The sequence below is a fragment of the Pinus tabuliformis genome, chromosome 2_2, assembly GCF_031772625.1.
Source record: "Pinus tabuliformis cultivar Carrire ecotype Pingquan chromosome 2_2, CPIR1, whole genome shotgun sequence".
NCBI classification, from domain to species: Eukaryota; Viridiplantae; Streptophyta; class Pinopsida; order Pinales; family Pinaceae; genus Pinus; species Pinus tabuliformis.
Window position 1 is genome coordinate 453,358,620 of NC_142300.1, and position 144,179 is coordinate 453,502,798.

The 144,179-nt window shown below is 39.0% G+C and overlaps 1 protein-coding gene across 1 annotated transcript; it reads right to left on the reverse strand.

The window, feature by feature from the left end:
- Nucleotides 1-28,099: 28,099 nt before the first annotated feature.
- Nucleotides 28,100-116,614, reverse strand: LOC149193209 (receptor-like protein Cf-9 homolog). The gene is made up of 2 exons (XM_089407251.1): nt 115,964-116,614; nt 28,100-28,228 (listed from the first exon to the last, which is right to left on the reverse strand). Exons 1-2 carry the CDS (start codon nt 116,612-116,614, stop codon nt 28,100-28,102), a joined length of 780 nt encoding a protein of 259 aa, XP_089263377.1.
- Between the last annotated feature and the right edge of the window lie 27,565 nt (nt 116,615-144,179).

Consider the following 144,179-nt stretch of genomic DNA (forward strand, 5'->3'; position numbering starts at 1 on the left):
CATTCTTTATTGTTCTTTTGATCATGGCACTTTCACCCTCCAAAGGGTCTTCAATCATGGAGTATTTAGAGTTCTTCAATCATCAAGATTTAAGTGTTTTATTTATTCTTTCCATGCTTCCTTTGCTTGTTCTCCTTTCCCAATATTCCTCGTGTGTGCTGGTTGAGGTGTTTGTGAAATACCTATATCTACAATCACTCATGATGAGGAATTATCAACTTGAAAATATCCTATTCTACAATGATCGATGCATATTTTATGTTCAGTTCTTTTGGGTGCACTCAAAGAGGGTAAAAGGTGCTATAGGGTGAAAGGGAACACTTTGAAAGGCTAAAGAGCTGAAGAGGAGAGGCTTTGGGGCTTCTACATGTGTTCATGCTCCAAAAAGAATAAGCGAGTTAAGGTAGGGTGCAAGGCACAAGTCTAGAGGATGAAGCGAAGGCTTCGGGCTTCCAAAGTGTGTTTTGCGCTCAAGGGAGAGAGGGAGGGCATAAGGCACACTCCTAAAGGCTCAAGGTTGAGGCTTCATGCCTTTCGGGTGAACTCATGTGCTTAAGAGGCCTCAAGAAGGGCACAAGGCGTACTATTGAAGGATGAAGGTTGGGGATTTGTGCCTTCAGAGTGTGCTAGTGTGCTCAAGAATTTTAGGAGGGAAAATGGTGCATTGGGGAAGGTTGAAGGCTTGAGCTTCTAGTCTTCAAGATGTGCCAATGTGCTCAAGGAGGGAACACTTCTTTGAGTTGAAGGAGTGCGCTCAAGGAAGACCTAGTCAATTTTAGAGTGCATAGTTTGGAACAAGTAAGGGGAATTGGGCTTGGGGAGTGAGCTCTACACTCTTGGAGGGTGCAGGCTACACCCTTTAAAAATTAAATGTTTCCCATCAAGGCTTTAAAGTGCGCTTGTGCACTCTTGATCTTTATGGGTTCACTTTGAAACAAAAATTTGTCTAAGTTTGGATGATAGGGCAAGAGGTGAGCAAGATGAGTTATAGTCATAAAACCATGTGCAACACATACCAAATCATTGATAAAACTTAGGAAACCTTGATGAATAATGAATATACATTAAAACACCACTTTATACACATTCCCCAAGTATTACGAGTCAAGTGTGTGCTACTACGACCTAAAAGTGTCGTTTTACCACAACAAGGATGTTATGACCATAAAATGAATCTATATATTTTATAACTAATGTGATGAAACTTGAGAACATTCAAGAAAGCTTAAACATATAGAGCAACATGAAACAACACTTGAAGAGAAAGGGGACACTTGATACGACAATGAAGTAGGTTCCAAAATTTGAATGTATTAAAATTTTGGAAGTGTTCAAATATAGCACAATAATAATAAAAATAATCAGCTTATATCACCCATGGAGAAAGGGCCCCACCAACTGTTTAATTTTTATTTTTATTTTTATATTAATAATTTGTTCTTTTAGTATAGAGTTAATTGGGCACACCATGGTTTGTCTTTTGTGTAGGTAGTTGTGTAAATAGATAACATGTTTGAGGTAGTCCTTGTCGATTCTCTAAGGGTAGATTCAGATGGGACCAACTAAATTCAACATAAGTTAGTCAATTTGACTATGAGCTTCCAAATGAGTGATACAGGAGGTAGTAATTTCCAATGGCAATATGAAAAACCTTCAACTAGATGCAAATAGTATTCACATAGTTATACAAAAAGTATCTTTTACATACCATTACCCTAAACATTAATTATATGTGTGGATTAATTTTTCATAACAATTGTGATCTCTCTACATGTCTTTGTATGAACCATGTTTAGGTTAATATGTAGTTAAAATTAGTTTATAATATTTAAAGATAAAATAATAAAACATAACATTTGGGGCATTGAGGCATTATTAAAGTATTTTTATTTATCATTTTTTTTTTAATTTTTAAATATGATTATATATATTCTCTTTTTTATGAGAAGTTACTAAATGAAAAATACAAGACAATGGAATTAATCTTATTTATTTTAAAACAAAGTGAAGATGACTCTAGTTCTTTAAAAAAATGTACAACCTTTTAAAGTGATTGCAAAGATTTTTTAAGTGATGGTGAAATGTTTATGAAAAAAAGGTGATGGAATCTATATTAACATATACCTATTTTAGTGACAATGGAATTTCCATATTGTTTTCAAAAATTTTGTAAAGTTTTTGAAAGTGATTGTAAAGAAATTATAGGTTATGATGAAATTTTCAAAGACTATCAAACTCATGATGAAATGTCTATGAAAAATACATGACAATGACATCCTTATGAAGGTATACATACCTTACTTTATTGGTAATGACATTGACACAATGATTTCAATTTTTTTGTATAATTACACAAAGTGATTCAAATACTTTTCTAAGTCAATTAAAATTCTCAGATTCATTGCAAAGAATATCTAAGTAATGATGAGATTTTACTTTAAAATGAAATACAATTGGATCCATATGAACATATACCAACTTTGTTAATAAGGGCACTGACATATTGTTAAAATTTTTGCACAATTCCTAAAAGTGATTACGAAGATGTTCTCAGTCATGATGAAATTTTTAAGGTGATTGAAAAGATTATTTAATTAATGATGAATGTTAATTAAAAATAAAAGACAATAGCATGCACATGACAATATACCTACTTTATTTTATTTATATTTCAATTGCCACAATATTTTCAAATTTTTTGTATAATTCCTCAAAGTGATCACAAAGACTTTCATGGTCATGATGAAATTTCCAAACTGCAAAGATTACCTAAACCATTATAAAATAAATATGAAAAATACAAGACAATGGAATCAATATGAACATAAACCTACTTTATTTATAATGACATTACCTAAACCATTATAAAATAAATATGAAAAATACAAGACAATGGAATCAATATGAACATAAACCTACTTTATTTATAATGACATTGACACGTTATTTTCAAAACTTATATACAATTCCTAAAAGTGATTGTAAAAACTTTCCAAGACATGACGAAATTTTAAAAGTAATTGTAAATAATCGCCAATTCATGATGAAATTATTATAAAAAAGAGAAGACAATTACATCCACATGAAAATATGCATATTTTATTGATAATGGGATTGACACATTGTTTTCAAAAAAATTGTACAATTCCTCACAGTGATTGCAATGACTTTCTAAGTCACGATGAAAGTTTCAAAGTCTTTGCAAAGACTATCTAAGTCATTATGATATTTTAAAAGTTATTGCAAATACTCTATAATTCATGATGAAATAGTTATGGAAAAAACGAGGCAACAACATCCATATGAAAACATACCAATTTTATTGATAACGGAATTAACACATTGTTTTCAAAATTTTTGTATATTTCCTCATAGTGATTGCAATGATTTTCTAAGTCATGATGAAATTTCAAAGTCCTTGCAAATACTATCTAATTCTTGATCATATTTTCAAATTTATTACAAAAAATCTCTAATTCATGATGAAATGGTTATGGAAAAACAAGACAACAACATCCATATGAAAACATACCTATTTTATTGATAACAAAATTAACACATTGTTTTCAAAAAATTGTATATTTCTTCAAAGTGATTGCAACGAATTCCTAAGTCATGATAAAATATTTATGAAATATACAAGACAGGGGCATCCATATGAACATATACCTATTTATTTCCAATGGCATTGATGTCATTGTTTTCAAAAGTTTTATATAGTTCCTCAAAATTATTACGAAGACTCTCTAAGTCATGAATTAAAGTTTATGAAAATCACAATATAATGGCATCCATATGAGAATATACCCTTTTATTGATAACGAAATTGCCACATTGTTTTCAAAATGTTTTCATATTTCTTCAAAGAAATTGCAAATAATTCCTAAGTCATGATGAAATTTTTATGAAAAGGAAAATATAGTGGCATCCCTATGAACATATACGTACTTTATTGAAAATTGCATTAATCCATTCTTTCCAAAAGTTTTCTAGAATTCCTCAACGTGATTGCAAATAATCTATAAGTCATGATGAAATGTTTATAAAAAAGGAATGACATTGGCATCCATATTAACATATAACTCTATTTACAATGGTATGTACGCCAATGTTTTTTAAAAAAATATTCCTCAAAGTAATTGCAACTCTAAGTAACGATGAAATGTCTATGAAAAAGAGAAGAAAATGGGATCCATATGAACATATATAAACTTGCTGACAGCTTTGGACCCGCCAACATGTCAAGGGATCTCCGTAGTAAGAAGTCCCAATTAGACCTCACACCATTTGGCGGAGGAGTCCCAACAATGTGTCGTACAGTAATGCCTTGACTACAATTTTGCACAGAGGCAAGTAAGATAACTCTGTTGGTAGCAAGGGTGTGACAGCTGCAGTAAAACAAGGAAGGTGCATGAGAGGTTCTAATGCATTGAGGGTAAAGTGAGTGCACCCCTTGGAAACCTGTAATAGTACACAGCTTGGAAGGGAACACACGAGCAAAGATGCATCACAAGCCAGAAAGCAAGTTAGCAAGCAATCCAAAGTGATGGTTAAACCAACAACACATTTCAGAAAGATTCATCCATACTTATACAGAATAGTCAATACATGCATGCATAAGCAAACAAATGCATATATCATTTAGAGTAAACAAGATAACATAGAATACAACATAATATATTCATGAAACGTGTTGGCTCTTTTATATTAAGAAGTTAAGTTTCAGTCATACAATACATCCATGTCCAACCACTAGTTCCAATAGCGAAACATTACAGCCACAATCACCTGCTCCTCCAAAGAGATGTACTAGGTCGCAGTGGAGAAGCCAAGGCTCGTTACAATACTGTCCAAGCTCTCTTTAAGATAGTCTTATTGGAAGCTTGGTGATGAGCCTCATAAATGGGTAATTATATGGGCTCGTTTTACCTCCTAACCTATTCAAATCAACCATTCTCTTAGCTTATTGTATGATTTTCTGATTATATTTATTCTTATAGAGTGAGTTGGGTTAGTTATTATGCCATGTGGTACAACATGTATTTAATGCAGATTATTGATGGATTTCGAGGTCAAATTTAAGGAGTTAATGGCCAAATTGTAGCAATAAATTGAGAGGAGAGGACTTATAGGTGGGAATCCCCCTCATTTATTGCTCCTCACTTTGAATTCCCCTTCACTTAGCTCAGAGTACAAGTAGCCGAATCATGCACTAAGAAGGCAACAGAGCAAGTGGAAGATGATTGATAGTTATCTCGACTTTTGGGAGCCAAGTATCCTTGATTTTAAGGAAGCTGTTGGTAGCTTCAGATGTATACGTAGAGAGGCCTAGGGCCTTACTAGGGTTGGATTTTTTTTTCTTATGTAAACTCTGCAAAAATTTCGATCTTATTATATAGTGACAGTTTAATGTAATCTTGCTATTTTTTGATAATGAAAATGGAATCCTTTTTGAGCTAGCACTGAGTTACCTCAGAGGGGTGAAGCTCTTGGGTTAGGGCCCAATATAAGTATCCAATCTTCTCTTTACTTGTATTTGTATGCTTTACTTCAGTTTGTAGATTAATTTGCTATTAGTTGTATTTTGTTTATGGTTAAGAATAGGTTGCTTTTGATGATTTAGTAGTTTGCTTTCATTTGTGCTTTCTGTAGAAGGTTAAGCAATGATAAAAAAAGATTCAAAAGGCTAGAAATAGCGCCATGGCCTCTCTTCCTCTCTCTGGAACCATGATTTGAGGCAAAGACTCTCTTGTTGCCCCAAAAACATAGATTTTCCTCATTCATAGGACTTCTAGTGTTTGCAGCTCTTTATTAGGTTAATAGTCCAATTTTGATTTTCTTTAGATCTCCTTTATCATGTTCACTTCCTGATTTACAATAGTCCTCTTTCATGATTTCCTTTCCTACAACATTTCTCAGCATTTCCTTTCATAGATCATAGTTTAGACCATTTTAATGCAAAACCCTATTTTTCCTAAATGCACTCATTCCATTGGTTGCTTGATTTTCTTGGATCACTATCAATTTCTGTGTAGAAAATCACTTCTAGCAGTAGGGAAAATTACCAGCAATCACACCCCCCATCTGATCCATGCCCTATAGATCTCCCAAACCTCACCTCAATTCTGCCCTAGTTTCTTGCATTTTTCATAGAACTTCTTCCTCTCTCCTTGAGCAAACCCAATCAACTTTCTCTCTCCTGGTGATTCATGGTAGACCTTAGGCACCCTAACACCTCATCCAAACCTTCATCCACCTTTTCCACCCACTCTCACACCCTCAAAATAACATAGATTTCTCTCAGCCTCCTCTTGTAGGCCTCCTATAGTTTCCTTGTTTTCCTCCTGTAGTTTCCCTGTGTCTTCCTGTAGTGTTTCCTGTAGGCTTTCTTTTGAAGGCCAGGCGTGGGAAAACCTCCAAAAGGCCACCTAAGAACTCTTAGGACCCATCCACACCATATTACATCCTTCCAAGCTCCAAAACCACCCTCTAACGCCACCAGTTTGCTGCCACACTCACACGCAATAAATTAGATGCATGTCAAATTTACATAAAAACACATAAAAATCCAAAAATATGTTTTTTTTCTTATTTACTTCCAGAAATAGCATGGTTAGATGTTGTTTACTTTCTTGAGTAGGTAATGACATTGCTTTCATGGTTTTCATAGTGTTTTTGGCAAAAGTAGAATTAGCTTGTTAATTAGGGTTTACTAGGTCTTTCTTTACATTCCAATCTTTTTCCTTTCTGCAATTAGAATAACTTTTTTAGAGTAATCTTTCTTTCTTTAGTCACACATAGAGCTTCTTCTGATATCTATAGAAGCTGGCTTGAGCTCCTAGTAATCTCGTGCCGGATGACCAAGTGACAACCTACAGTGAGAACTAGTACTTGTGCATACAGCACCGACGCTTCCAAGTTTGTTACGAACTACCAGGTTAATAAAAGTAAAGTTGGCAGCCCAGGAGTTGTAGCATTCTTGCTGCAATACTGACGCTCACCACTTTTTGGTAGTGTTTCCGAGGAAGAGTTAAAGTATTATGTGATTACTTCTTTCTTCTATTTCCTATTGCAACGTTATGCTAATAGTTTATTTCGGCAAAACTAGACTAGTCATTTCCTTTCTTTCAAAGTTCTGCATTTCCTTTATTTCCTTTTCAATTCCACAAATTTCATTCGACAAGTTCATTTTAGCTAGTTTCAATTTGTTTTGTTCGATCAATTTTAGTTTCTGCAGGTACTTTCAGTGTGGGGAAAAAGAAAAAACCAACAAAAAATATTTCCTTTCATGCCTCGTAGGAATAGAGATAACTCAAGAAAAATTTTGCCCAACACCCCCATTGCTTCACACAACCAACCTTCTCTCTTCTTTGATGGTTGTGATCAAGAAGAACCCTTAGGTGAATAACCAAACATTTTTTAAGAACCTATAGGGTAAGAAGAAGAAGAAAGCATTCCTCTAGAGCTAATGGCTGAAAATAGAAATGCTAGGGGGAAAGGAGAGAGAATAGAGGGTACCTTTCCCATTCGGGAGACCAATGGGGACACCAAAATGAAGAATATAAGTCCTTTAGCCCTACCTCATTTCCATCGTCTGACTAAATAAGATCTTAACACCTTCTTGTTCGAGTTTGTTGTCATCTGTCGAACTGATGACTATGCAGAAGATGAGCAAAAGTTGAAATTGTTCCCTTCTACTCTCAAGGATGCAACTTTGCGCTAGTTCATGGGATTACCTAGCAATAGCATCACAACTTGGGCTCAGATGCAATAGGCCTTTAACAACAAGTATCGAGACTATTTTAGGTCAAAATATACTAAAGAAGAAAGCTTCCAAATGACCATGGGAAGTGATGAGTCCCTAGAAGACTATGAAGAGAGGTTCCAGCTCAATTACAAAAGGGTTGGGTGTACACTTGACCCTGAGTCTCTGAAGTTGGTCCTGCTCAGGGGAATTCATGAAGACCTTCTAGACACCCTGGATCTATTGGTTGGGGGAGACATCTACAAACTACCCTATGAGGACATAAAGATTGTTTTTAGAAACCATTCTAGAGCAGCCAAAAAGAAAGGTAGGGGGAGTCAACCCATAGCCAGCACCTCTTCTTCCAATTCATCCACTAAAGGTGAAATTGGAAACATGCTGGAAGACTTCAAAAGTGAGATGTTGCAGACTCTTGCCATGCAAATGGATACCTTACATATCAAAAGAAAACATGAGGAAGGAGAGAGGGATTTGGCCATTTTTTTCCCTAGATGCACCAGGAGCCATCCTAGGAACGAATGCCCATTGAACTCTATAGAGGCTTGTTTAGTCTGTGAAGAAAATCATTCTTCAAACAAGTGCCCTTCCTTGCCTAGACTTAAAGTTGTATACCAAGGGGCCGAAGGAGTCACTGAACATATCTATTACATAAACTAAATTAGGTTGTATGGACCTAGACCATACCAGCAGGGGATGCAAGGGACATCTCAGGCATACTACAACCCCAACCAAGTCACCTCCATACCTTCTTGGGGCCCCCCTACTCATCCTTCCTAGTCCACACCTCCTCCTTGGTCCTTCACATCTCAATATCATACCCAACTAGCCACTCATTCATTTCAACTCTATGCTCAGCGGCAACCTCAGTGGATTGCACCTCATCAGGGGTGGAGGCCTCAGTACAACTCTCTCCCCGCTCTTCTGCCTCCACCACCTGCCCAACCACAACCGTTACCTTCTGCTCCACCAAGGCAACCCCAAATGCCTACTCAGCAAAATCTGAACCCGAACAACAGACATGCTTAACAAGTGTATAGTGGGGAACCATCATGCCCAACTTATGCTATGAAGATTCAAGAAATCAACTTGCGATTTGAGGAAAGTTCTCCCAGATAGCCAGCCTCCACCCAGGGAGGTTGAGGAAGATAAAGAGGAAAGCGAACCTAAAGCAAATCCACCCTTTCCTGAGAGACTATCCATGACAATCTGACCTACCCCAGAAGACACTGAACTCTTGGGAGAATTGAAACACTTATTTGTGAAGATACCACTTCTCCAAGCCATAAAAGATGTGCCTATCTACAATAGGTTGATCAAAGAGAAGTGCTTTAGGCATCCAGGAAGGCACAAGAGAGATGCCCCAACCATCAATGTCATCAGACAACTGTCTGACCTAATGTTGGGGAAGATAATCTGTCCAAAATATCTGGACCCTGGAAGCCCAGTAGTTGATGTCCACATCAATGGCATAATGGTCCCACATACCTTGATTGATCTGGGAGCTACCATTAATGTGATGACAAAGGACACAATGCTCAAACTTAATCTCCAAGGCTCCTTGAGGAAGACCATGATAGTGTTGTAGCTAGCAAACCGCTCCACTGTGACCCCTGAGGGGATTGTGGAATATGTGATGGTCTCCGTTGATTCTTGGGAGAGCCCTACTGATTTCTTGGTTCTCCAGCAAAAGGAAAAGCTCACCGGGTATCCTCTCATTTTGGGAAGACCCAAGTTGGCTACAACCAATGCCTACATCAACTGCCGAGCTGGGAATATGACCATAAAGAATGGGCATATGTCCAAGAAGATAACCTTATATCCTCCAGCCCAACCCCTACTAGAACATGATCTACCTCTTTGGTTGGAGGAGGATGAGGATGAAGTTTATTCTACACCACTTTGTGCATTAGAAATTGCCATGGGGGGAAAACTGCAAGATGAGGATGATATGATTGAAAATTTGATTCAAAATCCACCTCCTAGTGTATCACCATTAGAAGACATAGTAAGAGAAACTCAAAACAACCCCTTGACTAATCTCTATGTGGCCAACCCTACTTCTCTCCGTGTCAAAAATATAGAGTTCCGCCCAGAAAGAACATTGAAAATCAATCCATCCCTATCTACTTCCCAGGAGAAGGAGCTATGCAGCCTACTTAGAAAACATCTAGGTGCCTTCGACTGGAGTTATAAGGAGATGAAGGGAGTGTACCCTTCAATATGTACTCATCATATATACGTCAAGGAAGATTGCAAGTCAGTTAGGCAGCCTCAAAGGAGGATGAACCCAACACTTAAAGATATTGCTAAGGAAGAACTGCAAAAACTGATTTATACAAGATTCATCTATCCCATTTCTGACAGTGAATGGGCCTCTCCTTTGGTGCTAGTGTGAAAGAAAAATGGTACGTGGAGAATCTGTGTCGACTATCAGGAATTGAACAAAGCCACTAAAAAAGACCACTTTCCTTTACCTTTCATAGATCAAGTGTTAGACGGTCTAGTAGGGAAAAAGTTTTTCTCCTTCCTAGATGGGTTTAGTGGGTACAATCATATTCAAATTAGCCAGCAAGACCAAGATAAGATCACTTTCACTTGTCCTTGGGGTACCTTTGCATACCAGGTCCTTCCTTTTGGTTTTTGCAATGCTCCAGCCACTCTCGAAAGAGCGATATTGATTATATTTTCTAAACTGGTTCATGATGTAGTAGAAATATACATGGATGATTTTACTCATTATGGCTCTGACTTTCAGGAAGCTTTATCTAACCTACGAAAAGTTCTAAATAAGTGTATTGAGATGAACCTGTCCCTTAGTCTGGAAAAATGTGAATTCTTGATGACTGAAGGGATCATGCTAGGTCATGCAATATCTCAACAAGGACTGCAGGTGGACCCCAACAAAATTGCCATCATCCAAAGGGTCCCACCTCCTCAAAATGTGAGAGATGTCAAAAGTTGCCTAGGCTTAGATGGATATTACAGGAGATTCATTAAAGACTTTAGCAAGATAGTCTCTCCTTTTTTTGGCCTCCTAAGAAAAGATGTTGAGTTCATATGGTCAGAAAATTGTCAAGAAGCCCTAGATACCTTGAAGAGCAAGTTAGTGACTGCCCCAATTCTCAGAGGCCCAAACTGGGCCCTACGTTTTCACATTCATGCAGATGCCTTGAATAAAGCAATAGGAGTAGCCTTAGGACAATTTGATGAAAAGTTACCTTATGCCATATACTTTATAAGAAAAAACTTGTCAAAGGCAGAGTTAAACTATACAGTGATCGAGAAGGAACTCCTAGATTTCGTGCATTCCTTAAAAAAATTTAGACATTATATCACAGGCTATCAAACCTTTTTGCACACCGATCATGCTACAATTAGATATTTAATAAACAAAAACAATGTAAACTTTGAAACGGGAACTATAAACTCAAAACGGGAACTCTGGCCAAAAAACCCCGAAAAAAGATAAAAAACAGTGGTAAAAATGAAAAGTGTGTATACTGGAACGATGATTTTATTTTTTAGGGGTCAATTTTGAACATGTTTTAAAAATGGCAGTGACTACGAAATTTACTACGAAACTTTCATGCAAAATATAGCTTAAAAACAAAAGTGATGATACTGGAACAATGACTTTTTTTTAGGGTCAATTATCAAAATTTTTAAAAAATGTTAGTAAAACCAAATTTTTATGTGCCAAACAAAGTTGTTTATGAGGAAAAAAGCACATTAATGTTTTTGGTAGGATATCATTTTTCTTTCCTAAGTATAAATTCAACATTTTTCAACCATAACATGCTAGATACAAAATAAAAATGATTCTAGGAATTGCCCAGCCACCAGCCGGGTGGGCGGGCGGGCCGCTGGGGTGGCACCAGCCCAGCCGCGCCACCCCAGCGGCCAGCCTGCCCATCCGGTTGGTGGCTGGGAAATTCCGGGAATCGACCAACCACTAGTTGGGCGGGCGGGCAGGCCGCCGGGGTGGCACGGCTCGTGACTGGGTGATTCCCGAAATCCCCCAGCCACCAGCCGGGCAGGCTGGCGGGCAGCCGGTGTGGTGCTAGGCCAGGCCATGCCACCCGGGTGGCTCGCCCGCCCAGTCGCTAGGTGATTCCTGGAATCACCCATCCACCAGCCGAGCGAGCGGGTGGTGGTCGGGCAATTCCTGAAATCGCCAAGCCACCAGCCAGGTGGGCAGGCGGGCCGTCGGCATGGCACCAGCCCAAGCTGAGCCAACTCGGAGGCCTGCTCGCCTGCTCAGATGGTGGTTGGGTGATTCCCAGAATCACCCAGCCACTAGCCGGGCGGGTAGGCGGGCCACCAGGGTGGCGCCAGCCCAGGCCAGGCCACCCCAACGGCCCGCCCGCCCACCCGGCTGGTGGCTGAGTGATTCACGCCACCCCGCCTGCCCGGCTGGATGGTGGCTGGGTGATTTCAGGAATCGCCTAGGGACAAGCCGCCCACGCCCGCCCGACTCGTGGCTGGGTGATTTCGGGAATCACCCAGGCGACTGGAATCACCCAGCCACCAGTAGCCTGCCCGCATGGTGGCTGAGCGATTCTAGGAATCGTCTAGCCACCAGCCGGGCGGGCGGGCGGGCCACCGGGGTGGCACCAGCCCAGGTCGCGCCAACTCGATGGCCCGCCCACCCGCTTGGTTGGTGGCTGGGAGATTCCCTCTGCTCGACTGGTGCCTGGGTGATTCCCAGAATCACCCTGCCACCAACCGGGCAGGGGACTGGTGGTTTGGTGATTCTCGGAATCACCCAGCCATAGGTGGGCGAGCGGGCCGGCCGGCAGCCGGGGTGGTGCAGCCTAACGTGGCACCACCGCGGTGGCCCGCCCACACGCCCGGCTGGTGGCTGGGATATTCCGAGCCGCCCCACCCCCGCAACCCGTCTGGTTGGTACCAGAATCATCCAGCCACCAGCTAGGCGGGCGGCTGGTGGCTGGTTGATTCCCGGAATCACTCAGCCACTAGCCGGGCAGGTGACTAGTGGCTGGTTGATTCCGAGAGTCACCCAGCCACCAGCCGGGCGAGCGGCTGGTTGATTCCCGGAATCACCCAGCCACCAGCTGCCCGTAATCAACCAGCCACTAGCCGCCTGCCCGGCTGGTGGCTGGGTGATTTCGGGAATCAATTAGCGACCAACCGCCCGCCTGGTTGGTGGCTCCGCCCTGCTGGTGGCTGGGTGATTCCGAGAATCAACGAGCCACCAGCCGGGCGGCTAGTGGCTGGTTGATTCCCGGAATCAACCAGCCACAAGCCGGGCGGCCAGCTAGTGGCTGGTTGATTCCGGGAATCAACCAGCCACTGGCCGGCCGCCAGGCTGGTGGCTGGTTGATTCCCAGAATCAACCAGCCACCAGCCGGGCGGGCGGCTGGTGGCTGGTTGATTCCCGGAATCACCCAGCCACCAGTCGGGTGGCGCGAACGGTTGGTGGGTGGTTGATTTCGGAAATCAACCACCCATCAACCAGATGGCCGGTAGGTGGCTGGTTGATTCCGGGAATCAACCAGCCACCAGCCAGGTAGAGCCACTAACCGGGCCGGCGGCTGGTGGCTGGTTGATTCCCGGAATCATCCAGCCACCAGCCGCCCGCCCGGCCAGTGGCTGGTTGATTCCCAGAATCAACCAGCCACCAGCCGCCCACCCGGCCGGTGGCTGGTTGATTCTCGGAATCATCCAGCCACCAGCCAGGCGGGGTAATCAATCAGCTGCCCAGTTGGTGGCTGGTTGATTCCGGAAATCAACCAGCCACCAGATGGCCGCCCAGCTGGTGCCTGGTTGATTCCGGAAATCAACCAGCCACCAGATGGCCGCCCAGCTGGTGCCTGGTTGATTCCGGGAATCAACCAGCCACCAGCTGGGCAGAGCCACCAGCCGAGAGGGTGGTTGGTGGCCGGTTCATTCCGGGAATCAACCAGCCATCAGCTGGCCGCCCGGCTGGTGGCTGGTTAATTACGGGAATCAACCAGCCACCAACCGCCTGCCCCACCGGTGGCTGGTTGATTCCGGGAATCAACCAACCACCAGCCGCCCGCCAGGCCGGTGGCTGGTTGATTTCGAGAATCACCCAGCCACCAATTGGGCGGGCGACTCATTCCAGGAATCAACCAGCCACCAGTCGGGCGACTCATTCCGGGAATCAACCAGTCGATGGCTGGTTGATTTCGAGAATCACCCAGCCACCAGTCGGGCGGGCGGTTCATTCCGGGAATCCACCAGCCATCAGCTGGCCGCCCGGCTGGTGGCTGGTTAGTTACGGGAATCAACCAGCCACCAACCGCCTGCCGCGCCGGTGGCAGTCGGGCGGAGCCACCAGCCGGGAGGGTGGCTGGTGGCCGGTTCATTCCGGGAATCAACCAGCCATCAGCTGGCCGCCCGGCGGGTGGCTGGTTAATTACGGGAATCAACCACCCACCAACCGCCTGCCTCGCCGGTGGCTGGTTGATTCCGGGAATCAACCAACCACCAGCTGCCCGCCAGGCCGGTGGCTGGTTGATTTCGAAAATCATCTAGCGACCAATCGGGCGGGCGACTCATTCCAGGAATCAACCAGCCACCAGTCGGGCGACTCATTCCGGGAATCAACCAGTCGATGGTTGGTTGATTTCGAGAATCACCCAGCCACCAGTCGGGCGAGCGGTTCATTCCGGGAATCCACCAGCCATCAGCTGGCCACCCGGCTGGTGGCTAGTTAGTTACGGGAATCAACCAGCCACCAACCGCCTGCCCCGCCGGTGGCTGGTTGATTCCGGGAATCAACCAACCACCAGGCGCCCGCCAAGCTGGTGGCTGGTTGATTTCGAGAATCACCCAGCCACCAGTCGGGCAGGCGGCTGGTGGCTGGTTGATTCTGGGAATCAACCAGCCCCCAGTCGGGCGGCCAGCTGGTGGCTGGTTGATTCCCGTAATGAACCAGCCACCAGCCACCCTCCCGGCTGGTGGCTGGTTGATTCCTGGAATCAACCAGCCACCAACCAGCCACCCGATTGATGGCTGGTTGATTCCCGGAATCAACCAGCTACCAACCGGTCCTGCAGATGGTGGCTCGTCGATGCCGGGATTCAACCAGCCACTAGCTGGCTGCCTGCCTAGTGGCAAGGTTGATTCCGAGAATCAACCAAGCACCAGCCACCCACCCTGCTGGTGGCTGGTTGATTCCTGGAATCAACCTGCCACTAGTCGGGTGGCCAGCTGGTTGATTCCCGGAATCAACCTGCCACTAGCCGGGCAGCCAGCTGGTGGTTGGTTGATTCTGGGAATCAACTAGCCACCAACCGGTCTAACCAGCCACCAACCGGGCGACCGGTTGGTGGCTGGTTGATTCCGGGAATCAATCAGCCATCAACCGAGTGGCTGATTTGTGGCTAGTTGATTCCGGGAATCAACTAGCCACCAAATGTTCGTTCGGCCGGTGGCTGGTTGATTCCCGGAATCATCCAATCATCCAGCCACCAGCCGGGTGGGGGAATCAATCAGCCGCCCAGTTGGTGGCTGGTTAATTCCGGAAATCAACTAGCCACCAGCTGGCCGCCCGGTTGGTGCCTGGTTGATTCCGGGAATCAACCAGCCACCAGCTGAGTCGAGCAACAAGCCGGGAGGGTGGCTGGTGGTTGGTTGATTCCGGGAATCAACCAGCCACTAGCTAGCCGGTTGGCTGGTCCACCAGCCACCCGCCTGGTCGGTGGCTAGTTGATTCCTGGAATCACCGAGTCACTAGCCGCCCGCTGGCTGGTGGCTAGTTGATTCCAGGAATCACCCAGCCACCAGCCGGGCGGTCGGCTGGTGGCTGGTGGCTGGTTGATTCCGGGAATCAACCAGCCACCAGCTGGGTGCCCGGCTGGTAGCTGGTTGATTTCGGGAATCAGCGAGCCACCAGCTGGGTGCCCGACTGGTGGCTCGTTGATTCCTGGAATCAACGAGCTACCAGATTCCAGGAATCAACAAGCCTAGCTGGTAGCTCGTTGATTCTAGGAATCAACGAGCCTGGCTGGTAGCTCGTTGATTCCAAGAATCAACTAACCACCACCCGCCGGCTCGGCCGGTGGCTGGTGGCTCGTTGATTCCTGAAATCAACCAGCCACCAATCGGGCGGCCAGCTGGTGGCTCGTTTATTCCCGGAATCAACCAGCCACCTGCCCGGCTGGTGGGAATCACCCAACCACCGGCTGGGCAGGCGGTTGGTGGCTAGTTGATTCCGGGAATCAACCAGCCACAAGCCGGGCGGCCAGTTGGTGGCTCGTTGATTCCCAGAATCAACCAGCCACCTTCCCGGCTGGTGGCTGGTTGATTCCTGGAATCAACTAGCCACCAACCGGCCACCCAGTTCATGGTTGGTTGATTCCCGGAATCAATCTGCCACCAACCGGTCGTCCGGTTGGTGGTTGGTTGATTCTGGGATTGAACTAGCCACCAGCTGGCTGCCTGGTTAGTGGCAGGTTGATTCTGAGAATTAACCAGCCACCAGTCGGGTGGGCGGCTGGTGCTTGGTTGATTCCCGTAATCAACCAGCCACCAGCCGCGCTGGTTGATTCCGAGAATCAACCAGTCACCAGCTGGGTGCTCGGTTGGTGGCTGGTTAATTCCTAAAATCAACCAGCCATCATCTGCCCGCCCGGCTGGTGGCTAGTTGATTCCGAGAATCAATCAGCCACTAGCCGGGCAGAGCCACCAGCCGAGCGGGCAGCTGGTGGCTGGTTGATTCCCAGAATCATCCAGCCACCAGTCGCCTGCCCGGCCGGTGGTTGGTTGATTCCCAGAATCAACCAGCCACTAGCCATCCGCCCGGCCGGTGGTTGGTTGATTCCCATAATCAACCAGCCACTAGCCGTCCGCCCGGCCGGTGGCTCATTGATTCCCGGAATCATCCAGCCACCAACCAGACGGGGGAATCAATCAGCCGCCTGGTTGGTGGTTAGGTGATTCTGGGAATCAAACAGCCACCGGCCAGGCAGCCGGCTGGTGGCTCGTTGATTCCCGGAATCAACCAACCACCAGACGGGCCCGGCCGGTGGCTCGTTGATTCCCGGAATCAACCAACCACCAGATGGCCAGCTGGTGGCTGGTTGATTCCGGGAATCAACTAGCCACCAGTTGGGCGGCAGCCACCAGCTAGCCGCCCAACTGGTGGCTGATGGCTACCGCTCAACTGGTGGCTGGTTGATTCCCAGAATCACCCAGCCACCAACGAGACGGGCGGGTGGTGGCTGGTTGATTCTTGGAATCACCCAGCCACCGACCGGGCGACCGGCTCGTGGCTGGTTGATTCCAGGATTCAAACAGCCAGGAGTTGAGTGGCCAGCTGATGGTGGTGGCCGGTTGATTCCCTTATAAACTAGCCACCAGTTGGCCGCCCGGCTGGTGGCTGGTTGATTCCCGGAATCACCGAGCTACCAGCCGGGCGAGCCGCTGGTCGCTAGTTGATTTCTGGAATCAACCAGCCACTAGTCGGCCGCCGGCCTAATGGCTAGTTGATTCCCATAATTGCCCAACCACCAGCCGGGCTGGTGGCTAGTTGATTCTGGGAATCAACCAACCACCAGCTGGCCGTCCGGCTGGTGGTTGGTTGATTCTCGGAATCACCTAGCCACCAGCCGGGGTGCTGGTGGCTGCGTGATTTCAGGAATCAACCAGCCACCAGCCGGGCGACCAGCTGGTGAATGGTTAATTCTCGGCTGGCTGGTGGCTGGTTGATTCCCAGAATCAACCAGTGGCCGGCTGGTGGCTGGTTGATTCCTGGAATTACCCAGCTACCAGCCAAATGGCCACCGGCTAGTGGCTGGGTGATTCTAGGAATCAACCAGCCACCAGCCGGTCACTGGACCACCGGTTGGTGGCTGGGTGATTCCGGGAATCAACCAGCCACCAGTCGCCCGCCCCGCTGGTTGCTGGTTGATTCCTGGAATCACCCAACCACCAGCCGCCCGCCCTACTAATGGCTGGGTGATTCTGGGAGTGAAACAGCCACCAACCGCCCGCTCGACTAGTGGGAATCACCCAGCCACTAGCCGTCCGCTCAGCTAGTGGGAATCACCTAGCCACCAGCCGCCCGCCCAGCTGGTGGCTGGTTGATTCCCGGAATCAAAAGCAAAAGGAGAGATAGTTAACATTTATCAAAAATCACAATTATTGATTAACTATTTTATAGACATTTGTCAGATGAAGGAGATTGGGTTCTGGATTTATTTTCTGGCTCAGGTAAGTTTTATTATATGGAATTGAATTTCAATATGTTATTTTTTAATTAATATGTCATTGTACTAATTTAGTTCATTATTTCTTTTGTGCTTGATAATTAGGTACAACGCTAGCATGTTGCCTTCAAAAAGGAAGAAATCGCATTGCAATTGAAAAAGATCCAGTGCAGTGCAATTTCATTCAGCAAAGAATTATTGTTCTTCAATTTCTTCCAAATGCAATGCAAGAAATTGGGTTGAATAAAGGGGACTTTAGTGAATCACGTGTGGCAAAAAAGGCAAAGGAACCCCAACCACCATTACATGGAATGTTTGGAAAGACATACATTGGGAGATTCGTAGACATCAAAGACCTATTAGAAGAGGTAAGGAAACATAAAATATTATGGAAGAAGACAATGATGAAACTCTAGAGGACGAAGAGTTTGGATTACGTGACATTGTTGATTAAATTTAAGTTATGCTTGTAAATCAAGCTTTGCAATGTTTTGACTTTGACATTTTATGAGAATAATAAACACTCAATTAGGGTTGTTATATGTTCAATATTTGTGATATGTGATTTTTGCATTGATTTTTAAGTTAATCATTATTTTTTGAAAAAAAAAGTGATTATTATTATTTTTTGACATGAAATTCATAAAAAATGCTATTATTTAACCGTTTTTTGTTAAAATTATCGTATAAAAAATGTGATTTTGACATGTCAATTCTAGCAAAAAATTATCAAAACATGTAATTTTTTAGTTATATTTATGTTAAAAATGGTTATTTTTATGTCCATTATTAAAAAATATTGTTTTTTAGAAACAATTATTTCATGTGGATTCAAAAATTAATTAAGGATGTATAAATATGTAGAATATCAAAAATTCTAAATATCGACCTCCTAATTTAAAAATGCAAAACAATAAAAACCTCACTAAAAAAAAGTTAAAATTAAAATAAAAAACAAGCAAATGTGAAGAAAACGGCCACTTCAAAAATGATCAAATTTACAAAATAATTATTTACATTTTATACATTAGAAAATTTAAAGCCAAAACAGTCTTTTAAAAGAAGGTGGTGATGCAGAATACTCGCTTTTTTAAATCAGCATGAAAATCACTACCATTCTAAAATGATTCTAAAACATAATGTACATAAAAAAATTAAAGTGCCAAAAAGTATGCTCTAAAAAAAACATATTCGTTCTGCATCACCCCTTTTCAAAATCAGGTCACTTTGTTGCTATCTCTACGAAACGGGTAACAGTATCAGTTCCCGTTTCAAAGTTTACATTGTTCAAACCAAATGTAAATTCTCGCATTATTAGATGGTTGCTTTTACTGCAGCAGTTTGATTTGACCATTATTGATAAGCCTGGTAAAGAGAATGTTGTTGCTGACATTTTGTCTAGAGTAAATTTGCCTGCAAGTGAAGAAGGAATGGTGGATGACCAAATGCCAGATGAACACCTATTTTTCTATATTAGTTCTCTCTCCATGGTTTTCTGATATAGTGAACTACTTGGTTTTAGCACAATTCCCACCACACCTGTCCTCAAAAGAGAAGAGTAGGATAGTAAGGAAAAGAACCCCTTTCACCTGGATTGGAGGCAATCTCTTCAAACTGGGCCCAGATTAGATCTTGAAAAGATGTGCCAGGGAGGAGGAATTCTTTTACATCCTCCTGACCTATCATGACGGGCCTTGTGGAGGTAATTTTGCAACAAAAAAAACCGCCTTCAAGATATTGTAGGTTTTAACCCTGTACAGAAATTACCTGCATACGAATTCTTAAACAAAGAAAATAAACAATGCGAGAGCATAACCCATAAAACACATATGCATAGAGATTTTTCCTTGGATCCCAAAATCGGGACTACCAGATTGATTTTTTCATTATGTTCCTTTCAATGTTACAATACATATTTATACATGCCGAAGCATCCAATACCATGGACCGAAATCCATCGCGTCCAATACCATGGACCGAAAACCATCGCGTCCAAAAAACATGTACGAAAATCATGCACAAAACCATAGGTGGGTCTGCCCAACCTATCATATGGTCCAAAACCAAAATTTTCCGGGGCGCTGCCCTGGACCCCATAAAGTGGGGTTACGGGTGCCCTTCAAACCCCCTATTAACTACGTGGAAAGAATACAACAGAACACAACAATCTCCCACTTGTTGTTTTCTTTCCACAGGAGAGCTTAGTCATTTTTTCAGCCCTGAGATTCCCATTGCTTCTCTACACCAAGAGAACTTCTCAGAGCTCACAGATTTTTTCAATGCATCTGCAGTATTCTTCAAAGTGTCTACCTTTACCAGCAACACCTTTCTGTCTTCTATCATATCCCTCACAAATTGATACTGAACATCAATGTGTTTTGTCTTTGAATGATAAGCAGGGTTCTTGGCAAGAAAATTGCCCTTTGGCTGTCACAGTCTATTCTTATAGCTCCCTGTACTAACCCCATACTTGAACACAATCTCTGCAACGAAACTGCTTCCTTGCTTGCATGAGTGGCTGCCATGTATTCAGCCTCTGTAGTTGATAGTGCCACTACAGATTGTTTCTTACTCATCCAACTGACTGCACCTCCAAATAGGTTAAACACATACCCACTTGTAGATCTTCTCTGATCCAGATCTCCAGCCCAGTCTGCATCAACAAAGCCATGAATATCCAACACTCTGTCCAATCCTGGTCTTCCTTGGTAGCACAAACCATAATCACTAGTGCTATGCAAATACCTGAAAACCCGCTTCATTGCTGTCCAGTTCTCCTTCCCAGGTTTTGACATAAACCTGCTCAATACTCCCACTGCATCTGCAATGTCTAGTCTAGTACAGACCATTGCATACATCAGGCTACCCGCTACACTTGCATATGGAACACGGGACATGTCCTCTTCCTCTTCTTGTGTCTTGGGACACTGTTCAGCAGATAACCTCACACCTACAGGAATAGGAACCTTCACCGGTTTACTATCCTGCATATTAAACCTCTGGAGTATTGTCTCGACATACTTCCTTTGGTTTAACCAGAGCTTCCTCTTTGACCGATCTCTTTTAATTTCCATGCCCAAAACATAGTTTGCAGCACCAAAATCTTTCATGTCGAATTTGGAGGACAATTGGGTCTTCAAATCCTGGATAATTTCTTTGTCATTTCCAACTAGCAACATATCATCCACATACAAGACCAGATAAATAATACGGTCACCAATTAATTTAAAATACACACAATGATCTGCTTTGCTTCTGGTGAAACCAAGTCCCCGTATAAATGTATCAAATTTCTGATACCACATCCTTGGTGACTGTTTTAACCCATACAAAGACTTCTTTAACTTGCATACCAGTTCTTTCTTACCCTTCACTGCAAAGCCTTCAGGTTGCTTCATATATATTTCCTCTTCCAAATCCCCGTGAAGAAATGTTGTCTTCACATCCATTTGTTCTACCTCAAAATCAAAAGCAGCATCAACAGATAAAAGTAATCTAATAGAAGTTACATTGGCAACAGGAGAAAAAATATCACCAAAATCAATTCTCGGCACCTGGGAATAGCCTTTTGCTACCAACTGAGCTTTGTATTTCTCCACCTTTCCTTCTGCATTTATCTTCTTCTTGAACACCCATTTGCTGCCAATGGGTTTCCTTCTAGCCGGCAACTCCACCAGATCCCAAGCCTCATTTTTGTGCAAATATGCCATTTCATCAACCATGGCCTCTTTCCAGAGTTTTCCATCCTCTGAATCCACTGCTTCCTTCACAGTTCTGGGATCATTATCAATAACAGACAAAGCAAAATTTGAACTGAAAGCAGATGGACTATACCTTTCTGGCCGCCTTCTTTCTCGAACTAATCTTCTCACAGCCGGAGTTTGTGGCTCTTCATCTTCTGATTCCTCCTCTGCTGTAGAGTCTGATTCTTCCTCCTTTGGCTCAAACTCTATCTTCTCAGGTTTCTTTGGTTGGACTTCATGTTGAATAACATCTTTTACCTCTCTTAACAACACATCTCGACTGTACACAACCTTCTATGTGACTGGGTTCCAAAGCTTATAACCCTTTAAACCATCCTTATACCCAATAAAGATGCACTTTTCAGATTTACTATCCAACTTGGTTCGTTTCTCCTTTGGAACATGTACATATGCATCACATCCAAATACCCTTAGATGTGAAAGAGAAGGTTTCTTACCAGTATATACTTCTTGTGGAGTGTTATCCTCCAACGTTGATGAAGGTGATCTGTTGATCAGGTAACATGCAGTATCCACCACCTCTGCCCAGAATTCTTGTCCTAACCCGGCACCACTGAGCATGCTTCTTGCCCTTTCCATCAACGTCTTGTTCATTCTTTCTGCGACTCCATTTTGCTGAGGTGTATATGGAGTAGTCTTCTGCCGTGCTATACCACACTTCTTACAAAATTCTCCACCATTATCTGTTCTCAGCAATTTTATCTTCTTCTCTGTCTGATTTTCCACCAGAGCCTTAAATTTTTTAAACCTGTCAAAGACTTCAGATTTCTTCTTAAGAAAATATATCCATGTATTCCTTGAGAAGTCATCTATGAATGATACATAGTACACAGACTTACCCAGTGATGGAACTTTCACAGGTCCAAACACATCATTGTGCACAAGCTCTAATATCTGTTTCGTCCTCTTACCACCAGAGGGGAAACTCACTCGATTCTGCTTCCCATATACACAATTTTCACAGAAATAAAAATCCAGAGAGCTATTATTCATACCTTCTACCATACCTTTACCATGAAGTATTCGAAGGCCCTTCTCTCCAATATGTCCAAGCCTTTGATGCCACAACATGGTCTTCTCCAGAGACCACTAGATTCTCTACTCCATTTTCAGGAACTATATAACTATTGCACCCATCAACAACAATGCTGCCTTGCAGCTTGTACAGAGTTCCAATTCGAACTCCTCGCATTAATATCAGTGCTCCTCGAACCATCTTGCAGGTATCTTTCTCGAACACCGTATTTACACCTGCATCATCCAACTTTCTTACAGAAATCAGATTTCTGGCCAATGCAGGAATATGTAGAACACCCGGAAGTGTTCTAACCCTTCCACCTTGCAACTTCAACTTTACTTTTCCCCGACCAATGATTCTAGCCTTCCTATGATCTCCTAAGAAGACATCACCACCATCGTATTTCTCATACTCGCAGAACCACTCTCTATGGGGAGTGAAGTGAAAGGATGCACCTGATTCAATCAACCATGCCTCATGATCTACATGTGTACTTGAAGAAGCCAAGTACACATCCCCACCTTCATCTGAGGTGGTTTTCACCTCTGCATAAGGAGCATCATCAGATCCCTTTCCTTTATCAGGAGCTTTAGATTTACAATCCCTTCTGATGTGCCCTTCCTTTCTGCATTTCCAGCGCACCACCTTTGTAGGTTTTCCTGGAGATTTGGATCTCCCTCTAGATTTAGATCTCCCACTCGATGACTTATTTTTGTTTCTGTTCTGGGACCGTCCTCGTACAGACAAGGCACCACCATTCTAGTTGTCCATATTTTTCCGTCTCATCTCCTCCGTCAGCAAGGCTGAGACTATTGCATCAAACTGCAAAGTAGTTGCATTGCTACCTATTGCAATAACCAGACTATTCCACGAATCTGGTAGAGAACACAATAGACTGATGCACTTATCTTCATCTAAAATTTTAATATCAACAGATAATAACTGACTTACCACAGTATTAAACGCATTCAGATGCTCTGTCATCGAGTCTCCATCTTTCATCCTCATGTTATATAGCTTTTTCCGCAGGAACAGTTTATTCACCAGAGACTTAGATTGGTACAAAGTCCCTAGCTTGACCCACAAAGCCTTTGCCGTAGCTTCCCCTGATACATTCAGCAATACTAAATCCGAGACACACAATCGTATTGTGCTCTTTGCCTTCCGATCCAATTTTTTCCATTCTTCATCGGTCACTCCCGATGGTTTAGTACCCAGATCTACCGCGATCCACTGATCTTTATCCACCAACAGATCCTCCATCTTGAGTTTCCACAACTCAAAATTCTGACCATTGAACTTCTCAATCTCTATCTTTCCACTGCTCGCCATCTTCTTTCACCACCAGAATCGATCTCGCAGATCTCCCACTGAACAGGGTCTACCACAGGCCCGAGCGAAACCCCTCAGCAACAAAGGCATCCCCTTGAAGCCAAAATAGCTCTGATACCAAATGTAGGTTTTAACCCTGTACAGAAATTACCTGCATACGAATTCTTAAACAAAGAAAATAAACAATGCGAGAGCATAACCCATAAAACACATATGCACAAAGATTTTTCCCTGGATCCCAAAACCAGGACTACCAGCCTAAATTTTTTATTATGTTCCTTTCAATGTTACAATACATATTTATACATGCCGAAGCATCCAATACCATGGACTGAAATCCATCGCGTCCAATACCATTGACCGAAAACCATCGCATCCAAAAAACATGTGCGAAAATCATGCACAAAACCATAGGTGGGTCACTTTCTCATTCACTTTTGTCATCTTAACCACTAATGTTTATTATATAATTTACCTATAAAACAAAATTACAGAACCCCAAATCATTATATAACCCACCCCTCAGTTAAATATAACCATAAAACAAATAAAATAAATAGGATTAATTAACTAATCCGTATTTAATTAAGAACTCAACCCCACCACCATTTAATGAGGATTAATTATGTCATTCAGACTAATTAATAACTCGATAACCAATCGAATCACCCCCGATATGATTAATCTCTTTAATTTATATTGGGCCCGCCCTCCATATCTGCTAGTCACTTCAGCTCCCCGACGACCGTCTGATCGGATCCTGCAGATTTGATGGTCATCGCGCATATTGCATGGACCTCTGTGGTTGACTTTTAGCGTGCGATGGTGAGCGGTTTCATGAATTGTATTGTTTCTACATGTCAAGTAATGTGCAGTCCCGCCCAAATACCACTTACCCTCTAATAGCAGTGTGATGAAACCCGCTTACTGCCTCCAGCTAAAGACAAAACGTCAAATCGCCTCCCTACTGATGCCACCTATCCATATCATGAACCTGCCAAAAGCTTCGAGTTTGCTTAAAAACAAAGTTAAAATAGTTTTCTGTCCTTATTCTGAAAACTCATGCATGCAACCAGAACGTAGAAGTTGACCAGCTCGTACTCCAACCATTAGCCACCCTTAAATTTGCAGTTCGATGCCATTCCAGTCCACCATTTGCACCCAATGAACTTGCACTCCATTGTCCATCACATAAAAATAGGTATTTACTAGTTTCGTTCCAGAAACCCTGTAAATACTTGATTTCCTCTGTGATTACTTTGAAAAAACCAAAATTCATTAGAATTCAGTTGCGGAATTTAGAATTAAAGACTCCCAAGACCCTTTGTTTTCACCAACTCCACTTGAAAACCCCATTTTCCTATCTGAATCCATAAGAACCATAAATGGAAACCCCTTGTGGCCCTAAATATACCTCCTATCCCTACTACTCATAGAGATTTGGATTATCTGCCCCTAGCAGATAAAGATTTTCAAATAAAAGACCTTGAAACTGATAAAAGCCCCTTGAAAGTATTTTGTCAATACCAAGATAATTACATGAATGGCCCTGATACCATAGGACTTTGGGAATCAAATATCCCAAGGCACATGCTCTCCTATGTGTGCGTTTTCCATGACATTCTCCATCAATGTCAAGCCAATTATAATCTCACCCTCAGAGGAATAATGTCCCCCCATCAAACTGTTCTTTTCACAATTACTGCAGATTCAATCAATGAAATGCTACAGTTTCAGCCCGGTCAAGACCTCACCCCCATTTGCCTTCGGGAATTACTAGAGAAAGCATATAAAATGTCCCAGTCTGAACTCAGTCACCTTTGCCAGACTTTTATGGATAAACAACATCAACCCAAAGATCCTCCTCCCTATGTGGCATCTTTCTTCACAGAGATAGGCAAAAATATAGTCAATATGATAGCTGTAGTCATGGGTTTCAATACTAGTGAATATGTGGATGAATTGACTCTAGTTTTAATGTCCATTTTCACCCCTGGTTAGCCTCCTGCTGTCAAATATAACTATGCTACCTTCATTGCTGAGAAAATACATGACTAGTTCATGAGGCTAGAAAATGAAAAGGTATTCAAGTATTCTACAGTCATATATCACCTTTTCCTTTACTATCAATTTGACAAGTTCCCATTCTCTGTAAATAAACTTGATACAAAGGGTAATCCCAGATCAGTCATTTTTTGGACTTCCATCTTCCACTATTTATATACTTGTCCCTATTCATACAATGAATTCATTGACCAGTTTTTCCACCCTATGACCACCATGCTGACAGGAATTCCTTGTCCTAGGATTAGTGATGAAATAAAGAGAATCCTTCAATTGTTAAAGCAGTACAAGATAGGTGACTGGTACTTGTAGCAGAATCACACTGAGATCTGAATCTATGGTTGTGAACTCCCTCCTTTCAAGCTACCTAAGTATGTTCCTATGAGATTGTTTGCCCTGGAATATTATAGGCAAATGTTAAACTCTGATCAAATTCATTTCACCAAGGCAAAGAAGAAAGCCCAATTGAGGATTAAAGACCACTTAGGCCCATTTTTGTGCAACAATAGAGAAGCAGGGAAAAGAGCAGAAGAAATCATAGAAACAACAATGGCACTAAAGAAAAGCTTTACTTGGAGATATGACCCACAAGGTTTCATTTGTGATAGGAGAATGAAACATAAGCTGTCACCCTATATCCATCACAAAATCCCTGAGATAGAACAGTATGCAAATATGGATGAATGGAGGGAAGGAACTCTTGTCAAAATGGATAGTGATAAAGTTGAAGTAGAGAATGTGATGAAAGACTTAGAAAAGAGACTTGACCTAAACTCTTTTGAATAGGTACCAGTTGAATCTACTCAAAGGCACACACAGGAAACCAGTGCTCCCCCAGCAAAACCACCATAGGAACAAGACCAGGGAACAAGTACTCTAGCATCAAGATAGTCACAAACATCAGAACAACCAGAGATGTCAGAGCAGCATGAAATCTCTGAAGAACAAGCTCCACCACTGCCTCATCCAGCTCAGGTTAATATGGGAAATCCCCCGGTTGTGTAGAATCCTCTGAATGAGTAAAAGAACTTGAAAAGAGACAGGGAAGTAGCTACCCCTGCCAGTGGTCCTTCAGATTATCCTAGTGCTAAGAGGCACAGGCTCAATCCATATTCAGAGGAAGAATTCTTTGAGGAAACAACAGGGAGTTTGAGGAAAGAAGGTGGAGATAGTCTACATACATTCCCAACAGGTGGGACACCTTCCAGTTCACAAAGGCAAGAGCTTGAAAGACAACAAAGTGCCGAAGTTTCATCTTTCAGATCTTCATATGAGAAGATCATAGACATAAAAGGAAAATTCAAGGAGATAAAGACCAAGATTGAGCAGCTGAAGGCCCAAGCCTATGCTCAATACTTGAATATGGCCCCTACAAATCAAACCAGATTGATGTCATCTTATGACATCAAAGAAGGAAAAATGTAGATGAGCTTTCTAAAGCCCACAGTACAGTAGCCCAAGTCATTTGCAGACTACCTCAAGACTAATTTTGAGGTCTTAGCTAAAGACATCCACCCCATAGATCAGATAGAACTGCATTAGCAAACAGGGGAGATGGTTTATTCTACATTGACAAGTAAGGCAATGATGGCACATAGGTTGCAAAATTCATTGGACAACACTACTGCCTAATTGCAACTACAAAAGGCCTCCTCACTGGTAAAGGACAATAGAATCAAATCATTTGAGGATTTGATTATTGAGTTGGGCCATAACCCAAAGGATATCAAGGTTGCAGAAAGCCTAATAAAAAAAAAAAGAATGAAGATATAGCTGCACTGAGAAAGTAGTTGAAATTGCTACATCTCATTCACTCTCAGACTGCTGAAGTGATTGAGAAGAAAAATGAGGAAGAATTTATGGACTTGGTCCTTAAGCTAAATAAGCAACTAAAAGAGACAGAGCAAGAATTATAGAAAACACTACAAAACAGGCAGAGTGAGTTGACCACATAGCCTCAAAATGTAGTGCCAGCAATTTCTACAGCAGTTCCTTCTACATTGGCAACTGCTTTAGCATCAAATGTCCCTTTAGCAACAGTTACAACTATAGAAGTAACAGGTACAGTTACATCACAAGCAGGAACCTCAAATCAAAGCACATAAGAATTGATCAAGTGCATGAAGGAAATGAAGCTCCAAGTCACTCAAATGCAAAAAGTAAAAAAGAAATTCATTACTTTAGAGCAAAAATATGATGTATCAAAATTCAATTTTGCCAAAGAGATGAGAAAAAACAAAGGTTTGACCCAACAGATTAAAATACCGGAAAAAGATCTTACATTTGAAAAGACTTTAACTGATATCAAAAATATATTATGGACCAATATCATTGATTCCATCAATGATATTTGGTCATCAATTCAAATCATTTTTGAACAAATTGACTTAGTGAAAGTTGTTCTTCAAGAGATTGAAAAAACCAAGGAAGAACTAGGAAGGAAGCCTGAAGAAGCTATCAGATTAATAAACTTTCTAAACATTAGAAATAGGCATCAGTTGGAACAATTAAACATTGATGATAGGACTGCTACCATCCTCGAAAAAAAAAAAAGTATTGACCAAAAGGAGTCTAATGCAAGGCCTGGAACACAAATGTCAAAATATGTAGGAAGACATAGATGAATTTATGGAGAAATTTTGCATATTACAAAGTAAAGGACTTCCAAGTACTTTAGTCATCAATGACAAGCTAATGTTTCAGGGTGATTATGTCAAAAAATTACATCAGCAAGCTAACAGTCAGGCCAGTTCATCTGCAGTCAAGGCATTGCCCACAAGGAGAGTTCTCTATGATAGTTTGGAGAACCTTTTTTACATTGAGCATGAAGTGAAGCACTTATTTCCAATGCAACCAAATTTTGTAAAATATACAGAAGCAGATGAAATCTACATAAAATTGACAAGGACAAGAATACCGAGAGATGATTGGTGGACCAGCATGACAGACATCTTATGATTTACCATGGTAAAAAGTGAAGTAAATTGAAGTATTTACCATAGTCAATTTTGGTAAAAAAGGATGAATGATGGTAAAACAGGTAAAGAGTATCAGTCATAGGTAAAAGAGTATCAGTGAAAACTGAAATCAATCATCCAGGATAGAATTACAAGCAAGACAGCAAGATGCATATTCATAGAACCTGCATCCAACTCCTTCAACAAAAACAGGGACAACAACAAGCAGTTCACATTCAGTTTCTACTTTTGAGACCATCTGTCTCTATATTCATGTAAAAGATATTTAGTTTTCCTAGAATGTATCTCTCTTAGTTAGGAGATATTTTGATGTTAATTTTGTATAAGTACTTCCTTATTTGAAGTACTGAGTGTGGATTCTTAGACATTTCTGTAGACAATTTACTTTTGGAATTGAAGTGCTGTTGAACAACTTTTGTATGGCTGGCTGGAACAAAGTAATAAAGCAAAGGACTTTTACAGGATACCTGTGTCAAATGAGAAACAAATAAGTATTCTATATCTTGTGTTTTTACAGTTTTCTGGTTTAATAAATATTCATATGTGTTTCATATTTGAATGATAAATGAAAAGTTATATTTCAGAAAGAGGTTTACTGCATGCTGTCTTTAAAATCGTTTATATTCTTAATGTTTTCTTCTAGGATATAATAGGTAGGGAATTCTTAGTTGCTCCTTGCTTTTATAGTTTATCACTATGACCCTTTAACAAAGAATACTTAATTTCTTTTTGTTAATGAGCACCCACTTTCCCTCATCTTAGACCCTCTTGAAGGATTCTTAGTTGCCCTTCCCCCTGTTCAAGACCATTTCACCCATTCGAAACTATCATTTGTCTTTTGTTTGGTTATCTTGCCCTATGAAATTTCTCCTTTGTTAAATCTACCTGATCCAGTTAATCCATCATTTAGTTGACTCCATAGCCCAATGGCCTGAAATACCTTGTTTTATCCATCTGCTCTAAAATTCCACCACCAAACAAAATCAAAACCCCCCAAACTTTCATAACTAGCTTAATATCTCACAAAACAAAGCTAAATCACAAAGAGAGAGCCCTCTCTGAGTACAGATTGGCTATATTCTATACTTAAAATATTTTTTTGTGGTTACCTCAGACCCCTTTCATTCTTGTAACAACTTCAAGGAAAATCTGAGTGATAAAATAGTGGCGACCATACTGGGAAAGGACAATTCCTTAGTCAAAACAAATCTTTAAGAAAATTTAAACCTCAAATCTAAAAGCATCTTAAAGAAATCATAGAAGTTTTTTTTTATATCCGTTAAGAAAACCAAAAATAAAACCCAAAAATCAGGCTTCAAAAAGGACTCATTACACTTGAGCTAATCCTGATCCCAATCCACCACAAGTGTTTGAGGATCGCAATCTGATCCCCAGAATTCTTAGAAGACAAGAAAGTTTTGTTAGTCTTCGGCCCACATTTAGATCCTCATCTTGTCCTGTTAAGTGGATTTACCTCGAAGACCTACCCTTTGATGAATACTTTGGAACCTCTTTGTTTAGGACTTCATCTGATTCTGAATTAGCAGACCTAGTCCAAGACCCATAGTTCATCCAAGAACTAGAAATCCAAGCAGCCAATTTGTCAATTGATAGACATTTGCAGAACTCACCACAATTTGATCTTACCACTGAAGGAACCCCTAATCCCTCCGTAATCACTTCTGTTTTTGCAAGCTCGTTATCATTCCCTAATATCTCTCAACCTCAAACCACTCCATATCTCACCATCACCTCCAACTCTCCATCCACAACTCAAACACCCACTATTACTCCAACCCCAGCTTTGTTTCACCATTACCAACAGCAATGGCCAATAGATATGCCCCCCTCGTACTACCAACAAACTTAGGTGCCATGCCCCAGGACTACCAAAGTAAGATCACTACTTTTGATGGCACTGGAACCTATACAACCCAACAACACACCAAGAAGATGATTGATTATTTTGAAATTTATGAAATAGATACTGCTAATGTGCAAATGAGAATATTTGTTCAAATTTTATCGAGGGAATTTAGAACCTGGTTCAGAGCCTTAACACCAAATATTATAGACAGCCTAAGAACTCTCTATCAACAATTCCTGAACAAGTGGGAGAAAAGGAAAGACCCCTTCAGATTCTATCTGAATGCGAAAACCTAAGAAGAGGACCACAAGAAACTGTGCAGGACTATTGCACTAAACTCAACATTATGTATAATGCCATCCCACTAGATCTTAGACCCCCACCCAGTTTAGCCTTAATCAAATTCCTAGATGGATTTGATTCTGATATGGCTTTCCAGCTGAGAGAACGAAACCCCCCTACTTTGGAAGATATGCAAATCATAGCAGTCAGTGTTGAAGCCAACCTGCTATCTAAAAGAGCCAAGGCAAGGAGTTAAAGGAGGATACTATTAAAGCAAGAAAGCTCACCCATTGGACAAAAGCTAGATGTCATAATTAAAGGAATGGATAGACTATGAGATAGAGTGGAGACAATTGAAAGGAAATCTCCTTGGGATAGCCAACAAGCCAATACATGGAGAAATCCTAATTTCAAGAAAAATCAAAACCTGAACACTGGAAAGAATGGTCCCGATCAAAACATTAGAGCCCCTTTCCAAGATAACTATGTAGAAGCTTCCCACTCTGAAGGCCCAGAAGAAGATACTAAAATTAATCTGATGGGGCTTGATGATGAAGGAGAAGTTTTCTTATCCCTAGATGATCAAGAGGCCCACATACTTAAACAGCTCCAAACCCAATCAGGGGAATCGTTCGACTTTAGAGAAGGATATGACTCAGCCATCTTTGAGGTGCATAAGCAATACAATCTAAGAAGTATGAGAATTGATGTCCCTGAAACGAACAAACAAACGGTTCCAAATCAGCCCAAAAAAGGTAAGACAATAATCAAACCTGTACAAATTCTTTCTAGATCAAACACTAATCCTTCTAACCCCATAATCGAAGATGTTTCTGATAATCAACCAAATAATAAACAACCCTCCACTTCCCTTCCTTCCAAGGAAACTGTGGAAGAACCTCCAAAGGTTGATCTAGGAGAATCAACAAATCATGATTCTACTCCTCAAAAGGAGAAAAACATAGAAAACACAGAAAATAGAGAGAATACTGCTGCTCGAAATCCAAAGGCCCAAATAGAAAAACCCTTTAATCTGGAAACAGAAGTAGGTAAGCTAAAAATTTCTATCCCATTATCTGAATTAGCTAAACATGATGCCTACCGAACTCAAATCAATAGATCATTGAAAATTATTATAACTGAAGATTCAATTAATCTTTTTGATGACCAGCCCGAATTAATCCTTGGCCCAGAAGTGAATGGAAAACCATTGGAAGGAGGAATTCCCCCCTTCTATGTGAGCTTAAAAATACATGATAAGGTTCTTCACAATGCCATGTTTAACTCTGGTGCATCTCATAATCTCATGCCCAAGTCTTTAATGGAAAAGCTAGACCTAGACATCACTAGACCATACAAAGATTTATTTTCTTTTGATTGTAGTTAGGTGAGATGTTTAGGACTGATAAAAGACTTGTGTGTTTCATTGGTTCAATACCTTGCAAAAAAAAATTTAATGGACATAGTGGTAGCAGATATACCACCCAAATATGGCATGTTATTATCCAGATCTTGGGGTGCTAAGCTTCAGAGATCTCTTCAATTGGATATGTCATATGCCACTATATCGGTTTTTGGACAACCAAAGAAACTATACAGAGAAACATTGATGAAATATGTAGTAAGTAGTCAGGAAAGACCCCAAAATTTCCCCATCTACTCAGTACACTCTGATATGGATTCGTTCATTCTTTACAATGCAGAAGCCAGTCCTTCCAATACTTTAGAGGTTTTAGTAGCAGAACCAAAAGAAATTGAAAAAGAAAAATCAAGTGTTCATATTCAGGAAATATCAGATAACAAAGAAAAGTCAGATGAAAATGAAAACCCAGATCCCATGGTTAAACAAATTCCTACTACCCCAGACACAAATTATGAGCATGAAATCCTTTGGCATTTAGAATTTGATGGCTCAATCAATAAACTAGGAGCAGGAGCAGGAGTTTGGGTGTATAATTTAGAAAATGATCATGCTGAAGGCCATGCCTACAGATTAAATTTTAGATGCACCAATAATATGGTAGAATATGAGGCTCTCTTGTTGGGTCTTAAACTTGTTAAAAAATTAGGAGCAATCAGGGTTTTTGTCATAGGAGATTCAGAATTAATAATTAAACAGATTAAAGGAACTTACTCAACTAGGGATCCTAGACTAGGATATTATAGAGGAACAGTAATAGAAATTCTCAACACTTTTTTGGAAACCCAGCTTGCAACTATCCCTAGAAAACACAACATGCAAGCCCACAGTTTGGCCATGTTTGCCAGCACCTGCAAATTACCTTTTCAACCTAATCATCAATATACTGTTGAGATTAGGCACAGACTAGCCATCCCTTATAATCTGAAGAACTGGTAGGTTTTTGATAGTGATAAGAAGATCAATAATTTTTTAACTTTAGATGAAGAGTTTTCTAACATTAACATAGATGTCGATACAGTTATTAGTTCTAATAAAATAAATGAGGTAGAAATTAAAATTTTAGAAGAAAATTCAATAAATGTGCTTCATCCCACAAAATTCACACAAAAAGAAATTTATGACCTGAAACAAATGGACCTAGATGAAATAATTGAAGAAGAAATAGAGGTTATCAACCTAAAAGACAATAATTTACCCAAAGGATTGACTCCTTTAGAAGATTTGTTTGACTCCAATGACATTCCCCAGAAACCTAAAATGGAGCCATTAAAAGCAAATATCAAAGAGTACAACTTAGGATCATATGATAATCCAAAAATGATAAAATTGTCAAAATCTTTACCTCCTGATTAGAAGCTAAAGTATGTTGAACTTATGAGGGAATTCCAGGTTGTCCTTGCTTGGAGTTATGAAGATTTGATGTCCTATGACACCTCTATTATTTAGCACACTATACCTCTGAAAGAAAATCAAAAGCCCTTTAAACAGAAACTCAGAAGAATTAACCCCTATAACCATCAATTGAGAAAAAAATCAAACGCATGTATGAAGCAAGGATTATTGCCCCTATTAGATTTTTCAGTGGGTGTCTAACTTGGTACCTAATAGGAAGAAAACTGGGGAAATAAGGTTATGTGTTGATATGAGAAATGTAAATAAGTTCTCCCTTAAATATAACTATCCTTTACCCAAAATGGATCATATTTTGCAAACGGTAGTGGGTTCTTCTATAATTTCACTTTTAGATGGGTTTTCAGGATATAACCAAATCTTGGTTCATCTTGATGACCAAGAGAAAACTGTTTTTACAACACCATGGTGTACTTTCATATACATCAAAATGTCATTTGGACTAAAAAACATAGGAGAAACCTTCCAAAGTGCACTGGACATTGCCTTTGCCAAAGAAATTCATGATTTTCTTGTTATATATCTAGATGATCTAACTGTTTTTTCTAAATCAGATCAACAACACTTGGACCATCTCAGGAAAGTATTTTTAAAAAGCAGAAAATATGGCATTTCTTTGAATCCAAAGAAGTCCTTGTTCGGTCTAGAGGAGGGTAAACTTTTAGGTCACATTATTTCCAAAGATGGCATTCAAATTGACCCTTCCAGGATCAAAGCTATTTTACAGATACCCCATCCAAGAAGTATTAAAGAACTTCAGGCTTTCCTAGGCAAGATAAATTTTTTACGATGATTTATTTCTAACTTAGCCTAACTCATTAGATTACTAAATAACATCCTAAAAAAGGATTCAAGTATCAAATGGACAGTAGAGGCTAAGCAATCATTTGAAGAAATCAAAATGGCCTTAACCAGAACACCAGTCCTCACGAGTCCACAATTTGATAGAGACTTCATCATTTTTTCTTTTGCATCAGAACACACCATAGCTGTAGTTTTATTACAAAAGGATGATTAGGGATGTGAAAAACCTATAGCCTTTTTTAGTAAAGCACTCAGAGATGCATCATTAAAATACAAAATAATGGAGAAACAAGCTTTTGCACTGATAAAAGCTATTAAAGATTTCAGAGTCTACATATTATACTCTCATGTAATAGCTTATGTTCCTAATGCAGTAGTCAAAGACATCCTAACTCAAGATGGATTTGATCATAAAAGAGGAAAATGGATAGCTACCATCTTAGAGTATGATATAGAGATAAAACCTACCAAGCTAATAAAAGGTCATGGATTGGCCAAACTCATGTCAGAAACTAATTGCCAAGCCATAGACATAAATGAACTGGATAACGAGCAGGAGATGACGACTCCACAAATCATCCAGGCCTTTTCAAATTCACCTTGGTATGCTGATATAATTTATGTTTTACAAAATCTGTAGGCTCCTCCAGGGTTATCCAGAACCAAGAGTAGGTTTTTGAAAATGAAAGCTTCAAAGTTTTGCATCTTAGATAATACTCTTTTTTGGAAAAATCATGAAGGAATTTTGTTAAATTGTTTATTAAAAGATGAAGCTAACAAGGCTCTCCAAGAATTTCATGCAGGAGACTGTGGTGGACATATCTATTGGAAGTCAACTGCATAAAAGATCCTAAGGGATGGATTCTATTGACCAACCTTGTTTGTAGATATGAAGAGATTTGTAACTTCTTGCCATAAATGTCAAATCTTTGAAGGCAAAAGAAAATTGTTACCTTTACCCTTAAAACCCATTTCCACCGAGAAACCTTTTCAACAATGGGGTCTTGACTTCATTGGAGAAATTCATCCACCCTCTTCTGGCCAACACAAATGGATACTCACTACCACTAACTATTTTACTAAATGGATAGAAGCCATTCCCTCTAGACAAGCCAATGACACTGTGATCACAGGTTTCCTAGAGACCAATATTTTGTCTAGATTTGGTTGTCCCACTAAAATCATTACTGATAATGTTGCAGCCTTCAAGTCAAAGAAAATGATTAATTTTTGTAACAAGTATCACATTACATTGGGCCATTCCACAGCCTACTACCCTCAAGGGAATGGACTGGCAGAATCTTCCAACAAGAGTCTAATTAATATCATCAAAAAACTATTGGAAGAAAATAAGAAAACTTGGAACAAAAAATTGATCAATGCTTTGTGGGTAGATAGGATTACAACCAAAAAATCCATTGGAACCAGTCCCTATGAGTTAGTATATGGCATGGAGGTTGTTTTTCCTTCATCATTAGGGGTTCCTGTCATGAAAATACTCCAAGAAGCTCAAGTGGAACCTAATGATATACAAAGAAGGATAAACCAGACTATCAATTTGCAGCAAACCAGGGAGGAGGTGTACCAAAGATCCCAAGTGTTGTAGGAGAAACTTAAGAAGATATTTGACAGAAGAACCAAGGCAGAAGATTTCTACCTTGGAGATAAAGTGTTAAGATGGGATTCAAGAAGAGAGGACAAGGGGAAACATGGGAAGTTTGACTTCCTGTGGAAAGGACCATACATCATCTATGCTTTCAGAGGAAACAATGCATATTTTCTTAAAGAGTTAGATGGTACAGAAGTAGAAGGAGGACCAGTCAATGGTCAGATGTTGAAACATTAATTTGATCCTAGTTACTAATGCTACAATGTTCTTCACAGTACATATTATATCTTTTGTAATGTCATAGTGTTGATTGGACAATAAGATTTTGGAGTTGAAGCTCAAAGAGAAAGCCCTAAGCTTCAGAAGTATTACTATCATACATATACATAAAGCAACAGGCAAGAGGAAGATTGCAAGGCACAATCATAGTCATTCAAAGGCCACTAATCTAATGTTCTTGACTTTCCACCAGGAAAAGCCATCCCCAAGTGGAGCCATTGTTATTTCCCTATACCAATAGGTGTCATATATCATGATTGACTTGGTTTAACTCTGAAATATGTTCATACATTTACTTGTAGCAAAGGTTTTCCACATTTGTAAAAAAATCAAGAAATTAAAAAATGTAAAGAGGGTATACCTTAGGAAAATAATAAAAAATAGGTCAAAAAGTGAAAGAAAATGAACCCCAACAAAAACAAAAGACCAGGAAAGTGTGCAAGTCTAAATTCCACTACTTTTTTACTTTTGTATAATAAAAAATTGTGTGCAGCTTGTCACCTATGCCACAATTCATGAATAGTCAAATAGTTTAAGCTTGACTAGTTCATGTTTTCAATTTCATGTTTTAGAAATAGAGAATAAAGATCTGACCAAACAGTGTAAACTTGGCAGATAAGTAGATAGGTAGAGTGAAAAAAGGAGCTCAATAGTTTAATCTGAGCCCTTGGATGTAATAAGTGTAGACTTAAATAAGCTTCACCGTGCAAAAAGAAAAAAAAAAGTTTGATAAGGGTTTGCCAGTCTAAGTGCACCCTAATAAAGAAGTGAAAATGCTAGGGTAAAGTAGGCAGGGTATGTAGATGATGGTTGCAGAATAAATATCAGGTGAATGATAAGTTTAAATGTTCAAATCTTTTACTTTCATCACTAGGTAAAGGCATGTATCACATGGAAAGGCACATGAACATTCAAAGTCAAAATAATTAACTTCCCTACCCATTCCCTTAAAAATCTTCAATAATTCCCTAAGTACTAAAGGTAATTACCAAAGTTAGAGGGGCTCAGAGCATTTCTCTGACTTTTGGAGGGACCAGACCCTCGGCCCAATAATTGGAAATGCCTAAAGTGCTTAAGTCCCTTTCATCAACATTGCCCCCCCCATAAGATCACTCATTCCTTTGATAAAACTTTTCCTAAGTAATATCCTATTTTACTTAGGGAAATTGAAACAAATATGCATAAAAACCCTTTTGTACACTTTAGACTAAGTAATATGTTATACGATGAAACACTTTTGGAAAACATTGGACTTAGCACTTTCTCATTCACTTTTTTCATATTAACCACTAATATTTATTATATAATTCCCCTATAAAATAAAATTACCCACGCCCGTATTATATTATTATACAAAACCCTAAATCATTATATATCTAGCCCCTTGGTTAAATATAACCATAAAACAAATAAAATAAATAGGATTAATTAACTAATACGTAGTTAATTAAGAAACCAACCCCGCCACCAGTTAATGAGTATTAATTACGTCATTCGGACTAATCAATAACTTGATAACCAATTGAATCACCCCCGATATGATTAATCTCTTTAATTTATATCGAGCCTACCCTCCATATCCGCTAGTCACTTTAGCTCCCCGATGACCGTCCAATTGGATCCTGCAGATCCGATGGTCATCGCGTATATCCAATGGACCTCTGTGGTCAAATTTTAGCATGCAACGGTGAGCGGTTTCATGAATTGTACCGTTGTTATGTGTCAAGCAGCGTATGGAATCGTGCGGTCCCGCCCAAATACCACTTACCCTGCAATAGCGGTGCGATGAAACCCGCTTACCGCCTCCTGTTAAAGACAAAACGTCAAGTCGCCTCCCTACTGACACCACCTGTCCATATCATGAACTCGCCAAAAGCTTTGACTTTTCATAAAAACAAAGTTAAAATAGTTTTCCATCCTTATTCTGAAAACTCATGCATGCAACTAGAACGTAGAAGTCGACCAACTCGTACTCCAACCATCAGCCACCCTAAAATTTGCAGTTCGACCCCGCTCCAATCCACCATTTGCACCTAGTGAACCTGCACTTTGTTTCCCATCACTTAAAAATAGACATTTACCAGTTTCCTTCCAGAAACCCTATAAATACTTGATTTCCTCTATGATTACTTTGAAAAACCCAAAATTCATTACAATTCAGTTGCAGAATTTAGAATTGAAGACTCCCAAGACCCTCTGTTTTCACCAACTCTACTTGAAAACCCCATTTTCCTATTTGAATCCACAAGAACTAGAAATGGAAACCCCCGTTTCCCTCAATATAACTCCTATCACTACTCCTCATAGAGATTTGGATTAGCTGCCCTTAGCAAATAAATATTTTCAAATAAAAGACCTTGAAAATGATAAAAACTCCTTGAAAATGTTTTGTCAATGCCGGGACAATTACATGAATGGCTCTGATACCATAGGACTTTGGGGATCAAATCTCCCAAGGTACATACTCCCCTATGTGTGCATTTTCCCTGACATTATTCATCAATGTCAAACCAATTATAATCCCACCCTCAGAGCAATAATGTCCCCCAATCAAATTGTTCTATTCACAATTACTACAGATTCAATCAATGAAATGCTACAGTTTCAGCCCGGTCAAGACCTCACCTCCATTTGCCTTCAAGAATTACTAGAGAAAGCATCTAAAATGTCCCAGCCTTAACTCAGTCGCATTTGATAGACTTTTATGGATAAACAAAATCAACCCAAAGATTCTCCTCCCTATGTGGGATCTTTCTTCACAGAGCTAGGAAAAAATATAGTTAATATGATAGCTGCAGTCATGGGTTTCAATACTAGTGAATATGTGGATGAATTGACTCTAGTTTTAATGTCAATTTTTACCCTTGGTCAGCCTCCTGCTATCAAATATAACTATGCTGCTTTCATTGCTGATAAAATCCATGACCAGTTCATGAGGCTAGAAAATGAAATGGTATTCAAGTATTCTACAATCATATATCACCTTTTCCTTTAGTATCAGTCTTCCAAGTTCCCATTCTCTACAAATAAACTTGATACAAAGGGTAATTCCAGATCAATCATTTTTTGGACTTCCATCTTCCACTATTCATATACTTGTCCCTATTCATACAATGAAGCCATTGACCAGTTTTTCCACCCTGTGACCACCATGCTGATAGGAAGTCCTCCTCCTAGGATTAGTGATGAAATCAAGAGAATCCTTCAACTATCAAAGCAATACAAGATAGGTGACTGGTACTTGTACCATAATCACACTGAGATCTGAATCTATGGTTGTGAACTCCCTCCTTTCAAGCTGCCTAAGTATGTTCCTATGAGATTGTTTGCCCTGGAATATTATAGGAAAATGTTAAACTCTGATCAAATTCATTTCACCAAGGCAAAGAAGAAAGCCCAATTGAGGATTAAAGACCACTTAGTCCCATTTGTGTGAAACAATAGAGAAGTAGGGAAAAGAGCAGAAGAAATCGTAGAAACAACAATGAGACTAAAGAAAATATTTACTTGGAGATATGACCCACAAGGTTTCATTTGTGGTAGGAGAATGAAACATAAGCTGTCACCCTATATCCATCACAGAATCCCTGAGATAGAATAGTATGCAAATATGGATGAATGGAGGGAAGGAACTGTAGTCGAAATGGATAGTGATCAAGTTGAGGTAGAGAATGTGATGAAAGACTTAGAAAAGAGACTTGACCCAGACTCTTTTGAACAGGTACCAGTTGAATCTACTCAAAGGCACACACAGGAAACCAGTGCTCCCCCAGCAAAGCCACCACAGGAACAAGACCAGGGAACAAGTACTCTAGCATTAGGATATTCACAAACATCAAAACAACCAGAGATGTCAGAGCAGCATGAAATCTCTGAAGAACAAGCTCCACCACTGCCTCATCCAGCTCAGGTTAATATGAGAAATCCCTCGGTTGTGTAGAATCCTATGAATGAGTAAAAGAACTTGAAAAGAGATAGGGAAGTAGCTACCCCTGCCAGTGGTCCTTCAAATCAGCCTGGTTCTAAGAGGCATAGGCTAAATCCATATTCAGTGGAAGAATTCTTTGAGGAAACAACAGGGAGTTTGAGGTGTTATCACTCAGGTTGTCCCTTGGCTCCTTAAGGGATACGGTCGAGGTAACCACAAACCAATATTTGGATTGCAGGTCCTAGCCTACCTGCAATCAGAGAGGGCTCTCTCTTTTTAATTTAGCTTTGTTTTGATATGATTTTAGGCTAGTTATGGTGTACATGGGTTTTGTTTTGAGTTTGGTGGGATGGATGGATGATGTTTCAGACAGAGTTGGTATGCAAAGTGTGAGAAGTTCAGACCATTAGGCATGGAGTCAAGGATTAAGGGCTGCTGGATGTATCTTCTTTGGAAAAGAGTGACTACAGAGCATGATAGCTAAACAAGGAACAACTTCAAGCTGGAATAGGGGTGAAATGGTGGTCAGGTAATGAAAGGCAACTAAGTAGCTCTCATTATGCTAACAGAGGGAAGGTGAGTGAACATTATATAGGAGAAATCAAGGATTCCTAAACAACATTCATATATGAAGGAACTAGAGCAAATATGAGCAATAAAGTATTCATATTCATAACTAATTCAGTAGAAAACATAGAGAAATAACAGGAATTGAGCATAGAGCACAGTTAAGCAACATCTGAGCTATTCTTTCTTCCTGCAACTTAGATCATGACACATAGATGATATTGCAAACATAGAGACTGAAAACAGGGGAGAAAGACTTATTGATCCATGTAGAAGCACTAGAATTTTGTAATCTACTCTTCAGCCATCAAATCCACACCAGACAGCTCAAAAGCAAATCATTCCAGCTATCTTTGTTCATAAAGGTTCTCAAAATATACAACGCAAGTCTCAGTTTATCGACCAACCAACCAACCAACCAACCAACCCTTAATACATTGTTCAGGGTGGTATTTATAAGAAAAATATCTACAAAACAGATCTGAGGGAAGATCTGGGGAAATAACTCTGTTTATCCTAACTTCTACTGAAATAAATGCAAAAAATATCTATCTAATGCTGCGCTGGAGGCAGCAGCATCAAAAATGAGTAAATATGGTGTCCTTTGAGCTCTGTGTTATTCATTTGGCTATTACTGTGCCTCGGCTTTTGATCTGTTCCTTTTAGCCGGCTTCAATGTTCATCGATCTTGATTAGATTTAGCTTTTAATAGCCCTTAACTCTGTACTGATACTCTTTGACTTTGTTGGATGTTCTTTAATTTTGGTTTGATATGGCTTTAATTCTCCATTAATATTCTTTAACTGATACACTTTTCCACTACAAAATTGCCCTTGCCTGCCACTTTATGGCGAGATTTGACTGCTGTTGTGCTTTCCGTGGCCTTTAGAACTGTTTCGGCGCTTGGCCGATCAAAACATTATCAAAATTGAAGAAATACTGCAGAATGGCGGAGGAACTGCTCACTGATGGCTTGTGCTGGGGCCGTGCTCATTGTCCGGAGCAAATTTGGGCTTGGAGCGATCAAAAAATGGCTGAAGAATGCTAAGCTTCCTTTGGAGAAGGAGCGCATGCGGGCGCCGAACAGAAATCATGGAGAAATGCCTTTTTCCCTATATAAAGCGAAAAATCACTTTACACAGAAAAAACATGACTTTACAGGCGGGAGCGATCACCGCAGCAGAGATTAAATCCGGGCCATTGGATCTCGCGAAGGCAGATCCAACGGCTGAGAGGAGATCGACGATATCGCATCGGCGGGGGACCAGGGGAGTGTTAAGGGGCTTTAAACCATTGTGACTGCCGACTGCGAAATCACATCGGCGAAATGATATCGGGGAGCATATATAAGGGGGCCAACACTGCTGCGACCTCCGACAGCGATATCGCGTCGGAGGGGGGGAAAGCTCATCGGAGGAGGAATTATTCAATCGGAAGAGGGTCAATGCGATCGGAGGGAGATTCCCTTGATCGGAGAAGGGTTTATGAAATCGGAGGGGGGTTTTTATATGTCTTTGAAGGATTTTTAATGCATCGGAAGGGGTCCGATTGCATGGAAGAGGGTTTTTATGCATTGGAAGGGGTCCAAATGCATAGGAAGATGGGCAAAAATGAGGGTTCTTACTAAGTTTCAGGCAAACTTAGTAATTCCCAAGGCATATTTATGGTTATATTTCAACCAAAGGGAGGGGATATGTATATAAAGGGGATATTCAACATATTTTTAATAGGGGAAGGGGAAATAAGAAGGGATTTATATAATAGAGTTAGGAATTAATATGGACTTTGTGAAGAAAGCGCTAAGTATAGAAATCTTAGGCTACAAAGGGGAAATAGGACTTTATAGAAGAAATATGAGCACTCCTAAGTAAAGCAGATCTTTACTTAGGCAAATGTTATGGAATATGATGAATTTTAGAGATATTAAGCAGATATTAACATCTTTAGGGGAAGTTAGTGAATGATTTGGGGAAAGGAAGAAGGGGAAGTTAGACATGCCTCGCTTGAGCTGCTCCAAGGGAAAATTGCCTTGCACTTGTGATCTGAAGTAAAATAACACTTTGAAATACAAAATTGATCACACTTATTCATTCTGCAACCTCAAAAACTACCTACCTAGCCTACTTAGCCTAACATTTTTTCTTCTTTTTGTTTGGGTGCACTTAGACTAGCAAACCCAGCTTTTCATCTTTTCTTTTGGCTATCCTCCTATCTAACTCTATCCTTATTTCTGCCAGGGGCTCAGATTAAACAATTGAGCACCCTTGTTTCTCTACCTATCTAATGATCTGCCAAGATTAAACAGTTTGGACAGATCTTTATTCTCTATCTTCTAAAACAAGCAATTTAAACCTAGGGAGGCCAAGATTAAGCTGTTTGGCCTTCCCTTAACTGTGAAACTCTTCAAAAATGGAATAGTTCTTCAAAAATGGAATATAGTAGTGGCATTTGTGCTAGCACACTTTCCTGGCCTTTGGTTTGGGGTTCATTTCATTTATTTTTCTCTTTGGCCAATTGATTCTTCTTTTTACCCTTTGATTTTTCTTTTAGGGCATACCCTCTTTACATTTTTTAAAATTTTTGAGTTTTCTTGGAAATATGGAACCTTTGCAGCATGGAAAGAATGACATATTTGGCATGTAAACAGTCAATCATGAAATATGAAACCTATTGTAATAGGAGGCTAACATGAGGAAAGAAGGTGGAGACAGTCTACATACATTCCCAATAGGTGGGACACCTTTCAGTTCACAAAGACAAGAGCTTGAAAGACAATTGAGTGGTGAAGTTTCATCTTTTAGATCTTCATCTGAGAAGATCATAGACATAAAAGGAAAATTCAAGGAGATAAAGACCAAGAATGAGCAGTTGAAGGCCCAAGCCTATGCTCAATACTTGAAGATGGCTCCTACAAATCAAACCATATTGATGTCAGCTTATGACATCAAAGAAGGAAAAATGTAGATGAGCTTTCTAAAGCCCACAGTACAACAACCCAAGTCATTTGCAGACTACCTCAAGACTAATTTTGAGGTCTTAGCTAAAGACATCAACCTCAAATATCAGATAGAATTGCATAAACAAATAGGTGAGATGGTTTATTCTACACTGACAAGAAAGGAAATGATTGCACATAGGTTGCAAAATTCACTGGACAACACTATTGCCCAATTGCAACTAGAAAAGGCCTCCTCACAGGCAGAGGACAACATAATCAAATCATTGGAGGATTTGAATATTGAGTTGGGCCATAAACCAAAGGATATCAAGGTTGAAAAAAGCCTAATAAAGGAAAACAATGAAGATATAGCTGCACTGAGAAAGCAGTTGAAATTGCCACCACTCATTCACCCTCAGACTGCTGAATTGATTGAGAAGAAAAATGAAGAAGAGCTTATGGACTTGGTCCTTAAGCTAAATGAGAAACTAAAAGAGATAGAGTAAGAATTATAGAAAACACTACAAAACATGCAGAGTGAGTCGACCACATAGACTCAAAATGTAGTGCCAGTGGTTTCTATAGCAGTCCCTCCTACATTGGCAACTGCTTTAGCACCAAATGTCCCTTTGGCAATAGCTGCAACTATAGAAGTAACAGGTATAGGTACATCAAAAGCAGGAACCAAATCAGAGCACAGAAGAATTAATCAAGTCCATGGAGAAAATGAAGCTCCAAGTCACTGAATGCAAAAAGTAAAAGAGGAATTCATTAATTTAGAGAAAAAATATGATGTATCAAAATTCAATTTTGTCGAAGAGATGAGAAAAAACAAAGGCTTGACCCAATAGATTAAAAAACTGGAAAAAAATCTTACATTTGAAAAGCACTTGACTGATATCAAAAGGATATTATGGACTAATATCATTGATTCCATCAATGATATTTGGTCATCAATTCAAATCATTTTTGAACAAATTGACTTACTGAAAGTTGCTCTTCAAGAGATTGAAAAAACTAAGGAAGAACTAGGAATGAAGCCTGAAGAAGCTATCAGATTAATAAACTTTATAAACAGTAGAAACAGGCATCAGTTGGAACAATTAAACATTGAGGATAAGACTGCTACCATCCTCGAAATAAAGAAAGTATTGACCAAAAGGAGTCTAATGCAAGGCCTGGAACGCAAATGTCAAAATATGCAGGAAGACATAGATGAATTTATGGAGAAAATTTCCATCTTACAACGTAAAGGACTTCCAAGTGCTTTAGTCACTAATGCTAAGCTAATGTTTCAGGGTGATTATGTCAACAAATTACATCAGAAAGCTAACAGTCAGGCCAATTCCTCTGCAGTCAAGGCATTGCCCACAGGGAGAGTTCTCTATGATAGTTTGGATAACCTTTTTTACATTGAGCATGAAGTGAAGAACTTATTTCCAGTGCAACCAAATTTTGTAAAATATACAGAAGCAGATGAAATGTACAGAAAACTTACAAGGACAAGAATACGAAGAGATGATTAGTGGACCAGCATGACAGACATCTTATGATTTACCATGGTAAAAAGTGAAGTAAATTGAAGTATTTACCATAGTCAATTTTGGTAAAAAAGGATGAATGATGGTAAAACAAGTAAAGAGTATCAGTCACAGGTAAAAGAGTATTAGTGAAAAGCTGAAATCAATCATCCAATGTAGAATTATGAGCAAGACAACAATATGCATATTCATAGGACCTGCCTCCAGCTCTTCAACAAAAACAGGGACAGCAACAAGTAGTTCACATTCAGTTTCTCCTTTCGATACTATCTGCCTCTATATTCATGTAAAAGATATTTAGTTTTCCTAGAATGTATCTCTCTTAGTTAGGAGATATTTTGATGTTAATTTTGTATAAATACTGCCTTATTCGAAGTACTGAGTGTGGATTCTTAGACATTTCTATAGACAATTTTCTTTTGGAATTGAAGTGTTGTTGAACAACTTTTGTATGGATGGCTAGAACAAAGTAATAAAGCAAAGGACTTTTACAGGATACCTGTGTCAAATGAGAAACAAATAAGTATTTTATATCTTATGTTTTTACAGTTTTCTGGTATAATAGATATTGATATGTGTTTCATATTTGAATGATAAACAAAATGTTCTATTTCAAAAAGAGCTTTACTGCATTTTGTCTTTAAAATCATCTATATTCTTAATGTTTTCTTCCAGGCTACTATAGGGAGGGAATTCTTAATTTCTCCTTTCTTTCATAGTTTATCATTGTGACCATTTAACAAAGAATACTTAATTTCTTTTTGTTAATGAGCACAAACTTTCCCTCGTCTTGGACCCTGTTGAAGGATTCTTAGTTTCCCTTCCCCCTGTTCAAGACCATTTCACCCATTCAAAACTATCATTTGTCTTTTGTTTGGCTATCTTGCCCTGTGAAATTTATCCTTTGTTAAATCAACCTGATCCAGTTAAGCCATCATTTAGTTGAATCCATAGCCCAATGGCCTGAAATACCTTGTTCTATCCATCTGCTCTCGAATTCCACCACTGAACAAAATCAAAACCCCCCAAGCTTTCATAACTAGCCTAATATCTCACAAAAAAAAGGCTAAATCACAAAGAGAGAGCCCTCTCTTAGTACAGATTGGCTAGATTCTGTACTTAAAAGATTGGTTTGTGGTTACCTCGAACCCCTTTCCTTCTTCTAGTAACTTCAAGGAAAATCTGAGTGATAACAACCCCAGCACCTCAAAAGCTCAGTATCCCTTACTTTCTCCTTCAGTGCCTCATTGACTCTAGTACCAAGGTACAAGTAGGAAATTCAGGGCAGTTAGTTCACCATGGCTTAATCAAAATCCTAGTAGAGGAAGCCCTCCATACCTTTACACTCCCTATAGCATTGGAATTTTTCCAAAATATGACAACTAAGGATGACATAAATGCATTAACCTATGATGTCAATCCTACTGGCAGTGAGGAGGAAGAACAGAAAGGAGGAGAAGATGAAGCTAGTGGTGACATAGCAAAGCAAGAAAGGAAGGAGGAAGAAAAATAAACAAAGAAGGGAAAAGTTGAAGAGACAGAAAAAGAGATAGAAGAGGGAGAAAAGGAGGCAAATAGGGTAGAGAAAAGAGAAGAGTCCCCTGAAACTTGGGAAAGAGAAGCAGAAGCCGCCCTCAGTACACCAGTCAAGCCAAAGCAGAAGAGGAAAAGAAAAGCCTCCATGTATTTAAGGGCAAGGAGGAGCACAAGAATTAAAATAGGCAAACCTCAACCCTCCTCAAAGACTCCCATTACCATTGAAGATTCACCATTTGTCAAGGTGAAGGAATCTCCTTCCAAGAAACCCATAACCTATGAAAGGGGGACTCCATGATCTTCTACATGGAAGGGGAATTCAATTCTACAGGACCCCAAAATAGACCTACAGGAGGCTGAAACAATCCTACAGGAGACACTATCCAAACTATAGGAGACCCAAAAGCTTGAGGAAAGGATAGGAGGACAACCAGGGGTGAAGGAGGAAGCACAAGAGCTACAAGAACCCAACCCCCAACCTAGTCTAGCCTCCTATTACAATCTACTTGAGGGAGGCAAGATAATCCCATAGAAATTTGCAATTCCATTATTTTTCGAATTGGAGAAAGAAAGAGTGAGAACACATAGGTGTATGCAGATAGCCAAATCCAAAGGAGTTGAGGATGTTTTCCATATGGAAAACAAACTCAAGGAAATGGGCAGAGAATTGAATGCTCTCAGAGACAGAGAAGCCATCATAATAAGACACCTTGAGAATGAGAATGAGAATGAAATACTAAGGAGGTAGTTGTAGGAGAAATAGACTCATTTGGAATACATGGCCAACTTATCCATGGAAGCATTAAAATGTAGAACACCAGCCAAACCTTATGGCCTATATCTGAAGGATGAATGGCTTCAATTCCAAATAAAAACTTTGGCACAAAGAGGCACAATGCCTTTCCAAGACTACAAGTAGTTCATGGATCTGTGTGACCAAAGCACCTCAGAGGATAAAGCAAATATGATAGAGTTATACCTACACAACATGGCCCTCACAGACATGAATTTGTGGGACCCCAATGCCAAGCTGGGGGATCTGCAATTAATGGCCATGGCCTCATGGATGAACCATGAAGAATTGAGGGCAGCAGAAATGAAAATATTGATGATAAAAGAGCAGAATGAACCGTTAATGATAACAGATGAGCCATAAAATCCTATGGCACTCATCAACACACAGAACCTGCTTGCCAATGACCCTCAGAATGCCCCTAGATATCTAGCCAATCAGGCACAGGCCATTTCACACTTTGAATATATGCTTAGACTACTTGGGGATGACTGTGTGCATGCATGCATGAGAAGATGGAACACCCTACCCCACAGCTTGAAGATCAGAGGATAAAATTCTCCCATGAGGCTGAGGGAGGCATTGAAAAGAGTGCCAATGTACAAGAGCTCCATGCAAAGGCAAAAGGTCAACTGGATTGACCTCAAACTGAGTCCTCCACTCCTATTAGGCATGCTAGAAGGCAGAAAAGAAGAAGAAGAGGAGGAACAATGGGAGGACAGAGAAAGAAAGGCAAGGTTTTATGGTAAACATGAGTAGACCACATTAAAAGCCTGGGATGCTAGGGAGGCCACTAGGGCCATAAAGGATGAGGAGATTGACTAGGTTGCTCAGAGGATGAGAATCACCTTCAGTAGGGGGGTGATGATGAGCCTCATAAATGGGTAATTATAAGGGCTCATTTTACCTCCTAACCTAGTCAAATCAACCATTCTCTTAGCTTATTGTATGATTTTCTGTTTATATTTATGCGTATAGAGTGAGTTGGCTTAGTTATTATGCCATATGGTCTAACATGTATTTAATGAAGATTATTGATGGATTTCAAGGTCAAAGTCAGGGAGTTAATGGCCAAACTGTAGCAATAACTCAAAGTAGACAGAGGAGAGGACTTATAGGAGGGAATCCCCGTCATTTATTTCTCCTCACTTCGAATTCCCCTTCACTCAGCTCGGAGTACAAGCAGCTGAATCATGCACTAAGAAGGCAGCCAAGCAAGTGGAAGATGATTGATAGTTATCTCGAGTTTTGGGAGCCAAGCTTCCCTAATTTTAAGGAAGTTGTTCGTAGCTTCAGATGTATAAGTAGAGAGGCCTAGGGCCTCACTAGGGTCAGATTATTTTTGCTTATGTAAACTCTCCACAAATTTCGAGCTTATTATCTTGTGACAGTTTCATGTAATCTTGCTATTTTTTGATAATGAAGATGGAATCCTTTTTGAGCTAGCACTGAGTTACCTTAGAGGGCTGAAGCTCTTGGGTTAGGGCCAAATCCAAGCAGCCAAGCTTCTCTTTACTTGTATTTGTATGTGTTACCTCAGTTTGTAGATTAATTTTCTGTTAGATGTATTTCCTTTATGGTTAAGAATAGGTTTCTTTTGGTGATTTAGTAGTTTTCTTTCATTTGTGCTTTCTATAGCAGGTTAAATAGTGATCAGAAAAGATTCAAAAGGCTAGAAATAGTGTCGTGGACTCTCTTCCTCCCTCTGGGACCATGATTTGAGGCAAATACTCTCTTGTTGCCGCAAAAACATAGATTTCTTCATTCATAGGACTTCTATTGTTTGCAGCTCTTTAGTAGGTTAATAGTTTGGTTTTGCTTTGCTTTAGATCTCCTTTATCATGTTCACTTCCTGATTTGCAATATTCCTCTTTCATGTTTTCCTTTCCTACAAAATTTCTCATCATTTCCTTTCATAAATCACAGTTTAGACCATTTTAATGCAAAACCCTATTTTTCCTAAATGCACTCATTCCATTGGTTGCTTGATTTTCTTGGATGACTATCAGTTTCTATGCAACAGACCTCTTCCAGAAGTAGGCCAACTTATCAGCAATCACACCCCCCATATGATGCATGCCCTACAGGTCTCCCAAACCTCACCTCAATTCTGCCCTAGTTTCCTGCATTTCTCATAGAATTTCTTCCTCTCTCCTTGAGCAAACCCAATCATATTTCTCTCTCCTGGTGATTCATGGTAGACCTTAGGCACCCTAACACCTCATCCCAACCTTCATCCACCTTTTCCACCCACTCTCACACCCTCAAAATAGTAGATATTTCTCTCGGCCTCCTCCTGTAGGCCTCCTGTAGTTTCCCTATTTTCCTCTTGTAGTTTCCCTGTGTCCTCCTGTAATTTTTCTTGTAGGCTTTCTCTTAAAGGCCGAGTGTGGGAAAATCCTTCAGAAGGCCACCTAAGACCTCCTAGGACCCATCCACACTATATTACATCCTCCCAAGCTCCAAAACCACCCTCTAACGCCACATGTTCGCTACCACACTCACACACAATAAATTAGATGCATGTCAAATTCACATAAAAATCCAAAAATATGTTTTTTCCTTATTTACTTCCAGAAATAGCATGGTTAGATGTTGCTTACTTTCTTGAGTAGGTAATTGCATTGCTTTCATGGTTTTCATAGTGTTTTTGGAAAAAGTAGGATTAGCTTATTAATTATGGTTTACTAGGTCTTGCTTTACATTCCAGTCTTTTTCCTTTTTGTGATTAGAATAGCTTATGTAGAGTAATCTTTCTTTCTTTCATCACACATAGAGCTTCTTCTGAGATCTATAGAAGTTGTGTTGAGCTCCTAGTGATCTTGCACCGGCTAGCCAAGTGACAACCTACAGTGAGAACTAGTACTTGTGCATATAGCACCGACGCTTCCAAGTTTGTTACAAAATACCGAGTTGATAAAAGTAAAGTTGGCAGCCCAAGAGTTGTAGCATTCTTGATACAATACTGGTGCTCACCACTTGGCTGACCAAAAGCCTTTACAATGAGTTATGAGGTTCTATTTATAGCAAAGCATGGGGTGACCCTTGACATTCCCCTTTGTGACAGTTCATTTACCCTCATGAATCTTCATGTACTCTATGACTATTACATCCAACTATCAACACTTGAACTTCCAATTGATAAGATGTTACATTACAATGCACATGTGCTCATGTGAGACAAAATGGCTTGAGAAAGTCATGCAAGAAATCACTAACAATCAGTCCTTTGTGGTGAGACCAACTCTTTGACATGCTTATGATGGTGAGGCTGGTGAGCTGATGCCAAGATTGGTCAGCCGTGACTGTGTGCATGTGCATCATGGTAACATCTTGATGAAGCGAACTCTTGCCTTTATTGCATCCAGGTGCATTGGTATGGATCCTCCATCTAGCCCGTCTGCTAACATGCACATGGTCTTCTTGGTGTGGTAGAACCAGCGACACACTGATGCATAGTGTCCATGTTGATATGCTAGTGTGTGTTGGTGGTCATGCACATCAACTGTCAACTACATGTTCAACTCCAGTTGGACTTTCTTCTCATGTTTTCCTCATTGAGTGTGTTGAATGGGTGGGATTGCATGTGTGTGCACAATGACATGCATGTTGTTGAATTCCATTGCATTTGATCAAAAACACTTCTCACCATGTCTACTTTGTGCCAGCTGCTAGGATGGATATTTAACTTGTATGGGCGCAGTTTCATCCATGAGTGCATGTTGCTCTCCTTGTTGTTCCAGTTCCTGCTACAACAAATTCGCCTATCTATGCAGCTCATGTTCTTCCTTGAGTTGTTGCTTTAGCACATGCAACTCCTTCTTTGTTCCATTCTCTCTCTTTGTGTGATATTCATTTCGCGCTATCACCTCATAGCCTAAGTCTCCAAATTTTCTTTCATCAACAGCAGATCTGCTTGAGCTTGTAACTTTATTCTGCCTCTGTGTTGCCAACAACCTTCCTCTTGCATTCATTGCATCTGGTATGTTTCCTTTAGCTATTGTTCATGATGTTACTACCATCATATCTTGATGTCCTTTTCTATGAACAACTTGGTGTCTTCATGGGTAGGTAAGTCCATAGACACTTGATCGACTGCATCCCCAAGTGTACTTTTAACAGTGTCTTCGACTCTTCTCTCTTGGAAACCATTGTACCTGTACTGCTGAGAGGCAGATGAAAACTTGCGATACCTGGAGACATGGAAACACTCATGGCAAGAAATTTGTTAATCGAAAACCATAATGAACTTGAAAACTGACTTGCAACATACTTGTGTGACTGGTCATGAAGGTTGCACAATTTCCGTCGGGAGGTCGAGAGACTGACTGCCAAGACTGCTCAAGGCATAGTCTACTCTACTAAGAGGCTGACTAACTGTTGGAACTGCACAATGCATAGTCCAATTTGGCTGTGACTACTGGAATTACGCAATGCATAATCTCAACTGGCAATGGTTGCAGGCTTAGTGACCACATTGCGCAATTTTTTGGGCCACCAGTCACTATCCCTTAGAATTGTGAAATGCAAGACTGGAGAATAGTCACTGGGCAGTAATGCACATTTCCTAAGAGGAAGGCAGAGCCTTCCCTCTCAGGATTGCATAATGTTGTCTTAGTCAGGCAGAGTCTGGGCCAAGGTTGTCCAGACCCACCAAGGGCGAATGAAAGTGTGTTAACGTGAATGTATGGTGATACTCAGTCTAAACATAAGTGAATGATCATGCATACAAATAGTGGATGATAGATTCAGAAAATGGAACAACATGCATGTGGGTGAGGCGAGTCTTCGAATCTGGGACTGTTCATGAAAAATAATTTCATGCATGCGACAACAATGAGAGCTTAACGAAAACTGAAACGGTGGTAGTACAAGCTAGTATCTATCAAAATGACAAAAATCACTCACTGAAATCAATCATACAACATTCATGCAAAGCGAAAAACAAAAAGTGCCAGAAATGCAACACAAGACATGGAAGGTGGGCTTACCCCAAAACAACTAAGTTGAATGTGTGGATGACTCCTAGATGCAATGTGGGATGTCATAGTTGTAAGGTTGATGTGAGGAATGAGCTCTATAGTGTCTGGTTCATGATTTTTGTTCAAATCGAAGATGTGGTGTGCATGCCACAAATCTAGGAAAAGAGACACTTGGTGGGATGTTTATGAAATGATCCTTGCATGCAACCTCCAGCTACTAAAATTAGATCCTTGAATCAAGGGATGCCTTTGCATGCTTCCTTGGGAGAAGTAGACCATGCATGGAAATCAGTTTTTCTCAGTTTTGGAGGGAACCGGTCAACTCAGCTACACATGCAAGAGGTTGCTCAACTGCTGGGAGATAATGCACATTTATGGAAGAGAGTTGGGTTGGCTGCCCAGGAGATTTGCAAAATTTTTGGGTAGAGCAGCTAACTATTGCCCAGTACTATGGAATTCTTGGGCTAAGCAGCCCTGCTGGGAGGAATTATGAAATTTTCTGTATGAAGCCTGACTGGCAGAATTGCGCAATTCTAGAGCCCAGCAGGTTGCCACACTGAATTGTGCAATTTCTGGAGGGAAGGCTGGTTTCCCTCCATAATTATGCAATTTCTTGAGGGAGCTACTCAGCCTATAGCTAGACCAAGTTTGGACAAATAGCTTGTGAGGGGGATTCATCAGGCTCTAATAGACAGGCTACCTTTCTGCAAGAAAAACATTAAAGCATGTGTACTTGATGAAGCAAGACATGTTGTTGTGAAAAGTTTGTAGGGAGGCTCCAAAACAAATCTAAGGTAAAATTTTGGAGGATGGTTGTAGCCGCTACAACACTTGGCGACACACTAGTAGAACTCGAACTCTCCGAATGGACCTTTTTCTTGAAAAACAAGTCTAACACCTCCGAAAGTATTGTCCAGTTCTTAGTTTGTCTTCATTTCACACTAGCTTGATTGTAATATGTGGCATCCGCCAAGCTCTTTTTCGATTGACACACATTCCAAGCCAAGGAAATATAATTGTTTCAATTATGGTTGAGGGCTATATTGGTGTACAAGTAGTATAGTCATCATAGTATTAGTTTCATCTCTGGTGTTGCTCCGCTACTAAAAGGCCTAGACAGTACCCCGATAGAGTCACATAGGAACACAAGCATGGCTACGCTACCAGCGAGCCTAGTCAGTACCCTGGTGGAGTTACTTGCATCACCTCTCTGCATAGGAATCCTTTCTCTTCTTTCGCCTTATTCATTTTTCATTTTTTGAAATTTTCACTTATCATTTTTTCTCATTTTTTTCATTTCACAAATGTGCATAGCACTTATTCATTTGAGAGGCGGAAGAGGGATACCGACTTATTGAGAGCAGAAGAGGTTGTTCCTGTAGAGAAGAATTTTATTGTACCTCTGATGTGCCTGTTAAGTTTTTCCACCTCACCTTACTCTACTTGACTAAGCTGACAAGGGTTAACCCAAAAACAACTGACTAGAGTAGGTGACACTACTTAGCGCGCAAGCGTTGTGTTTTCGCCAAGGTTCACTTCGAAAAATACGTATTTTCCTTCAACGTATCATGGACTAAAAGTAACAAGTTCTTCATGCAGAGGCAGGATGATAGATAACCAGGTAGTGATAGCTACATAAGGCCTCTAGTAATTTACCGATCTTGTTTCAAGAGTCGTACATGGTTTCATGCAAAACTAACCTACGAAGAAAAAAATAAAAAAATGAATAACAAAGCAAAGTAGAAGTAGAAGAAAAAGCGAAAGAAAAGTAAGCAAACAAGAAAGGAAGAAAACAAGCGAACAAAAAAGTAAGAAAACGAGAATGCAAGCAAACTAGCTGAAATAAACACTACTCCTACTCCTAAACTAATGGTGCATGGGCTTGATCACATGAAGTGATATTTCCAATGCAGACATTGGCGCATTGGTTGACCCATGTTAGTGTAGGCTTGGTCCGCGAGCAACCTAGTTGTGCAAACCAACAAGTCAGAAAGATATAACAATGAAGACAACCACACTTCATGTTTCAAGGTGCCTACGGGACATAAGTGAGTGCAAGTGCTTGAAGATCAATCTGTGGATTTACCATACTGTTGTGCAACACTGCATGCAGCTTTGAAGCATAAACACACTCTTGACTGTGAAATGCAAGCAAGTGTCATGCACATGTTCTTGCAATGTAATATTCCTCCAATGTATGAGTGATAGGATCGTGTAGTTTGAGTGGAGGAATTATGATATGTGTGTGAGATTGAGCTTCAATGAATACAGATGAGTGATGATGAGCCTTGGGTGATGGAACAATTTCCTGAACAGAAGTGAGACTAACCCTAAGAGAGCGAGGACTTGACATAACCATCAGCTTGGGCTGAAGCACCTCGACAGTCTTAGGTGTTCCAACTTCATCGTTAGGTATATCATCATAGACCTGTGGCTTCGAAAAATCAACTGCAATAGGATCATGATCATGATCAAATATAGGAGTAAATGGATCACGATAGCCAAAATAGAAAAAATCAATGATTTCATCAACATCCTCATGATCTGATGAATCAAACAGAGGGGTAGATGAAAAGTGGATAGATTCATCCTCTGTGTTTTCGGAAAAGGAAAATGAAATAATATGTGGATTTTCAATGAATAAATCATCCTCTTTGTTGTCGGATGATGGACTGACATCTAGTGTGTCTGCGAGTGATCAACAATGGGTGCATCCGTGGAAGAAGATACACGTGAAATCTTGGATGGTAGGTTCACCAAAGAATTCAGGAAAGAATGGACGAGACTTGGATGGAAGGGAGCGATCCTTCGCCGAGTGTTGATGCCAAATATCCCACTCATATTCTTCTTGAATGACAGTGTATGCTGGTTTTGAAACACCAAATCCATGAGTGGATTTTTCCTCGTTCACAACAAGTGTGAGTCTGGAATGGAAGAACACAAGACAATATCATCTGGAGGAACAATCAAGTGCGAGGACGGAGGTTGTGGAACAAAATGCATATGACAACTCGATGGACTCAAAAAAAAATCTACATGAAAATTAAGTGAGGATGTGATAGCTAAACAGGTGTGTTAGCATGATCTTGAACATCACTATGTGGTGGTGGAGTTGTTTGATGAGGTGATGGTAGACAATCACTTGCGATGATAACTGTCTCCATCTATGATTGTGCAACTCAATCACTGAAGAATGTTGAGCGAGGCCTGATTTAAAACTTATTCTTGGAACAATTAGATTTCTTAACACAGTACTCGAATCGGTCCCAAAGATAGAAAAATTTCATCTGGCTCTTTGGATCTTGAAACTGCAAGTCACGGAAGCGCTACCAAAAATCGATAATTGGTTCATGCAGAGACTTCCATTGTTGTAAGAGTTTTTTGTCAAGATGGTCTAGATCAAAATGATCTAAAGTGTCTTCAATGAGATCAGAAAAGTGCTCAAGTGAGTGAACAGTGTCAGCCGGTAGGCTGCACAGCCATTGAATTGGAGATTCGCGAAGTGTGTATGCACGCAACAAGTTGTCTTGTTCATCAGAACATCCATCTTCCTCATGAAGAATGGAAAGAAAGTCATGTAAGAACTCATGCCAGGCCACTTCGCCTTCACTATCATACAGGTAAGTGCAAAAGTGACTGAAAAGCTCCCTCATGATGGTGAAATCTTCATGATTGAAGAAACAACGTGGAGAGAGAAGAGTACAAGAATCCATGATAAATATGTAAAGGTTCAAAATAGGATGAGAGGACATACCTTGTCATTTTCCGCTCCCTCTAGCACCAGAAATGTTTATGGTGCTGGACCCGCCAACATGTCAAGGGATCATCCCAGTAAGAAGTCCCAATAATACCTCAGACCATTTGGTGTAGGAGTCCCAGCAGTGGATTGTACGGTAATGCCTTGACCGTCATTTCACACAGAGGCAAGTAAGATAACTCTGTTGGTAGAAAGGGTGTGACAGTTGCAGTAAGACAAGAAAGGTGCATGAGAGGTTCTAACACACTAAGGGTGAGGTGAGTGCGCCCCTTGGAAACTTGTAATAGTATGCAGATTGGAAGGGAACACATGAGCGAAGATGCATCACAAGTCAGAAAGCTAGTTAGCAAGCAATCCAAAGTGATTGTTAAACCAATAGCACATTTCAGAAAGATTCATACATACTTCTACAGAATAGTCCATACATGCACGCGGAAGTAAACAAATACATATATCATTTAGAGTAACTAGATAGCATAGAATACAATACAAGATATGCATGAAACATGTTGGCTCTATTATATTAAGAAGTGTAAGTTGCAGTCATACAATACATCCATGTCCAACCACTAGTTCCAATAGTGGAACGTTACAACCATAACTGCCTGCTCCTCCAAAGAGATGTACTAGCTCTGCACAGTGGAGAAGCCAAGGCTCATTACAATATTGTCGAATATCTCTTTAAGATAGTCTTATCAGAAGCTTGGCTGAACAAAAACCTTTACAATGAGTTATGAGGTTCTATTTATAGCAAAGGGTGGGGTGACCCTTGACATTCCCCTTTGTGATAGTTCATCTACCCTCATGACTCTTCATCTACTCTATGACTGTTACATCCAACTATCGACACTTGAACTTCCACTTGACAAGATGTTACATTACAATGCACATGTGCTCATGTGAGACAAAATGGCTTGAGCAAGCCATGCAAGATGTCACTGGTACTCAGTCCATTGTGGTGAGACCAACGCTTTGACATGCTTGTGATGGTGAAGTTGGTGAGTTGATGCCAAGCTTGGTTGTCTATGATGGTGTGCATGTGCATCATGTTGACATCTTACTGAAGCGAACTCTTACCTCTGTTGCATCCAGGTGCATTAGTATGTCTCCTCCATCCAACTCGTCTGCTAACATTCACATAGCCTTCTTGGTGCGACCGAACCGGCGAAGCACTAATGCATAGTGTCCATGTTTATCTGCTAGTGTGTGCTGGTGGTCATGCAGATCAACTGTCAACTACATGTTCAGATCTAGTTGGACTTGCTTTTCGTCTTTTCCTTAGTGAGTGTGTTGAATGGGTTGTATCACATGTGTGCGCACAATGACATACATGTTGTTGAATTCCCTTACATGCGATCAACAACACTTCTCACCATTTCTGCTCCATGTTAGCTGCTCAGATGGATCTTTAACTTGTACGGGCGTAGTTTCATCTATGAGTGCATGTTGCACCCCCTGTTGTTCATGTTCCTACTGCAACTCCTTCGCTTGTATCTGCAGCTCACGTTCTTCCTTGAGTTGTTGCTTCAAAACATGCAACTCCTTCGCTTGTATGTGCAGCTGACATTCTTCCTTGAGTTGTTGCTTTAGCACATGCAACTCCTTCTTTGTTCCATTCTCTGACTTCATGCGATCTTGATGTCATGCCATCACCTCATAGCCTAAGTCTCCAAAGTTTCTTTCATCAATAGTGGATCTGCTTGAGCTTGCAACTTTGTTCCGCCTCTGTGTTTTCAACAACCTTCCTCTTGCATTCATTGCACATGTTATATTGCCTTAAGATTATGTTCATGATGTTGCTGCCATCATATATTGATGTGCTTGTCTACAACCAACTTTGTGTCTTTGTGGGTAGGCAAGTCCATAGACACTTGATCGACTGCATCCCCAAGTGTGATCTAAACAGTGTCTTCGACTCTTCTCTCTTGGAAACCATTGTACTCATACTGCAGAGAGGCAGATGAACACCTATGATAGATGGAGACATGGAAACACTCATGGGAAGCACTCTGTCAGTAGAAAACTATAATGAACTTGAGAACTGACTTGCAACATACCTATGTGACTGATCACGAAGGTTGCACAATTTCCACTCGGAGGTCAAGAGATTGACTACCTAGATTGTGCAAGGTAAATTCTGGGCTACTAGGAGGCTGACTGACTGCTAGAACTGTGCAATGCATAGTCTAGTCTGGCTGCTGACTGTTGGAATTGTGCAATGCACAATATCAACTAGCAATGGTTGTAGGCTCAGTGATTGCATTGCACAATTTTCTGGGCCAGCATTCACTGTCCCTCAAAATTGCACAATGCAAGACTGGAGGACAGTCACTGGGTAGAAATGCACATTTTCTGAGAGGAAGACAGATCCTTCCCTCTCAGGATTACGCAATTCTATCTTGGTGAGGTAGAGTTTGGGCCAAGGCTTCCGAGACCCACCGACGAGCGAATGAAAGCGAATGTGAATGTGAATGCATGGCAATACTGAGTGTAAATGTAAGTGAATGATCATGTATGCAAAAAGTGGATGACAGATTCAGAAAACGGAACAACATTCATGTGAGTGAGAAAAGTTGCTGAATCCGCGACCATTCGTGAAAAACAATTTAATGCATGCGACAACAATGAGATGTTAACGAAAACTGAAATGGTGCTAGTACAATCTAGTATGTATCAAAATGATAGTAAGGATCACTGAAATCAAGCATACAACATTCATGTGAAGCGAAACACAAAAAGTGCCAAAAATGCAACACAAGACATGGAAGGTGAGCTTACCCCAAAACAACTAAGTTGAATGTGCCGAAGACTCCTAGATGTGATGTGGGATGTCAAAGCTACAAGGTTTATGTGAGGAATGAGCTCTGCAATGTTTGGTTCATGATTTTTGATAAAATCGAAGATGTGACATGCATCCCACAAATCTAGGAAGAGAGACACTTGGTGGGAGGTTTCTGAAATGATCCTTTCATGCAACTTCCAACTGCTAAAAGTAGATCCCTGAATCAAGGGATGCCTTTGCATGTTGTCTTGGGAGAAGTAGCCCATGCATGTGAATCAGTTTTTCTCAGTCCTGGAGGGAACCGGTCAACTCAACTGCACATGCAAGAGGCTTCTAAACTGCTGGGAGAAAATGTGCATTTCTGGAAGGGATTTGGGCTAGTTTCCCAGGAGATTTGTGCAATTTCTGGGAAAAGCAACTGACTACTACCGAGGACTGCACAATTTTTGGGCTAACCAACCCTACTATGAGAAATTGCACAATTTTCTGAATGAATCCTGACTCACAGAATTGCGCAATTCTGGAGCGCAACAAGTTGCCACACTAAATTGTGCAATTTTTGGAGGGAAGGTTGGTTTCCCTTCAGAATTGCACAATTTCTTGAGGGAGTTGCTTAGCTTGCAGCTAGACCAATTCCAGACAAACAACCTACGAGGGGGATGCATCAAGCTCTGATGGACAGCCTTCCTTTCTACATGAAAAACACTGAAGCTTGTGTACTTGACAAAGAAATACATGCTATTGTGAAGGGTTGGTAGGAAATCTCCAAAATGAAGCTAAGGAAAAATTTTGTAGGGTAGTTGTAGCCGCTACAATACAACTTTTTTGGCAATGAAATTGGCATCACTATCTTATAAGGAAAAATAAAAGAATCTCTTATCTTTTTAAGATTTTTTCCAAATTTCTCGAATGTTATTGAAAATACTTTATAAATCATGAAAAAATGAATCAATAATGAAAAAAAAGGAAATATTGGTAATATGAGTATACTATTTATGATTATGGTAAACAAAATTTCACTTTTACATTAAAGATCTCGACTTTCATTTATTTTTAGTTTGTTAGTGTTATGTTATACATTTCATCCATATTTTGTTGTAAATTTTATCTCTTCTCTTAGTAACATACTGTAAATCCATCTTAAACCTATATCTATCAAGCATGGGAGGAGATAAACAATAAAAAGAGTCAAAATATGAATCTATGCTAATTCAGTTTATTATTATTATTATTATTATTATTATGTTGGTGTTTTTTATATTTTTTTTTATTGAGACCAGGGAGGAGCTAATGTAGGGGATTCATAATATAACTCAATGTAACATGAAAACAACATTGAAAAAAATTTGAGATTAATATAATTAAAATTATCTGTGTGAGAGAGAGAACCAACACAAACATATATTCACCTTAATTTATGAAGTGTTGATAGTTTTTTTATATTTTGGGCACCATACTCAGTGTCCACACACACACACAATATATGGTAACAACTTCCTATTAACTTTACACATCAAATGAACTAAAACACACTAATATGTCCAAGTAGAAATAAATTTGGTATATAGGTGATGTCTTGGTATGGGCTTACCCAAGTTCAAAATACACTTCGCACCAACAAAATGCTTAATCACTAGCCCTTTTAGCAACGACCTGCAAGCATATTGCAGCTTCACCCGAAGTAATTATGGGAGGAAGCAGAACTAGGTTTCTATAGTCTTGAGGGATTGGGAGATGTGGAATTATTATGTTATCTTATTCTTATTACTTATAAATCACTTCGTCGTGTTATATTAATCACTTAAACATGCCATATAAACCATCATTGTGCTAAAGTAAAATGAAACTGTAATAACTGCTACTCTACAACAGATAATAAGAAAATATACACATCAAAACACCAATTTACCATGGTTCACCCCAGTTTAGGGCTATGTCCACAAGAACTGTTGCTTAATATAATAAATCTTTGAACAACAGACATTTCCTGGCTTGTGCACTAAGCTGCAGCCTATCTACCTAGTCGGTTGCAGACTCAGGCTTCTATGCACTCAGCTACAGAGCCTTGCCTTCTCTATCAAATTATAGATCACAATAATTTCCACATAACAATGATCTGGATTAATTCAATGATTGTCTTCTTGTTATTTTACCCTATATATACTATTAAATTATAGAGTTACATCATCAAAATACCATGCTCCAAATACAATGGACTCCCTAAAACAAGCAACTATGGTACCAAAACCCTTGATCCTTATCGCGCGCTTTTAAAAAAAAGGGGCTTCAACCCACCCAGAAGCCCTTACAACACCACACAGTATATTTAATTACTCAAAATGCACTCCACCGTGCACTCTATTTCTTGTTCCACCCCACAAAATGCAAAGACTTTGCCAAAATCTAGGCCAAGTTCGGTTGTGCCCAAAAGGCCCCCAACATTCACATGTGATTTGTCCCAAGTCGCTCAGCTGATTTTCCTTTGAAGTAAAATGAAACTATAATAACTACTACCTTATAATAGATAATAAGAAAATATACACATCAAAATTCCAATTTACCATGGTTCACCCCAGTGTAATGGTACATCCACAAGAACTATTTCTTAATATAATAAATCTTTGAACAACAAATAGTTCTTGACCTGCACACTAAGTTGCAGGTTTTCTGTGCACTCATTTGTAGATTCTATCCTTTGCGCACTCAGCTGCAAAGCCTTGCCTTCTCTACCAAATTACGTATCACAATAATTTTCCCATAACATTGATCTGGAACAATTTGATGATTCTCTTCTTTTTATTTTACCCTATATATACTATTACATTGTATGGTTACATCATCAAAATACCATTGTCCAAATACCATCGAATCCTTAAAGCAATCAACTATGGTCCCAAAATCATTGATCCCTTACAAAATCATGTGCTTTTACAAAAAGGAGGGGCTTCGACCCACCCCAAATCCCTTACGACACCACGTGGTATACTTAATTCCTCAAAATGTGCTCTACTTCACTGTGTGCTCCGCCCCACAAAATGTGAAGTCTTTGCTAAAATCTAGGTCAAGTTGGGTTGTGCCCAATAAGAGGAACTTATAAAACCAATAATTAGATCATGCATAATAAACACAAAATTAAGCCCAAATCAAAATTCTTATTAGTCCTTCAACAATAATCAAGGGCTCTTGTACAAGGGAGAATGTCCCCTGAGGAAATTACATATACAACAATTCCCTTGGATTTGATCCAGTATATCAAGCCGTAGATCTATCCTTGATCTAGATCTCCTTTGCTTCTTTGTTCTATTTCTTTATACTTGGTATAAATAAGTATCTCACTTATAGAAATATTGTATTATTTCTCATGTGAATAAATTTCTTACTTGAGAGAAAATATCTCTCAATGTCTCATGCCAAAACATATCTTAATTCTCTTGCCCATGCCATCTCGGACCTCCACAGGCCTTCTTAGCCCTCTCACCATACAAAATACCTCTCATCCCCCACGACCTTTCACATGCCCTCTCAACACTTTTCAATCCCTCTCTTCCCTCTCGCCCTTCTGTAGGTCCTTGTTGATCCTTTTTCTAGTTAAGAAAGAAAGTCAACCTCATAGGGCTAAGAAATAAGCTCCACTTAAGTTTTTGAGAGTTAGTCATCATCTTTTCATCACACTCAAATTTCTAATATATGTATAAATAAATTAATAATATACATTCAAATCATATTCATGTGAGTGAACTAGGAATTGTAACCAAAACATATAGAAAAGGTATAAATATAAAGAAAATATAACCAATCATGTCTGTTCCATTCAACATTCGTGAGCTAAGAATTATTGAAGCAAGATAATAAATAAAGACAAAATAATAATGGTTTAAACATTCAGAGAGCTATAGAATAATTTGATTCATGAAAATCATAAAAGGCATAGGAAAACATTAAAAAGATTTATATTGCTTTAAATAAATCTTAGAATCACAAATGAATAGCTTTCTTGAAAGGGATCTCTTTGCAAGAATAAAAAAGATTATAGTTTTAAAGTCTTAGAAATTTTAGGCACCTAAAGCACTCTTCAAAATCTTCACACCTAATGTTGTAAAAGTAATTGCATTCACCCATAAGGGGACTAGTTTTGGGCTCCAATGGACCAGCAAATATTTAAGATTCCTAAAGAAAAAGAAATATATACAATTCGGGATAAGCTTTAATGATGTGAATAAAGAATAAAGAAATTTGGATTAAAAAATAATGGAAAGAAAGAGGGGAAATGCTTCAAAGGATTTTGCTACCCACAAAAATGATTTCAAGGTACTTTATTTTGTGTTGAAGAAGATGCTCCATTATATGGCTTGAGAGATGTTGTTAATCTAACTATTTGAATTTTTTTGCAAACTAACTATATCTTTCAGTTATTTCTTTGGCCATTCTTAAATATATTCTATCATTTGAGGAACCGTTATGTCTTTTTTTTCCCGTAGAAAAAGTCGTAATTTATATTCATATTGAAATAAATTACATTTTGTAGATGCTTAGCGCATTTGCAGATAGCTGTCCATGTAAAGGACAAAAAAACACTAATAAAAATAACAAAATATGTTTACAACTACATCAAGCCTATACTTTTCTGCCCTTCTTCTTCTCCACCCTACGCCAACCCTGTGAGTCAGAAGGGGGAACAATGATGGCCTGTTGGTATACTTGTGTGTTCGCTGGAGGTTCTTTGTCGGATTCTGATCCTTCAGATCCATGAGTTCTTTTGTTGCCACTAACTTCCAGCTGTGGAATTTTCTGGTGCTGAGAATGATCCTCCATTTGTGGGTCTGGTGCTTTTTTTTCCTGTGTACCGTTCTGTTCCATATTTATGTCCGGTTCCTCTTGGTTTGCTGTGTGCTCTGTCTGAATGTTCTCTTCTTCCAGCGGTTCTGTATTCTGCCACCCATTTGGCTTTTTTTGCTGTTTCTTGTTTCCTTTTGGATTCTTTCTGGCCAGAGGGCAAGAATTTTGGAGGTGTCCTGTTTGCCTACAGCTGCGGCATCTGAATGCAGTGTTTTCATAGTCGAGGGGTTGTATCCACTCCTTGTTGTTATAGTTTAATGAAATTTTATCTGACAGCCCCTGACTCAAGTCCACTTCGACGCAAATTCTGGCAAAGGTGAAAATCCCTCTGCTATATCTGTCTTCGTCAATTTTTAGGAATTTCCCCAAGGAATCCCCAATCGCAGATAGTACAGTATGATGCCAGAAATGTAATGGGAGGTTGTGAAGCCTCACCCAAACAGGTGTTGTTGTGATTTTCATAGTGTTTGCGTCAAAATCAGCAAACCAAGGGGTAACAAAGAGGCCTTCATTACCCCAAAACCAAGGCCCCTCCTTAATGATACTATCCCTTTCTTCCTCTGTGTGGAAATTTACAATGAAAAACCCTTTTGAACATAGATATATATCGCATTCTGGTGTCCAGCGGGAATATATCCATTGATGTAAAGCATCGGATTTTGGCCAATAACCATTAAATCTGCATATAATAGCATGTTTTGAGAGTTCAGAGTGTAGTGCATTTACCTCTGGTATAGTAACTTTGAGCTCGTAATAAGGAACCGTTATGTCTTACTTGACATGTAAGTCAAATATCTCATCGTCAATACTCCAGATATATTCTTGCAACTGTGTTATTGTAGCTAACTAGTTTTCATTATAATTTACAAATGTAACTAACCACTGTTTAATGCATCTTCTGATAAATTGGTCATATTGTATAATTTCTAACCCAATGAAGTTTTTATAATCTATATTTCTTCATGTAAAATATATTTAGAGATAAGCATAAATTTTATAATCAAGTGAGGACCATTAACATCATCAACAACTTGAATGGCTTTGAAAAATCCATTGCTCCATTTACTATCAACATTTGTGCAATCAAAAATAGCCTTCTCTAACATATTAAATATAGGAGACCGACTAGCTTTGATATGATTTAGTCTTTTATGCTCTATGAGGCTATGTTGTGTCCTTTGGAACTCACTAAGTAAGATAATATCATCCACAAAGGTTGGAAATTCATTATCAATGAAGTTTCAATCATTTTCTATATCCTTCTTAATATAATAAAAAAAATGAACAAATTGTTTTCCCTAGATTCCTAAAATGGAGATCAATTTCCCATAGTTCTTTAATGATTTCCATTCTATATTTAATTTTAATTGCAATGTAGAACTTGATTCCTAGGATAGTAAATCTGAAAGGTGCATCTTAATTGGGTATAAGGATGGTTTAAAAGGTTATAAGCTTTGGAACCCAGAAACAAGGAAGGTTGTGTATAGTCGAGATGTGGTATTTAGAGAGGTGAAAGATGTTATTAAATGTGAATTCCTACCAAAGGAACCTGAGAAGATAGAGTTTTAACTAAAGGAGGAAGAATCAAACCCTACATCAGAACATGAATCAGAAGATGAAGAGCCAAAAACTCCAACAATGAGATGATCATTTAGAGAAAGAAGGCAACGAGAAAGGTATAGTGCATCTACTTTCTATTCAAATTTTGTTTTATCTATTGCTAATGATGATCCCAGAACTGTCAGGGAGGTAGTAGATTTAGAGGATGGAAAAATCTAGAAAGAGGCCATGGTTGATTAAATGGGACCTTTGGACAAAAGTGAGGCTTGGGATCTGGTGGATTTTCCAACTGGAAGGAAACCCATTGGAAGAAAATGGGTATTTAAGAAGAAGAAAAATGCAAGAGGCAAGGTGGAGAAATACAAATCTTGGTTGGTATAAAAAGGTTATTCCTAGGTGCCAAGAATTGATTTTGGTGATATTTTTTCTCCTATTGCCAAGGTAGCTTCTATTAGATTACTTTTATCTGTTGTTTTTGCTTTTGATTTTGAGGTAAAATAGTGGATGTTAAGACAACATTTCTTCATGGGGATTTGGAAGAAGAGATTTACATGAAGAAACCTGAAGGCTTTGCAATGAAGGGTAAGAAAGAACTGGTATGGGTTAAATTAGTCACCAAGGATGTGGTATCAGAAATTTGATACATATATTCAGGGACTTGGTTTCACAAAAAGAAAAGTAGATCGCTGTGTGTATTTTAAATTAATTGGTGATAGTGTTATTTATTTGATCATGTATGTGGATGATATGTTGTTGATTGGAAACGAAAAATAAATTATCCAAGATTTGAAGACCAGATTGTCCTCCAAATTCAACATGAAGGATCTTGGCGTTGTAAACTCTATTTTGGGAATGGAAATTAAGTGAGATTAGGAAAAAAGGACGCTCTGGTTAAAATAAAGGAAGTATGTCGAGACAATATTATAGATTTTAATATGCAAGATAGTAAACCGATGAAGGTTCCTACTCCTATAGGAGTAAATTTATCTAACTAACAATGTCCCCAGACACAAAAAGAGGAAGAGGACATGTCTCGTGTTCCATATGAAAGTGCAGTTGGTACTTTGATGTATGCAATGGTTTGTACTAGATCAGGCATTGCACATGGAGTGGAAGTATTGAGCAGGTTTATGTCAAAACTAGGGAAGGAGCATTGGACAATAGTGAAGCGGGTTTTCAAGTATTTGCATGGCACTAGTGATTACGGTATGTGATATCAAGGAAGACCAAGATTGGACAGAGTTTTGTACATCCATAGCTTTGTTGATGAAGACTGGGCTAGAGATCTGGATAAGAGAAGATCTACAAGTGGGTATGTGTTTAACCTTTTTGGAGGTAAAGTCAGTTGGATGAGAAAGAGAGAGTTTTTAGTGGCACTTTCAACTAGAAAGGCAGAATACATGGAAACCATTCATGCAAGCAATGAAGCAGTTTGGTTGCAGAGATTGTGTTTAAGTATGGGGTTAGTACGATGAGTTATAAGGATAGACTGTGACAGGAAACGTGCAATTTTCTTAGCAAAGAACCCTGCTTATCATTCAAATACAAAGCATATTGATGTTCATTATCACTTTGTGACAGATATGGTTGAGAACAAAAAAGTGTTCTTGCTAAAGTTGGACACTTTGAATAATGCTGCAGATGCATTGACAAAGTCTCTAAGCACTGAGAAGTTTTGTTTGTGTAGATAAATAATGGGTGTTATAGAGTTGGACCAATGACTAATCTCTCATGTGACCTCCTATATGGAAAAGAAAACAACAAGTGGGAGAATATTGGGCGCGTGTTATATTCTTTCCATGACTAGTCGCACACAAGGGGTGGGGGAGGTTTCATGGGAGCAGTAGCCCCCTTATATGGGATCTGGGGCAGGGCCTTGTTTGGTCAATTTAGTGATATCTAAATTGCAACTTTTAAATGTCAACCCGGGGCTCGTAAGATGATGAAGTGAGGTGTACTATATGTACTTAGATAACCTTTTCTTAATCTTTTGTCGTTTTTATCTTTTTAGTTTGTTTTTTATTTATCTTTCCTAATGTGATGTGATGGAGATGTAATCAAGCGAGTGAATGTTTGTGTTTGTGGCGACTTCTAAATGATTTCTTGAAACTTAAAGAGTATTCTAAAGAAATCTTGAACAATAACTGAAATGAAATCAAAACTTTAAAGCAAAGTAAAGGCATCAAATAAAAGACCAATGGCATCGGCCCAGTACCTCTACTGCTGATGAAAATGAAAATGAAAATGACATCTACATTAACTCAATTAAAAACAAGAACAACTACTTTAACTCTTCAATTAAATCTTAAGCAATGTAAAATCTAGGTGACAAATCACACCACTTAATTTTCCCTTAACCTTTTTGCCTTCAGCTGGATTGATCATGTAAGAAAGAGTTATGAGCAAGTTAGCAATGTGAGTCTTAAAACAAAATAAACCAAGCTGCACTAAGTGATATTTTGGCTCTACTAAAGTTAGTTGATTATGATAAAAAGAGCCATCAAAAGATGAACAACTTGATAAGCTATGAGCAGAAAGTAAAGTGCAAACTAAAGCAATGATACTAATGAAAATCAAAAATAAAGATCAGCAGTCTAGATAAGACGATCACAAATGCCACTAGTTGTAAAAAGAGAAGAAAGAAAATTGTCCCGGGCTCCTAAGAAATCTGCAAAAACACACTGATCAGTCATGAACAAAAGTGCAGAAATGTAAATCAGCATAATTCAAAGTTTATGTACAATAATATACATGTTAAAAGAAAATAAAATGCAGCAATTCAAACTGTACATTAATATACATGAAAATCAGAAAGAAGAAATGCAAGAAAATAAAGTAAAGACTACTGTACAGTGGCTGTAGCAGACAGGGGCCCTCCGCCTACTTCAACCAATCCAAAAGATCAGTTACACGCTTAGAAACAGAACGGTCTTCTCATGTATTAACAGCACATATGAAAAATACAGTGGGGAGCTTACAAAATGCTTATAACAATATGTCTCAACAGAGTTTACAACTGATTACAAAGACTAAAAGACTAACTATCCAGCGTTTAGAGACACTTTATTTATAGCAGAGAAACCAAACTAACTTAACGCAAACTGGGCTATTCTATCAGCTGTGTAAAAACACGTAATCTGGCACTGTCCTCGGATTTAGGCAACGGTCGTTATGGGCTATCAATCTTCTGTTGGATTCTTGTTTCCCACGGTCCTCGTGGCTGAGGAAGAGGCCAGCTGTTCTTTACGTGCTCCAAACCGAACACGCAGAGCCGTGCCACCGCCAATGACCTCCGTTTGACCGTTTTTGCTTCTGCGTTGACCACGGGTTTATATGACCAGTTTGGGTGAGCTGGAAGGACACACACCATGTCCTTGGTTCCACGAACTTGCCCATGTGGCTCTTCTACCCGGAGGACACCTGGAACATAGCATTTAAGAAAACAGCTGCGGAATCCGGGGTTGGCTGCGGAAACCGGGATCAGCTGCGGAAACCCTGTGTGAGCTGCGGAAACGCAGCACTTTGTACCAAAATTCTAAACCAACAACAGTCATTAGCATAATTAGCAAATCATGTAAAAAGTCCTATAATACAATGATTTGAGCAATTTGATGAAGGAAATGAGTGGCAAAAGAAGGAAATGAGTAGGAAAAGGAGGCTGAGAGGATGTGTAAAGAAGTGCAGGTTTGAGGCTCAACATACCCCCACTGTGAAGATGTTGCATGTCCTCATGCAACCAAAACTTTGTCATTTTTCAATCCATATGCTCAGATGCTTCTGCCAAAACATCCAGCCTTCTTCTCTTTCTTCTTGCTGCCAAAATTGTCCTTGGTTTTCTGACTAAACACTTGAATTTCAAATTGATCAAGGCCCTGCTCAGCTTCTTACATTTTCTCTTCAATTTTCTGTTCTTCTTCTGCCAGAGTCCTAAGTGAAGCATGGTATTGTCATGGACAATTTTGTCCACCTTGCTTTGTTCTTTCAATGCTTCGTTTTCTTGTTTAATATGTCGGTTCAAGACTTCTAGCTCAAACACCTCTTGTTTTAAAGACTGGACCTGTTCATCAAGAGGCAATATAGTGCTCGGACCTGCAACTGATTGCTCTAAGGTCTCCAAATAATTGTATACCTCCTGCTGGTCAGGGTCAATGTCAGGTGTTCTTCTTGGGCTCTGTTCAAATTCAAATTCTGTTTGAGGCTCTGGCTGAAAGGGACTTTCTTCACGTGGAGGAGTGGACTCAACACGTGGGGAACTTGATTCTATAACTTGCTGAGCTGGACCTTTTTCAGGTGTTCCTAAGTCAATGAAATGTGATTGTTTAGTCACACTCGTTTTTCCTTTAAGTCTACTGCTTCTTCTCACTTGTGCACTAGTGCTCTTTTGCTGGGCACTTTGTTTTTCTTTTTGTTTCTTCTTTGAGAGGGCAGCAGCTTGAAGTTGTGCTAGTCTATCAGCCAAGGTTTGAGAGTCTTCTTCTACTGAAGGTTCAGGTGATGGATGTGATTCTTGAACAATTGTTTTCCCTTTATCCTTTTTCTGCTTCTTAGTTCTGGTTCCCTCCTCTTTTTCTTGAGAAATTTCTTGGGTTTCTACTATAGGAGGATCTTGGGCTGCAACATCTTTTCCTCTTCTCCTACTTCTTTTTGGGATTCTAGGGGAGCTGCTAGAGGCTTCAGTTACCTCTTGGAAATGGTTTCTGATTAGAAACTTTTCCCATGTATCCTTGTTATTTTTCAACTGCTCTTCAATCAAAATTCTAATGAGCCCGTGATGATACAAGTGGGGTTCAATATGTCCTACATGCTTTTGGACAGTGGAACTCATTTTCTTTAGGCTTCTTAACAGAAAGTAGGGTAAGTTGAGGGCATGGCCTTTCATGAAATTCATCATAATTCTTGCATGGTACATATACATAGTGCCAAAGCGGCCCTCACATGTGATAAACTTTTGAACAAGCAATAACAATGCAGTCCATTCTTCCTTAATTACATGCACAGGAATCCCTTTAGTGAATATTGAAGTGTCCATACCTGGGTTCTTAAGCATGTTTTTCCATTCCTGATCTTCCACTACTCTGTTCTTGAACCATCGTTCTCCTTGCTGAGGTAAACCGGTTGCTGTGGCTATGGTGGTCTCTGTTATTGTGAACTTCAGGTCCCCTACTTCCACGGTATTTCCATTGAAGGACCGGGAAAATGCCTTCGTTACCTCTTTATGATACCCTTTGAATTCTTGGATAAACTTTAACCATTTTGCTTTCTGTAGTGCCTCCTTCGTCTGTGGGTACCCTTCTAAATACTTCGGACCCTCAGGTTCTGCTCTAAGCAGCTTCCCCATCTTCGGCTCTCAACTTCGGCTGAAGCTTTGACTGTGTATGGATGCTCAAGGAGGATGTTCACGGGAAAAATGGGTGGATTACGGCTGTAAGTGGAGTAGTCGATGCTTACGAGAAAAAACACAGGTGGATTACGGCTGTAAGTGGAGTAGCCGTAACGAAATGTAAGCGTATTGCAAACTGTAATCGGGGTTTGAACAGAGATGTGGAGTTTGCAGCGGAAACGAGAGTGGAAATGGTGTGAGTACGAGAGAGTAGAAGATAAACACGGGAAATGAGTTCATGCATGCGGTAAATGGAGTGATAAGTAGATGGAATAACGGCCGAATCCTTAAGAGTCGGGTGGCTTGCACACGTCTTCAATCGTTGGCTGCGGAAATGACGGTAAGGAGAGCCGTGGTACATTGGGTTACGTCACAGAGGTACGGCCAGTAATGGAGGAGCAGCCTCGTCTCAAGTTTTGAATAAATGATGATTAGGGGACCGTTAGAGAGGTATGAGGTGGATTAAGCATTACCGTGGAAGAGGAGTGGGGTGATCTTGCCAAATCATTGTATTTAGTGGCTCTTACCACGATTCAATAATTATGCATAAAATGACATTAAATTGTTGTTTGGAAAAGAATTTTGATCATACCTTCATGAGTTTTCCATGTGTTGATTAAGGTTGCTGATCCATTATTGCTTTCTGACCTTGCAGGTGCCTCATATCCTTGCTGCCCTTTGGTGATGATGATACCTCTGACTGTGATTTTTTTCTTTTTTTTGAAAACAAAGTGGTCTTGGTTGTGGAGACAGAGTGTGCTGGCTGCGGAAATCGTTTCAAGCTGCAGAAACTGGTGTTAGCCGTGGAAACGGTTCCTAGCTGCGGAAACTGAGACAACACTCTGTTCACTTCACAAAATAGTTAGAAAAAGAACTAACTGAATGAAATAGTCCTGAGAGGGACTTTTATTGATGGAATGGAGTGAGATGAATGAAATGGAATGAAAATGAAGTGGAATGGAGATGATGGGATGGATGAACTAAAATGGTGAATGAGATGGAAAGAGAGAGAGAGAGATTTTTATTTTTATTTTGGAAAATATAAAGTGTCAGGTGCCCCTGATTTTCACCTTATATTTTCTGCATAAGATTGCCAATTCAAGATTGGTTTTCAGGCTTATACAAGAGACTTTTTTTTTTCTTTTTTTCTTTTTTTTTTCTTTTTTTTTTTTAACTGAAAGAAACAAAGACTAGGCTGATGGAGGAGAAGAATTCTTCTCCACCAGCCTCATTGCAGAATCTTCTTGGAATATTTTAACAAATTCCTCCTTTGAGAGTGGCTTGTGGTAAACTTTCAATCGGTGGCCATTCACAATGAGAGGAGTCTGAGACTCATCAATAGTCTTTACTCGAACTGCTCCATTGCTAAAGACTTCATCAATCTCATATGGTCCAAGCCAATGAGTTTGAAATTTTCCTTTGAAGTCCTTAAACTTGGAATCAAACAATAGTACCCAATCTCCCTTCTGAAACTTTTTCTCTTTGATGTATTGATCATGCCACTTAGTTCTTCGGTACTGAACTAGATCAGTCCTTAAAATTGCATCTTGTCTTATCTCTTCTAGCTCATTCAGCTGCTCCATTCTGTGCTTTTGGGCTTCTGATAGATTCATCCCCAACTGAACTGCCATCTTGAAGGTCTTGATTTGAAACTCAATGGGGAGCAAGACTTCTTTCCCATAAACAAGTTCATAGGGAGAATGTCCTGTTGTGTTTCTCCATGTAGTTCTATAGGCCCATAAGGCTTCAGGAAGCCTTTTTGCCCAATCTCTTCTATGGAGATGAACAGTTTTGGTGATGATGCTCTCAAGAAATTTATTTGTGGATTCCACTTGACCATTTGCTTGCGGATGGTATGGAGTAGATTTTCTATGCTTAATTTTGTATTCTTCCATCAGCTTCTCCATCAAGTTAGATGTAAATTGGCTTCCCTGATCTGTTACAATTTCTCTTGGGACACCAAAACGAGTAAAAATATCCTCAAAAAGAAATTGAACAACTGAATTTTCAGTGGCAGAAGGCAATGCCTTGGCTTCTACCCATTTAGTAACATAATCAGTGCAAACCAATATATACTTCTTTTGTTTAGATGGTGGATTGATAGGTCCAATGAAATCTAAAGCCCATTTTTCAAAGGGTTCGATGAGTACCTGTGGTTGTAATGGCATTTCATTTGAAAGAGTTGGTCTCCCACCTCTTTGGCAGCTGTCACACCTTCTAACATATTGTTTTGCATCTTTGAAGAGAGAAGGCCAATAATATCCCAAAGAAAGGATTTTATAGGCAGTCCTCTTGTAAGCAAAGTGTCCACCGCACGGTTCATCATGGCATGCCTTAAGGATGTCAGGCATTTCATCTTCCCGAACACATCTTCTGATCACACAATCTAGCCCTGTTTTGAACAATTCATTAGAAATCCATGAATACTTTGAACTTTCCTGAATGATTTTCCTTTTCTCATTAGGAAATAAGTGAGGAGGTAGCTTCCCTGTAACCAAATAATTAGCAATGTCTGCATACCAAGGGGTTTTAGTAGTTATTGCAAACAAATATTCATCTGGAAACTTATCCTCTACAGGAGAATCTTCATTAGTATTTTGGATTCTAGACAAGAAATCAGCTACTGTATTTTGTTTCCCTGGTCTATCTAACACAGTAATATTGAATTCTTGTAAAATTAAAATCCATCTTGTAACTCTGCCATTAGTAACAGGTTTATTCATTAGATATTTAATTGCAGAATGATCAGTATGGACAAAAGTTTCATAGCCGGTTATATAATGTCTAAACTTGTTGATTGCATGAACAACGGCTAAGAATTCTTTTTCAGTCACAGTATAATTTAACTCAGTGGGAGTCAAATTTTTACTGGTGTAGTAAATGGCATAAGGGACCAAATCCTTTTGTCCCAAGACAGCTCCTAGAGCTGTATCTGAAGCATCTGTAGAAATATGGAAAGGAAGTTTCCAATTTGGCCCTCTCAGAATGGGTGCTTCAGATATCCTTGTTTTTAAAGCTTCAAATGCATATTGGCATTCAGGATCCCATTTGAATTCATAGTCTTTTGTTAGTAATTTGAAGAGCGGAGATGCTATCTTGGTGAAGTTTTCAATAAATCTTCTATAATATCCAGTAAACCCAAGAAAAATTCTAACATCTTTCTGACAATTTGGAATAGGTAATTTGGAGATGACTTCAACTTTTGATCTATCAACTTTAATTCCATCTCCTGAAATATGATGTCATAAAACAATCCCTTCAGTAAACATCATGAAACATTTTTCATGACTTAATGAAAGATTTGTTTCTTTACATCTTATAAGGACTTTTTCCAAATTTTCTAATGCTTCTTCAAATGAGTTACCATAAACTGTAAATCATCCATATAGACCTCTACACAATCATGAATTAGATCAGAAAAGATTCCTAATACTGCCCTTTGAAATGTTGCGGGTGCATTACATAATCCAAAAGGAAGTACTCGGTAAGCAAAATTCCCCCATGGACAGGTAAATGTGGTTTTGTCCTGATCTTCAGGTGCTACCTAAATCTGATTGTAACCACTAAAACCATCCAGAAATGAGAAATACTTTTTACCTGCTAAAGTATCTAATACTTGATCAATAAAGGGTAAAGGAAACTGATCCTTCAAAGTTGCTTTGTTCAATTCCCTATAATCAATGCAAACCCTCCATTTACCATTCTTTTTAGGTACTATAACCAAAGGAGAAACCCACCGGCTATCTGAAATGGGGTAAATGAAGTTTACATTAAGTAACTTTTGGAGCTCTTCTTTCACTATTTCCCTAAGGTTTTGATTCATTCTTCTTTGAGGTTGTATGATTGGTCTACTATTTTCCTCAATATAGATGTGATGAATGCAAGTCTTCGGGTCAATACCTTTCATACCTGTATATTCCCATGCAAATGCAGTAGAATGCTTTTACAAGACTTTGGTTAGCTCTTCCTGTTGAGATTTTTCCAAGTTTTTGTTGATATTCAGTGTTTTTCCTGGAAAAATCTCAATGGCAGAACTACCAAACTCTTCCATAGAGAAAAGAGACATCTGTCTAGATGATAGATACTCAATGTCAGAATCCAACTGAAATTGTGTGTGGTCATATTCTGAAGATGGTTCAAAATTTTCTAATGTGTTCAGAATTTGACTATCTTCACTAATCTCAGAAATGGTAAAGACATGTTGTATAGTATCTTCATCATCAACCCACTCATTATCCCCTATTTCTGTAATTTCTTTTGCTGGAGGATACAGATTGAATTTCTTTGTCAAATTACCATCAGAAACATACATATCCCCAGACCTACAACTTATGAAAGCATCAGCTGTGGCTAGCCAAGGTCTTCCTAAAATAAGAGGATGTCCTCCTAGATTACTCTTGGGGGTTAAAATCATGAAATCCACTGGATATTCCCAAGAGTCTAGGGAGACTGGAATGTCTTCTAATACACCATCTAGTTTAATAATTGATCGATCTGCAAGTTGCAATAAAGTAGGTGTAAAAACAAGATTAGGAAGTTTTAGCTGGTCCATAGTCTGTCTACTCATGATGTTGATAGCAGCCCCTAAATCAATCAAAGTATTTGGTATTTCTACCCCATTGATATGTGTTTTGACAATTGGACTACCGGGATCTACATATTTCTGCATAGTAATTTTTCCCATCATGATATCTGCAATTTTTCCTACCAGGTGGATCCTTCTGGTATCTCTTGGTTTCCTTCCTGGTCTTTTAAGACTCAACTCCTTTATTGTTTTTGCTAGAATAGGAATCTCTTTAATGGCTTGTAACAAGGGGATCTTGATACAGACATTTTCAAATTCATCTAGAAAATTATAGTCAGGCAACCAAATTTGTTTTTCCACTCCTTTATCAATTTGTAATCTTTCAGGGAAAGGAGGTGTGGATAAGGATGCAGGTTGCTCAACTATGGGAGTTGTGGGGGTTAATTCTTTTTCTTTTTCTTTTTGAGTATTTGGGTTTTGAAGAGATGCTTCAGAACCCTTATTGGCTTCAAGAGACTCTTCCTCAAAAATGCTTTGCTTTTGATCATTTATAGAAGGTTTATCTAAGACTTTACCTGATCTAAGTTGTACTTCATTGAGAGGAACAATCATATAGGTAGGAAATTGCTGACCTTCCATTATGTATGCATTTTGATGGTTTTTATTATTGGGGTTTGGCAATGGCTGAGAAGGAAGTTGATTTGACTTCTGTTGGAATGGAAGCAAGAGTTGAGAATTTGGATTCTGTTGGGAAGGTTGTTGTTTTGGAAATGGAAATGATACTTGTGGATTTTGATTTGGAAGTTGTGGAGCTTGTTGGTTTTGAAAAGATGGAGGATATTGGTAAAACTGAGCAAATATCCCATAAGGATTTTGCGTACCTTGTACCCATGATTGAAAAGAATTTTGAGGTTGGGACCAAGGTTGTTGCCAAGGATTCCAATTTGGTTGGGGTTGAAAATTCATAGAGTTGTTAAACCCTTGATTTTGTTGCCCCTGCCAAGGTCTCCTTGCAACAAAACAGAGAGATTCAATTGTATTTGGATCTTCTTGAAAGACAGCTTTGAGCCCAGGAATTGAAGGACAATCCTTGGTCTCATGGTTCTCTGAACAGATTACACATGTTTCTACAACTTTTGCATCCAAGGGACATTCCCTTAGAGCATGTTTCTTTCTACACTTTGGGCAAAAGATGGCCAAAGCCTCAGCTTCTGCTTTCTGCTTATTGTGAATCTTAAGGGTGTCTAGTTGCTCACTAAGACTCCCTAAGATATCAGTTTTGAATTCATCAAGCATGTTGCCAATCTCAGCCCTACTTACCGATCCAGTTGCAGATTTATTTGCTCTGATGAGAGAAGGATCTCTAGGCCCTTTTTGAGTTTTGGATTTCCCCCTTGAGAGATGGACACATAATTCTGCTATATCAGAAAGTGGAAGTTGAGATACATCTCCTTTTCCCATCATATTCAAAAGATCTATCCATTCATCTCTAATGGCTTTTAGTAAAAGGGCTTTCAAGGTCTCCTCATCCAAGTTACTCATTTTTGCTCTTTCAGATTATATTGAAATATTTCAATTAATTCCTCCAAGTTTTCATCTTCTTTTTGCATCATTTTGAATACCTCATCCTTGTGATTGGTGGGCATACAATAGTCCAGGTACCTATCCAAAAATTTATGTTTCATATCATTCCAAGACCTAATGGATTGAGTGAGTAATCCCATGAACCATTTCAAGGCTGATCCTTTCAATGTTGAAGGAAACAGTTTGAGTTTTTGAGAGTCATCCAGATAATCATAAGTTCGACACACTACCTCAAACTCAAATAGAAATGTTTCAGGGTCCTCATTCCTAAACCCATGGAAGTTTGGGAGGACAGATGGTGAGATGTTTTTCATTGTGGCTCGGGAGTCCTCATCAACTATAGGAAACCCGAATGAGTTATCCCCATCCCTATTTCCTCCATTGTTACCTCTACCTCCTCCATTGTTTCCTCCTCCTCCTCTACCTCTACCTCTACCAAATCCAGTTGGTCCTTCCTCTGTCATGGTAGTTTCCCTGGAGACTTCAGAGTCTTCTGGTTCTTCTACTAAGGGTGTGTGAGAAGGAATTTCTCCCTCTTCTTCAGGTGATTCTACTTCTTCAATTACAATTTGTCTCTCTGGAGAAAGAAGGAAAGGATCTCTCTCTAATTCAGATTCGATGGAAGGTATGGGAGAGTCGACTCCTGCTTCTTGAATTCCAGGAATCCTAGGGCTAGGAGTGTAAGTTGGAGATGATGGAGGTGTCTCTTGTCTATTCCTTGAAGTAGATGGAGTTATAAAAATCGAACTTTTGTCTCTAGCTAAAAACCTTCCCCTAGAATCTCTTTCCCTATGCATGTCATTTTTTTTTTTATTCTTCAAGTCCGGCTAATAATTGTCTTTCTGATCTTCCAGGTCACTCTAGGTGCAAGAAGAGAGCATACTCAAGAAACTATTAAACCAATAACTCTCTCTTTTCTGATCCTCCAGATCACATTAAGTGCAAGAGGAGAGCATACTTTGAGATGTTATCAATTTCCTTCCTTGAAATTTTCTTATTGTGTTTTTTTTTAAGAATCTGGCTACCTAATTTCACTTCCCCGGCAACGGTGCCAAAATGTTTGGTCAATTTAGTGATATCTAAATTGCAACTTTTAAATGTCAACCCGGGGCTCGTAAGCTGATGAAGTGAGGTGTACTATATGTACTTAGATAACCTTTTCTTAATCTTTTGTCGTTTTTATCTTTTTAGTTTGTTTTTGATTTATCTTTCCTAATGTGATGTGATGGAGATGTAATCAAGCGAGTGAATGTGTGTGTTTGTGGCGACTTCTAAATGATTTCTTGAAACTTAAAGAGTATTCTAAAGAAAGCTTGAACAATAACTGAAATGAAATCAAAACTTTAAAGGAAAGTAAAGGCATCAAATAAAAGACCAATGGCATCGGCCCAGTACCTCTACTGCTGATGAAAATGAAAATGAAAATGACATCTACATTAACTCAATTAAAAACAAGAACAACTACTTTAACTCTTCAATTAAATCTTAAGCAATGTAAAATCTAGGTGACAAATCACACCACTTAATTTTCCCTTAACCTTTTTGCCTTCAGCTGGATTGATCATGTAAGAAAGATTTATGAGCAAGTTAGCAGTGTGAGTCTTAAAACAAAATAAACCAAGCTGCACTAAGTGATATTTTGGCTCTACTAAAGTTAGTTGATTATGATAAAAAGAGCCATCAAAAGATGAACAACTTGATAGGCTATGAGCAGAAAGTAAAGTGCAAACTAAAGCAATGATACTAATGAAAATCAAAAATAAAGATCAGCAGTCTAGATAAGACGATCACAAATGCCACTAGTTGTAAAAAGAGAAGAAAGAAAACTATCCCGGGCTCCTAAGAAATCTACAAAAACACACTGATCAGTCATGAACAAAAGTGCAGAAATGTAAATCAGCATAATTCAAAGTTTATGTACAATAATATACATGTTAAAAGAAAATAAAATGCAGAAATTCAAACTGTACATTAATATACATGAAAATCAGAAAGAAGAAATGCAAGTTAATAAAGTAAAGACTATTGTACAGTGGCTGTAGCAGACAGGGGCCCTCCGCCTACTTCAACCAATCCAAAAGATCAGTTACACGCTTAGAAACAGAACGATCTTCTCATGTATTAACAGCACATATGAAAAATACAGTGGGGAGCTCACAAAATGCTTATAACAATATGTCTCAACAGAGTTTACAACTGATTACAAAGACTAAAAGACTAACTATCCAGCGTTTAGAGATGCTTTATTTATAGCAGAGAAAGCAAACTAACTTAACGCAAACTAGGCTATTCTATCAGATGTGTAAAAACACGTAATCTGGCATTGTCCTCGGATTTAGGCAACGGTCATTATGGGCTATCAATCTTCTGTTTGATTCTTGTTTCCCACGGTCCTCGTGGCTGAGGAAGAGGCCAACTGTTCTTTACGTGCTCCAAACCGAACATGCAGAGCCGTGCCACCGCCAATGACCTCCGTTTGACCGTTTTTGCTTCTGCGTTGACCACGGGTTTATATGACCAGTTTGGGTGAGCTGGAAGGACACACACCATGTCCTTGGTTCCACAAACTTGCCCATGTGGCTCTTCTACCCGGAGGACACCTGGAACATAGCATTTAAGAAAACAGCTGTAGAATCCGGGGTTGGCTGCGGAAACCGGGATCAGCTGCGGAAACCCTGTGTGAGCTGCGGAAACACAGCACTTTGTACCAAAATTCTAAACCAACAACAGTCGTTAGCATAATTAGCAAATCATGTAAAAAGTCCTATAATACAATGATTTGAGCAATTTGATGAAGGAAATGAGTGGCAAAAGAAGGAAATGAGTAGGAAAAGGAGGCTGAGAGGATGTGTAAAGAAGTGCAGGTTTGAGGCTCAACAGGCCTCAGGAAATTTTATTTGGACCTTATATTATTTGGGCGAATCTACCTCGGGTTTTGTGGATGGTATTTGCACACATTTTTTGGCATGATGGTTTTCTACCCATGGTATTTGGTAGATCCGGTCAAGGGAACTATGGTTATGTTATAATCCAGGGTTAATGGATTGGGGTTTATGAATGCTTTAGCATGTATATATATGTATTGTAACACTGAAAGGACCGTAATGAAAAAAAAAATTGGTAGTCTCGATTTTGGGATCCAGGGGAAATTCTCAGTGTATATATATTTTGTGTTTCATGTTCACGCAATTATTTATTTTATGTTTTTTAGAATTCTTATGCAGGTCATTTTTTTACAGGGTTAAAACCTACATTTACATGAAAATACTCATGTATAAGTAATGTGGACGAGACTAGGTCCGTATGAATAAAGAACAATGACAATACTCTTCATGAAAATAGTAAACTGAAATCATTGTTTAACAACCTTGATAATACTTATTGTGGAATAATTAATACTTTGAAATATGAGGGTGTGTAAAGAGTTTAAGTGTATGACTTACTATTATCAAATATATGCAAACATAAATTGAAACCATGCCTACATAAATCTTACTTAAACTAATTTTGTACTGCAAATTTTCATATAAAATCTAGACAACAACATCTTATTGAAGAAGCTCACAACAGATGTAGTGAGATAACCTAAATAAACACATCAGCAGAAATAAACTTCTACCACAACTTCTATTCATTTTGGATGATGATGTTTTATTAAAAATAACACAAATGCATGCACAAAAATATGTGCAGGCCAACAATACATCACGAAAATAAGCATGACACCAAACCGAGGGTGGTTGTGTGAAAATGATTGAAATGAAAAAAAAATCTACTTGGTTTTAGCCGCTACACCATTGGTGACACACTGGTAGAAATCCAAACATTTGTATGGACCTTGTCTTGTGCAAAGCGAATCTATCTCTTCTTGAAGTATTGATCGATTCTTCGATGTATCGCCTACCATTCTCTTTATCGGCAGCAAACATACCAAGCCAAGTCAACTAAGTTGTTTCTCTTGGGTATGAGGGGTATACTAATGCACAAGTAATATAGACTATCTGTTAAAATTGGAAACTAGCACCAAACTCCATGTGGGTCATCTTATTTATGGAATGGGAGGATTTTCCTCCTGTCATGATGGGATAGGACGGTTGCCTCCAAGCTCATTGGAATCTGAAGAAACAAAAAGAACCTAAGAGGTATCATACTCACTCTCTATGGGAAAGGTTCGATTAACTGAAGGTGAAATTGGGTCAACTATTTCCTTGACCTATTGATTTGGGTCAGGTATAGACTCATGGGATTCTCATTTAGAGAGAGTTGGTTTGACTGACGGTTGATTTAGGTCAGTCACTTTATCAACTAGTGAAGGATTAAGGGATATTTTCCTATAACTAGATGGAAGTCACTTCGGTGAAGCAGGACGGTTATCCAACACATTTTTGGCTTCATCCAGATAGGGACAAAGGTGAATGGGATGATTCCCTTCACATAACCTATAGGGAAACCTAACTTTACCCTTCTTTCCATGAACTTTACTACCACTAGTTGATGGTGTGTCACTAGCATGATCTCTAGAAGTTGATGACATAAGATGATGTGAACGAGAAGACCATTCTTCTAAGATCTGAGGAATATTAGAACAATTTTGAAGAAGATGGTCTCCTGCACAAAGTTTGCATGGATATCGAACTTTCTGAGGCTTGATGGACGATTTATCATGAGATGTTGCATTCAAAGAAATGATTGTTTGGTTGCCCTTTTGCTAAATTTTCTTCTTCTTCTTCGTCTTCCCTTTCTTCTTCTTCTTAGTCACCTAGTACCAATACTTTCACCAGGTGAAGAGGTAGAAGGGGAGGAAGAAACAACCGAGGAAAAAGTTAGAGGGTCAACTTTAGGATCAACTGGAGGTTGATTTTATCCAATTGGAGGAGTACTCAATTTCGGAGAAATCATGACATTTTGAACCAAGGAGGTTGAAAACAACCATACTGGTAAGCCAATGGTAAATCCTGGAAGGGAAAATGTAGCCATATAAGGAGCACCAATATTTCCGAAAGGAGGAAAAGGACTAGGATTCCCATCAAAGGGAATTCCTTGACGGTGGACTCCGGATTTGTCGCCATATGTTTCAACCTAAGATCAACTAAGGAGTGAGCATGGAGGATGCTATCTGTGGTCAATTAATTTTATTTTAATCAAAGTAACATAACAAAACAAAAGAAGGATAATATAGGCAAAAGGTTTACCAAGCAGCTGTGAACTATAGAATACCTCTTGGCGAATTGAGAAGTACGGGAAAGCAATCTCCCCGAATGCTGTGTTTGGTGTATTACAGTGTACAAGGTGACTTACTCAGTTACCTAAGGATGGATAGAAACCTATTTTTTCACTCCCATGTATACCCAAAAGTATGTGGAGGCCCAATCCGTATAAGCGTTGTCTAATTCAAAACCACACAGTGAGAGCATTCCCATAAACTTTATGTAGTGTAACACCTCCCTATATACCCAAAGGTATGTGGACAAGCTAAAATATACTCACATACGTGGAATGAGGTATCACACTCGGGATGTATACAAACAAGTTAGCGACAACTGCTTTTTTTTACGACATAGAAACACATCTCTAGCCTAGAACCTCTAAATGTTTTTCATTAGGTGACAATGCTCCATCAGGTAAATTTAGATAAATTTTAAGTTGATCTTCTTTATAATTTTCCTTTCAAGGTTCACCACATGATGTACATTTGCAATTCCTAAAATACAACTAATATGATAAGCAATATTTTCATTCAATTGAACAATGAAAACCTTATCTAGTAGGATAGAACAGTTAGATCTTTGACAAAGATCAAAAAGCACATCTAATGCAATTTCCCTAGCTATTCCTTTCAAGCATTCACAAACTACAATATGAACGATACAAGTTTTTCTTTTTGAATCCCTTAATGTTATGATGAAAAAAAGGGAAACTAATGCACATACAATCAATCAATCTTTTTATAAGAATGAAGACTTTACGACAGTTTAGTTTCAAAGGAAAAGAAGAATTTTACGACACTTTCTTTCGGACAAAGATTAATTGACTATAATCTAACTTTGATGATGAATCGATAATGACAAAGAAATCATTTAAGAAACATTAATCAATCATGTCAAACTAGGGCTAGAAAGAGGAAATACAATTTGATTTCAGAGACATATTACAATCATTGATGTTTCAGCAAGCATAAACAAAAGGAAAGTTGGAGAAAATACCCAATCAAAAGGTGAAAATTTTCCCTAAGGTGGATCAGCGAGGTCAAAGAGGGCCTAACTGCACTGTAAAGCATTGTCTCTCACTCAAGGGTGCTCTACAGAGCACTGTCCTCGACCAAGCCTGTGCTAATTCCTGAGAGGCCACTCAAGAGTCATCTGACCTCAATTTTTTACCAAATAACACTTCAAAAAGGTTGAAATATAATCAGTGAAAGGAAGGTCTACTAGAGCATCCTAGGAGGTGGATAATCTACTAGGAAGGATGATCTTCCCTAGTAGAGTCACCAATTTGTTTTGGAGAATTTGGTATCTACGGATAAATACTAATTCCTTAGATAAGTAGCCATATCTAGAACAACAATTTAAATTATTTTAGCCTTTTCCAATAAGAATAGATAAGATGAGAAGATGAGAAGACCTACTTCTAGTTCTGCTTTCCTCTCATCTCCTTTGTATCGATCCTGTCGCTCCTTCCTGTACTTAATAAGCTTGAGAAGTACTTGTAAACACAAACAAAAAACAAATAATCAATCAAAGAAAAAGATCTATTGAATATAAGTGAATGGAATCAGATACATTTCACACAATAAGCATTATAAGAAAATACAAACATATGGGAGAAATGTTCAAATACTTTATTGAATAGAATAAGGAATTACAACCATTGTGTTTGATTCAGAGTCACTCCTCCAGCTTGGATCCCATCCACATCACATCAAAAGCATAAAAAACTTGTAGCATTACAATACTTTCTTCAAAGCCAATTCTCATAGCAACATTATCTCCTTACAATTCAACATAATCCAGCCCCTAATCACTTAGATGAGTGGTCCATTTATAGGGAGATGTAGGAGGTTTTGTCATAAATGATGGCATTGAATGGCCTTCCATACTTAAAATTAGTTCCATGGAGGAAGGGATGAGAGGATAGGATGCATATTAACTCACTCCTCATTCATTTTCGAGCTCATAGGAGTTGATAAATGAGGGAAACTAGTAGATGACTCCAAAAGATAAGAATATTCCCCAAACCCTATGTGAATTTCACTCAAAATCACCTAGCATAGGTGAAAGGAAGCTTAAGTGCTTTTCAGAGTACCCTGGCATGGACTTAACTACTCTACAGCGCACCCTTAAATGGGCCTATCTACACTAGTCCCTCTAGAGTCCATTTCTGGATGTCTCAAAGTCATGAAACTGTCCAGGAAGGAGCCATTCAAAGGGGTGACTTGTTTAGGGCATGTAGAAACTAAAATTAGGGATTGATGATCCCTAAAACACTAATCTAGATGATGGGATTGATGTGCCCAAATGGATCTATAATAGACTGGCAGATGGAGTTCTCCCTAGTTGAGAGGGAGTGTTAAAATTGGAAACTAGGGCCAAACTCCAGGTGGGTCATATTATTTATGGCAGGTGATATTTTTCTTATATTCCTCTCTTCGAGAGGTGTAGGATTGATCTAAAGATCATCTGATTCTGACATTTTTATGGAGATATGAATTTATTTGTGTTATTTGACAATTTGTCAAGTTCAACCAACAAGCAAAAGTTGAACCTCAACGTTGCATTAGAAATAGAGGTTTCCTTTAGTCATTTGTGACACACATATCTTGTGATCTCTCTCCACTTGTTTGCATTTGGTGTAAAGAGAGGTCTAGAGGGTGAGCCGTAGCCGCAAACCTAAAGGAAGAAGGCGAAGCCATAGGTGAAGAGGTGATTAAGGAGAAGCCCTAGCCATAGTACTAAAGGAAGGAGACCTAGCCACAGGAGAAGAGGAAACTAAGGGAGAAGCCCTAGCCATAGTTCTAAAGGAAGCAGATCTAGCCATACCCTAGCTGCAATCATAAAGAAGCTATAGTCATAGTCTTGAACATGCCCTATTTCCCTAGCTGCAGGCCTAATCCACAACAAAAGGAGGCCTAAACAGCAATGAAGAACAACCCCTAATCCGTTGTTCAAAGAGGCTCCTCTATACATCTATCATAGTCAAAGGGAGGCTTCTATGCACAGTCAAAGGAGGCTCCAATACATTATCAATAAGAAGGCTCCCACTCGTTGTTAAGAGGAGCACTAACTCGCAATCAAGGAAATCCTAAGCCGCATTCAAGGAAGGCCTAAAGACGCAGATAGAAAGGCCCTAGCCGCAATCAGAGGGAGACCCTATCCACTGCAATAAGGATCCATAAGATAGTAAGAGAGGAGCCTTAGAAGCAACATGTTTTGATATAGGTACAACATGTGAAAAATAGATTGTTTTAAGTGATGTTCGTAGAGGGAGAAAAACCAAAATTTGAAGCCTAGGGTCACAGCAAGAAGAGTTGTGTAGCATGGGTGAAATGGGGTTGTTATAAAGCTATTCCAGGAAGATTAAAAGGCTGAGAGAAGGTTGTGTATCTTGCTAGAAGGAAGAAAATAGAGGGAGTTGTTTAAGGGCTCATAGAGGATGGAAGAATCCTCTAGAAAAGCTGCCTCGGGCCTGTTCTAAGGATTGTATGATGCCATTGTAATGAGAGGTGGGAGAGCCATTGTTAAGGGCTAGAAGTACTGTATTGAGGATCAGTTAGCTAGCAAGGAGTAGCATGGTGGTGTAATCACCTTGGAGAACCATAGCTCTAGAAATCAGTTAAATAATGAGGATTGATAAGTATGCCCTCACCAGTATTCAGAACTGCAATCCTTGGTTCCATAATTGCAACTTCATTGTGATACTTTCATTGTGAATATTTTTATGTCAAATATCCTATTTTCACAAGTCAAGTATTGAATTCAAATCATTGTACTCTATCTCTCTCTCTATTGAACTATTGAAGACTAAAGAAGATTTGATCAAGGGTTTCCCCACATAGGGTATTGTCCCTAGCTGGTGCCACATCTTGTATCCTCTTGTCTTGGACTGTCTTCTACTATTTATGTTTATGTTCTATTTTCATTTCACTATCATACAAATGTGATTGCTAATTTGGATATTGATATTGGGCTGACAAGAAAAATGATGTAAATTTCTCTTTTGCATAGAACATACCAAAAATTAATACTATGAGAGTTTTAGTTTCATATCTCGTGTTACTCAGTTGCTAGCAGGCTAGGATAGTACCCCAACAAAATCACATCAGGAACACAAGCATTTCTCTACTACAAGCGAGCCTAGACAGTTCCCCAGTGGAGTTACTTGCTTCGCCTCTCTGTGTAGGAATCCTTTCTCTTCTTTTTCCTTTATTTTATTTTTTCCATTTCATTTTTCATTTTTCAAATAACTGTGCATAGGCACTTATTTATTTCATGAGGTGGAAGAGGGATCCCAACTTATTGAGAGAATAAGAGGTTGTCCCTTGAGAGAAGGATGTTTACATATGCCTCTGACATACTTGTTAAGGTCCCCCCCCCACACACCTTATTCTACTTGAATGAGTTGACAAGGGTTAACAAAATATATAAAACCGATTAGAGTAGGCAATACTAGTTAAAAGTGCAAGCGTTGTGATTTCACCAAGACTTACTCTGAAAGGAACATATTTTCCATTAGGGTATCATTGACTAGAAGAAATGAAAGATCTTAATAGAGAGAGGGAATAGATAGATAACTAAGTGTTGATAGTTGTACAAGTCCTCTTGTATTTCACCCTTCTTATCTCAAGAATCTGTTGACACCTAATCATCAAGATTGGGTGAATAACTGAAATTGATGTAAATAAATAATAGAAAATATGAATAGTCACCGGGAAATGAAATGAACAGTCTCTCCCTCATGGATATAATAAAGACCAACTTGTATGAATATCAATGAATTGTTTTTGAGGAGTTACCTCCTGGTCTGACATGGTATCAGAGCCAGTGCCATTTTTGGCTTCCCTCTGCTTTGCAACTCCCTATTCTGCCTATGCAAACTGACATATCTCTCACTATTATTCTACTAATTCTACCTGGAAGCTCTGATGTTACCCCCCATCCTATAATACAGTCGACTCATAATTCTGAAACGGTTTCATTCACTACTTGTCGATGAAATCGAGACTCCCGTCGTAGCGACTACCACCTCTACCTTAGACGATCTCTGTAAACATTGTGAATTAGTCATTGGAAAAAAAATGCCCATCTCCACAACATGTATCTCCAAAACCCCACAGCGCTGACAAAGAATAGCTCAGTCTCGTCACACATATTCCGTAAAGGGAGAGAGCCAAAATCTGTTGGCCAGAATGGGTTTTCTTGAGAGCTAAAACCTCCCCTATTTCCCTCACTGTGCATTTGTAAACCTTGCGATATGATCCTTCGCCTATCCTGGCATGTTTCACATACTTTACTAGTATAATCTTCTCCCCCATCATACAGTGAATATTGTTGAAAGTTTTTCTGATCAAAGTTGTGCTCTAAAAGCTGCTGCACAGAGCACCTGGAGAAGTTGGACTTGGAAAACCATGCCATCAACTTCCACGTTCTCGGAGGAAAGCACCGAATATGCAACTATAACTCAGTGACCATGCTGAACGAGTTCACGGAGTCTGCCCGCACCTGGACAATGGTCCTGAAGTCATGTGTCATCGACGTTTTGGAAGGCAACACCACGGAGAACACCCCTCCTATGTGTTTTAGAAATTAGAGTGCCGCAGCAGGAAGAAGGACTATTACTTAGTGAAGGACTGGTATTTTCCTACTATTGTCCTCATTTTGAGTTCTACGTGTGTTGGCTCGTAATCATCTTTGTGTGATGAAACTTCTCCTGTAAAATCTGGAAATTGTGTGTTATTTCTTTGAAAGTCGATTGTTGTTCTAAGTAATGCATTGAAGCAGTGTTGAATAGTCTTGAAGAATGTGTTGAAATCCTAGTGCATTGGTCATTTTTGTTGGGTTGGTTGAACAATGGACCATGTATGCCTATTGTGAAGTTTTTGCAGCAATTTTGTTGCATCCACTAAAAAAATCCTTCCAATTTTCACTGTAATTGGTTGATTAACGTTTGAAATCCATTAACAGCACATATGTTGAAGCGTTCAATGGTCAATGGCATGTGTTCTAGGGGATACAATATCACATAATACCTCTGTCTCCATATATCATATATCAGAATCAATTTTTTTAGCAGAAAAAGTTTTTTTTTCTCCACAAAAGCACATTTTTTTTGCCAACAGAAGTATTGTTACAGCACTTAGATTTTACAATGCATTCAAACATATCTTCTTCTGAAGAGGTTGTGTGCCTTTCTCATAAAGAAAATAATCTTTCCCAAGATTCTTGAAGAGGAAGAGATGGTCGAAGAGGAAGAGGAATATATTTTAGAGGTGGGGGGGGTGCAGATACTCTCAAGGAGAAAAGTCAGATTTGCACTGCATATGCTACAAAAGAAATCAATCACATGATGCCTCCACATGCAAGTTACCTTGGGACAAAATTGAGCAGTAAAGAAACTAAACCAAATGTAAAACTAATGACACTGACAAAGGTAAATCACCTGAATCCGCTCATTATGTTATGGCACAATAATATTGGGGTAAATGAAGATTTATTTAATGCTTCACTTGCTTCTTGGAAAAATGATTGGTTGCTTGATTCAGGAGAAACTTGCCACATGACTCATAGAAAAGATTTTTTTTAAGAATTTACTAACAATGTTGATGGAGCAGTATACTTTGCAGACCAATCAAAACTCAAGCCATCAGGGCTTGGCACAATCAGGCTTAAATTGCCTAGTCTTCCAGACTTTCTTCTGCATCATGTTCTATATCTCCCACAACTGAAGAGAAACTTGTTGTCCTTGGTCCACATCCACCAGCAAGGTCACTCCATTCATATGTTTGATGGCAAGCTTGAGGTGAGAAAAGCATCTGACCACTCACTTGTCATGATGGGGATAGAAGAATAAAGGCTTCTCAAGCTGCAGGGTACCTCTGCTCATGCAAAACATTTCTCATACAAATATCATTATGAAGAAGGTACACTTCCATCAAGTTTATTATGGCATGCTAGATTTGGACATTTGAACTATGACAGCCTCCGCTTGTTGAAGAAAAATGATGTTACTGGTTTGCCTATAATTCCTAGGAAACTTAAGCAATGTGATTCTTGCATTCTAGGAACGCATAGCAAACAGTCTTTTCATGATTCACATTCAAGAGCACATAGAAAACTTGAACTCATTCATTCAGATTTATGTGTTCCAATGCCTATTCCTTCTGCAAATGGAAATAAATATATGACGACATTTATTGATGACTACACCAGAATGTGTTGGGTTTATTGATTGAAGAACAAACCTGATGCTTTTCAAACATTCAAGAACTTTCATAAATGGATTGAAAATGTTGCAGAATCTCATATTGGTTCTATTTGCATTGATAATGGAAAATAATACACTTCAAATGAATTTGAAAACTATCTTTGCCAACATGGTATCAAACATCAAATAACTATGCCTTATAATCCCCAATAGAACGGTGTAGCTGAAAGAATGAATAGGAAAATCTTAAATATGGTGCGCCCCATGATGTTTTCAAAAATGTAAAATTTATGTTTTGGGCTGATGCAGTTCTATGTGCTATATATATAAAGAATAGATGTCCATCTAATGCTATTAGAAACAAGACTCCCTATGAAATGTGGTATGGGCACATTCCTTCGGTAAAGCATCTCAGGGTCTTTGGTTCTACCTATTATGCCTTGATACCAAAGGTACATAGAAACAAACTTGGTGCAAGAAGTCGTAAGTGTATCTTCCTGGGGTATTCAAACACCTCCAAAGCATACCGTCTCTATGATGAAGTCAATAAAAAGTTCGTTGTATCTAGAGATGTAATCTTTCTTGAATCATCCAAAACTGACAATGTTGTTGAGCAGAAACTTGATCACTTGGATAGATTCTCAACTAAAAAATCATTTCAAGAATTTGATAATCATATTCCACATCTTAAAGGGGGGATTCCTATACTAGATCAACCTGTGGAATCTTCTTCTGAAGCACTCTCTCCCCCTCATGAAACTCCAACAACGGATGATACTTTAAGTGATGTGATTGATAGAATTGGGAGACTCAATCTTGATTCAGTCCCAACTCAATCAATGGAGCAGCATGGACCATTTGAGAAAGGTCCCCAAAAGTGGCTGACAAAGACACTTGAAAGTGTTCATCCTGATGAGGTTGGAAAGACAAGAACTAGAAATTCAAACCGGCAAAATGGAGGTGATGTAGATGACTCTAATTCACCTGTTGATATGGATGTTTCTTATGATTGTGAATTGAATTTTTCTATAGATTTCAAACCAACTTCCTTCAAAGAAGCTGCTTCTCATGATGAATGGAAAGAGGCAATGCAAAAGGAATATGATGCCCTGATAAATAATGGCACTTGGAATCTAGTTGATCCTCCATTAGGAACCAGACCAATTGGCTGCAAGTGGGTCTACAAGAACAAGTATAAAGCTGATGGCTCACTTGAAAAGCACAAATCCAGGCTTGTGGCAAAAGGTTTTGCACAGAAGGAAGGGATCGATTATGAGGAGACTTTTGCCCCCACAACAAAATGGGCTACCATCCTGACACTCTTTGCCCTAGTAGCTCAGAACGGTTGTAAAGTCCATCAAATGGATGTAAAAATTTCTTTCTTGAATGGATATTTAAAAGAGAATGTTTTTATGACCTAGCCTGAAGGATTTGTTGTGAAAGGACATGAACATAAAGTATGCAAACTTGTGAAATCCTTGTATGGCCTCGAACAAGCACCGTGAGCCTAGTATGAAAAACTAACTAAGCATCTTCTGAAACTCAATTTCAAACATTATGATCTTGATGATGCAACTTTGTTTGTCAAGAAGGTTGGCAAAACAGTTGTATATCTTGTGGTATATGTAGATGATCTTTTGATGATAGGGAACAATGAAAGCTACATTGTATCCATAAATAAGGAATTGAAGAAAGGTTTTGAAATGACTGATTTGGGCTATGTTCATTACTATCTTGGTAGTGAAGTAACTCAACATCCGATGTCCACATTCCTTTCTCAAAAGAAGTACACTGGAGATCTATTGAACAAGTTTGGCATGACAGATTGCAATCCTCTTACTACTCCAATGGAACAAAACTTAAAGCTCACATCCATTGAAGGAAAATAATTTGAGGATGTAACAAAGTATAGATAGCTTGTAGGAAGTCTCAACTACCTAACTACTACCAGACCAGACATTTCATTTGTTGTTGGAATCCTCTCTAGGTTTATGCAAAATCCTTGTGAGGGACATTAGTCTGCTGCAAAAAGAGTTCTAAGGTACTTGAAGGGAACTCAAGACTTTGGAATCAAGTATACACAGGTGGACAACTTCAGCTTGATTGGATACTCTGATTCAGACTTCGATGGAGACAAAGAAACTGGGTATCTACTTCAGGTTATGCTATGATTCTTGGATCAGGAGCTGTCTCTTGGAGATCACACAAACAATCAGTTCCGGTATATTCCACAATAGAGGCAAAATATGTGGCAACAATTGAGGCAACAAAAGAAATTGTGTGGCTCAGGAAAATTATTGAAGAATTGCAGGTAAAACAAGTACAATTGACTCCACTCATGATTGACAATACCTCAGCAATAAAGTTGGCCAAGAACCCAAAGTTCCATGATCAAACAAAGCACATCAATACTAAATATCATTTGATTCGACATCATGTTGAGGCCAAAACAATCCATCTCCACCATTGTTCCACTAATGAGAAAATTGCAGACATCTTCACCAAAGCACTTGGAAGAGAAAAGCTTGAAAGATTCAGAACAATGCTTGGAATCACCAACATCCCTTCAGATTAAGGAGGGGAATGTTGACACCTAATCATCAGGATTGGGTGAATAACTAAAATTGATGTAAATAAATAATAGAAAATATGAATAGTCACCAGGAGATGAAATGAACAGTCTCTCCCTCATGCATATGATAAAGACCAACCTGAATGAATATCAATAAATTGTTTTCGAGGAGTTACCTTTAGGTTTGACAGAATCTAAGCACGGTTTCATGCGGAAAATAATCCTACATTGGATAAATAAAAAAAATAGGAAAACGAATGAAGTCAACCAAAAACAAAACCATGTAAGAAAATACAAACAAGAAAGAAAACATTACTCCTACTCCTAAGCTAAGCAGAGCATGGGCCAACTCACGTGAAGTGATATTTCCAATGCAGCCACCAACACATTAGTTAACCCATCTAGGTGATGGCATGACTAACAAGAAAGATATTGAAGCATACCAGCAAACAATAAATGTAAAGAAATTAAAACCAAAATGTTCGAAGTTTGAATGCGTCTACAAAAAAGAAAATATTGAAAGTACATGAAAGGCACTTTGCAGATGTATCATGGTGTTGTCTCACATTTTGTGTGGATGAAAAGCATGTACACTCCTTCGAACTTGGCAGATGAGAAAACATTAAGAAAGAAGAAAATTTTTGTTTCGCAACAGTGATTGCGACATATGAGTCGTCTAATGCATGAGCGATAGGGTCGTGTGATTTTGGTGGAGGATGAAAAAAAGTAAACTAGATTTATTTTCAATATGAATAAGAGAGTGTTGAGGAGCTTGGGGAGGCTCAACAAATCTTTTATTGGAAGTGAAGCTGACCTCAAGGCTACGATAAATTGACATAACCATTATCTCAAGCTAAAGTGCCTCAAAATCTTGAGGAGTTTCCACTTCATTAGAAGATAGATCATCAAATACAAATAGCTTAGAAATATCAATAGTAGGTGAATCAAAATCGTGCTCAAGTGAATGAGTGAAAAGATCACGACAACCTCGATCAAAAAATTCAATATGGACATCAGCATCCTTGTGATCTGACGAATCATAGAGAGGGTTTGATGAAAAAAATTACCCTCTGTGTTTCAAGAGATGAAAGATGAGAGATCGAGTGGATTCGAGATGAAATATTTTTCCTCTCCACAATCAAATGACAGACTAACATCTTATGCATTTTGTGAATGATCAAAAGTAGAAATATTTGAAGATGGATTGTCATAAGATGAATAAGAAATGGAATAATCACGAAAGATGTAAGGATAAAGCAAGCAAGGTGTAGATAGAAGAAGGTCTTCCTTCACTGCAACTTCTTGTTGAGATTCCCACACATACTCATCAAGAATGATAGCACACACCAACTCAATCCATAACTTGATCCTATTGAACATCATATGTGGAATTCGGAATGGATGAAAATAGCACACCAAAATCTGGATGACCAGAGGAACTAGTGGATGGAGATTGAGCAGATGAGACCATGTGACAAACATTAGGCTTGAAATCCAAATCTACGAAGAAATCCAAAGTAGGTGGGGTGGGAGGAGAAGGTGACAATTCAATAGGTAAGTTCACAACTTCTCCCACCTCTTCCTACAGAACTAGAGTTGTTTGACGAGAAGGGAACATAGGGTCACTTGGGAAAGTAACGTTATCCATCTTAGATTTAGAAGCTCTAACACCGAGATATGCTGGGAGCGGTTTGAAATATTCTAACTCATTTGTATTTTCCGAGGTGTGAACAAGATAATGAAATATTTTAGTTAGAAATTTCAAGTCAATCTCATCTTATGGAAATTCAAAACAGTAATCATGGAAACGATCATAAAAGTGCACAATAGATTTGTCATATGCTTTTCATAATTTAAAAGTTTTCAATTAAGTTCTTTACGATCATAAAATAAGAAATCACGGTCTAACTCTCTGAACATGTGGTTGAAATACTATATAGAGGCTACGAACAATGTGTGACACCATTGCTTGATGCACCCTTCGAACGTGTAAGTGAACAACCCACAGGAAATGTCATCCGAGGGGACTTCATTCATGTCATAGAAACCCAAAAAGGAAACTCTGTGAATTAATAGGGATGTTTCGCTTTCACCATCATATTTAAGTTGTGACAAGTAATCTATAACATCCACCGACGCATCAAAATCAGTAGCTTGAGAAAAACATGTCGGGGTCGAGATTGTGATATAAGTCATGAATGATCTGCAGAAATTCAAAATAGACTTCAAGGGCTCAGCTTGTCATTTGGCCCTCCTTCTAGCTCCAGAAATGTTGGCGGTGCTCGACCTGTCAACTTTCATGGGGATATCCCCAGTAATAAGTCCCAACTAGACCTCAGACCATTTGGAGTAGGAGTCCTAGCAGTGGGTGGAAATGTAGTGCCTTGACAATGATAGCACATAGAGATAAGTATGATCACTTTGGTTAGAAGCAAGTGTGCGACCTTTCAACGAGTCAAGTGAGATGCATGGCGGTTCTAACATGCAGAGGGGGAAAGGAAGTGTTCCCCTTAGAAGCCTGTGATAGTATGTAACTTGAAAGGAATACATGAGCGGAATGACATCACAAGATGGAATTCATAATAGTCCATAAACCAAAGTGACGGGTTAATTTAATGAAACACATTCAACAAGATTCATACACTTGCATATAAAGTAGTTCATAAGAAAATGCATAAGTTAAACAACATATATGTCTAAAGAAGCCAGAATAGTCCAACTACAATAACAACATATGCATGAAAGCGTGTTGGCTAGGTTATTATTATTATAAGTGAAAGTTCCATCCCTACATACACCATTGACAACCACTAGCCCCAAGAGTTGAACATTAGAGTGAAGAACACCTGCTCCTCTAAATAAGTATACTAGCTCTACACTTTGTAGAATCCAAGGCTCGTCAAAATACTCCCAAGCCTTCTCTAAGCCTATTCCTAGCCAAAAGTGTGACTCCAAGCCTATTTACTATTTTAATTTTAATATTATAACACTATAATATAATTAACTATTACTCCATTTTCTATTTATTACTAACTAATATATTTTTGAAATTAATTTATTTTACATAAACTTTTAATTTAATTCATTTTAATTTATATTCATTAATATATTTACAACATTTATATATTAATTCTAACATTGTCCCTTACATTTTAATTTTAATATTAAGAACCAAAAAAGTAATAATAAAAATTAAAAAAAAAATAATTTAAAATTAATTAAAATAATAAAATGAAAAAGAAAAAAAAAATTATATATATTAATATTAATTGACCCTTTATCTGAGTCAATCTAGCCGTTATCCAGTCAATTCTAGTTGTTGGTTGTTAACCGTTAAGTCATGGGATTCTCTGCCCTATCTATTTAATGTGCTTAGTAAGATCTGCTCATTCAACTTGTCCTAACGATGAACCACACTGGCTGGTTCGAAACGCGTCGACAAAAGTTTTTCTATGTGATTTTCGCCGAAGATTCCTCAACAAATTGATATGGATCACAGAAGTCTCAATTCAATAATCCAAAAATCTTGTTCTATGATTTATGAGGTCTTATTTATAAAAAAGGTTGGGGCGGGCCTTCACATTCACTTTTGTGACTCTTTGACTACCCTAATGACTCTTCAACTTCTTTACAAAAGCTTATTACATTACATAATGATTGTTTACATTCCACTAGTGACGCTTGGAATTTCACTTACAACATTTTTACAAATAATACACATTTTCCACATGTACCCATGTGAGACAAAATAGGCTACATACAGCCTAACAAGACAAAAAACTATGACTCAAAAGTTTGGGGAATTTCCAACTCGGCAACCTCCACTTGATGTTTCTCAATGACGTACTGATACCAAGCTTGATATTGTGCTATGGTGTCCCCAAACTTCTTGATGGTGTCTTTCTAATAGTAGACTCTTGCCTTCAAAGTTTGTGGGTATGTGGTCTTGGAACCCTTGTCCAACTCATGCTGAAGCATGTGCAACATGGTCTTGACTATGGTAGGACCACCAATGTACCTCTGCATGTTTTCTATGCTCAAATACAAGTCATTGTTGGTGGCCTCTCACCTTAGCTACTCCATGTACTTGTGAACCTCTAGATAGAATTGGTTCTTGTGTTTAGAATCGGTGACTGAACCTACACCTTTTGACCCTCTTCCTCAGTTTTTGGTTCTTCTAACTCATCAACCTGTATTGGTGTTTTTTGCTTTGTCATTGCACCTTGCCTTTGTTCTTCTTCCTGCTTCTGCTTCTCTTCATGTTCTTTCCACCTCGTCTCCCATTCTTCCTGGGGTTCTTGTTCTACTTGCTATGATCTCAGTTCTGGAAGCTCTTCTTTTCTCTTTTCCTTTGTTCTATTATTTGTATCCTCTACTTCCTTTTGTTTATGTTGTCAAAGATCCTTGGATGAATATTGAATCCGCTTTCACTCTGCAGCTTTGTTCTACCTTTATTATGTCATCAATTTCCTCTTTCTCTGATCCTATACTAGATTTTTGTCTTCTGCCACTACTATTGGTCTTAATGCCATGTTAGTGTTGACTCCTTTTCTGTACATAGTTGGGTATTCGCATATGTTGGGAAGTAAACCGATGCTTGCTCAACTACTTCCCTAGTACTACTTTAAGTGGTCATTCTTGAAGTGGCTCTCTCTAGTGCCATTGTACAATGACTGCAGGAGAGAAGTTCTTCACAAGTGTAGTACTCGTGGGACAAAAAGGACACTCACGGCAAGCAAACATTAGCTCTTGCAAATTTAAATTCACAGCATGATCAAGCAGTAACCAGGGCATATGATGAGAGGGATTGCGCAATTTTGACTAATAGGGGTGACTGGCTGACTTTGGGAACTGCACACTATGAATTCCTAATAGTCAGTTTGGAATCTTGATGACCGGAACAACGTAATGTGCATATCAGTCTAGGTCAGGGCCTGGGAGAGACTGCGCATTGCATAGTCTCAGTGGCCAAGCTGGGAGACTGGCTCCTGGAATTTCACAGTTGGAGCTGTTAACACCCAGGTTGTTCCCTATGACTCCCAAGGGAATACGGCCGGGGTAACCACTAACCAATCTTTGGATTACAGTTTCTAGCCAAACTGTAGTCAGAGAGGGCTCTCTCTTTATGATTTGTCTTTGTTCTGATAGTATTTTAGGCTAGCTATGTTGTTCAAACTTTTGTTTTTGTGTTTGGTTGGAGAATGTTTCAGTCAAGATATATATGCTCTCATTAGAATGTTATATGTCATTGGGCAATGGAGTCAGTGGTCCTTTAACTGTTTTGAGGTGCTGTGTGATGTTGTAGTGATGCTGCAGAGCAAGGTTAGTGTCTAAGAAACAAACGTTCATAAAGTGATTGGGTAGGTTGTATCCAGTTTATGCAAGGCAATCAAGAATCTTACAGTAAACTGCTAGAGAAAGACAGTGAGAATATTGACCTAGGAGCACTCAAGAATTTCTAGGTAATATTCATACATATAGAATTAACAGCTACATGAGCAATTAAGAATTCATTTTTGTGGTTAATTCTGAAGACAAACATTCACAGCAGTAAAAATTGAGTACAAGGTGTAGTAAACAAATCCTGCACTATTCTTTTTCTTTACTGCTAGTTTAGTGTAACATGAATATGATTTGATAAACATAAGAAAGACAAGAACAGAGATTAAGGAAAAAACTTGTTATTTCATCAGACAGCACAGGAATTCTGCATCAACACATGTATCCTCAGCAAAACACCATAGTTCCAAGAAATCACTGAGCTGATCTAGCTCTTTGTATTAAACAATTCTGAAAAACAGTATACATGCCTCAGAGTGAAAAATTACCAACCCCTTATGCATTACTAAGGGGAGTATATATACAAAGTTTACATAAGAAAATATCTGAATGGAGAGTAAATGCTTCATTAGTAGCATGCCAACCGCTGGAGTGTAGTAGCTGAGAAAGTTAATGCTGTAATAACTTTTGTTCCCTTAGCTGTCAAAAATGGTCAGAGCCTGTTGACTTGGTGGCAGTTGGAGTCGGCTGAGGGTATGCTGTCAAAATTTGTGCATTTCTTTACCTTTTGGGCTAGCCCTCATTGTCTATGTGCTGAGTCACATTTCAGCTGTTTTTAAATGCTGACTTTATCATGCTGTTTGTCTTGTAGTGACCTGGAGCTGGCAGTGACTGAACAGCTGAAGCTACCGTGGCAGAATTTGAAGCATTGCTTGCCACCAATCCTCTTTTGGCATTTGATGCCTCCTAATCTTTATCAAGGTCTCATCGGCCTCTGTATATCTGTAGAAATTAGGAGGAGTCTCAAAAAGATGATTCACTTCATTCTCAATAAAGAACAGGCCTTCCAATTTGTCATACAAGCTCTGTCCTGAGGGAGGTCCTGTTTGTTCAGATGTACTGCCAGATGCAGTAATCTGATTCTCAATGTATGTTTCCATTCTGTTGGCAAATTGATCCCGGGAGACTAGTTTTCCTGCACCAGTTAGGAGGCTGGGCAGGCCTTTTGCTTGCAGCACTGCCAATTTGACTTTGAATTCCTCCACATCTGCTATGATCTCATAGCACTTCCTCTCCACAGTTTGTACATAGTTCCTGAGAGTTAGCACCTTCTTGGCAGTGAGGATAGCCTCTGTTCTGTTGGGAATGCCTATGGCTGCCAGTTCCTCCTTTTCCTGCCTGTTCAGGAAGTCTATCATTCTGTTGGCCTGCTCTGGTCTGTTTTGCAGCAGTGTTTTGGCCTTATTGATTTCTGTTTGTGCTTGGCCCAACAAGTCCATCTGTTCATGCATTGTTTTTATTGATCTCCATTGTTGAGTGATGGATTGGCCTATTTTGGCCCATAGAATCCTCCTTATGTCAGCCATGGCAGTTTCCAGATTTAGCTCTTTCTCTAAGGCCTTTATCTTATCCTTTAGGGCCTTTATCTCTCTGCCCTGTTCTGCCACAGTTACCTTCGACTTGTCATATTTGGCATCCAGTTCTGCCAATTTTTCCTTGGCCTTCTTTATTTCATTGGCCTGGAGCTCCATTTCTTTGATGGCCTTGGTCAATTCCTCTACACTTTTGCTGGTTTCTGGTGTTGTTGTTGTTCCTGCTGCTTCTGTTGTGGGGGCCACTGCTGCCCCTGAAGTTGTTGCTGTTGTTGAAGTAGTTGGAGGAGCTTGGGAAGTGGATTCTCCCTGTTTATCTTGTAATGCTCCTTCCAGCTCTTTCTCCAAATCCCTGATCCTCTGGTCTTGCTGCATTAAGAGGTCTAATTGGTCATCAACCTGTTTTTGTTTTTGAAGCTCTGCGGTTTGAGGGTGCTCTGTGGGCTGCAGCTTCAACCTTTTCTTTAATGCATTGAGGTCATCATCTTTCTTCTTCATAAGGGCCTTCACACCCTTTGGATCACTAGGATCATGTCCTAGATCAATGATGATCTCCTCAAGAGACTTTATTCTATTGTCTTTGGCCAGAGAGGACATTCTCTCAAAGTCCAACTGTGTATTGGTGTTTTTCAGGGACTCTTTCAGCTCATGTGCCATGGTGGCCTTCTCCACCAAGGTTGCATAGACCATCTCCCCAGCTTGTTTATGGAGTTCAATCTGGTCCATGGGATGTATATCTCTGGCTAGGACCTCCACCCTTGTCTTTACAAAATCTGCAGCTGACTTAGGCTGTGGCCCTTTGGGCTTAAAATGGCTGAGGAGCAATTTTTCCTCCTGAATGTCATATACCGACATTAGCCTTTCTTGCTGGGCTGGGGTTGCATCAAGAAAATGTTTATAAACCTCTACCCTCAGCAGATCATTCTGAGCTTTTATTTGTTTGAAAGAAGCCATAGTGCTTTTGGGCTTCTTGCTCTGCTGGGAAGAGGAGGACACCTCTAAGCCAAGTTGTAAACCTTGCTCCTGCTGAAAGGAGCTTGTTCCTGTATGCTGGCTGCCCTCCCTGTTTTTCCTTGAGCTGTCAAGGAATTCTTCAGTGATGTCTTCCACCTCTGGGGAGTCTAGCCTTTGCCTTTTGGCTTCTGGTTGCTGGGAGGATCCACTAAGAGGAGTGGACTCTTCTCTATCTCTTTTTGTACCCCTTTCCTCATGTGCTGGGGTCTGCAAACAAGGAGCAGTCAATGGCTCAGTCTGTGGTGGTGGCGTTTGCATTATTGGAGCTGTTGGCAGCCCAGTTTGTGGTAGGACAGTTTGCCCTTGCTGCTGTTCTGGCTGCTGCTCTGTTTGCTGCCCTATTTGCTGCTCTGTTAGCTGATCTGTTACAGGGGCAGGCTTTTCTTTCACTGCTTCCTCCTCTGCAACCATTATGCCTTTGCCTTTGTCTGTCGCCGGTGCTGATGTAGAGGGTGCCTGTGGTGCAGTCCTTGTGGCCGAGGTCCCTTCTCCTGCTGAGTGAGGCCGTTTGAGGGGTACCTGCTGCACAGAGTCTAGGTCAATGGTCTTTTCAAGCTCCTTCATATTCTTTAGCATTATTTCTTCTTCAGTTCGCTTTTCAACTAAAGTACCATGTAGCCATTCTTGCTGGTTGGCATATTTCTCAATATGTGGGTATTGACAATGCCTATAACCAAGAAGTCTGTATTTGGTTCTTCTTGCAGTGATGAAGCCCTCAAGGTCATAAGGGACCCACCGGAAACTGTATGACAGTTTATATTTGTCCTTGAGGATGAGGTCAGCATCTTCCCATCCTTCTTTTTTATTCATGATGAATGGGCCCAATTGGTGTTTGAACTTGAGGTGAGCCTTCTTTCTGGAGCTGTGGAAATGGGTGAGGTCAGACTGAATCAATTGCCTATAATATTCCAAGGCAAATATCCTCATGGGCACATACTTTGGGAGTCTGAAAGGACAGAGCTCACATCCATAGACCCTGATGACTGTGTGTTCCTCATATAGGTACCAATCACCTATTTTACATTTTTTGGAAAGCTGCAGAGCCTTCTGTATCTCTGTTGACATTCTGGGAGGAAGGGACCTCATTAATAGGCAAGAGACTGGATACACAAATTGGTCGACAAACTCACAATAGGAATAGGGCGAGTTTGTGACATTGTGATAGACAGAGGTCCAGAAGATGACAGATCTTCTTTCCCCTCTATAATCCAGCTTTTTGATATAGCATGGAAAAGCCTCAGACTGATAATACATAAAGAGATGATAAATATAGGCCGAGTACTTGAAGACACCCTGCCTGTCCACTTTGCTCAGCTGATCATGAATCTTATTAGCAATGAACTTGGAAAAGTTGTATTTGCGGGCAGGGGGTTGGCCTGGGCTGTAAACAGCCAGCAATACTAGCATGGTTTGATCCACATGCTCACTGGTGCTGTACCCCAGCACATAAGCAATCATGTCCAGGAGTAATCTGCCTACTTCAGTGAAGTGGACATTTAAGTAAGGAGGTGGCCCTGCAGGCTGGCACTCAGGTCTCATGAATGTCCTGGTGACCCTTTGAATCTCCTCACTGGTCATTTTGGTACCAGTGTCCAGCAGATAGTTCATATAGAATGGGAACAACAGCTCTGTCTGGTCAAAATGTAGCATTTTGTTGATGGTCTCAAGATTAATGTAGAAAAGGACCCTCCCAGATGGGGTGCTGATGGCCCTATGGTGCACATCATAGTTTTCAGCACATAGGCGAATGATTTCAGGAAACACATTTACAGAGGGGAGACAATAGTATGGCAGGTTTGACTCCCAGATGCCATAAGTATCATGACCAATTAGGTAGTCCTCCCTCAACTGTCTGAAGGTTTGCAGAAAATCTCTGTCTCCCACATAGTCTTCAATAAGGTAGTCCTGGTCAGCAAGAGATAAAGACTGCAGGTCTTTATTGGATGGATTTAATGGAGCAACACTGAGAGCTGTGGGTGCAGGGGCAGCCATTGTATGGTTTGATTCTGAGTGATATGAGTGCACTGGTTTGCAAAGCTTTTAAGAGCTTAAGTGATAGGCCAACTGTGGACAAAGTCTGAAATGCTTTTTTATAGTGAAAAAACAGGCTTGCTTCTGCAGTCTTGGTAGGTTCACAGAGATTGTGAATTGCTAGGGGTGAATTGCAGAGGGTGAGTGAGATTTACTTTGGTGGAAAAAATGTTGTTGGCCTGCACCCGGCAAAAGGGAACAATGCCGGGCACCTCAAAGATAATTTCACAATTTTTGGCTCGCGAATTGACTGTTTCAATGCTGAATTTGTGGTTCTGGGGGTAAGCATGTTAGCTTGACTCACTTTAGATAGTAGGTGCAGAGTTTATATGGAACTCAAGAGGTATTTTAATGGCAATTTACAGAGAAATGGTATGCATGGGTGAAAATGGGGAATTACGGTGAATACCTAGATAGAACGCTTAAACAGCCTGCGGGCCGAACTCTGAAGGTTGACTTGACGAATAGGAACGGTTGCAATTTGAATTTGGAGGCCTGAAGGTGCTTTGGCAGCTGCAACGACTATCTCTTCCTTTACGCGAAAATGACATAAAAACTGCCCAAAACGCAACTTTAACGACAAAATTTGAAAAAAATAGGTAATTGGCGCTTTTCTGTCGATGACGTCAGCATGACGTCATGGCGGGCCCGGGTACGGAGGATGACGTGGCTGCTGAGGTGTAGGCCAGGGTGGCAGGACACGGTGGCGGGTGGATGAGGTGGCAGGGCTATGTGGAGGGCCACACGGCGCGGGGGTGGGGAAGGGCGCTACGTCACGCTGACGTATTGATGACGCAAGGGGGAGGCGGTAACGAGATGGTGGTAAGCGAGTTCCCCGCACCACCTTTGGGCAAAGGCGGTATCGGGGAGGGGGGCTCCGAACAACCCCACCGCCTGCCACGCGTCCCTTGTACGGGGCGGAAAACCACTTTCCCCGGACGCTAAAGGTCGGTAGGTCGGGGAGCGAAAATGACCGCCCACCGTTAGATCTGGGTAGCGGAGATTAGACGGCTGGCGGGTCCTCCGACGGATCGTGCAGGTTGGGGGGGTCCCGCTGGCCTATTAAAATATTCAATTAAATATTTTTGGGCGGAGAACCTTAGGGTTAAGGGTTTTTGCATGTATTTTCGGGATTTTTGGGTTTTTCAAGGGTTTTATAAGAAAAAGAGGTTTAGGAGTGGGTTTAGCAGGGGGAAAGGGGTTTTCTGTGGCATTTTTGAGCAGAGGGAAGGTGGGGGCTTAGGGGAAAGGTTCTTGCTCAAAACCAGAGGTTAGAGCAACCCCAAGATAGGGTTGACCATAGCCCCTAGTGGACTGAAGTCTCCCTAAACAACTTATTTAGCTATAGTGCCAGGGGAGGGATATTTATACCATGTTTGGGGTTTATACACCATGGTGTTATAATAGTAGGGAAAGGGCAGTTTAGGGGATTTAGATAATAGAAGTTAGGGGTTAATGTGAATGAGGAAAGTGAATGAGGAGTGATTTCATCAAGTGTATTTGAAAGTTACTTAGTTTAGGGAGTAGATCAAAATGAAAAGATTTTTAGACAAGAAATGTGGCTTTTTAAAGGAACAAGAACCACCATAAAACCTCAGATCTTCTCACCAATCTTAATAGATGAAGGGATGTTAGTAATGAGAGTGAAAGGGGAAATTTGGGAAGTTAGACATGCTTACTTTCTTTGCTGCTACCTGATGGAGAAGAGAAGCTTCTCAACCATTGATTTTCCTTTGTGGACATTTCAACACACATTTATTTGCAAGGAATGATATTTCTGCAACCCCAACTGCCTACCCATCTACTTGCCTAGCATTTTTTGTTTCTTCTTGGAGGGTGCACTTGGACTTGCAGACCCTTATTTGCCTTTTCTTTTCTCTGGCTTTTTCCTTTTGATTTTCTATCTACTGCTGCCCTTATTGCTTCCAAGGTCCCAGATTAAGCAGTTGGGAGCCTTACTTCTCTACCTAAGCTACTTGTCTGCCAAGATTAAACAGTTTGGACAGACTTCTTTCTCTATTCTACAACTGAAAATTTAAAACATGGCATGATCCAGATTAGGCTGTTGGACCATCCATCAAAATTGAGACAACATCAAGCTATATACACAGATTGTTTTCTCTTGGAAATATGTGATCTTTGCATGATCAAAGCAGAGCATATTTGGAACTTTTCATTGTCAATCATGAAATATGAAACCTATTGGTATAGGTAGCTAACAAGAGCCATGCCAAGATAACCTCTACACAATTCTAGAAGCCAAGGGAAAATCCTTGAGCTCCCTGATTGCACAATGCATGCGTGAAATGTGAGATCCGAGCAAGGGGAGCCCAGATCTACCCATGGGGAGTGTGCAAACAAGCCGATCTGAAGGATGATGTAAGGATGATTGCAGATATGACTAAGTGTATATGTATTCATGTGAAACAAGTGCAACAATTGATTTAACTGAAGGGAAATGAAGCATGTGAAGAGAGTCACGACAATGGTGACCATTGGTGAAAAAATGAGAAGACTCATGTGACACTTGAGGAATTCAATCTATAGCTTGAGAAAACACTTCTACAAGCTAAAACAAGTTAAAACGCCAACAATCATTCATGGAAATAAACGAAACAATACTCTCACAAGTTGAACAAGAAAAAACAACAGGAAAATAGGCATAAGGCAATAAAAGAAAAACTCACCCCGAAAAGTGATGACAATCCTGTGAAAGTTCCTTGGTCTCCTCAGGAATGCTAGAGATTGATGATAGAATGTACAAATGATCTTTAGGTGTGTTCGTTACATAGATTTGAGAAAAAATGGAATTTGTGGCGCACAAATTTGAGATCACAGACAACAGCAACACTTGGCAAAAACTTCTAAATATAGTAATGTGTCACCTTCGGGAAACTAATAATAGATCCCTACTTCCTAGGGATTTTGTTTCCCTTTAAATTTATTTCCTTTCTGGGGGGCGAAATTTCCATGCATTGCTCAGAAAATATTTCACAGTTCTAGGAAGAACTAGGCAACTCTCTAGTTCATGCACCAAGCAGTTTTTGAGAAGAAGACTTCTGCATAATTTCTGGGTTGAGTGGCTCTGGGCTGCCTCTCATGATCTATGCAGTTTCCTAGCTAAAGGTTGGCTATCAGCTAGCTCTATGAAATTTTGGAGCTGAAGACTCCCTTTCAGCTTAGCCTATGCAATTCCCCAGAGTAGGGCTAGTTTACCTCTAGATTTGTGCAATTCACTAAGGCAATCCTAGAGACAGGTTGAAACCAATTCAAGAGATTGGCTTGTGGCAAGGTTGACTCATATGGAGGGACATGTTCATTGTGATTACAAACCACCCTCGTCTCCAGGGGCAAGTATAGACAACCCTGCTCTAGTTAATGTTCCCGATTAAGGATGATCGTGGGAATTTTTCCAAATTTGCATGTATTTTGGCACTTTTAGCGAGTAAATATTTGATTCTCTTATGCGTTTGGTATGTTGTCTAAGTATATGGGTCCATAGTTTCCATCCAACAAATTCGGAGTGACGCTAGTAGAATTTTGAAGATATACATTGCAAAATTTCACTTTTTTAGTTAATGAAAGACCTCAACTTACAAAAGAAAACGGTAGGTATAAAATTATATTATTAATCCTTGTTGAAGCAAGACTCTAGCAATTGATTTTCCTCTTGACTACTATTAGTTTAGCATTAAGTATGAAAATTATAATGTTTAAATTTAGAAATAAATAAAGTATAAATATTATTATTGAAAAAAATATTTTGTTAAGACAAAAAATTGTGTCTCTTATTCCAAACTTCGTGTCATCTCTCCCATGTCACCAATAAAGTTTGATAACCCTTAGCAATTGAAAATAGTCACAAACACCACAATTTTGGCAATAGCTTTTTGAGGATGATCTTGTAACCCAAGTTCCACAAACATCATTAATTTGGCAATAATGTTTTGAGGATGATCTTGTAACCCAAGTTCCAGATAAAATGAAAATATCACTAATGAAAACCAATAACATTTACTAACCCTCCAAGTTCTAGATAAAATGCAAATATCACTCCCAACAGATTAAACCTTTAGTTGAATTTGTTAATATAACTCTTTGCTCCTTCACATAAAACAATGTAAACTTTGAAACGAGAACTCTAGCCAAAAAATCTCAAAAAAACATGAAAATTAGTGCTAAAAACGAAAATGGTAAATTTTGTGTAAAAAACACCCTCAAAATGAAAAGTGTTGATGCTGGAATAACACTTTTGGTTTTCAAGGGGAAATTTTCAACATTTCGAAATAATAGTGTAAAAGATTTTATCATGACTCTGAAAAACAATAAAATTTCAAAAGAATAATGACAAAAAAAAGCACAAAGCACAAAACACAAAAAAAAGAAAATAACAAAATGTAAATTAAAATATATATTAAAACCAAAACATAAAATTGAAAAAAAAAGAACAAAAAGCAAAAAAATCAAATATATAAAAAAAAGGACCCAAAAAAATCAAACATATAAAAAATAACTTAAAAATTAACCAAAAAAAAAAATCAAATATAAAAATGTTAAAAAAACAAAATTAATGTATAAAAGATAAAAATTAAAAAACTAAAAAAATATATAAAGAAATAAATAATAAGAAAAACATATTTAAAATAAAAATGTAAAAAAAAAAGAAATATTATCTTGTAAACCAAAAAAAAAAAAAAAAAAAAAACCATAAAATGAAGTAAAAATAAACAAAAAAGAAACTAAACTTGAGATTAAAAACATTAAAAAAAGAACTTAAAAGAACAAAATATACTCAAATCAAAAAACAATTAAAATTTAAAAAATAAATATGTATTAAAAAAAAACCATATATATATATATATATTTTGCACTGAGGTGAGGTTATCCTTTAAGATTTGGAGAACTTGTTGTTGATGCTCGATGTGATCTTCCACTACCTAAACCTTAGAATTTTTTGTTAAATATGATGTGATGGATGGTGGATGATATCCATAAAATGCCACAAATGGGGTCATTTTTGTTGTAGTATGGAAGGAAGTGTTATACCACCATTCGACCAGAGGCAACCATTTGACCCATTATGTCTGTTTATCAGATACAAAGCAATGAATATATCCTTCCAAACATTTTTTTACTATCTCAGTTTACCCATCAGATTGAAGATGATAAGATGAGCTATGAGCTAACTGAGTAACAAGACAAGAAAATAATTTTGTCCAAAAAATTCCAGTGAAAATGGGATCTCTATCACTTACAATAATCTTTGGGTTTCCATGTAGCTTTTGAATTGTTTCCATAAATGCAGTATAAATTGTACTCGCTTTAAATGGATGAGATAATGCACAAAAGTGTGCATACTTAGTAAGTATGTCAACTACCACCATGATAACACTCTTTGTTTCAGACTTGAGTAAACCTGTGATAAAAACCATTGAAACCTCCTCCCAACATTGGCTTGGAATGGATAATGGTTGTAATAGTCCTGGGGTCTTAATTGATTCAACTTTATTTTTTTGGCAAAACAAACATTCCACCATAAACTTTTGAATATCCAATTTAAGGCCATCCAAAAAAAATCATTCTTAACCTTGTGGTTGGTTTTTAGAAATCCTGAGTGCCCTCCTAAGGGAGAGGTGTGCAATTTCGTAAGAATCTTTAGTTTGAGTTGGGAATTCTTACATAGGTATAATCGATCCTTGTACCATAACGAATCGTTTTTCCAGCTAAATGTATCAGATGTACTGGGATCTTGTTGTATCTTTTGAATGAGTGTCCACACTTCCTCGTCATTCTTCCATTCATCCCTTGCTTCGTTTATCCAATCTGGTTGGATAATAGAAATGGTGCAAGGAAATGCTTCCACATCCTCATCCTTTCTTGAGAGTGCATCTGCCACAAAATTTTGCTTCCCTATTTTGTAGACGATTTCAAAGTCATAACCCAACATCTTTGTGACCCATTTTGTTGCTCTTCTAAAGATAATATTTGTTCTGAAAAGTATTTGAGACTATCATGATCTGTTTTTACCTTGAAGTGTCTTCCCATTAGGTATGGTCGCCATTTCTTAAGTGCATGTAGTATTCCCAGCATTTCCTTCTCATAAATAGCTATGTGTAAATACTTTCCTTTGATTGGACAACTTTCGAAATCAATGGGTCTTTCTTCTTGCATTAAAACAACACCAATTCCATTTCCTGAGGCATCACATTCCACAATAAAGGTTTTTGTGAAGTCCACTGTAGCTAAGACTGGTGCTTGGCATATTGCCTCTTTAAGATGTTCAAAGGCCTTCGTTGCTTCTGGAGTCCATGAAAATTCATCTTTCTTCAATAATGTTGTTAGAGGTGCTACTATTCTCCCATAATTCTTAAAAAACTTGCAATAATACCCTGTCAACCCGAGAAATCCTCGTAGATGTTTTATGTATGTGGGGATTTTCCATTCCTTAATGGTTTTAATTTTTCTAGGGTCTTTCTTAACCCTTCATGAGATACAATATGACCTAGATATTCCACCTCTTGTACTCCAAAGAAACATTTGGAGATTTTTTCATATAATTGTTTCTCCTCCAATAGTTTGAACACTATGTCAACATGTTGGACATGATCCTTCAAAGACTTGTTGTAGATTAGTATATCATCAAAAACACTAACACAAATTTTCTAAGGAAGGGTTTGAAAATGGAATTCATCAAACCTTGAAATGTCGAAGGTGCATTAGTAATGCCAAAAGGCATGACCAAAAATTCATAATGACCCTCATGTGTTCTAAATGCTATTTTTGAAATGTCTTCAGTCTTCATTCTGATTTGATGATATCCTGAACGACGATCCAACTTGGTGAAGTAAATTGATCCATGCAATTCATCCAATAATTCATCAATGATAGGAATGGGAAATTATCTTTAATAATGAGCTTGTTGAGTTCCCTATAATCTGGACACATGCGCCATGATCCATCCTTCTTGTGAACCAATACTGCTGGAGCATAGAAAGAACTTTGACTAGGTTGAATTATCCCAGCCTCTAGCATTTCTGCGACCATACATTCAATTTCACTCTTTTGGAAATAGGGATATATGTAAGGCCTAATGATTGGAGGAACACTTCCTAGAATCAAATTAATAGCATGATCATGATCACGAATAGGTGAGAGGCCTTTGGGAGTCTCAAATACCTTGGAATGATTTTCAAATACTTTTTGGAGATTTGGAAAAATGGATGATTTCAATGTGGGAACCTCTAGTGAACATAATTGTGAAATTATGCCTCATTGTTCTTTCTTTAGAATTTTTGTCATTCCATTAGAGCCGATTATCTTTCTCGGTTTCCTTGTGATACCCCTTAATTCAACTTCCTTTCCTTCTGAAGAGTATTTCATGAAAAGTTCTTGAAAATTAAAATCTATTGTACCCAAGGATTGTAGCCATTGGACTCCTAGTACAACATCAGCACCACCCATCGGAATGGAAAGCATTGGGCTATTCAATACATATTCTCCCATGGATAGCTTGATATTATGGCACTTTCCTAAGCAATTTATGGTTCCTCCACTTGCAACCATCACTTGATACTATGGTGCTGGATATAGGAATCAATTCAATTCCTTGGCTATCTTACAATGAATAAAATTATGGGCACTTCTCAAATCAATTAACACTATTACATTTTTCTTCTTGATATGCCCTTCTATCTTGATAGTTTGAGGAGTGGTAATTCCAGCCAATGCATTACAAGATATGGTCAGATTCATTTCTTCGTTTTCAAAGGTTTGTTCTTGGTGTATATCCTCTTCTTTTGATGTTTCGTGTTCCTTTTCTTCCTCCTCTTCACATTCTATGTAAAATAATTTCTTCTCGGCACACTTATGACCTTTAGTGTATTTGCTATCACAACTGTAACAAAGCACTTTTTCTCTTTTTTCTTCCAATTGTTGTGGTGTCAACCTTGTAGGTTGTGGATGGCTAGGGGCAGTAACACTTCCATCTTTATGATTGTGAGTGGTAGGCTTCCTTGTTGCCATAATTTTGCTTTCAATTTTTCTTGCCAACCTGAATGCCTTCTCCAATTACTCTGTTTCCCAAAGGCAAACCTCATGTTGAATGTTATCTTTTAAAGTCCCTATGAACACATCAATCCTATGCTCCTCTGGAATATCTTTTACCCTTATATTCAATTTTTGGAAGTCTTCAATGTGCTCCATCATTGAACCCTTTTGTTTGAGATTTATCAATTGGCTAAAAAAAGTGTTGCTTTTTGTATCCTCATAATGTGCTATCATTTCATCAGTAAAAATAGCCCAAGTGACAATTTGTTTACGAGAGCAAAGTCATCGATACCATACAAACTGATTTGGTTCCAAATATAAAGTTGCAATGCGTACCTTTTGTTTGTTTTGCACATTATGGAGATCGAAAAATTGCTCCATCTGTAGTATCCATATTCCAGAATCCTTGCCATCAAACTTCCTCATATCGATCTTTGGAACATGGTGGTTCTTCGATCCAATGTTAGAGTTGATGAAATCATGATTAACATTTATTGTGTTCTCATCATGAGTTTCCTTTACTACCCTTTCACCATTAGTAAGCATTTCTTATAGAAACTTTGTCAAATCTGTCTTCAAATTGTCCATCTTAGCTTCCATGCCTTCCATCTTAACTTCCACACCATTCATCTTAGCTTCCACACCATTCATCTTAGCTTCTACGCCTTTATTTAAACCATCCATCTTAGCTTCCATGCATTTCTTTAAAACATCCATCTTAGCTTCTACATCTTTCTTTAAACCATCCATCTTAGATTTTGTTACATTTTGTGCGAGTGACATTTGTTGCACTTGGTCTTGTAATTTTGATATATCATGTTGCATTTCTTCCTCTTCTTCATGAGACATGCTAGAGCTTTCAGGTTGTTTACTAGGTGTTTCCGTTTTCTTCCTTTGGGGCATCAATTACCACTAACAATGCTTCATTATGCCCTTTGAATTCCTTCAAACTAATTTTTCAAACCAAGCTTATGCAAAAAAAAATAAAAAAAAAAACTACACACCTTTTTTTTCACTTTGTAGGAGCTTGATATTGAATCTGATGTATTTTTGTAATTTTAGATCTCCAAGGTCTGAAATTTCTTCCTGCAATAACCCTCTAATTAATATTTCTAACTCCGCAATTCTGATCAAGATTGGATTCTCCAATGAAGAGTTATGCCAAATCTCCCACGATGACCTGAGTATAGACTTGTTTAGTAGAACGAACTTGTATGATGTGCTGCAGGTCACTATTTCAACCTTAGGATCTGAAAATGGTACCCAAAAAACTGCAGTTCGTCCACTTTCTGTAACTTCTTACAAAAGTTCAATCTGATGTTCAAAGAGAAAGTTATGATGATTTTCCCAAGGTGACCGGTTTGGAATGTAATTCGGGGGTCTTCAAAACCCCTAACTTCCTCAAATTATATCTCTTAAAATATAGTTAGATAGGATCTGAAAATCAGAGTCGCGGTTCAGACCAATTTCTTCTCAAACGAGATTTTCTTCTAGCTTCTGAAACTTTGTAGCGAAAGTGTTATAAAGCAAAATCTACGATGATCTATTTTAGATGAAATTACAGAGCTTGCAAACTCCCTAACTTCGCCATATCATATTTCCTAAAATATAGCGATACAAGCTATGAAATTCAGACACCAGGTTCAGCGTGATTTCTTCTCAAATGGTTTTTTTTTAGTTTCTGAAACGTCACAGAAACAAAGTTATAGAGAAAATGCCACGATGACCTGTTTGGAGCAGCGAAACCCTAGAATCCAAAGCTTTGATAATGTTATGAAACCAGCTCACAAAAAGATAGAAAAGATTGATCAACGCCTTAGAAATAAGCCTCTTCAAGGGGGAAACCTCCTTTACTTTACACAAATGAACAATTCTTGGATGATTCAAATGACAAAACCTCCTTTCTATATATGAGAGTCTAAGGAGTCACAATATAACCAAGCCGACCTAACAATAATAATATAAAGGCACAAAAATAATACAATGACAATAGTAATGGGGGAATCACTAGTATTATAGGGACCTAACAGAGTAAAATTGAGCAAAAAAAATGAAAGACCGAAAATTGATTGAACAATATATACAAGATTTGTAGGCAACCTCATATACCTTAATGCAACTAGATCTGATGTTATGTATACAACTAGTTTCATATCTAGATTTATGGTGTCTCCTAAGGACTGTCACTAGAAATTTCGATAAAGAATTCTATAATACATTGTAGGTACAATTTATTATAGATCACGACATACAAGTTTTGAAGAAAACACATTTTCCCAAATATATAAGAGATAAAAAATTTGTGGTAGCATTGCTGATAGTAAAAACACTTTAGGATATATGCTTTTAATTTAGCACAAATTCGATCTCATAGGCTTTTGAGAAGCAGGGCATTGTCTTAATATCTTCAACAAAAGAAGAATATGTAGTAGCCACTATAACCTCATGCCATGTAGTATGACTAAAAAGACTCTTGAAAGATCTTGTACATGTGGAGAAGGAGCAAATTTCTATTTTTTGTGACAACAATTCAACCATTTCATTGTCCAAGAATCACGTGTTTCACTAGGAAAGAAAACATATTGGCACTCCCTATCACTCATTTGCAAGCTTGCCAACAATAGTAACATTTTTATTCAATTTTGAAGATCTAGAGAATAGCTAATAGACATCTTCGCCAAACCATTGGGAAAAAGAGTTTTTTTTTTCAAGGACAACACTTAGGCATTGTTGAAGAACATAACAATTGAGATTAAAGGGAAGCATTAAAGCACACAATCTTTCTTGTTGACCAACTATAACTAGATTAGTGAATTGGTTTTGTTACTAATAGTTAGATAAAATCAACTTTATACTTTGATTGTGCCCTCTTAAAAGCAACATTAGCTTTCACAATTCCTTCTTTGTCTACTAGAACTATTGGAAATGTTTCGAAAAAAAATAGGCATAAGACATACAAAAGTTCATTTCCCTCCTTATCTTTGAAGATAGGTTGTCCTAATCAACCAACAATTATTCCATCTCCATTGTCCATCGCACCGGGTACGAATAACCCCCTTAGTTGGATTATTACTAATGTAATCATAAAAAGAGAGTTTCTCAGGAAATTTGGACCAAGATTCTGATAGTCTCAAATTTTCAGGGAGATTATTCTTGTTGGAAGTATCCTTGATCCCTTTATTAGAAATTATTTGAATTACTATTATTAATTTGACATCTATAAAACTTGTAAAATATGGAGACGAGAGAATCCCAAACACCAATGCTACCAATTAGTTTTTTTTTGTGCAAATACATTTAACCAAATAAAAGCTAAACAACCTTTATAATTAAATAAAAATTCCATAAAACCCAAATAACCCTTATAATTAAGTAAAAAGTTGCATAAAAACTAAATATTATATTATATAAAACAACTATTAATGAAAAAGCTCCATAATAATTAATATTCATAACTTTGATTCTATGAAACGAGTGCCAATAAGATCTTAAATCTAAATGAAAACTTTTCAGAGGATGAACATGCTACCATGATTCATCCAAACAACCAATATTGAGATGGTAAATTCCACGGGGGATTCACTTAGTGAACCTTAGACATATCACTTGCATTCATGGCATATTAAACAATACCTTTAATTTGACTACATCTTGGAAAATCCCTATAAAAATCACATTATTTAACCCCCTACCAATATTAACCCAATACAACTTCCCATTTTAAAAAACCCCTACTTTCACTAGATATTGTAGGTATCCGTTTTTCATTAACGTTTTTATACCCCTTTATATTTTTTCATTAACTTTGAGCTCTATTTTTTATATTTTCCAATATAAAAATCATTTAACCCTTGTATATCCCCAATATATTATGTCATTTTTTCATCAATATATATCCCCCAATGTGATCCCACGTCGTATGATATTGCTCCCCAGAGAAACCTCGTGGTAAATGCAAACTTTTCAGAGAACGAATATGCTACCATGATTCATTGAAACAACCAATATTAATACCATGTCACTTTCTAGAAATTGATTAGAAAAATGAGAAGCATTCCATATAAAGCACACAGACATTTTTAATAAAACTCACACTAGTTATGATTTCAGCTTTACCTTCTTCCAAATTTGATTTTTGTAATGTCTCCATCAGTCAATTTCTCAATAAGATCATTAAAAAATGACCGTCATGATGTGTTCTTCCAGTAGTGGTTGATGCCATCTAATATTTTCAATGAGTTTTTTATTTATTACTTCAATAGATCATTAAAAAATGACCGTCATGATGTGTTCTTCCCATAGTGGGTTGATGCCATCTGATCTTTTCAATGAGTTTTTTTTTATTACTTCAATTTTAGTTAGTTAAAGATTTCTAGGATTGTGATACCTCCTATTTATTAGTCACAGTTTTTAATAGGAAGACTTGCAAAGTTATAAGATAAAGGCATACTTGGTTCCATTTACTGAATTTGGTCCAATGCTGAAGAATGGCTGTTATTCTTTTTGCACGAGACTGAATTCAAGGAGCACTCATTCTATGATTTTTGTATTGTGTGCAGTTGAGCAAGGGTGGATCATGGTATGTCTGAAGTACAAATGGATATAACTGAAATTATTATTATTTTATAGAAACATAGATAATAAGTTTTTATCATCAATCTTAATTTGGAAGCCAAATATAAAGCTAATATGACATACACATAAATAAAATATTAATAAACTATTAGCAAAATTAGTTTTTTACAAAATAAATTAATACAATATTTATCATTAAATTTTATGACCTAAAATATTAATTTGATAAAAAAAATATAAACTCTTTTTAAAATGAATCATAGATAATAAATCCAAAACTTGCAAAAATAACTTTAAATTATAACAAAATGTCATAGAAATATTAATTTACTGTAAATTATTACCAGTTATTAAGTCAACCATCAAAACTATCTCAATACCTTCATGATCATTAAGTCAAAACTCATAAATTGGCATTACTCGAAATTCAAAATTTTTAGAACCACCCTTCCGTAAACCACAACAAAAAGTGAGGCAAAATAGAAAGAAATGTAGACAAAACTGTAATACTTTTATAATTACACTCAACTGATAAAAGAATGTGATGAAAAATATGATCTCACATTGATTCAGGTGATAAAAATGTTTTCACATTTACGTAAATCACTAAATGTAAATGTAGGTAATATTAGTAGAACTCAAATTCCGAAGGAAACACAAATGTAAATGTAGGTAATATTAGTAGAACTCAAATTCCGAAGGAAACAAAAGCAAGGGAATTTTTCTCATATAATTTGACTAATACAAATATCAATATTAACTAAAGCATATAAATTACAATGATATAGATATCAATAGTAACTAATTTTTAAGGATACTTAGACAGAACATATTTTGAGGTTATTTAGGGAATCTATACACTCCATAAAATGGTCTTGTTTTGAAGGGCATCACCCAATGTCTAGCTTTATCCCACAATATCATCACACTTACAACTCCACTGAACCCAATCACCCATCCAAACCCAACTGCCATTAATGAAATATGTTCGTTTACACGGCTTTGCCATCCATGTCGTTTATTTATGCTAGTCCCTTTCACTGTATTATTGCTCTGTTTTTCATTGCATGCTTCTAAAGGATAGCCACATAAACATTCGTTCCCTTCAAATGAAGTCTCATTAAAAGTGTACAATTGAGTTCCTTTTGGAATCCTACCACAGAGTCTATTCCATGAAACATCCATATATCCCAACATGGTCAATAGACAGAGCTCTTGAGGTATTGCTCCACTTAAATGATTTCTGGACAAATCTAACTGCTCCAAAACAAATATTTTGCTAAAAGATGCAGGAATTTTTCCTTCTAAATGATTCATAGATAAATTCAGCAGTCGCAGACCAGTGAGATTTCCCATACTTGAAGGTATTACTCCAGTAAACTTATTGTTAGACAAGTCCAATATTATGTTTGCCGCTAGCACATATGTTAGAACATATTCAACTCCCTTTATTACAATTCTTAGATCCTCATAGAGTGTGTTAGCACTGACTTGAGAAGCCCCCAAAAAGCCATGTAGTCCACTAAGGTTGGATGGTATTTTTCCACTGAACCCATTATTGGATAAATCCAATACTTGCAGCATGGTGAGATCTCTGATCCACGGAGGAATAGTACCATGGAGCTCATTATGACCGAGACTTAAGACTCTTAAGTCATGAAAAAATTTGAGGAACTGAGGAAGCTCACCTGTTAATTCATTTTTGCTCCAATCTAACAATTGAAGTTTGGTACAACGAGCCGAAAAAATTGTTAGAATGAGCAGAAAGCACTGTCATAGAAACTGGAAAGTCCATGTCTAGAATTCCACTCAGTTTGTTCTCAGAAATCTTTAACCTTTGTAAAGCGACACATTTATTTAAGGACAGTGGAATTCTGCCTGACAGCAAGTTATTCATCAGTATCAGAACCATCATAGACGTACAGTTCCCCAGAGAGCTGGGGATAGTTCCATTTAGCTTGTTTTTAGACAAATCCAACTGTTGTAGTTCCCCACATTTTCCTATCCCATCAGGAATTGTACCCGTAAGTCCATTGGTATCCAAGTAAAGATTTTGAAGCTTGCTCAACTTGCCAATGCCTTTAGGTATGTTACCTATTAGCGTGTTGTTACCAAGATCTAAGAAGGTCAAGTTACTCAACTTTGTAATATCCTCTGGTATGCTGCCAATAAACCTATTTCCTCCCAGACGTAGAAACTCCAATTGAAGTAATTTTGTGATGGCTTCTTTTGGTAAATGCCCAGTGAAAATATTTGAACCCAAATTTAACCTGGTCAACTTTATCAAATTGCCCAGTGATTCAGGGATGTGACCGGTTAAGAAGTTGGTATCCAAGTAAAGGTTCTGCAAAAGGCTTAAATTGCCAATACCTTGAGGTATGGTTCCATTTAGAATATTTGTACCAAGATTTAGATAGGTTAGCTGACTCAATTTGGTAATGGATTTAGGAATAGCACCGGAGAACTTATTTACGCCCAGAGATAGGTAGGTCAGCTGACTCAAATTGGCAATGGACTCAGGTATTACACCACTCATGTTATTTGAATAAAGGGATAGGTAGTTCAACTGACTCAAATTGCTAAAGGCTTGAGATATGCCACCACTCACGTGATTTTGAGCCAGATTCAAGGTGGTGAGGGGAAGCTGAAATAGACTCATCGGGATGAGGCCTCGAATCTTGTTGTCTGGTAAATCAAGCCAATAAAGATTACTGCAATTTCCTATTTCAGAAGGGATCACACCGGAAATATTACCTGGACCATAAAGAGATAGTTGACGGAGCTCTTTTAACTTTCCCAATTGAGGTGGTATGATGCCTGACAATTTGTTGTCCCCCAAAAATAATGTCGTAAGAAAAGAGCAGTTTCCTAGAGATGGAGGAATGGCACCCTCGAAACTGTTTGTTTGTAGATACAGGTACTCTAATTCCTGCAGCAACCCGAATTCAGCAGGAATTCTTCCACTTAAACTGTTGTGAGAGAAGGCTATATACGACAGCTGAGTACAATTGAAAAGAGTGGAAGGGATATGACCACTTAGTGAGTTTCCTTCAAAGTAAAGATAAGAGAGATTTCTGAGCATACCCAAAAATGAAGGGATCGGTCCAGCGAGATTGTTGTATCCAATGGAAAAATCTTGGAGAAACGTGCAGTTGCTGAGGGCAAGAGGAATGTGACCAGATAGAGAGTTTTTTTCAACGTCAAGATAGGCTAGATTTCTGAGCAGACCCAACTCTGAAGGGATTGAACCAGTGAGATTGTTGTTTCCAATAGACAATTCTTGGAGAAAAGTGCTGTTGCTCAGAGAAATTGGAATAGTTCCAGACAAATTATTTTCTGCCAAGCGGAGATGTTCCAACTTGCCCAGACGGCCGAATTCTGTGGGTATAGTCCCTGTCAAGCTGTTTACTGAAAGTCGTAGCCACTTAAGGCGCGTACAATTAGACAGTGATCTTGGAATATGACCCCATAGCATATTATTGCTAAGGTCGAGAATTCCAAGGGCTTTTAGTTGGCCAAGCTCTGCTGGAATTCTTCCTGAGAAATTATTATCAGAGAGATTGAAAGTGCGTAATAATGAAAGGCTGCCCAGAGATGGTGAGAGACTACCTTTCAATCCCAAGCCAGGAAGTGTTACGACCACCACTCTGTTCGTGCCCTTTCTGCAGCGGATCCCATTCCAGGAGCACACATTGTGTGAGTTTTGTGATGTCCAGTTGAGGAGGGATCCAGATGGATCGGATATGACCGCTTCTCTGAACGACAAAAGTGCCTGCAGGTCCCTTGTGTCGTGAAGTGCGTCCATGGGTGATGTGAATTCAACAGAATCGTCATCATTGGGCTTCTTCATTGATGAACTAACAGTCCCCAGCGCCATGAATGCAAACCACAGAATCATCAACATTTTCATCATCACTTATCTCTCTTTTTATCAACTCAACGTCTTTAATGGCTTCTCTGCTATGCAACTCGAAGTGCGCTGCGTACATATAAATAGCAAAAGGTCTCCAGAAATTGAGACGAAAAAAGGACCACTGTGTTGGCAATGGTATTCTGTCTCATTGTACCCAAGTCGCGTATTCCACGACCAAAGTTGAGGTTATGGAGGGGCAAAGAAAAGTGAAGTAATTCCAAAAACCACCGCGTGGGGACCGATGGAGAGGTGAGTAAATAGACTACGTTCTCTCTCATTGTACCGAAGCTGCGGATTCCACGACCAACGTTGAGGTTATGGAGGCGCAAAGAAAAGTGCAAAGACCACCGCGTGGGGACCGATGGAGAGGTGAGTAAATAGACTACGTAAAGCATTGATTGGCTGTCGTGTATTCCACAACCAAAGTTGAGGTTATGGAGAGGGGAAAAGAAAAGTAAGCAGTTGTCTATAATGTGATTTTTTGGAAGTTTTTTCGGTGGAATTTTCCGTTCAAAATTTGGTAGTAATTTATTGGAATTGCAAGTTTGATAGCTAGTTTCTGTACAGTCAAAGCTTCCTAGGGGTTTTTCAGGGTGCTGAATCCAAATATACAATTAAAAAACCATTTTAACTGCAACAAATCAAGATTTAGCCTCAATTTCTTTCGCCGGATTCCGTCACCGGAATCTCCAAAAAGTCGCATTATAGACAACTCCGAAAAATAAACCGAAAGACCACCGTGGGGACCGATGGAAACGTGAGAAAATCGACTATGGCAGAGCATTAACTGGGACATTGATTGGTTGGCGCAAGCCGCGTATTCTCTCTATCCTGATGAACATTAATCTATTCTGTCTCAATCTACACTAGTCGCGTATTCCACGTTCAAAATTGAGGTTAGGTACATAAGTCGCGTATTCCACGTTCAAAATTGAGGTTATGTACATCTGTCGCTTATTCAACTTTCAACTTTGAGGTTCATAAAGATAACGGCATTTATGATATCGTTTTCTCCTTTTTCATTACATTATTTTTTATGGTCCAAAAATCATCGTCCAAAAAATTGGAGATGGAAATGATTAATTTCCTTTTTCTTATAAGACAATGCCACTGTTTGTTTTCTTCATTACCATTTCACCATGGCCTATGGCCTCTCGAGTCTTCTTAGATGGCTTAGTGAATTTGGAAATGATAAAAAGTCGCTTCTTAATTTTTACTGGATTGATACCATTGCCTTTTTTTCCCTGGTAAGTTGATTTATCAGGATCGAGAGTGTCTAACTTAGGATATTTTTTTAAGAAATTTGGGAAAAAAATTTGATAAAAAATAAGTTTAGCAATATCTTTATTTGATACTAATTTTAGTTTTAAGTTAATTTGAAATAGAATTTTAGTTTCTATAAAAGAAATATTAATAGTTATTAATATAAAATATTTAGCCCCGGATGCGGGTGTCGAGTCGAGAAGTACAGGCACGCCACATGCAGCGCATGGGCTGCCTCGTGTAATGGAGGCCGTCGTATGGCAATTAAGCCACCCAAGTTGATAATGCATTCAATGAAGAAGAGGCGGGGTAGATGGAGGAGCAGGGCGGCATTAATGTGCACCTGCAACGAGAATTTGGGGGAAAATATCACAGGTTTGATGGCTCGTTCAAGGCATATTGGCCTGAGGAAAGTTGGCGGTCGTGGAAGCATAGCAAGCTCCGGCCAAGCACCGTTTCATTCCCCTGCAGCCTGGAGAATTGTCTTGGTGGCCATTCTGGTTGCTGGGTTGGGAGGAGATGGCAATTTGATGCTTTGCAGCATCAAGTCTGGAAAAGAAAATGTTGGCTCTCAAGCGAAGGTAGCCAAGGGGAAAGCTGGACATCTGAGAGTGAATTGGAAGGAAACTGCTGCTGCTACCAATTCCAGGTTCACCATCGAGTATACAGAGGTAGCTTTAGACTTACAATGGCTAAACTTCGCGAACGACAGCCATGCAGAAGAGGCCCATCTAGAGGGTCCTCCTCAAGATCACCTGCAGCAGATGAGCACCACCACTGCTGCTGCTGCTACTGTCACAGGAGAGCTAGAGCAACCCCGCTTCCCATTCGACAATATGTGGAGGTTGGGGGTTCCTGTGAAAGGAAAACGGAGCTCCCGGCTTTCGATTCCATGGTTTTCACCTTGCCAAGCACCGAGGATAATGCAGGCGTTAACGCCCACATCTCCATCATGTTTACAAAAATTCCAGATGAAGAACATCTCCAGGACCGACAGGAAAAACAACTGGAAGACTCGGGCAGAGAGATCAGTCTTGGAAAAGAACACTCGTCTGTGGAAAAGAACGCTGCTGAGGTGCTTCCAGCGTCTGTTGTTGGAAGCAAGGGGGAATCATGTCTGCAAGACCGCTTCCCTCCGATGGGGCCACCTCCTCCAAGTGTGGAAGAAGATACATGGCGGAAAATGTGGGAAGGGCGCGCGGAAGGTGACGGGTGGGCTTATGTCGTGGAAGATCCGAGCCTGGCTGAGGCGGCAGATGCATACTTCGCGTCCATCCAGCCATCTTCAGTGCGTCCCCAAGATTGAAGCTGTGGCGGGTAACGCCTTGATTTTGTCTTTTGGTCCTCTGGCTTTTGCTTCCTCTGTCTCAGTCTTTTGGCATTCGCTTCTTACTTCTTGGTCCTGGTTAATTCTGAGTCTTTGGTCATGTCTATGGTCTTGCCTCATCATTGGGAAGTCGAATTGGATAGCTGACATCAGTAACACAGTCACGCTTACATTTGTCAGATATAAAGGTCAGACTATCTCTGCTGCTAGCCCCTGCGTGGGCAATCATGTGTCTAGTTTATTGTCTTGAGAGTTTGGTTCGTTGCTGCCCCTGTATGGGTTTTTTGTTTTCATGGATAATTCAGTTTGGTTTTGGAGAAGCTGCCCCTGCGAGGGAGCTATAAGGTTTACAGTCAGGAGTCCCAGGGCTACTCTTCAGGCTCTGGAAGGCATGTCATGTAGTTTGTAATCTTTTTGTACATATAATATATTACTTAGATAGTTTTTACAGAGAAAAAAAAAATATAAAATATTTAGATTTTAATTTTGATATCAATAGTCTATTAAAAAAAATTTATTAGTAGTTATTAATATCAAATATTTAGATTTTAAATAGATAATTTATATGAATAGATAAATGTATTTGTTTTGAAATAAGATTTGAAGAATTTTAATTAATTTGAAATGTCATTCAAAACTAGATAATTAAATATAAATATTCCTCTTTGAAATTATTTATACTTTTTTAAAATGATATTTATACAACTTATAATATACAATAAAATATTAAATATGTCAATTTATCCTTTTTTAATAACAATGATTAATATTTTTTTTTAACAAATATTTCTAAAATATAAACCATTTATTTATTTTATACTTGAAATATATGTCATCCCTTTTATTTCATAGCCAGTGGATATCTATTCGTAATCAAAGATAAATTCCCTATAATTAAAAGTACACTATTTTTATATCTTTATATTTTCAGTTTATAATTGCTTATGCAATGCCTATCCACCCATTGGCTAGAATTGGAATCTATCTAATGACATCTATCCATTAGGTTCCAAGTTATGCAATGACATTAATGCACTAAGTTTAGTTATATTTCTTTTCAATAGTCTTTATAAATAATTAAAGGTGCATTTTCATCAGTGATATTTTTTTTAGTTTCTACTTAAAATCTAGGGTTTCTCATATAATTTACAATTTTCATGTGAAAAACAGTGACTTGCTCCAATTCAAATTTATTTATCATTAAATGACATTTAAAGGTTAATTATATAAAGAATGAAGTGCTCCAACTCAAATTGATTTATCATTAAATGACATTTAAAGATGACTTATATAAAATACTACGTAGTGTTAGATCTGAGACTTCTATGATCCATATTATAGATAAATATCTTTCAGATTAATCACAACTAATATACTCTTAAAATATATAAAATTTCTTTCCTTTTAAACATTGTAATGTTTACGGACTTTCCAATTCAATAAAATAGATAATAATTTATTTCTCCCCCTCTCAAAATATATATATATATATATATAACTAACTTCTCACCCTATATATATAAACGCCAGGGGTTCTCGTCTGCTACACTATGTTTTGTTATTCGATCATTTTAATACTTTACTTTTGATTATCCATTTCGAATTGTAACAATAATACCAATTGTAATGGTAACACTGGTCCTTAATTCCATGGTTGAGGCTATTTTAATAGTTTAACACTAAAATCAATGGCACACAACTGCGCAGGTGGCATGAGAGGGGAGATCTTTTTAGAGGAAATTCAGATGGCATGAGAGGGGAATTCTACTTAGGGGGACTGCGTAAATGTATATAAAATTAATAAATGAACAAAACAAAAAACAACTAATAAATAAACAATATAATTAATAAATAGTAACTCTATATAAATAAGATTAAAAAATTAAATAGACACCATAATAAAAATAAAGGATTAAAAATGTATTCATATATTAATAAATACATCAATAATAAAATCTAAAATATTAAGATGTATTAATATTAATGTCACAATGTATTTTAAAATACCTAAATATATCACTAAGATTTGCACAATAAGGAATAATTAATGAAAAAAAGACAAACATATAAATAAAGAAATAAAATATTATCAAAATAATTAGAAATGACATACATAAATAAAATCAAATCAAGAAAGAAAGGGTTAAACCCATCACTATGAATAAGAGAAAAGAAAAAAATTATAAGCCTAAAAATTAAAATGAAACTGAAGTAAAAAGAAAGGAAAATACTACTTAAAATAAAGAAAGCATGATAAGGATGAAAAATTTTAGGAGGATAGGGTGAGGATCTAATATGTGCAAATATTTCAACCATCATCCCTATTTAGAGAACTAGATCTTCTTTCAATTTTTATGGTTTCTCTGAATTTTCGGTGATCGAAATGATCAATCTTTTGGAAATACTGAGAGGGGGTGGGGGGTGAATCAGTATTTCTTTTCAATTGTTATTTTACCAGTTAAAACATTTATATTCAGAACACAAGATGAACAACAAGAATAAATGCTTTTATTAATATAATCTTTGCAATAAAATATATATATATATATATATATATATATATATATATATATATATATATATATATATGGTTACAATCTGTTGCCAAGCACCAACTTGGACTTTTGTGAGGCTCCAACCTCTAGAGCACCAACTCTGTTTTGTCAAGGCACCAACCTTGGACTTAGGAGCACCAACTCCCAGGACACCAATCCTTCCAGTTCTGAGGCACCAACCTCAAGGGCTCCAACCCTCTGCTGTCAAGGCATGTTTGATAGTGATTCTCTGCTCCCAAAACTCTTCTTTACTGAATTCTGTCTGTTTACAGCTTCACTGTAGTCTCCATGCTACAACATCAATGGCAACCAGTCTTCATATGAAGAAGTCTTTACAACTCTTCATACTATCCACACAGAGTCTGCAAAAGTTATCTCATGATGATATCAAATAGCCATCATGATCTTTGATAATGTCTCCACACAGCTTTAGTGAGTCTACTATTAGCTGCACTAAGCTCTGCACAAGAACCAACTCTCTGTTTCAAGCCTCTATTCTCACTGTCACGGTGAATGCTTCCAGTGTGACTATTGCACCCTGATCTTGCTATTGCAATCTCCTACTTCCCAGAAATACATTCACATATACTTCAATACTGATGCTGGCTACTGTTCTCTTCAAGCGATATCAAATGAAACTTTATCTATCTTTTCAAAAAATTGGTCTTCAGGTTGTGTTATGTACCTGATTAATTCATAGCTGGTTTGAGCCTTTCATAGGTTAGCTCGATCAACCAAGTTGCTCGTCCGTCGACTTCCTCCTGTCCTATTGGACGTTCAGCCCTTTTCTATCCTGCTAGACCTATGGCTTGCTCCTTTCTTCTAGTTCACCAACCAACAACCACTTTTTTTTTCTGTTATATAAGCGTGATATGTTGACCTTTGGCTTCCTCCTTGCTCGCTTGAGCTTCGTCTTCCTCAATGCTCGCTTGACCTTTTGGCTTCCCTCCTCCGGTCGCTTTAGCTTCCTCTGCGCTTGCTCATCCATCTACGCTTGCTTGATTCTTTGGCTTCTCGGTGCATGGCTTCCTCTATCTATTTGAGTGTTCCAATACTCACAGGACACGTAAATTCAGAAGAGAGGCTGAATTACAAAGAAATGTTGCATATTAAAAAATATCAGAGAGGCCCTTTTTTCTTTAATATTTATACAATAGACTCAATCATTATTTATGGAGGATTTCATTGGAGAGGTTGTACCAACAGAGAGGTCCCACATGCCACATCACTATCCAATCGCAATCGCAACTTTCTAGAGGTCTTTTATAAGTCGTGCCTATACCATCGTTGATGGCTGATTGCTCCTACTAGATGCAATATTATATACAACTCTATCGCAATCAGAGGTTTTCCCATAACATGGCCAATTCCCCTTCTTCCGACACAGCAGACGTGATATAACATTAGAATGTGTTATAATAGTGGTCCTCGTTCTGCATCGTCGATTTCTTCTGTATTAGATCTGACGATCAACACTTGGTCCCATCAACACAATCCATTGGAAGCTTGCTATGCCATATATCTCCTCTCTCCAGATCTAATGGTATCAACTTAACCCGATCAACCCAAAATCATCTGTTGATCCTTCGCCATCGATCAACCTGCGCTAGATCGAACGACCTATATGCATTTCGGGTGAGCCACTTGCAAGGGAAATAACCACCCAAAAAAGGTGGGTTTCTCTCTCCACCTGAGTGCTACGTGTCGCTCGGTTAATGGAATTGGGGAAGCTCCTCTAAATACCACTTACTGCCCAGCGTCCACCCGATAACCACTGTCACTATTACAAACCCGCTTTTTGGAATATAACCATGTGCATTAATCAATCACTTAAATAAAGTACTTAATCATTTAACCACGAGATTAACACTTAACACAAGATAATCATGATTTGTGAATGAAAGCGTTAAGCACTGAGATTTATGTTTTTTAGTGGGAATACAAAGAAATACCCAGTTAACTGTTGAACGCGGATACACAGAGTAATGAGAGTCCACACCACGCACAATAATGATACACACTTGAATCAAATTCATTAATTTAACATCTATTACAGATTCTTGCCCTCTCGGCTCAATTACAACAATAAATTGACCTCTGTCTCAAACCCCCTCTAACACTCAACCTCTCGCTTCTCACTCAAAAACTAATCATCTCATCTCCCTTGACTTTTTGCTCTTCTCTGGTCTGATATGGCTCCTCTGTTAACTCCTATGATGCTCTACAATACTCATGGCTTGGCTGGCTTGGTTTTCCTCTAGCTTCTCCTCATGGCTTTTCTCCTTGGCTTCTTGCTTCTGTTTCTTCACGGATCTGCTTTACTTCTCCTTGGCTTCATATCATCATTTAGTATCCTAGAATATTGCCATATTGAAATTCTCCTATTGCTTCATGGATCTGCTCTACTTGGCTTCACATAATTGTTTACTATCATGAATATTGCCATATTGACATCAATGACAACCTAGATTAAAAATCTCCCCCTTTGTTATTGATGGCAATATTCTTCTTATCTCCCCCACAAGGACTCCCCTTGTCGAACTACTACTCTTCTTCATGAATAGTAGATCTTCATGGGTCTGTTACTCCCCCTGTCATAGTGCTCTTCTTTTTACTCAAGATAGAAGGATTGCTGCAACTAGCACATTATCCCCTCTTCATGTCTCAGAACTACTTTATCATGGCTTCAACAATGCTTAGAGATTCTTCACTTCAATGCTTCTAAACAGATTGCAAATAGCCACACACCAAATGTTCAAGTCCAAGTTTTTATGCTTCAATCCATATTTTGTTGTCTCCACAGTCAGAATTAAGGGGCCTTCATAGTCCGATCAAGAGAAAAATTGCCACTGAAATTGCTATCTTTCTTCAGATCCAAGTTCCTTTGTATCTCTGTGCTTCTCACAACATTCTCCTTTCTATAGTATTTTAATGAGCCATCTTTTCCTTGAGTTCTTGTAAAAGTCTTTGCAAGTTATCTCCACTAGCAGATTTTGATATCCAAACTGTGACTGACTTTCAAATTCTTTTTGCTGATTTGCATCTTTTTGCAATGCTTCAGTTTTGTTTTATGCTACCAGCTACTCTTACTTCAAGCTTCATTCCCAGATGTATCTGTTTGTTTGAAGGTTGCCTCTATTTGTGTCCATAATTTACCTGTTCTCACATTGAAACCCTGAGTCGAGACATAAACTTCTGTAGTAACAACAACATAGTTATATGCCCTATTTCTCTAGTATTAGATGACCTTCTCTATTGCTCCAATTTTGATCCAAGTGGATGTTGGTGGCCACCCACCTATCCCATTTGGACCCCCACAACTGTCTCTTTCAGTCTTTTCAGTTTCCTAAATTGTAGCACAGTTTACTATTTTTAGCAGTTTTTCGGGTCCTGAACTTCCGGAGCCGTTTTGAGGCCCTAAACGACGTTTTTTTGGGAATCTGGGGCAACATGGGTCCATGGACCGATGTTGCCTCCCAAAGTTGTAGTGCTCGGATAGATCTTTCTAACGAGCTATTGTACGCGTCAAACGGAGATCGTATGCCAAAGTTACAACCCCGGGAAATTGATGTACCAATTTACCCAAACGGGGCCCACAATTTGGCATTTCATCTTCTAGGGTTAGATTTCGGAATGTTAAGGGTTTTCCATTGTTTCTCAACAAAAAATAGGCCTTCGAGCCTCATTGTAACACAGTTCAGAGGCATGTAGCTGCCACATCTCTTCTCAGAGATAAGCTACCATCGCCCTAGCTGGTTTATTTCTATTCTGTTTGTAAGCATATTTCAGTATTTTACAGTAATGAAATGAAGTATTATTTCCACTGCATCTCAGTATTTATGGTTATCTCAACTCTGTATTTATGGTTATCTCTGTAATTGGTTGCGTTCCTGTTTAAAATCCGGATCAGTAGTATCAGAGCGGTCTGCTTTTTTCTCTGTTTTTCTTTGCATGTCCCCAACGAGGTCGGGATATAAGGAGTTAGGGCTTGAACTGGTCGAACCTTTGCAAGACCAGCCTCGCAAATCCCGACGGCCTCCCATGGCAGATGAGAAGAAAGACGAGGGGGCAGGAGATCCTATCAAAATCTTGCTTGAAGAAGCGCTCGAGCGGCAAAGGAACGCGATGATGGATAGATTTGCACAGTTCCTTCAGCAGCTACCCAGAGGCGACGCATCGGCTTCCAACAACGACTCTGGAAATGCCACAATGTTTAAGGTACAAGTTAATTTTGAAATCCCCATCTTCGAGGGTCAAATAGACGCAGATGCTATAGATAAATGGTTAAATCTGTTAGATGGGTATTTTTCTATTCATGAATTTTCAAATCGGGAAAAGACTGTTTTCGCTCTTCTCAAAGCAGCCCCCCACGTCAAGGACTGGTGGGAAACCTACTGCGAGCAGAAGGATGAAAGTACAGGCTCACTATTTTCAGCCGCACCCACTTGGAATGACTTCCAGGATGCCATAAAGGAGCAGTACTACCTTGTCGGAAGCTATGAGGACAAATACATCAAATGGACCAAACTGCGGCAGGGACGAGACCAAGATGTGCCGGAGTTCACAAACATTTTTCATACCCTTCGCACACAGTTGGGTATCAAAGATTCTGAGCTGCATCTGGTACTCAAATACCACGGCTGCCTACACCGATACATCCAGGAAGAGATGGGGTTCTTGAACATCTCCTCACTCGGCATAGCATACCGATATGCTGTCAAAATCGAGCAAAAGTTCAAACAGAAGAAGTGAGACTTTGGATCTGCAAATCCGAAGCCCAAAGGACAAAGCCAAGGCGGGGTGACCCAAGACAACCCGTCGAAGCCGCAAGAAAAGAACAACACCATGAAGCCGAAGAAGGACACAGGGAAGTGGTGTGAGTTCCACAAGAGTCCCACTCATAACACAAGTGAGTGTCGGACCAAGCAGTCGCTAGTGGCTGAGTTGAAGGCTTCCGAATCAGATGCATGTTCCGACCTTGAGCCAGAACCCGACAAGGGGAATGGCAAAGGGAAGTAGATCATTGATGCGGATCCCAGCGCCACTGTTGCCACCACCAAGATCCAGAAAGATGAGCCCGAAAATCCAGAGGAAGGGGAGCGCCTTTTCCACTCACAGATGTGGGTGAAGGGTTCGCCGCTACAATTCATTGTCGACAGTGGCAGCCAAAAGAACCTCGTTTCAGCAGAGGTCGTGAAACGGTTGGGCCTACAGACTACACCGCACCCGCAGCCGTACAGTATCGGGTGGCTTCACGAAGGACAAGATCTGAAAGTTCGCCAGCAGTGCCGCCTTTCCTACAGCATCAAACCCTTCACAGACGAGGTATTGTGTGATGTTACACCTCTGGATGTTTGTGATGTATTATTAGGCCAACCATACTTGTGGAGGCGACATGTTGTGTATGAGTCCAGGCCTCGTGCTGTCATTATTTCTTTGAATAATTCATTATACAGGATACCGGAGGTAGCCCCACCTATCGCCACATCTTTCATCACTACCAAGAAAGGCAGCAAGCTCATATCATAGACCAGGAAATTCATCTGTCTGGTTCACTCCCAAAGTAAGGGGAAGATCGTTGCTACATCCATGACCCTTGCAAAGGGTTCCTCTACATAGCAGCAGCAGCAAATGGATACAGTCATGACAAGACACAGGAACAACTTCTTCTCACCCACAGGGGTACCACACAAGTTTCAGGTGGGCGACAAAGTTTGGTTACATCTGCAGAGGGAGCACCTTACCAGAACCCATCAGAAACTCAGACCACTCCGACATGGTCCTTACACCAGTACCAAGGCTACGGGCAACAATGCTTTGAAGCACAGCATTCCTCCATTCCTTCGCTTGCACCGAGTGTTCAATGTGGACCATTGTCGACCATGCTTTCCACCATTTCTGGACACATCAGAGATTGCAGAACAGCTCACCAGAGACCCAGCTCAGCAGAAGCTTCCTCATCTCAGGGAGGAACTCAACGCAATGGGGACCATTGCTTCCTAAGGGGGGAGGAATGATCCAAGTGGATGTTGGTGGCCACCCACCTATCCCATTTGGACCCCCACAACTGTCTCTTTCAGTCTTTTCAGTTTCCTAAATTGTAGCATAGTTTACTATTTTTAGCAGTTTTTCGGGTCCTGAACTTCCAGAGCCATTTTGAGGCCCTAAACGACGTTTTTTTGGGAATCTGGGGTAACATGGGTCCATGGACCCATGTTTCCTCCCAAATTTGTAGTGCTCGGATAGAATGAGCTATTGTACGCGTCAAACGGAGATCGTATGCCAAAGTTACGACCCCAGGAAATTGATGCACCAATTTACCCAAACGGGGCCCACAATTTGGCGTTTCATCTTCTAGGGTTAGATTTTGGAATTTTAAGGGTTTTCCATTGTTTCTAAACAATAAATAGGCCTTCGAGCCTCATTGTAACACAATTCAGAACAGTTCAGAGGCATGTAGCCGCCACATCTCTTCTCATAGATAAGCTACCATCGCCCTAACTGGTTTATTTCTATTTCTGTTTGTAAGCATATTTCAGTATTTTACAGTAATGAAATGAAGTATTATTTCCACTGCATCTAAGTATTTATGGTTATCTCTGTAATTGGTTGCGTTCCTATCTAAATCCGGATCAAATTTCTACTTAGTGATCAAGTGGAAAACATCTTCAACAACAGTCCAAAGAATGGTTACAAGATCATGTTCTTCAATGGAGTACTCCTAAGAAATGATCTTTATGAAAGAATGATTGTTAATATAGATCAACAAGGATTTTATAAGGACCATTTCATGAATAGCTTCTACAATAATGATCAAGAATCACAGGCTCCCCCTGACTGTAGGCATCATCTCTTTTTGTATAGTCTTCCCATCAAATGCTAAGATTGTCGAACGTCAAGTCAACAACATGTGTTGTTGGCTAGAGAGTTCAAGGGACTTTTGGATTGTATTTGCGTCGTTCTCCATACTTGTGTAACTTTCTTCTTTTGCATGGTTCTAGCTTGTGTAAGACCCCAAGTTAAGTTACAATCATGTGCCATATGACCAATGTTATGACACTTGAAGCATTCTACATTGTTCATGAATAAGAATTCATGATTTATTCCTACAAAATTGTTCCTTGGAGATTGTTGGGGGCCATAATATCTATCTTTATGATATGGTTGGGGACCATAACATCTATCTTTATGATATGCTTTACAATCTTTTGCCATGTGACCAAAGTTTGTACAAGAATAACAATAACCAAGAAATAAAATTTGGTACCTGAGAGATGGAGATTTCCTTGATGTACTTCTGAAGTCTTTCTGTCTTGAGATCCTTTGATGATAACCATTGCTTCTAGCATCCTTGAAATTATCTACATTTCTTCTTGGAGTAGGATTTCTTCCATTGTTGCCTTGATTTTTCTCTTTGCCTTTGCTGGAATAGGGAGCATCACCATTTCTTTCTGGCTTCTTCACATCCCTTTTGTTTGAAGCATTATCATTATTGTTTAAGGATTTACCTGCATACATGAGACCTGATTTATCAAATGGAAATCTTTGATGGCTGAGCATGTCATCCAAGGCTTGAGAGCTCTTCAAGGTTTTTTTCATCCCTTCAACCTTTTTCCTGAGGAATACAATCTCTTCTTCCAACCTTTCACAATCATTACTCTTCTTAGCAAGTTGTTTCTCAATTCCTTTCTTCTAGTTCGCCAACCAACAACCACTTTTTTTTCTCTGTTATATAAGCCTAATATTCTGACCTTTGGCTTCCTCCTTGCTCGCTTGACCTTCGGCTTCCTCAACGCTCGCTTGACCTTTTGGCTTCCCTCCTCCAGTCGCTTTAGCTTCCTTTGTGCTCGCTCATCCATCTACACTCACTTGATTCTTCGGCTTCCCGGTCCATGGCTTCCTCTATCTATTTGAGTGTTCCAATACTCACAAGACACATAAATTCAGAAGAGAGGCTGAATTACGAAGAAATTTTTCTTATTAAAAAATATCAGAGAGATCGTTTTTTCTTTAATATTTATACAATAGACTCAATCATTATTTACGGAGGATTTCATTGGAGAGGTTGTACCAACGAAGTGGTCCCACATGCCACGTCACTATCCAATCGCAATCACAACTTTCTGGAGGTCTTTTATATGTCATGCCTATACCATCACCGATGGTTGATTGCTCCTACTAGATGCAATATTATATACAACTCTATCGCAATCGAAGGTTTGCACATAACATGGCCAATTCCCCTTCTTTTGACACAGCGGACGTGATATAACATTAGGGCATGTTATAATATTGGTCCTCGTTCTGCACCGTCGATTTCTTATGTATTAGATCCGATGATCAACATTCGGTCTGATCAACACAATCCATCAGAAGCTTGTTCCACCGTAGATCTCTTCTCTCCAGATCTAACGATCTCAACTTAACCCGATCAACACAAAACCGTCCATTGATCCTTCACTGTCGATCAATCCACGCTAGATCCAATGACCTATATGCATTTCAGGTGAGCCACTTGCAAGGGAAATAACCAACCGAAAAAGGTGGTTTTATCTCTCCACCTAAGTACTACGTGTCGCTCGGTTAATGGAATCAGGGGAGCTCCTCTAAATACCACTTACTACCTAGCGTCCACCCGATAACCACTACCACCATTACGAACCTGCTTTTTGGAATATAACCATGTGCATTAATCAATCACTTAAATAAAGCACTTAATCGTTTAACGACGAGATTAACACATAACACAAGATAATCATGATTTGTGAATAAAAGCATTAAGCACCGAGATTTATGTTTTTTAGTGGGAATACAAAGAAATACCCAGTTAACTATTGAACGTGGATACATAGAGTAATGAAAGTCCACACCAGGCATGATAATGATATTCACTTGAATCAAATTCATTAATTTAACATCTGTTACAGAGACTTTCCCTCTCAGCTCAATGAGAACAATAAATTGACCTCTATCTCAAACCCCCTCTAACACTCAACCTCTCACTTCTCACTGAAAAACTAATCATCTCATATCCCTTGACTTTTTGCTCTTCTCTGGTCTGATATGGCTTCTTTGTTAACTCCTCTGATACTCTGCAATACTCATGGCTTGGCTGACTTGGCTTTCCTATAGCTTCTCCTCATGGCTTTTCTCCTTGGCTTATTGCTCCTGTTTCTTCACAGATTTGCTCCACTTCTCCTTGGCTTCATATCATCATTTAGTATCCTAGAATATTGCCATATTGACATACTCCCGTTGCTTCATGGATCTGCTCTACTTGGCTTCACATCATTGTTTACTGTCTAGAATATTGCCATATGGACATCAATGACAACCTAGATTAACATAATCTTGGCAATGGCCTGAGAATATTCTATACAAATATGGTGTTTTGTCTTCTCAGCATGTTTGGTTAGAGCTGAGGAGCAATTCCTACAATGTTTGATGCCGGTTGCAAGCTCTTTAATCCTCTGTCTTATGAAATGGTCAGTTTCTTTAATATAGGGATTCCCACATGAACAAGGGATTACATAAAAGGCTTTTAAATATCTGGGGTCCAGTCCTTAATTGATCTAAGGGAACTCTAAATGGTGTTCAGAGACCTAACGGTAGAAAGGACCTTGTGCTTCATAAGAATTTGAGCAATCTTGTCGATGGTTCCTTATATAAAGGGAAGCTAGACTTTGGTAACCCAATCTCCATGCTCTTTCATTATCTTTGGACCATTTCTTGTGTTTAAGAAAGCTTTGAGACTTAGGTTCTTATTGTAACCAATATTTTTTAATATTTCAAGAAGATTAGATTTCTCGTCATCGAGGTGACTTTCATTCGAAATCCTCAAAACTCGAGTTTCCAATATGTTGAGAACTCCAAGTTTTTAGGCATGGTAATGGTGTGAACTTTCACGAACATATTTCTCAGTGTAAGCATTCTTACGAAAGGCGATGAGAAAAATAACTATCATCCTTTTTAGACACAAGAACATAAAGGAAAACAAGTCCACCATTGACTTTTGATTCCATAGTAAGCCTGATGGAGCTAGACTAATATTAAGACGCTCAAAAAATAGATTTAACTTTTCATGCCTGTGAGGCCAGATGATGAAGGCATCATCTACAAAAAATTTTCACAATTTGGTCCATAATTGGGATGAAGTGAATGCCTTGGATTCAAAATATTTCGTGAACAAGTTAGCAACAAAAGGGGATAGCGAATAGTCCATGGCCACTTCACAAGGTTTCTCATAGAATTCACCTTGAATGTTGAAAAGGGTAGAGATAAGGCATATCTTAAATAAATTGGCTATGTCAGTATCAATAACTTTATTGATCACCTCAATAGCCTCCTTAATGGGGATATTGGTGTACAAAGAAACCACGTCAAAACTCACACAAATATCATTATGCTTAAGCGTTAAACCGATTAACTAATTGACAAAAGATGAAGAGTCCTTAAAAAAGGATTCCATAAGGCCAACAAGGGGCTTTAGCTTCTGGGATAAATGTTTACCTAGAAGGTAAGTCGACCCACCTATTGTCTTAAGAATGGTTAGACTCCATATTTATGGATATTGGGAAGCTTATAGATCATGGGAGTAAGAGATTTGCTCTTGATAAGCTTGAGGCTTATTGAATTAATGGTGCTAATAGATTTAATAGCTAAAGAAAAAACTTTTGATATTTTCTTTAAAGGGTTCCTACTAAGATTCCTGTAACTAACGTTGTTATGAGGGTCATCCAATGTTTTTCTATAATAGTCATCGCTATCTAAGATTAAAAACTACCCCACCTTTGTCATCCTTCAGAATAACAATGACAGGGCTCATGTTCAAGGACTTAAGGGCTTCAAATTCTGACTTGCTAATGTTTTTCTAAAGAGGCTTGTATTTTCTAAGGACAACCATGAAATATTTCCTACTAACATATTTAATGTTATCAAGTAAGTCCTATTGAAAAATCTAGGGCAAGAAAACATTAATGATTCTTCTAACTATGATAACTACTTGATCAGGATTAACTTCTTCTTCTTATTATTATAGTGTGTTCTTCAATCATCAAACAACTACCAAAACAAGAAGATCAACAAGATACAAGTACACAAGATGTAGGCTCCAGGGAAAAACCTCTTCTATTGAGAGGAAAACCCTTCAGTCTCTTCTTATAGATTCCTTATTGACGAATACCAAGACCTTTGACCAACACTGAATCCCTTCCAAGACCAAGATCAACTTCTCAATTATGTGTTTGCTTTACTTCTTTCCAAAACCTAATAGAATCTCTTCTGGCAACACTTCTTCATCCTCCAACCACATATTTTCAGCCCAAACTGCATATCTGCAACTTCATCCCCATGGCAGCAGCTGTTACTTCGCACGTGTGGACAAGAAATGCTTCTTCTTTGCCTCCATTTGCGTTGCATGACCTAATTTGACATCTGAATCTAGAAAGTGACTTTGTTGGCCCTTCTCCAATCCGTTGTTCGTTAGATCAAACCCTCATAAGGAAACCCTAACCAAGTAGCAAAAACCCTAGAAAAAAGATATAGAATTTCAACCCTCTTCTTTGCATGTTTGGAGAGAAAGAGAGAGAGGGGTACTCAAAACACTTCTCCTTCTTCTTTTGCCTTATTCGCAGCCCTTTTTTTCTTCTTCCTTTGCATGAGAGAGAGAGGAATGAATCTGTCCAAATGAGGTTGAACTGTCTCAACATCTTCATTGCATGTATAATCATTGCCAACTCGAGATCATGCGTGGGATATTTATGTTTGTGCTCATTTAGTTTCTGGGACTCATAACATACCACCTGTCCATCTTGCATAAGGACTCCACCAAGCCCTCTCTTGCAAGCATCTGTACATACTACAAACTCTTTGTCTAGATCTGCAATCTGTAGTACCGGTGCATGTGTCAGCAACTGCTTAAGCTGCTCAAAGCTAGCCTCGCACTCCTTTGTCCATTCAAAATTCTTACCTTTCCTCTATAATGATGTGATAGGATAAGAAATCTATGAGAAGTTCTTGATGAACCTCCTATAATAGCTTGCCAGACCTATGAAATATCTCACCTCATCCACCATCTTAGGAGCTACCCACTCCATGATGGCCCTTATCTTCTTTGGATCTAATGAAATGCCCTCCTTGGAGATGACATGTCCCAACTAGTGTACCTCAGTCTAAAGTAAACTACATTTGCTGAGCTTAGCATACAATTGATGCTCTCTCAACAATCTCAACACTGCTGGCAAGTGCTCAACATGCTCTTCCTCATTTTTAGAATATACTAGTATATGATCAATGAACACAATAACAAACTTATCCAAATACGGACACAACACACTATTCATCAAACACATGAACGTAGCTAAAGCATTCTTTAAGACAAATGGAACCACAACAAAATCATAATGCCCATACCTGGTCCTAAACGTAGTTTTGTATATGTCATCCTCTTTGATGCATACGTGATGGTATTCCAATCTCAAGTCAATCTTCAAGAACGTTGCTGCTCCCTTCATCTGATCAAACAAGTCATCAATCCTCGGAAAAGGGTACTTGTTTTTGATGGTCACTTTGTTCAACTACCTGTAATCAATGCATAATCCGAGGGTAACATCTTTGTTCCTCACAAACAAGACTGGTGTGCCCCAATGGGATACACTTAGCCTAATGTGTCCCTTGTCCAACATCCCCTTCAACTACAATTTTAACTCAACCAACTCAGGTGTGCTCATCCGGTAAGGTGCTTTTGATGCTGGAGCTGCCCCTAGCACTAACTCAAAGAAAATTATACCTCCCTATGAGGTGGAAAATATATAATGTCATCAGGAAATACATCCCTCAATTGTTGTAAAACTGGGTACTTATTCAATACATCTGCATCCTCAACCTCCTTACCCTTATCACTAGAAATATGTACTACAAATAGCTTGCACACTTTCCTATGGCTACATTTTTCTTTCATAACTATCACCATCCTAACTGGTGTGGCTTTCTTCTTACCTTGCAAGATGCTTGGTTCTCCATTGTCATCAACACATTCAATGGCCTTGTCATAGCAGTCAACCTTGTTTCTATGTAGTACAACCAATCCATGCCCAATAACATATTATATGAACCCAATGGTAGAACATTCAAATTTGTTGTGGTAGGCTTAGCATTCAAATCAAATGCACAAGCTCTTACCCAATGATGAACTTGCTTCTTCGTACCTGTAGTCAACTGAACTAACCAAGATTTTGCATGCAACTCCTTATTTAAACCAAACTTATCCACCAATTCAAGACTAACATAGCTATAACTAGAACCAAGGTCAATCAAAATAGAAATAAATTGATCACAAAGCTTACCATCAATCTTAATGATAGATTCTTGATGCTCGACCTGCCTATCATCCACGGCTGCATAGATACGAGGAATACTTTGGCCTACATCTCGAACAATCTGTGCCTCCTCTGAACTGTATATCTAAGGTCTACCACTTTGATTCTGTGGATAATCTCTCTTAAGGTGGTATTTACCACAATTCCAACAAATGCATGGGCTCCTTACTAAAAATAAAAATATTTTCAATTAAAAATTTTTGTTATAAAGTTATAAAATATTTGCTATAAAGTTATAAAATATTTCTATAAAATTATAAAAGTAGAACTTTTTCATATTTTAAAGACATCTCAATAATTTTTTAAGCCCCAATAATATCTGTTTTTTAATTACATCTATATGAGATCAAAGATAGGTATGAAGAAGTATAGCATGAGATCTAAATATCAGTGTCCAAAGATCAATTTCAATGAAAGGAAAAAAATACCGATCAGAACAAAGATTAAAGGATCAATAATTTTTGGATGTGTGTGGAAATCTCTTATAGACATATTTGGGCACATCAATCCCAAACCAATATGTCGATGATATTAGCGCTCATCAACCCCTAAAAGAGTTGTTTTATACCCTAAAGAAACTTGGTTATCTGAAAGCCATGTGTTAGGGTGAGATGCTTCTCGCCTGCTACACTATCTAAGTGAGATGCATTGCAGTTTGGCCCTTTAGTAAGTGTGATGGGCAAGGTTGGACATAATTCCGGGACAATTTGTTAGTTGGTTGCTCATGGAATCTTCTAGAAACTTCTTCTATACCACTTGCCTCTATGAATTCACCCAAGGATGACCAAGGGAAATAGGAAACCATCTCCAATTCCCCTCTCTTGTGGAACTAATTTCAACAAATGGAATGGCACTCATCATCCCCATTGATGACTCACCCTCCTGCAATCATCTATAAAAGGATCTCCCATCCAAGAGATCAGTAGGCTGAATTATTCTGAGTTGTAAGGAATTGTTGCTAGTTTCAATACTGAGGTGAGAGCATTGTGATATTGTTGGTGTGTTCTTACTGATTCATGAGGTGAAGAAGGCTTGAAGCTAAGAGGATGGTGCTGGATCAGATTTCTTATGGGTTGTAATTATCCTTGATATCAATAAAGTTCAAGATTTTTCCCAATTGATTGTGTTAAATTTAAATGCATTCATTTGTTTATCATATTTCTAATTCTATGATGTTTACGCTATGATGAATCATTATGCTTTGATAGGTCTTTTTTTCTGTAGCTGTGCAGGTACTCTCCAAGTGTGTTAAGTATGGGGAGGAGTTACGAGATCGGCCAAAGGAGAGGGAGATCAAGCAAGGATTCAAGCGAAAGTTACAGGTTGGTCTTCATAATCTCTTTCTTATCTATCACTCATAGGAAAGATATTGAATTACTTTAAACTATTGTTTCTAGGTTGGCTACCAAACCTAGAGGGTTAGTCGTTCGACAAGACACTAATTTTCCCAGAAACAAATTGGTGACCATACTGGGGAAACTAGATGATTGTTTGTTTCTATTTATTGTTCTATGTTGAATTATATAAACTATAGTCAGAGTCTAAAGCTAGCCAGGAAGCTTTCAAACCGCTCTTGTTATGCAATTGCGTAGTAGATGAATGTTGCTTCAGTCAATCTCTGGTTTAGTTTATGAATTAAACATTTGACTTGAAAACACATCTAGATGCCCTTTTGGTAGCTCAGTAACCTCTTAGGACATTCCATCATACTTTTCTTATCATTGTTCATCAAAACCAAGCTTGATCCATTAAAAACTGCTGCAAATTTAAGCCAAAACCATTTTCAGAAATGCTCCCTGACCATTGCACTATCTTCCACTATGACTGGATATGCATCTCACCTCCTGAGTGTGAAAAGTGCGATGCATCTAACTATCTACATAGGCCAGGTGCGATGATTGACTGAACTCAATTTCCCATCTAGGAGTTGAAGGTTTTTTACTAGTTTTCAGACTTGTTTGGTTGTTTGCTGAATTTGAACAATACCTCATCACTGAAGCCAACTTACATCACTTAGATCAGCCTCTATTTACATTAGGATTGGTGAATGTTTTTGTGTGTTTTTTCTTCATTTACAATCCATTGTCAAAAGTGGTGATAGCCGATTTGTCATTTTGAATAGAAAAAGTGTTATAAAGTCTTCCATTTTCGTCGAAAAGTGAAGTGTCGCAAAATCCTCCTTCATAGCTTATCGATTAAACCTTTTTGATGCATTTAATTTGATTTGAGTTTGTTCAAAGTGTTGAAAGGATATTTCTTCAAGTTTGAAAGTGTCGTTTTGAGTCTTCCTTTCCCTCTTTGAAGAAAAATTATCAAACATTGTCATTTTGAGTGAAACATTTTGAGTCATTGTTGTATTTAGTTTTCCTTCTTGAATCATTCACATTAAGGAGAGCTAAAAAGAAATACATGCATTTGCATTTTGGCATTTTTGGTTTTTGTGCAAAAAGACAATTTAGGGAAATTGCATTAGTGAGTGCTCTTTGTTGTATGCTTTAAAAGTGCTTCTATGCTCTATCCTCTGTAGTTAGGATTTTCATTGGTCAAATAAACGAAAAGATTGTTTATCATTGTAGATTGCATCTTTAGGAATTTCAGATCACATTTTGTGTTGAACCATCAAAGGCAAAATTTTAAGAAAGATCAACTTTAAAATGAACTCCAATGAAATTAACAATGCTTTGGAATCTTACGCAACACATTTAGAGGTCTATGCTAGAGACGTGTTCCAGCGTTGTTAAAGCTAGTGGCTATCGTTTTCATTGAAGGTTGGGTGATTCCTCCTCTTTGATATGACAAGTGCTAGCATGGACTTGTGCTCCCCGTACCATCACGTATATATTGGGAGACCACAATAGGGTTAAATCCTTTATCCATAGGAAACCGAGCCTGCCACCTTATCGATCACAATGCACTAAACACAACATTCGGGAAGATTAACTGTCGTACATAAGTCCTTGGTAATTTCTCTTTCATTTATCACCAAGGTGTATATTGTAGTTTTACGATTTGTCTAGTAAACCTTTTTGTCTATATTCTCTAGAGTAGTCACTTTCATTCCTTTTCGACTCTCTAAAAGAAAAGGTCCATCTGAGCACTTGTCCTTTCAGGCTCATCAAAAATCGAAGGCGACTAGAGTCATCTTTAGCTTTTTCTCGAATCTTTAAAATTGAAAAAGAAAAGTTGTGTCCAAGTGTCGTTAAAATAAATTGACCATGAAATAACATCACTTTCCCTTGGTTGATTTTTAAGTTGATCAAGTAATCCGAAATCGTGGAATAAAGTCAATAAAAACCCCATCATTCACAGAGATTAGTGAGTCAACCATCTTTGCCTCTAGAAGAAAAACCAATTCAGACAAAGCAGTCTCGTTTAACTGAGTATAGTTCATCTAGGTTATTTGGAACATTCGTTTCAACATCGCCAAAGACTTCAGTTACTCCAATTATTTATGGTACATCCACCTTTAAAGAGGGAGTTTCGCAGAGGACATTAGAACTAATCCTAGTGTAATGGTAAATACTTCTAAACCTGAAACAACTTCATCTAGAGTTGGTCCAGAACCCATCCTAGTTCAAACCAAGGTTACATTTGAACTAGGAGTTGTTCAAGAACCTCCATTTGAGATTGAAGTTCATTTACTTGAACATCTGGACTTTGAATTTCAGTATCTAGAAGTTGTCACCCCTCCAGCATCTGTCACTACAGAAACTCCACCTTCCTCGACTCCATAAATCTTTTACGAACTTGACGGTCAACCTCTTCCACCCGGTCTGATTGCTATAGAGCATTCCCCATCTAACACCCTGTTTCATTTTGGAACTGGGATTAATTTGTATCCTGCTACTCCTCAATTTGCTTCCTTTAATCCTGCTTCATCGCGAGTTCCTGTCAAATCGTTAGGAGAGCTCTTGGATAAGTTAACCATGTCTGAACAACCATCAACATCTAGGAATGTATCATTTGATGTAGCTGCGGCAGAATCTTCTGCTGCTACTCCTTCAATGTTTTCTGGTACACCTGAGTCACATTTATATGGTGCATCATCCGTTCTGGTTGGTTACCAATCACTAGCTGGAACCCACTCAGGGGTTGCTTCGGCACCATGGTCTACTCCCATTTACTCATCCGGAATCCCATTTGGTTTTTCTCACATGGAAACTCAGCAATTTGATCCTGCATATCAGTATCAATATGGGAAAACTAGTTATCAAAGACTGATATATCCTTTAAACACTGGACTGCCGCCATATGGAGAGCAATATGCTTACTCACCATTTCCTCCTTTTTCCGGGGGACAACCATATGAGAGTTTCCCATAGTATTCTTGTCAAATTGGAATTACAGCTAGTGGTTGGCTACCAGTACTGCCAGATCAACCAAGGGTTGTATATCCAACGCAACCAATCCAACCTATGTCGAATATTCCCACTACACCCGTCGTTACGACTGTGTCGCAGTCACAAGAGCAACCTGTTGTGTCTCAACCTCAGCCTATTCCTTCTTCCTCACAACCTCAGGTTTCAAGGCAAAAGGCTCAAGTTTCTCAGGTTGTTATACAACAGCTGCTTGTTTCTGGGGCTCAATCACAACCTCAGGTTAGTGCATCTTTGTCTGGAACAACTCAGGCACAAATGGCTACAGTTAATCCGAAACTTGGTCAATCTTCCAGTACTGGACAGCAGCAAATGATCCAACAACTATGGTTGTCTCAATATCAACAACCTCAATTCCAGCAAACCCAACCCCAGTTTGGACATGGTTCACAAGCTCAAAATGGATTTGGTCAATATCAAGCCTGCCGAGGACCTGGGAAACAAGGCTTTGCAAGTTAGGGACAGTCTCGTTTCCAAATTGGTTATTGAACAACCACCCTATACTAGTTATGTCCAACAATCTTATCAAGGTTACCTGGCACAGATGCCCTATGTTGGTATGCAAAGACTTATTGCTTAGGCGATTCCATCTTATCCTGGGTATGCTCCACCTAACCTGAATCAATAATTTTCGTTTGTAGCAACTCTAAAACTACCAGATTTGAACCAGCTCACAAATGATCCAATTGCATACACCACTTGGTGGCCAGCGATTCCACATAAACTCCCATCTGACATTCTAAAGTTCAACAGAAATCCAGGAGAAGACCCATCCAATCACGTGATGAATTTTCATTTATGGTGTTCATCCAACGCCCTAAATGATGATTCGATTAGTCTTCGTGTTTTCCAGAGAATTCTTACTAGTCTAGCAGCAAAATGGTATATTGAATTACCTAGAGCTTCTTTTGATAACTTCACTATTCTTGCCACTACCTTTCTAACCCACTTTCAGTTACCTATCAGGTATGAAACTGGAACAGAACTTCTTACCAACTTTAAACAGACTACCTCCACTCACATATCTGATCATATTCATGAGTGGCAGTGTCGTCGTTGAATGGTAAAGACGTATGTTCCTGATCAGATTTTAGCTGAGTGGTTTATAAAGTCCTTATTTCCGTCTATCAATGAGGAATTGGTAAAAGGAGGAATTGTCATAGAAGGGCAAGTAATTTCTCATGCCCAATATTTGGATCTGATTTATACACAATCAGGCACGCTCTATGACAAGATTCCTGATGCACCTAGACCAACTTTTACCATTCCACCCCCTCCAAAATCGAGTAGGGACTCTCATGTCAGCGACGGCGTAATCGATTCCTCGAGCACACAAATGTTGAGAGGACCATCCAGTCAAGCTCTTACTATTTCCAGTCAAAATGAAAATTCATCTGAAAATACTCTTGCCTCTGAGATTAATGCCATATCATCTGATAAGGGCAAAAATCCAAAGCAACCAGGAGGCAAGAAGAAAGGGAAGAATAATAAGAAGAAACAGGAGAATTCCACTCCTGAAAAATCATCTGAAACCCCTACTATGGCTAGGAAGCCTCGTTATCCATGTTTAATATGCAATGATGAGCATTTTACGAGAGATTGTCCACATCGATCTAAGGTTTCTAAACTTTTAAAGGCTTCGAATACCTCAACGGTGTTTACAAATCCGTTTCCGAACCCAAAAACACATTTGATTGCCACTGATAATGCTTCCACATCCCAAGTGCTTATGCTATCCATCAAAAATAAGAAAAATGATGTTTTGGTATCAACAAGGAATAAAGATTATGGGAATCCATTGTCGTCGAACAACCAGGCTACTGATCAACCTAGTACTTCGACCACGACTTCACCAGAAGTTGTTCCACTGATTACTCCTGAATTAAAAATGAAGCCACCGAATGGAGTTGTACATAAATCGACATTTAATCCTCGTGCTCAAGCAGCCCAAAATTATAATATAGTGGAAGATCTAGCTCAATTAACTTTGCTACGTCGACACTTGAGGTATTGAAAAATTGTCCCTCCCAAAAGCAGACTTTGTTATCAGCGATAGGTGGGATCGATCCTATGGATTCCAATCTTGTGGTCTTTAATCATACAGGACATACACCATAGTTACCAGCACAAATAGATTTCCTTATACAGGTTAAAGCCCTCAACAAAAATGTTCATCAAACCATTATTGATGAGGGGGCATCTACTTATATTATATCAATGAGTTGATGGAAAAATATTGGTTCACCACCCTTGTCATGATCACCAACAACACTAAAAGCTTTCGATGGAAGAATGTACACTCCATATGGGATTTTAAGTGGCTTGCAAGTAGAACTAGC

What these genes read in the sequence shown, in the direction of transcription:
- LOC149193209 (XM_089407251.1), bottom strand. Translation starts at nt 116,614, where the DNA reads ATGCTGCAAGTATTGGATTTATCCAATAATGGGTTCAGTGGAAAAATA. An exon ending in TGATTGGGTTCAGTGGAGTT is followed by an intron (nt 28,229 to 115,963) that starts GTAAGTGTGATG and finishes CTTTGATTTGAG; the next exon opens with GTTCCTGCTTGTGATGTAAC.